The 122262-nt window shown below is 40.1% G+C and overlaps 3 protein-coding genes across 7 annotated transcripts; 2 read left to right on the plus strand and 1 right to left on the minus strand.

Annotated features, from left to right (window-relative positions):
• Positions 1-9795: 9795 nt before the first annotated feature.
• On the minus strand, positions 9796-17854 carry LOC105703786 (chymotrypsin-1). Its single transcript, XM_012432447.1, has 6 exons — positions 17771-17854; positions 15057-15198; positions 13604-13745; positions 12610-12723; positions 12308-12472; positions 9796-9960 (listed from the first exon to the last, which is right to left on the minus strand). Exons 1-6 carry the CDS (start codon positions 17838-17840, stop codon positions 9796-9798), a joined length of 798 nt encoding a protein of 265 aa, XP_012287870.1. The 5' UTR covers positions 17841-17854.
• LOC105703800 lies at positions 13010-121356 on the plus strand. Of its 5 annotated transcripts, none has more exons than XM_012432481.1 (12): positions 13010-13234; positions 13362-13522; positions 65334-65464; positions 66651-66744; positions 88295-88399; positions 105899-106059; positions 107052-107237; positions 109411-109566; positions 110337-110489; positions 117311-117572; positions 119165-119572; positions 119998-121356. In XM_012432481.1, the coding sequence occupies exons 3-12, from the start codon at positions 65385-65387 to the stop codon at positions 120394-120396; spliced, it is 2004 nt and encodes a 667-aa protein (XP_012287904.1). In that variant the 5' UTR covers positions 13010-13234; positions 13362-13522; positions 65334-65384; the 3' UTR covers positions 120397-121356. The 5 variants fall into 5 exon arrangements, with proteins under 5 accessions (XP_012287904.1, XP_023288260.1, XP_012287902.1 ...); XM_023432492.1 differs by having other exon boundaries at positions 13367-13522; XM_012432479.1 differs by having other exon boundaries at positions 13010-13129.
• Positions 28296-29555, plus strand: LOC105703788 (trichohyalin-like). Its single transcript, XM_012432448.1, has one exon. The coding sequence runs from the start codon at positions 28296-28298 to the stop codon at positions 29553-29555; it is 1260 nt and encodes a 419-aa protein (XP_012287871.1).
• Positions 121357-122262: the final 906 nt, after the last annotated feature.

The raw sequence follows: 122262 nt of genomic DNA on the forward strand, positions 1-122262 counted from the left end.
ACGTTTTATTATAAGGAAATATATCGTAGTAAGATTATTTTACATCACGTTGAATTATAGTTTTCTTTAACTTCCATCAGGCTGTTTCATGAACTTTAACAAAACATTTAAATTACGTGGTTAAACTGTTGAATTAAAGTATCTTATTTGACGTTTAATTATTGGTAGTTATCCAATTTACAATAAACGTATGATTACTTTATTCAATTAACGTTGTAATAACGTTTAATTTATATGGTAAATTACATAATATTTAAACGTTAATATAACGAGTTTATAACGCGTTAAGAAATTCGTTTATCCGCGCGACATTTTGTCGTTGATTCAACGTAGTATTTTTTCTTCCGTATAACGTCTGGTTAATGGTCTGGTTTCAACGTTTTTTTAACATGTATGTGCTTATTGGGTTCCGTTCAATTTTCACGTGTCTGGGACTTTACGATAATTTTCGCCTTCCGTTAGTTGAGGGACCGACCCTTCGGGTCTTACACTGGTGCGAATCCGTGGGTGGGTTGGGAGGTTCATCGCTGGTGCGTGAGCTCCCGTACGCTGGTGCGAGCCCTGACGGATTGGGCCCATGCGGTTCGGGTCCCGGATTGGCCTTTTAGAGGGCCTGGCGCCCAACAATTTTCTTGCTGTTGACCGAATACAAGACGGAGACACCATTTTCAGATTATTTATTTATGACCACCAGAGGGTTGGAACATTAATTGCCAGGATTTTGTTTGGGAATTATGTTATTAAAAATAACGTCACTATATGTATATGTATATATATACATTAGTCTTCGTCTCGTATTCGCTTAACAGCAACAAAATTTGTCGCTAGGAAGTACAGAGAAAATGTTTGCAGTTTTCTCTCAGCTATACTCTGCTCTTAAAATATAGAATTTCAGAGTGAGACGATTACAGAAATGTACGATTGTTATTATAAATTTTTCATTAACTCCTTTCAATTTTAATTCATAAATGTACAGCACACTTCGAGTAATGCAAAATACACTTTAATTTGTTGGAAATTTATTTAATTACTTGCGAGTCGATTAACGAAATTGTCCACAAACTGTTTTACATTTCGAGTTTCGACTACGTGGAAAATGAGCGATGTAATTGCTGAACGTTTGGTTAATTAAATTGTTACTGCACCTGAGTGTAATTTCGCATTTGGACAAATTGAAGGTCGAGGATTTTTAGATCGATATTACCATGTAACCTTTTGGCTTTCGGTGGTTTAGGGCAGACTCATTATCGCTATTATCACCAGCACATTAGTAAATTGTTTCCTTTAACGTCACTAATGTGTTTTTTAATCACTGCTATTTGCGACAGTTATATAACATTAAGTACTGTTACCTAACTTTATTCCCCGACAAACCTTATTCGCTTAACAGTGATACGAATAGCGCAATATCCTTCGAGAAGTGCGTAACACACGGTGGCCACTATAGAAAACCGTAAGATCTTCCGTGAGCCATTTAAGGCAACAGTTATTATACCGTAAAGATAAATTCCGTTCCCCAGGTGAGTGTTTACGAGGACGATGAATGGCAATCCACGCAGATAATATATTATCAAATGTATCCCGAAACACCTCTATTTGTTCACGAGTTATGCCACTAATTTACCATTTAATAAAGTATAACGTCATGGCTGTATCAGACCACCTCATTAAAAAAACGAATAAATTTCAACAGTCATAAAAAGTCAAAGGACCGTTTCATTTATATTTACATTATATTCCTCTTCTACGGTATAAAGAATGTAAATTTTTCAAACATTTATCAATCGTTTAACATTTGTTTAAACCATTTCTATACTAGGGACTCGAGGACTGTTTCATCCACTCTCCCAAGAGTACCAAGACGCGATTTGCAATTAGCAGCAGTACCGATAAATAGACTATAATGTCCAAACCACCTGTAAGAAACACTCCCTCGTATAAATGGAGATTCTAATGAATTACCTACGCCTCTAATGAATTACCTCGTTTCACACGTCACCGTGAAAAGCACTTTCTATGTAATCTCTGCCATTCCGCAGGATTGCCTTAAAGGGCGATTTTAGCGGCGACACGGTCACCTCCCCCCCCCCCCCCCGGAAAAGGGTGGAAAATTGAATTTCCACTTTCGAGAATGGAATCCGAAGACTGAGCTTCCTTGAAAGGTTCTCATTCGAGACAAACTCGAAGTCGAAGTCGACTATCGCGCCTTCCTCGTTTCGCCTCGACGCTTTCGGAGGAAAATCGAATTTCAAGTGCTCAATGCTACGGTGAAAATCCACCCTGAAGAAGGGGCTTAACACAGAGTAAGATGATGCGATCACCCCATCAACATTAACAGAATAAATACCATACCTAGACGACGACACATGGAAACTACCACATTTCGATCCGCCATGAGCATTAAGAAAATCTTTAATATTAATTTTCTCAATCTTTCTAATCCCAACCTACAATTCTGTCAATTTTATAAGAGTGGGTCATCCAGTTAAATATCAAAGTGACATTACCCGAGATATTTTAATAAGGAGTTGGGTGAAAAAATGTTTAACAAGGAATTTTGCAAATGAGACTTAAAAAATCAGAGGAAAATTAAAAACAATGGAAGAATGCGAATTGCGATGAGTAATTTAACAATGTCCCCTGTGCACATAAAGATTTAGATTATGTCACGTTCGGAATAAATAAATATAGCCGTTTATCGTGGGTATGAAAATCTTCAGAAGAAAAGTGGACACTGAAGCGTGTTATGGGTTAGGTACAACACAAGGGTTAGGTATGGTTCTCGTCGTTTAAGAGCTTTTGTGGCCGATAATGTCACCGTTAAATATAATGCCTATCTAGAAGAAGGGTAACCGTTGAAAAACAGCTCAGTTCTGTTTACAGCACCGTGAACATGAATTTAACAGTGAATTAAAAAATAAAAGTGAACCGACAAAAATTGTATTTTCTTTTTCTATGACAGTTTTGGAATTTCGTATATCTACTTTCAAAATCTTATCCCTTCCTTTACTTCAGACAATCATCCCTTTCCAAGTATAACATTTTGGACTGCGATCAATAAACTAATTAATAAAATAATTAACGAAATCGTATTGATTTCTAATCCTACCGAAGGTTGGATCATACCAGAATGGGCACAAGTGACCGAGCATAAGTCTCGTTTGTTAGTGCTCTGTCTGTAAAAGGAGCTTGGCGATAGGTCGATTATCTAAAGCTCATTACGTACCGAGTCGTTATAAACGTTTAGCAATCCCAGCAGCAAACATGAAATGCTTCTAGCCATTCAATATTTGCAAACAAAGCATAATTGACCAATCGTGAACATTGCTGGAATCGGTGACTTATAGCATATAAAGTGATAAATCAAAAATTCAAATCGGAAATTTTAAGCTAAATCAAAAATTGAAGAGACAGTTTTAGAAACTCCACCGACAAATATTGATTTCTTCATTATTTAGATTTCAGTTTTCAGACGGAGAAGGATAAGTATCAAGGTTATAATTTTTATAAACAAATTAAGCACTATCCTGAAATCAGTAATCTTCTTAAAAATAAAATAAAGAATATGAAAAATATCCATCTACATCAAATTAAAACTTTGAAGAATACCTTCTACACTCTCATTCTAGTTGATCGAAAGTTCAATAAGTTAGAAGAAAAGTATGTTAAAGTATGTTGCGCACTTTTACATGTCCTATGTATTTTGGGGGGATGCTGAGCTGTAGGTTTCCAAACTTTAAAATAAGAAAACAAACTTCCAGATGAAACGATCCAATAGTGTACGTAGAGAATAAGATCAATTTCGAAACAATTATTGAAAAGTTATTACCTACGTGAGCACATCTGTTAGAGTAACAAACAAATGCAATATTCCGGAAACAATACCCGCAACAGGACAAGTGGATTCTTGCCAAGACAAATACTTAATTTCGTATTTTCACATTCCAATAAAAGTTTTCAATAAAATCTTCGATGGAAACGAAAATTACGATAACAAACTTTTTTTTAAATTTCCCTTTAATTCTTCTTAACAATTCATGAAAACGTTAACTCAATAAAATGGAAGCTCAGAGAATAAGTTGATTTTGAACAATTCTTTGTCCCGATAGTTATCTATGATTTAACGTTAATTAAATTGATATCAAAGAAAATTATTGGTTTTGTCGCGGAACGAACAGTCGATAAGATCAATCATTCAGGAGATAAGTTCATGGAGGACATTAACTGCATCCGGGCCCAGGTCGCTCCATTTCCTGAGCATATCTTTTTATGACATTATTTTCGCAATCCTTATATTAACCAGAAAAATTATATTATTTATCAAGTCCTCTATTACTGGACATGCCATATATTCAGTATCGTCGCACAGAACGCACCTAAAAATTATAACAACCTCACTAGCAAGTACTCAAAACATAAAAATCTATACTCATCAGCAGTATATTCTATTTATAAGTAATAATTACTTTTTGCCAATAAACATTTCAAAGTGCCAGCCCCGTTTTACCTCCCGTACACTTATTTCAGTTTTATAGGAATTACCTCCGATCTATCCCCAAAAGAAATAAAAGGAAAAAATAACGAAAATAGCTATAGCAATTTCTAAATCGATCGCCCCAATCGGGTCTCATTATCGACTTATCGAAAACGTTCATCTACTTACCCGATGAGTCTCTTCCGGCGTGATTGAAGACTTCATGCCGGCTTATTTCCGGTCCGTCCTTACCGGAGGAAGGGTCGTATTTCTCATGTATCGGCGTAATATCGATCAATGGTGATCAGCAGAAACTGGAGGACGTCACTTCTCACCGCAAGTTCACTGCCAGTTCACTGCAAGTTCACCACAAGTTCACTGAAAGGAACGTCCAATGGATAATCGATTAGTCTTTCCGGTCGATCGGTGGAAATCAAGTTTGTCTATTTAAATCCGTTAATTTCGCGGAATTCCCTCTTCAGCGTTTATTTTCGATGCACGAGACGATGAATTTACTCCGAAAATCGAAATTTTTTCACTTTTCGAGAACGGCTCGAAGGATTCTAAAGATACAGTAATTTGGAAATTATAAAGCAGGAGGACAATTTCGAGATTAACAATGTACCGCATTACTTCTGGAAATTTTCCATTCTTTGAGGAATACGGTTCTTGTATAAAATTCAAAATTGCCTTACTTCAAGTGACATATTCACATTTTATAAAAGGGTGTTTAAACTCACCCAACAACTAAACGTTACTACCACGTAATGGAAACTTTCCGTTGTAAATAATACCCAATAAACGGAACTTCTAACCATTAATTGAATCCATGCCTGTTTTTATAAGATCCTTTTGCAGCCGCTACGTCATTAAAAATTTCGCGTAAAAACAGGTAGGATCGATTTTGACTTAAATGTAACACGACCGCCTACAAATTGTATGCCTCACGGAAATGACACAAAATAACACCTTTCACACCCAGTTTAACACAAGGTTTTGTTAAAGTTTCTCTCGGTATCGACAGGATCTACTTTTGCTCGAGGCAGTTCTAATTTTACCGAACATTTTGAACTGCATAAAACACAAACCTTACCCTCTTTACTCAACTACCGAAAAGGTTTCAAAAATTATTACCTCTATAACTGTTTTGTTTTTCAATTCATATTAAACATACATATATCTCAGGCAATATATATTATACCAACAATACTGACATTTTTGAAAATATTCAACTTTAGTTCCGATGCATTTCCTTGCTGCACAAAAATTGCTAAGAAACTTGAATAAATCCCACGAATTGGTCATATGTATCCCTTTTATAAGTTTTCTATCTTATAGATAATTTATATATTCTGTCGAATAGGAATGTTCATACATTTTATATATTGCCATAATTTGTGGTTTTAAAATATTTTCAGAGAGATACCTTTATCCTTTTGAGTCGAATACTTTCCCTTTAGTCTTTACAACTTTTGCGTCTCGTATTTTTGCCTTCAAGTACAATTTCCTTTACACCTTTCAATGCTCTCGCGATTTCGATCTATCCAAGAAAACGAAGTTGACGTTTGTGCCATCGGGAGCTCTTTATTCTCCACTATACTCGAAAACGATATCCCCCATTACCTTCTCTCTGTGTATTATTACGTTTCTAGTGTAAACTTTCAAAAGTTGATTATACATTTACTTGGCTTCACGTTGACGGAAAGTGTAAATAACATTTAAAAGCAACGATATCTATCAATTACGTACTTCTTGTGTAAATTCGTACATGTATGTGCAACGATCAAGACTTTTCCATATTTCTTTCTTTTTTCAAATATTAATGAAAAACGCGTTAAGATAACAGATCTAAAAATGTGTAGAAATCGTCCATTTTGTTTATTGTAAAGTCTTAAGAATTTCTCAAACTTCATTTTTACTTTTTCAAATCTATTCTATATCGTCTGTATTCTATACCCGAAGTACTTGCATAAAAATGTTTAACGTGGGTATCAATTATCACAAATTGCAAGCCCACTCAGGGAAAACGGAGACAGTACTCCGTTGGACCATCAAAAATGACAAAGGGATACAAGTGGAAACCTCGGAAGAAACTCCTTACGTGATCGGGTATCTTTCTTAAATTTCAAGTTAAATGAATTATATATCAAGAAAATCTACGATCCTTCGATAACATGCAAATTAAGACATCGACTGTACTATTTACCACGTGGACAAAGGAAAACTAAATTTTGGGTTTCCTCCTATACAAATGATCCGACAAACTACTTAAACCACTAATTATATCTGTTTGATATTCCAATTAATTATCAAAACTCTCGAACGTATAAATTCTGTGTTCCAGAAAAATGTTAAAACTTTTATTTTATCCAAATACGTATGATAGGCGCGAAACACTGACCTAGTTTATGGTAAATCCATGAAACTCGATGGTAAATCACAACATAACGAAGAGAAAACGCAAACATCGTACCATACATTTTTAATAATACTTCAATTCATTTCTCAATTTATCGACCTAATAATTTGTTCTATTTTCTCCTCGCCGTAAATGCGAAAGCAGAGACAGAAATCCATGAAACTCCAAAACGAATGGAATTTTCGTAATGAAAACGCGGCCAACTTCCCGCAACTCGGCGCCATGTGCGGCAACTTCACGGCGACCCGCGAGGATATCTCCCGCAGAGTTAGTAGCAAAGTCCATGCGAAACAAAAGAGAGTAATTACGAGAAAAACCGCAAACGTAGTCGGCATTAGTTTACAGCCCACGAAGCCCTCGAGACAATTAGCATAGACTACCTGAAGACTTCTCTTTCCCGACTTTTCTTTTATCCTTCAACGAGCCCTGTGTACCCGTCAAGATCTTTCGACATCTCTTTGTCAGCTTCCGTGGCGTATTTCGTCGGCTACCGAGAGGAAGAGAGACAGAGGTACGGGTTAGGCTCGTGACGTAAGTGGGAGACAGGCGAGGAAAGAGTGAGAGGTGGATGCGGGAGAGGTGAGCGAGAGAGAGAGCGACGGGGTGACGGGGCGCCGATGCGGGTGAGGGTGAGGGTGGAGGGGGGTGCAAGGGGGCTTAACGCGCGAGAGAGAGGGCTGCGAGCGAGCAAGCGAGACCGAGCGACACTCGCGGGTATGGAGCGCGCGCACGCGCGCGCACCTACTAGAGACGTACGAACCGAACGGCGGAAGCGCTAACACTGAGCGCTTGAATCGCGGGGGTTGCGGCCGGCTCCTCGGGGTGGTGGGTGGCGCAGCCGGCTCGGGTGGGCCGCTAGTTCCGCGGCGCGCCTTCCGGCGGCGCTACCTGTCGCCCGAAGGGGCGGAAGTGAGCGCAAACTGTGAGATATTCTACGTTAATTGTTTAATGCTCGTTAATTTTTGATGTAGGATTTAGAGGATTTATATCATAAAGTATTATAATGAGACATACGCCTGCAGTCGGTCTAACTATGCAAGCGCCATGGATAATGTAGGAATCCCGATACTAAATGATCAATTTTCTATCGATATAAATAACCTAAATTGCTTTTAGCTGTGTAGTTAAGGTGATACGAAAGGATCATTCTGAATATATAAAACATAAAAATATTTACATAACTTTTCTTCAAGCTAGGTGCACCGAATCGTTGGAAACTGCAGTACGTAATTATGAAAGCCCTAAGGAAGAACGTGGTGTTTATAAAATTTAATAAAAGAAAATGTATTCTTGGTTCTAATCTGGGATAAATGAAAAACATTGTGACTAAAAATGCAATTTCATGAGCACCATGTTGTTCCTTAGGGTCTCTGCAATCACATTCTGAAGTTTCCAACAATTCGGTGGATCTAGTTTAGAGAAAAATGTTATACACATTTTGACGTTATATATATATTCACCTTTCATATCACCTTAAGATATGCAATGTAGAACAATAATCCGCACATATTAAACACAGTCATGCTTTTAATGTGATAAGGAACCGAAAATCATTATTTGTAGATTCACTGAATGTATATTTAAATTAATTATTTACTCTCCCTGTTATACATGATATATCCAAAGAATTATGAAACAAATAACATCACTTTCAGAGTCATCAAAAGAATGTATAAAAACAATTTGGAGGTGTCGACTATACTTTTGGAATTTAGCATATATAATCTCGACAAAGATCAAGCAATTTCATTGAATTATCGGACGCAGATAACTACGGGAACCGATACAATCATCGTTAAGCATTTGGTAGAGGGTGATACGCGAAACACAATGAACTTCTGGAGGATGCTTTGACATTGACGAAGTACCAAATGCCTCTTGTAAACACCGGGGGATTAAACAAGCGGAATACCGGACTACGTGTAAATGCGTGGTTGGGAGTGAAGTATTCGCGGTACGGTAACATCGACTACCAAACAATAGGCCATTCTGCTTACAACCCACAGTTGTTGTACCCTGTAGTAAAAATGAACGTGAACATGAACGCCATGCCCAGAACAATCCATTTAAGAAATTTCATAAAATCAGAGCACGTAAAATCTTCTGAATTTTTGACATTTTCTCTAAGCCTAATTTAAACAAAATCCCAATGTTTCATAATAAAATGAATAACTGTACGTGTCTTATCGACCTCGATAACCATATGTCCGTTTCGTAATAAAATAAATGTATATACCTTTTCGACCTTAATATCCATGTGTGAAATATCTTACCATGTTATAAATAAGTAGAACAAAATTTTAAAAAAGCTATTGCGTGTCAGGAATATATCGAAATATTTGGTGAGAGCTATTTTTGTTCCGTGTAAATCCGGGATTCAACGGAAAAGGTGTACGTAGACTATTTACGTGCCTTTGTATATCATTATGACACTGATCGTGATTTACGAAAGATTACCCGGGAATCAAGGTTTCGGAAATGTCGGCTTTGGTCCTCGGTTGTGGGATCGTGGGACCCTCCCTATTGGAATGTAGGATCCCAAATCCCCCTCAGTCCCTTAAGTACGAGAAATCCTGGTTTTTTCGTGACAGACACGAACGCACCGAGTACACTTCCCTGAGTCAACCAACAACAAAAGCCCTATCGGAAATGTCGGAGCTGTTTATACAGGATTTTCATTACTTCGACCTTTCCATTTATCTTCCTGTTAATTCTGCAGGACTTGATACCAAGTAAACCGGTATTGGCAGGCCTGTAAAAATCGATGAAATAAACTAGGTTAATGTAAGTATTCTTATGCCACGCAAAATTAAGCACGCGATAGGGAAACGCATTTTACGAGTCCAAGGGAGGTGGATCTTGATTTCGGGGCACACAATCTGGTGTAGATTTTATTTACAAGCTACACTAGATTAAGTACATGATAGGGAAACGCATTTTTTCGAATCCAGGGGAGGTAGGATTTGATCTTCGTGTAGACGTCAGGATCTCCAGAACCACATTGAGTGCCCCACGAGAGAATTCCAATCTGCACGTTGTTCAGAACGAGGGGGCTGGCGTTGTCACCCTGAATAAATTCGGAGTAACGTTAAATGATAATTCATGAGCAATAAAGACTAGAATATATATGACTCAAAGCTCCGTTCGGTAACAGTGTACCCTATTAGTTCGCAATTAGCATAAATCGCTGTAAGTGAATTTACAATCACATGCACAGAATTTTAATATACACTTTTAACATCCTTTCACATATTTCGATGAAAAGACTTTTCTGCGTACTTTTTGATACATTTACTGGGTATGGAATAATGTTGCCAGGAAGCTTGGCTGGGAGGAAGATATCGTCTCTCATACGAGCACTCTGCACGTGGGATAATCTTAGGTCTTACAAAGTACATACTATGTTCTTGATATACATAAATCCTGCAATGCATTATCAAACTATATAAAACAGGAAACAACTTCCCTATCAATCCTCTAAAATGTCTCTATACGTAGCTAGGGACCTCCCCAAGATCCCTGCACTCGCATCATCTTCGTTTATGGTTACGTTTTATGTTATTTCTCCGGCAATTCCATCGTAAAAACCGGCATCGTGCAATTTTCTAAGTTCTAAAAGACCCCCACGTCAGATGTGCGATATAAACCCACGAATGTAAATGGCATCACAACCTCGAAGGGATGTCAGAATGTAATGTCGAAAATTCAGAATCTCGGGTTATAGAGTGACGGAATGGGATTGTTTCGGCTTCGCCAAAAAGTTATTTAAGCGGAGGAACTTCCTCGACATTTCTTCCCTGCCGAAGTGACGAAACAATACGTCTCTCGGGATCAGTTGCGGGAAATATTTCTACGGATGAAGGATCGGAGCTTTCGGTCCCCACATTTTTGTCAGACCTTATGAAAGTGTAATGAAGATCTCCATATGTATTTCCTGTGATCCTACAGTTGTACATATTTTAACACGTAGCTTTGCTCTCGTCACTTTGGAAAGAAAATGTTGCCAAACATAAATAACGCTTATCTAAGATATCTATCCTGAAAATTCGAACACCTTTGTAAATATTAGCAAAAATTGAATTTATGGGGGAAAAAACAACAAAGTTAAGAGCAGTCTTTAACCAACCGTAAAGGGCTCTCTTGTGGTTTCCAAGAGAAAAGTTGGTGGGTAAGTGATATATCGGAAAATGCGAACGGAAAGATTTAGTTGTCGAAAATAAAGTTGGGCAATATAAAGTCAGAAGACAATAACCTCCCCTATGGCGAAGTCGTAAATGTAATAGAAAACTGACGTGGGATTTTCTTCGTGGGGAAATCTGAGTAATACTAAGACTCTTTTAAATAGCTCTTGCACGCGAAAACAGTTGTTCTACATCCGGATACTTTAAACCATAAATTAGAAAATTCATAAATTAACATTCTCCGGCAGTTCCCACGCATCCGCAGTATACGATATTTCTACGTCGCCGTACCGCGAAAGTGGCGATCCCGTAACGTTCTTCTCTAAATTTCCATAAGCCTGGCGAAAAAAATATTTATTCATAACATTTTGATTCTACTACGATACAGATGAAAAAAAAATGAAGAATAATAGAATCTTGAAAAAAATTCGACTCCCACAAATTTACCGACTTTTCTTCATTCATTGTAGCCCACCTGCATTCCCATCAAATATATGGAAAAAAAAGTAAGTCCTCCTAAATCAGATAAACGTTGTTTTCATAACAAAAATCGACGGTGCGATTTATTACTGACAAATACGGTTTATTTGCACTAAGTGCTAATATATTCAACGACATTAATCGTCCCGGCGCAAATAAATTATATCGGCCAGTAAATTGCGGCACAGCACCCCGTCAAAGGAATATTTATTTGAAGCAATGTTTAACCCTGCTGATTTATTGAAAAACATTAATGTGCATTTGCATCATTGAGTAAACCAAAGCTCTCTAAAGAGCAATGTATCATTCGTTAGACAAGCAATCCAAAATACAGAAATCTGCGGCAGGCAAAACGAGAAATCCTATAAAAACTTCAAATTAATATATATCCGTGTAGTCACTTTTCACTTTTCATTTTTTTTGTTTTTTAAAGAAACCTGTCAATCGTGTTCTTAATAACGCATGTTCTCACGTATCCCCCCATCCTTTGGTAGTGCCATATATCTAACTCCTTGACCTACAGGCACCGCCGACAAATACCAAATGTGTTTTATGCAAGCCCGGGATCGTCGGATATCTTTAGAAACAAATAAAGGCATAATTAATCACCGTTGCGTGTATAAATATTCCAGATGCCCTTAGAGCTGCTGCAGAAATATCTCGCGTGGTTACCCGGCCACGTTTTCCCTCTTATCCCTATGCGGCGTGCAAGAGTAAGTTATGGCGCTCTTGGCGAGGATTAATACAACTCACTATGCAAGACCCCTGGGAGTAGATGTTGCCAGCACAAATATGTCTACTCGATATTTCTCGACCGGTACCAGCCAACAATTCCTGACAGACCTTCAAAGGAACCACGTCGACCCCTGCCTTCTGCAAGAGCGAGCCCTCGTCGTCGTACTCCTCCGGCTCGTTAGGCTGCAATGAATTGTCATAACTTATTTTTTATTATTTACTAATCTTGAGAAATTATCTCTTGACAGAGATATAAAATCTTCTAGTTATGCATTCTGAAGGGAAGGAAATATTTTGGAAATGTTGACTGCACGTCTTACCAGAGCTTTCCAGCCTGAAACGGTGGCCAATTTTCCCGGGAGGGGATCGTGATCTTCGAATTTTGGCAATTTTATAGGCCGAGAAAACTCCGACATCTCCATTGGAAGGACTGTCTGAAATGTTTTTAAAATAGAGTCAACCTGTGTTTCGTACCGGAAAAGAAAAGAAATCGTTGATATTGACATCTCTACAGTGGGATGTTATGTCCTGAGTTTAGGAGAGAGGACACAGGGACGAGACAGGAAAACAAATGCCTGACGTCACAAGGATCTCCAGACTGCTTGCGATCTAGGCCGATCCGTGATTTTTTCAACGATCAATCTTCCCCTCCACACAGTATGTCGGAAGGCTTATCAAGCGAATATTATTCAGTTCAATACGGGATCTCGAAGCAGATAGTTTCCCATGTTCTATTCAATAATTTAATAAATAAATAAAATACATAATTCCGAGTGAAATTAACTTTACTAACTCTGAGGTATCGTGCGTGTGATACAACCTGAGTCTCGTATCAAATCCGTAAGTGTACTAATAAGTAAATAAACTGTATATATAAAATTCACGTGAAAAGAAGCCGTAACTCAAATTGTTAGATTATGGGAAACCGTAGTATTTTTACGAAAGGTAACAATTATTAAAAAATGATGATGACTCATATACGTCCATTTTTTCAACTATAAAATTACACTGTCTAGGAAAAAGACGTTGACATGTCGCACTGATCATAAATTATTATCAATTTACTTCCAAGTGAAGCCGTAACTCGGAGCATTTACGCAGCTATGAAAACGAATACGTACATATAAATTTTCAAGGATGTACATGCAAATGGAATTGGGAGCTTAGACGTCCCTTAAGACCATTTTGGAGCATACTCCATAAATCAACGGGAAGTCTCGGCAGAAATCAAAGGTTAGTGCTCTGGTGACACATAAATTCCCGGCAAAGCTCAGATTTCTCCCGCTTTTCGTAATTTAGTCGAAGAGCTCTTGCCTTCAATATGGCGAGGTCGTGTTGCCCGTCTCCGGTATAATTCGGGTGTATGACCACTGAATAAACGTTGTACCATCTGCCACCCACGGATCGATGAATGGTACCGATGACGACGTCCAAATGACTGGGCCTGTCTTTATACCTGAAAAATCCGCCAATATAGTCACAATAGCAGACTAGAATGAGTAAAATCTGAGAAAATGCAAGCAAAATACAAGTCGTATTATTGTTTTCCTTCCGCACTTTGCTGAAGTTCATCTTCTAATATTACAATAATTTGTCTGCACATTTAACCTCTAGGTATACATTTCAAAGTAAGAGTTCTTTACATTCGGCGAAAGATGAATGAGGCAGAATTTAATTCAAAATAGACATTGAATTAGTGTAAAATAGTTCGAATTGTTTAATTGAGTTATTTAGTGAATTAGCAACCAGGGCACAAGGCAGACATTTGTCTGATGATTTTCGCAGATTGGCATGCTTGAATCCTAAATTACACCATGTAGCCAAATATTTCAAATACTGCGCAGTAAATTAATTTCGGACTGAATTTTAATTAATACTTTTGCATAATTACGCTCAAAGTATGGGCAGAATAAAAACTTCAGATTATGCTTGTTTCGGAGATCGGTTTAGGTGGGAGATTGAACTCTAATTTGCATATTTAGTTGCTGCGTAAATAACATCGCTACACCTTAAAAAGAAGTAGTGAAGCCTTTCGCAGAAAAGAGGAAAATGTATTAAATCCACGTCAGGGCATATTTTAGGTTGACATGAGATTATTTGATGCCCGGATACAGTATACTTCCGAAAGAAGTTACCAAACTTTGGTAGTACATCATCCTCACTTCACGAGGAAAAGATGGTACGAATATACTCTTATAACACTCCATTAAATTTCATATCCTCGACTTATTTCTCACCCAAAATGCCAAATTTTAATACGAACATTCTGATAATAACATATCAGAGGATAATAATTATCTGCTGATAAATCTTCTGATAATTTACCAAAATTCCGAAACAATATCAGCACGTGACATAAAATAATATTTCTTCCTCCAAAAAGTTGCTGCATGTATCTTTAAAAAAAAAACAACGTTTTTCGAGCGATTTTTATGTGTGGTCATTATCAATAAACATTCCGACAACTTGTAAAATTCGGTCCAATTCGTTCTCCAAGGCGTAGAACTACTACGACCGAGATGAATGACCATGTTTCCACGATAACGAATAATTTATTTGCAGACGACGTTTCAGCGCGTGTCAGGTACATTGTATAACGGGAGAAAAGTTGGGTTAAAACGTCGTTACACGTGTTGTCGGTGCCCATGTCGACGACTGAAAGGTGCTTGACAAACGCGACATGCAAGTACTTGTAGGGCTCGATGTACGCACCGATTACGGGGAAATCGCATTAACATAGCCACGCACTATTAGGATAATAACGTACCGAGTGACGCAGTGTGCCGAGGAGAGTACATGTCGCTGGTTGAGAATGGTGCCGCTGCATAAAATCGCCCGAGATTGCATGTAAATCGCGACATGATACGGCAGCTCTCCTAAACGTGCCGGCGTACTTTGTAGCGGCTCATCTAAAATCATTATTGCACATTAATTGTGATTATCAGCCGATCAGAAACTTTATCGACTTGGCGCTTGCGTGGCTGCTGGCAAGATTTTAACGATTTTCCTGATATTTTATTTTGAAATCTTGTCCCAGCGCTCCGGAAATTAGCAAACTATCGTGGCATTCTAGCTTGAGAGTTATAAAAGACGGTATATTCATTGTAATATTAATTTGTCCCATAAGTTCCTGAAAAAATTCTGCTTGCAAAAAATGTTCCTCGGTCATAATTGCCAGTTTAAAGAACTGTCAGAAAAGTGACAAGCAATGATCAACAGTGTCGGAGAATGCATTATCAATTCACACGTGGTTTGTTTCATTACAAAAAATTAATTTTTTAATTTTTACAAATATGTTAGCAAATTTATGGCACAATTTAATGATAAGTATGATACGTATTATCGAGTGCAAGCACTTTTAAAACTCCATAAACGGACTGTACATTATTTTAACATATTCACCAAAAAACAGTTCCCGGTTAGGTCGTGTACAGTTCTCTTATAATATATGGAACCTCTTTTAAGTTAAGTGGCTGCCATTTTTTGGCCCCGAAATGGCTCGATAAGTATCTGGAAGCGAAACGTAATCATTGCAACAAACTGCAGGTTCCCTCGGTTCTGCATAATGTTATCCGACGTTACAGCAGTTCCTCTACCAACGGTTAACGTTGCATCCGCGACAAGTAATGGCAGCTAATGATCCTACTTGCCACTAAGGATGCCTGCCCCGAAGAAATAATTAAATAATTATAGTAATTAATCCGAGTGAGATTCTAATTAGCGCAGTCGTTTACATGGGAAATTGCTGGCTCTTCTTAGTCCCCGGCCCAATATTCGCGCACGGCTTATTAAAAAAAAAAGAAAGAAAATGAAGTAATGAAATTGGCGAATCAAATCAGCATTAACACCAACAATCCACTCTCGCTAATTTTGTCCTACAAATACCCATTCAAATGCTCGTCTTGTGAACTTTCGCGTTTTTATCCTCTTATGTAATAACATGAGAGATAATTATGTTTAATTTATCAATACTTATTTAGAGTTATAATTTATGTACAGATTTTAGACATCATGAACGATCAGATGTGTACTCATTAAATATTCGTTTTTAAAAGAAATTAAAGGGATAATTTTTCAACCTTCTCCATTTTACCGTTTTTAAACCTGTTTTCGCTCTTACATTACAATAAATCTGTATGAGTATTCACATTTATTTACGATTTTTTTCTCAAGCCGATACTCTTCAACCTTGAAAGACGAAGCGTGCCGTAAATTCCGGTTTTGTTTCTGGACATCTTTTTATTTCCGTTTTACGAGCAGTTTGGCCAAACCGGACCAAGCTTTCCGCAAAGAAATGCTTTTGAAGTGCCTTCGCTCATAAATTATCCACTCTCATTGCTGATAAAAGATGGAGAAGACGAAAACACCAAAGAAGAACGGTTAAAGGAGGAAGTAGATAAAGCAGTGAATGCAAGGTGCACCTTCCACATCGTTCGGAGCATACACAAAATGTTTCCGGAAAGCTCAGATGAAATTTCCCCACTTTCCGGGGTTCGTTGCAGATTCCCAGCATTACGTTTTAATTTCGCAAGCAGCTTCATGTAAATCTCTAAAATGACGGCTTAGCTCGCCGCTAAGGTTGCCTCATTTTCTTAATGAAATTTAATGAAAAGAGATGCCCTTAATCGTTGCACAATTTCGTAGAAAATTTGCTAATTATATCGTTTCAATCGGTCGAGCAGCTAAAATTAATTTCCACAGCAACATATTCACATCATTAGATCATAAATCTGCTGATAACGAAAAGAACTAAATTTGGAAATATTTTTTAATACCGACGTCAAGTGCCAGGTGTATTTTCAGAGATTTAAATTTTAGAGGTGCATTTTAGCGATGCTTGGTACCTTTAAAAGTGTTGCCACCGTAAATTATTCACTACTGTTATTGTGTAGAGAGAAAAACGGCGTAAGGGGGAAACAGAAATAGTAGAAAAAAAGAGTAGCTATAAATGCAAAGGGTGCTTGACGTACTAGTTTCTCTCCCTCTCTTTCTTAGATTGCAGGAATATAAAATGTATAAATTAGAGTGCTTAGATGAAATTTCAGCATTTATCAGGTTCCTTTCTAGGTCTCTAAGTATCTTCTTTAATTTCGTAAATTATACCTCAAGGAAAATCTCGGTGGAGAAAGCCGAATCATTAAAGAGAGCGTCTTGTGTAATTAACCAAATTTCGCGAAAAGAACTTCATCGCCTTTGCATCCGAACTCGTAAAAGCTATGTTTTATTAAAACATTCTGCAATTTTGATTAACTCTTTTATTTAATTCAAAATATGCAACATTTACGTGCAAATTCGAATATTGCCCGACAAGTCTGAGATTTTGTGATTTCTTAAGAAAATAAATGTTCAGAGTTTATATTCATTCACTTAAGAAGTATATATATTTAATGCTATGAATTAGAAATGTTTACGATTTATCTACACTTTGCATAAGCTATACAAATTCAGAGAAATTTATATATTAGTATATGTATTACTTACGTCTCGAAAACACCAACCGAAGGTCGCAGAGAAGGTGGATAATTATAAATCCGAACAATTTCACTTTCATTCTGCCAATTAGATGCACCGATTCATACTGATACTGAGCTTTGTCACTTTCTTTTTATATAGGCCTACACCTGTCCACTGTATCAATACATAGATACGTGTCTCTTGAGTGTTATAATAATTCCTGGCTCGAATATCTTCAATTCGCAATGGTACCCTCAAGAGAAATAACGTTACGCATCAAAAGAAATGTTTTCCATGAACTTTTAATACTCTTTTCTCAATTAAAGTTCCTTACAGAGCACATACTTTCTCTGATAATTATTAATGTACCTATACTAAGATAAACAAATTTTTCTTAAACACGGTTTATTTAAATTTAAGCTGTGCAATTTTTATCGTCTTAAAATCGTTTTTTTACCCTATCAGATTAATTTTCACGTGTCACGTTTCTTCATAAATTTCCCACAGGTAGAGTTCATGGTTAAATGACAGTTTCACACCTTTTTATAAATCATACTTATGCCATATTATGACAAGTATTGCATTACGCATGCTGCACCTGCATCGTCTCCTCGGTGTTAAAACCAGTCAGATGGATTGTAATCCGCAAGAAAGTGATATCTTTTGGTTTTGGATATCACCGAGTGTCGTGTTTCCCTTCTCTGGAGTATCACTTAACATACGTATTATGCAGCCCATCGCGTAGTCCAAATGGAACAAAAATCACAGTAAATGTTTAAAGGAACCAAAATCTTCACATAGCATACAATACAGAAGCATACCCACACGGGCAACTAGAAATGGTACACGTATATAAGATATCTAAAACATTCAGATGTCTAATAGATGTATACAAGAGTATACGGAATGTGCTGGGGCATGTACAAATGTCCGCGCCGTCAACATATAGTATATGTATTCTTGAACATTCCACTTTCATTTAATATACATTCCATATGGATAAAGTATGTATATTAAATGTAAACAAGATATATGGTAGACGTATTATGTATAGTAGACCTATATAGGATATCTGACACAGACGTACATACGTATGATAAACCAATAAATAAAAGTTTCAATAGATGGTATGCCTATATTCAAAAGTTTAACAGCCGTTCACTGGACATATTATTCACGTATAATATTATACGTATTTTATACATATATAAGAAGTATTCCAAATGTAGGTGGAATAATTTAAAAAAGTATTATTTATTTTGCACTGAATGCATTTTTTTTAGAAACAATTTACCACGATCTGTTCAGGGACCTGAAATCTTCGAGATATACAAACATCTGACATTGAAAAAATTCCCATGGTGGTGATCGGGATTCGACCCGAATCATTTAGGTAACAGACTATAGTAGGGCTGGCCACTGAGCTACCGTAGTCCTATGGATTATGCGATACGTTTCGCATATTCAAACACCACAGTAATAAGTTTAATTGAAATTTGGTTTAATCAATATCATTTATATTGCCAATCTCTGACAAAAAAAAAGGACATGTATATAAGTTTTATATATATTCCTTGCAAATACTTGTACTTGTATAAGAAAACCGTCGTGGCCAAAACGATATGTCTCGTGACATCATTTTGATTTTGTATGAGCTTCATTTTCAGTCTACAGTAGTCAGGTCGCACACCAATGAAGCATATAACGAACATGCAGCAAAGAAGCATTTAATGTACCATGTTATTTGAATACATCTAGGCACATATTATAAGCATTTGTTATATGATATACTTTATGGGTAGAAATAAATTTCCCTGTATGTTTGTTATTATCCGTATGTAATATGTATGTATGTCATATGTATACGGCAAATTAATGTTCATTTCCTTAATATTAGTGCAACTTACACATATTACATATCTTTTGCATGTGTGATATGTCAGACACAAGTGCGCCTTAAATAGAAGTATATTATATACGTTTAGTATACGTCGTTTATTTGTGAAAACGTGGTTGCTGTAGGAATGTATAAAGTACGTATATCAAACATACGAGTAAAATAATATATATTTGTTTACATAGTTACATACATGGAATGTACGTATATTTTACGTCTGTGGCAGGTCAATTTTTCTTCCCTTAATATACACAAAACATACGTTCATTAGATGTCTTTTGCATGTGTAATATCGCAGATACAGAAGTCTATTAAATAGAGATGTATTATACGTTTCTTAAACGGATTTAATTGGTGAATATGTGGATTCTCTAGTAAAGTATAACATACATATATCTAACATCTGAGTAAAATAATGCATATATATGTACGTAAAACATATGTATGTTTTACGTCCGTAACAGGTCAATTTTTCTTTCCTTAATATACACAAAACATACGTTCATTAGATGTCTTTTTCATGTGTAATGTCGCAGATACAGAAGTCTATTAAATAGAGATGTATTATACGTTTCTTAAACGGATTTAATTGGTGAAAATTTTGATGTTCTAGTGACATATTTAATACGTATAATGTACGTCTAAAATCCAATATAATATTTTTGACATTCCGTGGACATATATTATGCGTTTTTTTAACTTCTGATATACTGAAACATCCCGTAGCCATGAAAACATTCTATACACATATAATAGAGCTTTTGTTCCGTGTGGGTAGTATTCAAAAGTACTTCTATTGTTCATCAAAGTCCAACATGAGGAAAGTTACAAATTCATTGAATTTTATCGGATATTCTTTAACATTCGTAAAACCTAGTGCAATTTACGGGAATTGTTATCAAGAAACTCGTAGCGTTGAGCGATGCGAGAAACGCGCCCTGCGCGTTGAGTTCGAGCGAGACGCTACAGAGTTATCAAGAAACTCGTAGCGTTGAGCGATGCGAGAAACGCGCCCTGCGCGTTGAGTTCGAGCGAGACGCTACAGAGTTATCAAGAAACTCGGTAGAGTTTCGAGCCAAATACATTTTTGAGCGAGAAACTCGTAGCGTTGAGCAATGCGAGAAACGCGCCCTGCGCGTTGAGTTCGAGCGAGACGCTACAGAGTTATATACAGTAAGGATNCAGTGCTCGCCAAATAAAATGTTGTTTTCAAATTGAGTTTCTAATTTTATTTATATGGTTAGATTTAGTTTATATATATTTTTTATTTTATTAGATGAAGTAGAAAACTGAACATTTTCCCAGACATTATTCCGAGGCAAAACAAATTTTTTGGAATGGATGTACTTGTACTATGTGGGGGCAAAATATACTATGACATTTGGAAACAATAACTGATTAGAGTCTTAATAGTATGAAAGTACTATTGTATTTGGCAAAGATAAATGATTTCCATTGTAGAGCTATTTTTGTAATTGAAGTCGGAAATAAAAAAGGTATTTGGCAAAGTTTTTTTTACACCGAAGGTGTTTTTTGAAGAGTTCATATATACATATAATGGCCAATATTTTATAGTTAGAAGTCTTTAATTCAAGTAATTTACCTTATTTAAAAACAAACAAATGTACTTTGATCTCTATACGCGACAAATGGCATTCTGCACTTTGATCCAAAAATCGGATTAGCAAGTAAATTATTCACTTATCTCGAAATATTCGACCGAAAAAATCAGATGCCGGAGTGAATCATTCGGACTTGAGTGCTTTGATCTCATTTAGCTAACTAGATTATTATGGTTCAGTAATTCACTTTTCGGGGTAATATTTTTAACCAAAGCATAACAAACAGTAACATGACAGTAACATAAAAGTCCATGAATTTCAGTCTGCATTATTACAGTCTGCCATAATACAATATTTTGTTTCAGTTGAAGCAGTATTTTTATAAATTCTCCCTTCCAGGGTTGTATGCTACATCAGTCGATACAGGTCCTCTTCCGGGTTTTCTTCGTGTACTTTTTCGTTCCAGTAGCCATGCTTGAAGAGACTCTCGTCTACGCTCGCGCCATCTTCCGCCTTTAATTACGAGCCTCACTTAAACGTTTTAAAACTTATTAGCTCATTTGTTATTTTAATGCTGCCGGCATTACACGGCCAGTGAAACGGATAAGTGTGAGACGGTACGAGTACCCTCGTTACTCGGCCGTTTACACTTTACGAGTCCATCTGCGGCCGAAACGCCGCGGCGCGATCGGCCGCCATTTGTCTTCCTCCACTCTCGATTAAGCGCAGCGCCGCGGCTTGACCGATGCATCGCGTGATTTATAATGATTGAACCCATTGTTCGACGCGATTACTCTCTCTGGTGGATAATACCACTCAGCCCTAACGACTGCGATTTCACTTTGATTTTCAATTATCACGGACCGATGCGGTGCTTCCGACCGTTCATCATTTTGCGCTCAAAAATTACTCTTTTTTCTTCCCCTGGGTAATTTTCGTACTATTGGGTTGGTGCATAAGTTCGTGCGTTCTTTTATAAACGTTTTTTTGAACTAGGAAAACTAGTTACAAAAAAACGCACGAACTTATGACCCAACCCAATACAATTAGAGATATACTGGTTCTTAAATATTTAACACGTTCAACCCGGCGCATTTTTTGCCGCCAGATGAAAGCAATGCCTGTAAACCACCGGTGGTTCACGCCGGGTTGTACGTGTTAAGTACGGTTAGATAAAATTGGATTTTAATGTAGAGGATTCATTTAATAAAGCGGCTTGTACATTGCTGACGAAATTATTCATAATTATTTTATTGTTACATTATTATTGCACTAATTATATATCATTCATTTGCTACAGACATATATTGTTCACGTTATCTTTAAGAAATTCTTCATTTAAGGTATATGTCAGAGATATATCATTTAAAATTTACATACAGTGTTCAAAACGTTCCGTCCTTTTTTATTTCTTTTATTTCATTTCTAACTTTTGCAGCTCTACTTAAACGTTACTTTAAAGTTCATTTACGTAAACGACAGGACCTTGGAAATTACTTACCCACACGGAACAAAAGCTCTATTATACGTACATAGAATGTTTTCATGGTTACGGGATATTTCAGTATATCAGAAGTTAAAAATATACGTATAATATATGTTCACGGAATTTCAAAAATAGTCTATTGGATTTTAGATGTACATTATACGTATTAAATATGTTACTAGAACATCAAAATTTGCACCAATTAAATACGTTTAGGAAACGTATTTTGGGCTTAGGTGTGGGGTGATGGTGTGTGTGCCCTGTTTGTTGTGTTTCGTCCCGGGTCTGCCTGTGTGTGGACTCGTCAGTAAGGCTATCAGGCAGACCCTGCCTTAGACACCGAAAAGTCTCTCCTGAGCGGGATTTGAACCCGAGAGACTACATGGTATGAGCGGTGAGCGTAACCGCTGGGCTATCGAAGGCCCGTGTCGAAGGAAGAACTTCTAATATACATATGCTATGACCGCCACAGTATAATATATCTCTATTTAATAGACTCCTGTATCTGCGATATTACACATGCAAAAGACATGTAATGAACGTATGTTGTGTGTATATTAAGGGAAGACAAATTGACCTGTCACGGACGTAAAACATACATATGTTTTATGTACGTAAATATGGATTATTTGACTCACATGTTTGATATACGCATGTTATACGTTACTACAGTATCTACATATTCACCAATTAAATACGTTTAATAAACGTATGATACATCTCTATTTAATTGACTCCTGTATCTGCGATATTACACATGCAAAAGACATATAATGTACGTATGTTGTGTGTATATTAAAGAACGAAAAATTGATCTGTCACGGACGTAAAATATACGTACATTCTATGTAAACAAATATAAATTATTTTACTTGTATGTTTGATATATGTACTTTATACGTTCCTAGAGCAACCACGATTTCACAAATAAACGACGTATACTAAACGTATAATATACTTCTATTTAAGGCGCACTTGTGTCTGACATGTCACATAATAAGGAAATGAACATTAATTTGCCGTATACATATGACGTACATACATATTACATACGTATAATAACAAACACACAGGGAAATTTATTTCTACCCATAAAGTATATCATATAACAAATGCTTATAATACGTGCCTAGATGTATTCAAATAACATGGTACATTAAATGTTTCTTTGCTGCATGTTTGTTATATGCTTCATTGGTGTGCGACCTGACTACTGCAGACTGAAAGTGAAGCTCATACAAAATCAAAATGATGTCACGAGACATATCGTTTTGGCCGCGACGGTTTTTTTATACAAGTACAAGTATTTGCAAGGAATATATATAAAACTTATATACATGTCCTTTTTTTTGTCAGAGATTGGCAATATAAATGATATGGATTAAACCAAATTTCAATTAAACTTATTACTGTGGTGTTTGAATATGCGAAACGTATCGCATAATCCATAGGACTACGGTAGCTCAGTGGTCAGCACTACTATGGGGGTCTGTTACCTAAATGATTCGGGTTTGAATCCCGATCACCGCCATGGGGATTTTTTCAATGTTAGATGTTTGTATATCTCGAATATTTCAGGTCCCTGAACAGATCATAGTAAATTGTTTCTAAAAAAAAATGCATTCAGTTCAAAATAAATAATACTTTTTTAAATTATTCCACCTACATTTGGAATACGTCTTATATATGTGTAAAATACATATAATATTTTACGTGAATAATATGTCCAGTGTACGGCTGTTGAACTTTTGAATATAGGCATACCATCTATTGAAACTTTTATTTATTGGTCTATTATACGTATACACGTGTGTGTCAGATATCTTATATACGTCTACCATATATCTTGTTTACATATAATATACATATTTTATCCATATGGAATGTATATTAAATCAAAGTTGAATGTTCAAAAATACATATACACTATATGTTGACGGGGCGGACATTTGTACATGCCCCAGCACCTTCCGTATACTTTTGTATACATCTATTACACATCTGAATATTTTAGCCTGATATCCTATATACGTATACCATATGTAGTTGTTCCGTGTGGGTTAGTAGTATACTATTCCTACTTACCGTGCATCTTATCAAAATTTAAATTAAATCCATAATCAGCGTTACATTTGATTAAAAGAGACAAATTACTCTGTAGTAATACATAAAACACGGTTACGAGGGGTACGGTAAATTTCGAATAGCTGAGAATGGCCACCCCGGTAAGAAGCAATGTTAACCCCTTGACATACATATAAAACGGAATTTAATGCGTCCGAAAAATACTATTTAATTTTACCAGAGGCAGTTCTTGACGTCTCGGATATGAATTCATGTTATAGGAAGTCGTGCCGTACGGGAATTTTTCTCGTATAACGCATATAATGTGTTTCATTATTTGGCGCGTTGTACAAAGAGTTGCGTTAGATGAAAACAGTAATCGCAATATCTTTAGCGCGTTATAGGAATTCGCGTTATACGGTAGTTTACTGTACTTCATTAATCATTACGTGTAGATTAGCATTGAACGGCATTAAGTGTCTCTTTTTACGCAAACATACAGATTCCTACAAATTATGCGTAGACTACACGGCTAATTAAACGACATTAATTAAACGACGACGACGAATAATTAAACGACATTAAGCGTGTCGTATATACCTATTAGTCATTCTAAATTGATCCGTTCCGAAGCTCTTTCTAGCTTCTTTCTGTCTCCATCCAGAATTAAAATTCCCAGATATCTAGTACCGTTAGATCTAGTACATCTAGTACTAGTTAGACTCTAAACTCCCAAATCGCCCAGATTTGGGGATAAAATCCCAATCCGGCAACACCTGTAGAGGCCCGCGCCCCTACGGTATGGTAGAGTCGGGCCCGAAGCGAGCCAATGGGAACGCAGCGTTCAAAGAGGCCGCCTCACGGCGGTCCCTTCGCGCGCCGCGAGGCGGAAACCCGGTCAGTCCAACTCGGTCCGCGGCGGTGCTCGGGTCACGGTTCGCGCGCGCCACAAGTACGTCGCGCATGCGCCTCCAGTCTCCGGGGATCGAACCCGCGCGTCGCCGATTTCAACGTGACCTCGTCCGTGCCGGTCGACCTAACCTCCAAACGCCGTCGCCAGTGCTGCACCGCCATCTGCCCGCGAATCGTCGAAACGCGGGATCGATGTGAACCAGTTTACGTAATTACGAAAAGGGGAGTTGGATCAGTTGGTGAAGTTTCGGGACATCGAGGGAGCCAAGGCGACCCGGAAGGCCGAGAAAAGGTAAAGCGTCCGTTAAGAGCCCTCAGGGGCACGAAGATTACTCTCGGATAATTCCTGAACGATCCTCGATAAGATCTGATAAATTGCGCGGACGGTCGCGTGTGCGCAAGAGGTGGCGCGAAAGACGGATCGGGCGCGACGGCGCGTGGAAGTGCGCGGTAAAAAAAAATATAGAGAAAGCTTCCCGGAATTGGTTAAACAGGAGAAATTCGATTCTTCGCCGACTTGCAGTTGCGCGCTCGATTACGTATTTTCCCGCTTGTTTTCGAGTGTTCGTTAATTATTGATCACTGTTGGTTTAGAATATAACGAAGCTACTTTTTTTTTACTATGGTTTTATTTCATACTTATGCATGCACAATGAATGTCTTGAAAGTAAAACGGTATAAAAATTCGTGAAATGCTTATTCTCGGAGTAACCGGCTCATTGAGTTGGAACGCGATAACGGAGTCATCCCGTCTTTTCTTTTTCCACTTTCTTCTTCTACATAAAAATAACGAAAGTAGAGTATTCTAGAATTTTATTTTATCGCGATTCAGAGGTATTACTCATTTTCGTATCTTGTTATCGATATAGGGTAGCATATTTTTCGTGAATTACTTAAATCTACGAAATATTTATGAAAAATCGTAAGATGAAAAGTTGGTATTGAAATTACATGTGATCGTTTTCATAGTTTTACTATTCATACGTTTTCTCATGCCTTCAAAGCACGTGTTACTTGAAAGTGAACATTTGAGAACATTGTATTAAAGAGGTATGAAGTAAGAATTTTACATGTATTATTTGAATAGTAGGAAGTCTTGAGAAGGACGTAAATTCTAGGAATCGGTAGTATCGGAATTGTTTCCAGTTCTTGCAACAAACAGTAATCAATTCGAGACTCGTGTATTTACTGGAATGGAATCTAACCGTCTTGAATGTCGATACCAATTACGCACTCCGTTTACCGTTAGGACCGTAACAAAGCTTAACCTCTAAACCAGGCCTTACTCCAAAGTAGCATATTTGTATCAAAAGAAACTGTAACCTGGACTCGGCGATCTTTGGCAATAGTGCGTAAATGTACTTTCTAGTGAGGAGAATTTTAAACGGAATTAAGAGTATCTTAAAATTGGGAAATTCAGAATGCAAGTGATTTGACTTGGGTGATCAACTCGTGAACTCTATGATTTAAAGAATACATTTTGTATTAATCTAGGAAGTGATTAATAGCTATAGAATTATTAGTCCATTCTTATTCTATGGTATAATGTTGAAATTAAGGTTGCATCGTGTTAAATTGGGATATTCTGTACAACAGGCGACTCTTTTTTGTAAACATTTGATTGCAACAATATTAGCGAGTCTCAACAAAGTTCATGTAAGTCAATATATTCCCAGGGAATGTTTTTATCTGTCAAGTGCGGTCTTAACATTTTGAAATTCTGGGTGTACTATTTAATGTTTCCATTTTCTCAATCAATTCAGAAAAAAATGAGTAGTTAGAGGATTATTAGTTTATTTTTATTTTACGGAATAACGTTTAAGGTAAGATTGTGTCGCGCTAAATCGGTATATTCCGTAAATCGGACGACCCTTTCTTGTAAACACGTTATTACGACTATGTTAGCTACTTTCGATGAAGTTCATAGAAGTCGGTATATCACGAGGGAAACGTTTCTTGTCTATCGATTTGACCATTTACTTCGAATGGCGGATGGAAGGTCGTTCTTTACCGAGACAATATATTGCTCCGAAGATAACAATATACAGCGGTCAATAGTCCTGGAAACATGATTTAACAAATCGAGGGAACAAGCGCACAAGAAATCGAACTGCCGTGTAACTCCAGAAAGTCAATTAACGACTCGGTCGGAAATATTGAAAGTAAAATATTAAACCCGAGCTAGCCTGACTCGGCATCGGATTAGTGCAAGCGGGGAGACAATAACTGTTCGCTAAATCATGCAAATTAAATGGGAACACGTAAACTCCTCGTGCATCTTCCCCTCCCCCGGACGATATGCCTTTAGGGAATGCACCGCCATTAGTATCGAGTGTATCGTGATCGCGTTCGGGAATAATTTTCTGTTTCAGACACGCCCCCTCTCTGTCGCTCGTACGCGACAATATCCCCTTTCCGAACTCCCGCTCGATATATCGGCCTCGAATTCAATATTCACCATCGAAAAACATCCTCGAGGAACCCCATAATTTCGTGAACCTCCAAGCGAGAAGCGACTCTCCCCTCGCGGGCTCTTTTCGCCATCCCCTCCGATCGTAAGTGGGGAGGAGATGAAAAATACCCCGAGAGAAGGAGAGGGCGAATTGCAAGTCTAAACTACAGAGGGTGACGATGCTGAGCTCGGAAGGCGATTCCGAGACGGTGGGGGCGACTCTCGGTCTCGAAGACGTCGACGAGGCCGACCTCGACGAGATGACGAGATGGACCGCTCCCAGCGAGGAGGAAAAGATCGCGAGGGAGTCCCGAAGGAGGCTTCGCTACGCCGAGACGGACGACCTAGAGGAGCTGGAGAAGAGCCTGCGGAACGCGTACATAGTGAAGGTCCTTCAAGCGCAGATAATCGAGAGGCAGGCCGATCGGATGTTCGAGAGGATCCAGGAGAGGAACGCGGGACGCGCAGCCGACCTCGTCGAGGCGAAGGAAGCGGAAGAAGAGCGCAGGAGGAAGGAGAAGGTGACGGGGAGGGCGAAGGAGTACAGGAGGCTGCTGGAGGAGCAGATATCCCTAAAGGAGGCGGCCCGGAGGGCGCGGGAGGTGGAGGAGAGCAGGGAGAGAGTGGTGCTGGAGGAGGTCGACCGGATACGGGGGGAGGACGAGGAGGCCAGGAGGAGGTTGACGAGGGAGGAGGAGAGGGAGAAGTTGACGAAGGAGAGCATAATATTCCAGGAGGTTAAGGCGATCCGCAGGGCGAAGGAGGAAGAGAGGGAGGCGGAGGAAGAGGAGTGGAGGAGGCGGCATCGTGAGAAGGTGGAGGAGAGGAGAGAGGAGTTGAGGAGGTTGACGGAGGAGCAAAGGTCGAGGAGGGCGGCGTTGATAGAGGAGGTGGCCAGGAGGGTCGTCGACGTCAACTCGTGGAGGGTCGAGAGGAGGGAGGCTCTGATGGAGCTGGTCGCCGAGGAGGCCAAGTGCGAGGCGTTGATGCTCGAGAGGGAGGAGGAGTTGAAGAGGTGGTGGCGCACGGTCAAATGGGTGGAGGGCCTCAATGAGCAGATCGCCCTCAACGAGAAGAGGAGGTGGAGGGTGCTGATCGAGGAGAGGAGGTTTGCCAAAGACGTGATGGACCGGATCTTGCTGGACGAGAGGATCGCCAGGCTCACCTCGGAGGCCAGGAAGAGGCAGGCGCTGAGGTATAGGGACGAGCTGGACAGGATCGTCGAGGAAAGGAGGTCGAGGAGGGAGGAGGAGATGAGAAGGATTCGCGAGACGTGGGAGAAGGAGAGGCAGATGGAGCTGGCCATGAGGGAAGACGTCAGAAGAAAGAGGGAGGCGCTGTTGATGGAACACGCGAGGAACGTTGGGGAGTTCATGAGGAGACCCGATATCACTGCCGAGGAGGAGGAGAAGATGACGGAAGTGTTGGGGGAGTATTAACGAAAAGGAAGATTAGGAAACGTGAGAAGGTGAAAGGAATTGGGGAGGTGGATCATTTATGGCCATTGAAAGGAAGGACAACCTGAAGAGAACGTTGCGCGAGGAAAACATTCAAAGAAGGAAATTGAGTGAAAAGTATTTTAAGAAAAGAAGTCTATTTTATATGTTGCATCGTACAAGCTCTGGTATTATGCTCTTCTATGGTGTTGATGAGGGGGCGACGAATGACGAAGTGGGTGGAAGGACTGGAGGAGCAAATCGCCCTTAACAGGGAGGTCGACCAGGACGCGATGGACCGAGCGTTGCTGGACGGGAGGATCGCAAGGCTCACCTCGTGGGTCAGAACGTTGAGGTAAAGGGATGCGTTGGATGGGCTCGTCGAGAAGAGGGGGTTGAGGAGAAAGGAGCAAATGAGGATTTGTGAGGCCTAGACGAAGGAGAGGCAGATGGAGCTGGCGATGAGGGAAGACGGCTAAATGAAGCGGGAGACCCTGTTGATGGAACACGCGAAGAACGTTGGGGAGTTCACGAAGAGACCCGATATGACTGTCGGGGAGGAGGTGAAGATGACGAACGTATTGGGAAAATATCAACGAAGGGGAAATTTAGGAACTGGAGGTTTAAGAAACATAGGAAAACGGAAAGAATTGCGGATGAAGTCAATTAGAAATCATCGAAAGGGAGGAAAACCTGAAGAGATCGCTAGGCGAATAATACTTTAAGGGAAGAAAATGTGAAACGTATTTTGGAACTAAAGGAATCTATTTTATATGTTACAATGAACAAACTTCTTTTTACATTGAATTAATCTAAACTAAGGAGTGAACGTCACATGGATAGCTTTAAAACGTAAATGATGAATCTATTACAAAAATTCAAAGACGAATCTTTTTTTCTTTCAAATACCATTCTCGTGAAATCACTGAATAATGCGAATTTAAATAAATAGTAAAAACAACGTCTAAAAAATCAAAGAAAGGTGGCACAACGTCAAGTGTGTTTAAAATGGTAATGAAAACTTTGGATGGAGGGAAAAAAGGTGATCGAATAAATAGCCGCGAGTTTGAAAAGAAATTCAAATAAGATGATTCAAACGAAATTGAAAAGAACCTTTTCCTTTCGAGAATGAGAAACTCATTTCGTGATATAATCCAGGCAGTCGTATCGATTCAGGCAATTGCGAGAAAGCGATCGACCGATCGCTTGAGATTTCTTACCGTCTTTAATGACTCGATCGATGACTCGAGCACTCGTAAAGTTCGATGACTTCCTTGACGGCACGTTACGGACACCCTAATGAAGAAGGAAATCAAAATCACAAATTATCAGAAAGTGACGGCTCTTTCACGCTTAATGACTAGGCACTGCAATTCTTTAGAGTACATCAAAGCGTGAACCGTGTAATGGCATCGAGTACCCGCGCACGTAGGTAAAACTACACTTTAAAACATTGTTTTATTCGCTTCTGCATTCATTCCCGGTACTTTTACTAATGCTACCCTGCCGAGATAAATGATCGAAAAAGAAAAGAGTTCCCTTTTCCGGAATAAAATACGTAAACGGACGAACACGAAATCATCAATTCAAGGCGGATTGTCGGAAGTCATTTTGAAATTTTTATTCTTTAGACTATAAACGAAAGTTTATGTTTTGCTCGTAATTTTTCATATGTGGTTAGTTATGATACGTTTTATATGCGAATAATTACAATGTATGGTTATAATACGTTTAAGAAATTTAAACATTTTCTGCACCATTTTCGTCCTTTTCATCTTCATGGTCTATAAAAATTAACTTCGGTGTTAATGGTAATCGTCATTGCTACTTCCCTAGGTAAGAAAAGTGTGACGCGACGTCGTTAGGCCAATTATATCGGTCACATGTAAGGAAGGTACCGGTATACGCAATTCAAAAGGAAACGTCTTGTAAGGATACCCGTAGAATTCGCCGAAGAAGAGGTCGATTAGTCCGGTATTCGATAATCGATCTTTCCCCGAGCTCTGCACGGTGTGATCCGGAAATCGGCCGTTAGACGTCTGCTTCTATTCAGTTTTTTTGCGGAAATCGATATGATTTAATAAACGGGTTCTGGTGATCGCGTTACAGGTGACATTAACATCTACTCGTACGCGCTAATAATTCAACTTAACATATATCACTACCGGCAAGCATCGATAAATCTAGATTTTGCGCTTGTATTGTTAAAAATACTTATACGTTTGAATTTCATATATTTGACGAGATATCCTTGCGGTGAATTTCTTTGGAAAACATTGATCATCGATAGCAGATGTATTTTAATGATTAGTCAATCTTTGGACATTGACCTTCAAAAGGAAAATTCTCTATTTCATTTTTCTTTTCTGTAAAGGAAACCAAGTACCAGGACTCCTATTCTCGAGTTGACGCGAATTTTTTTCCCATACGAATAGATTGGCATAAAAAATATTGCATTGTTGCGAAGTCGCATTATTGGTCGACACTTGAAAATCGTATACGAGACTGTTAATTTCGCATGCGAAAATTGATTGTATGAACTCGAAAATCGAGTCCCTGATTGTGTGATTTTTTTTATAATATTTGTAAAAATATTCATACTTATGGATTTAATATACAATATGTCCTTACAATGAATTTTGCTTTAACCCTTATCGCTCCAAGAATATTAAAAGAGTGTTAGAAGTTGGCAAAACTGCCGGTTGGAGTGATAAGGATTAAAGAATTTTAGTCGTCAAAGGAGCGTTCTTTAACTGATTAATGAATTCTTAAACGTAGACTCCGAAAGGAAGCATTTTAAATTGTTTTTTTTTCCCTTTCTTTTTACGGTTCTCGTAATGGCTGCCAAGTACGTGACCGGCAGAATCGATGATTTCCTTGGGTCTCTCGTAATGCTCGATGATCGAGCATTCGATTTCGAGCTCTTATTCAACGGAAAGGTGCTCCGGTATTCTCTGGGGTGAGAGCGCACCGGAACCTATTCCGCGTCGGAAACGTTGACGCATCGGTAAGTCCGAACCGCCACCTGTCGACAGGTGTTTTTCGGCTGTTGGAACTCGAGGAGTTGTCGAGCGTGAACCTTTAATTTGAGGCCGTTGTTCGAATTTATTTCATACGAGAGAAAACGAAGATGCACGGAGGTGAGTGCAAGGAAAATTGGCCCCGGTGCACGGATGCTCGATTATCCACCCGTAAACTCTTAAAAACAGACTTGAAAGTATAAATAAAAAGGGATTAAAGCAATGCGGAACATTTTCAATTTTGCTCCCATATAATTTACAGGCTTTCGATTTATATTACTTCTCGAAGAAAGCGGCATGTAACTCCATTTCGAAAATGGAATTCAGATCGCGGTTATTGACTCTGCGTGTAATAAAATGTAACCCCGGTTTACCTTGACCACGATTCTTGTGAACGGATCCGGTAACGCAATTATTAGGACGTGGTTTGCAAGGAATATATTTTTCATTGAAAGATAAATCCAACGCGCGTGAAATATATATATTTTTTTCTTCGTGAAACTTTCATGGACATGCATGCAATAGAGGTGTTCTTTACCTGCAGAAAAATGTATCGATGAATCATTACAATTTTTGTTGATTCAACCCTGTTGACTCATTTCACATGGCTGTTATATGAACAAACAAATATCTGGTTGACTTGGCAGAATTCTATGGTTAATAATCTTTACATCAAATATCGTAAAAGATTGCCCCGAATGTTAAACCAGTTTGATACACATACCCGAAATATCTAATTGATTGACTGAAACATTTTCTAAAATTAATAAAAACGATTTGATCAAAACCCTTTAATTTGTTGAAACAAACGTGTTTAACCAAGTGCATTAAGATTACGCTCACTCGATCGATACGTTTTCTGGAATGGACCAAACCTTTATTCCGCGGGTCTTGTCTCGTGTAACATACTTTTTTTTTTAACGAAATTCATAGAACATTCACGAGATAAGGGTATATTCCCTTTATCATCTTTATGCACAATGATTTGCTATAATAATTTGCATAAATCCCTGTTGGAGCTAGCCATGTTGCCAAGGCGCGTTCTCACACACCGCGTCGCGGCGGCCGTGACCTGGGCCAACCAAAAGAATTTTGACCGAGCGTCCGGAAGGCTCCTCGTCTGAATGGAATCGTAAAATTGGCAGTAAAACGGTCACAAGATTGTTCTCTCGTTACGCGGGATATCTTGACAGTCGGTGGGGGCCGCTAATAAAATCCCTAGTCGACGCAATAAAAAGGCTATTGGCCACTTCGCGGGCTCGAGTCCTGACAAATGGGGGGCGATGCTGCTATAACGGTAACTACCAATTGGCTTGTCGGACAAGGCCCGGTCGTTAGTCGAGAGGGAAAACGCCGGCGAGTCCTGGCGAGTCCTGCGAAAAGATACGCGGCGGTATCTTGAGGTCGAGCCGTAACTTTAAGGCGATCCATGCCAGGATAAGAGCCCGGCTGCCGGGCGGAAGCTAATGGACTTATCCTTCAAGATCGTGCCGAGGTGTTTCCGCTAATGGGGCCTCAATCGTCGAGTTTTGGGGCGAGGGGTAACCACGATGAAGTTATCCCCGAGAAACGATCGGCTCTGGCGCATTTGAAATGAGGTTCGAGATTTTACCGATAAACCAGACGTCAAAATTCACAACTTCCTGTCGAACAATCTAATACCTCGGTGAAATAAAATCGAATTTGTTTTTTTTTCAAATACGTTTACACCTGTCTTTGGGAAATGATATAGGATAAACGGATAATGTACTTTTCACGATATGGAATGAAGCCTAAAGTAAATATTTTTTTAAATCAATTTTTTTTTCGTAATTCTAGGTGATTTTACGGGGAAATCTGCGGTAGATAAAATTCTGAAATGTCAAGGTATTATTTCGGTGATAGACTGTATACTTACATTGATATAGCTTTTTTAGGGATTAGGATCATTCCTGGATTGTTGGCCTGCTCAGGTACCAAAATGATATCGCATACTTTATTAATTTAATGTAATGTTCCTTGGTGTAGAATTTGATATGAGGTGTTTACTTGTATATCTACGTGTACATAGTTTTAAATAGTTATGGGAAAGAAATATTTTGCTTGCATTATTCTTATTAGTCAAAATTTTGCCTAGGACAAATTTGCGATTGCCCCTGTATTTGGCCACCAGGTGTAGGGGTACCTTTTTTTGCACCCCCACCAAAAACGACTCTGCTCGGAATTTTTTCTTCGTAGAGAGTTGAAGGCGAATTAATGCTCGGTGTAACTTTTTTAGATTTTATCGAACTAGTTGACCTACATCGTAGGAACTTTATTGGGAGTGATCAAATCGCGGACGCTTACGCCACGTTAATAGAATTTACGGAGAGCGCTGGATTCTTTAATGCTGCCTCGTAACTTTTGCCAGTGATCTGAACTCGAAGCAAGAAAGGTCAGGAAAATATATACTGATTTACAATTTAAATTTTTCGAATTGCAGAAGTAGTAAAACCTTTTTTTTATCGTTTCGTGATTGGTAGTATTCTTACATATCTCGCGGAGCTCATATAATTCCAGCTCGGATACTTATCAATCCGGGAAAACAGTTTTTTGTATTTCAATTAAACCCTTATAACAAATATAAGGTAAATTAATTCTGCCGGACTTCAACCAGTGCTACATTTCGCTTTTGTTGTTACTTTGAAAAAGTTTGACCACTGTCTTTTCAGTATCCGTGCAATTTTTAATTTCCATCTCTTCGAATTCCTTTTTGTTTTTTTTTATCTCGGAGTCTTGAAATTCAAGACTCTCGATGGAAGTCATACTCAAGGGGAGTACTTATGCAGATCATATATCATTTCCCTGCCGAGGGAGCGTTTCTCGACAATCGCTCATCAATTAACATTTTTTATCTTCGCGGATCAAGCAAAGAAACTCCGCGGAGGCTTTATTAATTCGTCGTCGAGATTCCGGTCGATCTCGAATATTTAATCCCATCCATACGAGGGTCTGTAAAGGGTTCTCTCTTCGTAATCCTCCATTCGGAAATTATTAAAGCCCTTTTATCCGATTTAATCCGATCACCGCGTTGGCAGGGGAACATCTTGAGACTTGGGAGAACACTCTGAGAAAATCATTATCTCATCGACGCGCTATCTCCGCGTTGACGGTGATTTATTTCCGGCGATCGTTTTCTCGGCAACCGATCGTTCATAACGATCAGCGGAATCAAGATAAATCGATTCCCGGTCAAATTGAAGCGGGTCTTGCTCTTGCGCGTTCTCAGTACCCCGCGCCCGGGTTTCTGTTTCGCGTGTTAGCTCATTTGCGCCTCGCGATCGGCTTTTTTAACCCCGTGTAAGCTGCGAGGAATGGGTACCCCTTGTAAAATTATGCAGGACAGAAAATGCAATTGGAAATTCGCTGGCTGAAAGGCAAAATATCGTAAATCACCCCGGAAACAAGGGCCGTACTCCTGATATCAACCAAAGGATACATCCGCCGTGGAGAGGCAAATTGGAAGGTGGTTACTCCGCAACAAAGGCGGTAATGCCTTGGCAGAGCTGGGAAATATGATCCCTAGAACCGAAAAAACTTGTTGTTCTTTTTCATTTTTATTTCAGAATCTTTTTTCCCCCATTTCTTGGTCATATGAATTGATGTCTGGTCAGTTACAACTACAAATTGTTACATGTGTTCTAAATGAAGAGACAAATCACTGCTCTAAGAACTTATCTAATATTTTACAGTTAGAATTTGAAGACTTAATTGTAAATTTAATTTTGTCTATTTGTAAATAAAAAGTTTTCACTCAAATTTTATTTTCCGTTACTATGCCCTGATTTCCTGGAAATATCGCCTTGTTCACTGTCATCGTCCTACGGCGAGAGTTAGTGAGCCTGGTAAATTGACTTCGAAAACCGGATTGCTCTACCGATCACGATAAATACTGTGCCCACTGACGAACTTATTTACGAGTTTCATTAATTTAACATATTAAGTGAACATTCTCGTGTCCGGAGAAGATGCTATCGCGTCGACAATCGTTCAGGAGTTGGTTCGGATTTTTCTAGGACTAACACTAATCATGAGTGCGCTTTTAAGAGAAACCCGATACGATAAAGTTTGCATAACCGATCGATGTCTACTCCTCTCTGATGGCGCGATAAAGGATATTGAACTAATAAATCCTGAGAAATTGAGTAAGATGTTGAAGCACGCTAAGTAACGTGTACACAGTGGGTAAAGCTTTTTCCACCATTATCGAGAGTGGTGAAACGAGGCCGCGATAATGGTTGGAAAAATCTGTCGATCTCTGTTGGAATTTTCTCTATTTCCAGCAAATATTTTATAATTTAGAAGTGAGGTTTTGTACAAATATTCACATACAAAGTACTTTGTCCCGCGGAACGTAAAATATGTATATCAATTGTGCATCGAGAGTTATCTTTGAAGCTTGGAAAGAATTAATTAGATCCAAAAGATGCTTATTTTAAGACACTCGTCGAATGTCGAGTTTGTAAATATTTGATTGTTCCTTATAATAAAACGACATTGGTCGGAATATGTTTCAAGTACTTGAGTGCGATTTGATCTTTGCTTTACCCTCGTTTTTTATCATCTGAAATCCTTGGATGCGAAAAATCTCATCGAAGACGAAATATCGGCACTGCTATAAGATGAGTATTGGATGTCAACGATGTCTGATAATATTGATCTCCATTATGGGCTTAATGGAGACCGTTAAAAGACGCGCTAGGTAAAGGATGCGAGAACGAGCTGCAAAGGGGAATATTCACTCTCGAACTTGATTGTAATCTTTCAGGAAATATCCATATGGAATTGATTAATCAATTAACATTATTCATAAAAAAGAGAATTACTTACGATTTTGGACACCGTGCAATGCCTTGTAAAAATTGTAAGGTCTCGAAGATAATTGTGCCGTCGAATGGAGAAACTTGCTCGATACATCTAAATGATTTAAGTGAATTCAAAATTCCCAACAACGACTCTTGACAATAATCGTTTTCCCATAAATAATTGAACTTCCGTAGAATTATTAGACTTTGAACACTCCGCAATGCCTTATAAAAAATGTTAAGGTCTCGAGGATACTCGTGCCGGCGAATCGAAAAACGTGTGCAATATACCGAAACGATTCTCCTGAATCGAAAGTTCTCAACAAAGGCTCTTGACAATGACTTTCTCTCCCGTCACCCTGACCGGAAGAAATCCCTTCGAAGTCGGGAAGATACGGGAAATATCTCCGTCGGCGTGAAAGCCTCGCCGACAATATTGACTCGCATTGTAGGCATTAATGGGGGTGCATAAAAGGCCGAGGGAAAAAGGACCGTAACTTTCCGGGACAAGGGGGTCCCGTAGGGTCAAATGTACACCAGAAGATCCCCTCCTTTGAAAAAGCCGGGAAGAGATGAAAGCGAAAGGTCCCCTCGAAAGGAAAGGGAAAGCGAGTGACCTGGGGGAGAGGAAGAAAAAAAATCGGGAGTTTTTCAATCCGACACGGACGCGACCTAGGCAACGACTCGTCCCGGCAATTATTCATACAGCATGAATAATGGAATCTCTTCGTGGTGAAATTGCAGATGGGTCGCATTAACCGGTGCCCGATGAGCTCCCCGAGAATCCCCGGGACGCCGATCACTTTTTAAAGATCTAGAGACCTCTACAACCGGTAGTCGGCTCGTTACACAGATACGCGGACAACGTTAAGGTGATATCACAGGGTCATTCTATATATACGAAACATATAAATATTTATACAATTTTTCTCCAAACTGGTGGCACCGAAACATTTGAAACTTGAGCACGTGATTGCGAAGGCCCTAAGAAAGAACGTGGTGCTCATGACATTTTATTTAAAAAGGGAAAGTATTCTTGGTTCTAGGGTGGGATGAGTAAAAAAATATCTTGATTAAAAATGAAATTTCATGAGCACCACGTTCTTCCTTAGGGGCTCTATTATCACGTGCTGAAGTTTCCAACGATCCGGTGCATCCAGTTTGGAGATAAGTTTTATCAATATTTTGACAATTATGAAATGACTCTTTCCTGTTATCTTAAGGTGATGTGAAAGTGGCATCTAAGGAGCCATATTGTTTATGAGACTTTTCTCCGAATTGAGGGTACCGAATCGTCTGAAATTTCACCACGTGAATATAGAGACCCTAACGACAGTTCCGACACCCATAAAATTTCATTTTTGAAATAATATTTTTATAAACAATTGTGTAGTATTTGTATGAAACGGGAAATTTCTTATGCCAGGACCTTCCTTTGGGCCTCTATATTTACGTGGCAAAATTCCAAATGATTAGGTACATCCAGTCCAGAGAAAACTTTCAGAAACGAGATTTTCGTATCGTCTTAAATCTTACAAAGATCTTTTATTTTTATTTCAATTATGATCTAATGCTGTTTTAGCATACCTTTGCGTAGACTTTTAATTGAAGCGTTTTAATTGATAACTGAAACTGGCAATCGATGTTAAAGATGGTGATACCAGAATTTAATATTTTCACATTGCTCTAAATTTATAGACTGTGTTTAAAACTATTTCTGCGCTAATGAACACGTTGAGAATTAATACGCTATTAGATACCCTTCGAAGTCCACTTCTCTCCAAAAAAGTCGCGAAAGCTAAGAATAAAAATCGTGCAAATTAAAGACAAATAGATATTATTTAGGACAATATTAAGAGATAGGGATCCAATTTTGGTATAAAGACTCATAATAACAGATATGGTCATTGTCTACCATCTTTATGCTAGACGATATGCTAGATTAACAAATTTGCACAACTTTGATTTTTGGGTGATGCAGATTTTTAGCACACAGGGTGTTTTTCTATTTTTATACATAAATAGAGGTTAAAACTATTTCACGCGTTTAATGAATATATTGAGAATCAGTGCTCCATTGAAGTCACTTCGAAATGTGATTATCCATTTTGGTACAACTATTTGCCTCCACGGGGAGGAACGTAACAGCAATTAGACACAATGGAATCGTTTCAGTTTGCCAACCCCTTGACTCTTTAGCCAGGGAGACACCCCTGGGTAACCGGTAACCAACTCGTTACCCCGTGGACGGCATTAAACCACCATAGATCACCGTCCCCGTAAACCAGCCGGGAGCGAATCCCTAATTTTTCAAGATGTCACCCTCTCGAGGCAGACATCGGAGATAGAATCGTTCGTTACGCTCTCGGCGACGATTTTGGGGAAGCTCGAGCCAGCTCTCGATCCACCGGGTCGTAATTGTCATCGGGAAATGGCGGGCTGATGTCACAAAAGCCCTAAGCCAAATCCAGCTGCTCTTAGGAAAGCGTCCTGGCTCGTTAAAGCCGCACCCTTGGACAGCCGTTCGTGGTTTATGGGTCGCCATGGGGCTGTGGTGTAACAGTTCCTAGGGCCTAATTTATTTAGCTCCAGAATGCCGAGGGATTAATTTCGACCCACTGTCGTACCTGGGGATCGCTAAAACTGAATTCACAGATTTCCAGTAATCTTTCGGAAGTGAGATAAGGGAATTGCGTATGTCCGTATTTCATGGGAAACCGTTGAAACGTGCCGAGTCATATTTCGCACATTCTTTGCATTTATATTTTCAAAATGATTTACGTTACGTATTATTAAAAAAAAAAATGGTTATCTCGAAAGAGTGTACCTTTGGTGTTTTTTTAATGGATTTGTTGACTAATCGCGGAAGGGGCAAAAGCGATTCTCTGTTATTGAATATTCATTTACGAAAAAAAAAAAAGGAAATTTTACTCACTCGTCACGCGACGAGACGATTACAGGAAAGATGTAATTTAAATTCAAATGTACAATCATGAATTATTTGAAAAGATAACATCGTGTCTCGTGAATCGCGCTGATCGTTATCAAGCCGGTATTTTGCAGACCGAAAAATGGTTTAATTTATGTAATTTCCATTGTCCGGTTGTGCGAGCTAATCTACGGGAAGGGAGTGCGTACCGGAAGTTCGGCTCATATTTCTCCTTAACGCAAAAAGACTATTAACGAAAAAAAATAAGCCGGTTACTTGGTATCGATTCGTTTTAGTTGACGTAACAAATTGCCCCTTGGCGTGGTACGCTTCCCGAAAATAAATTCTCAACAAGTTTCCCCGTACGGGGCCGTTTTAGTCCCTGTTGTAAATCCTACTGTTATCCTCCCTGTTACTTCATTTCTTCCTGAGTCCATTACTTCCCATTCTGCTCGTGCAGTCAATTCTTGCAAAATTAAAACTACGCATAAACTGAACTACCACAATTTTGCCCGGTTGATATTAATATCGAATTTTCCTATAAAAATGCGAGCCTTATTTTGCAATAAAGAAATAAAAATGATGTTTTGTTTGAATAAAAAGCTCTTTGTTTCTTTTTCTTGTGATAAGTGGAAATGAAGTCGATATTGAAGTTCCGCGTTAACTTGAATTAACTGAGTGGACCACGCCGAAGGCAAGGGGTTAAAAGGAAATATAAATGAAAGAGGGAGACCATAATTCCTCTAAAAATTCTGTTTGCTAAAGTACATCGCCCTGCACTTAGTTTTCATTACTTTGAAAGCACATCTTGGAATGAGCCATTGCGCTCATGGACCACGGCTAAATTTATCCTGCAAAAGACTAACTTCTAATTACTTAACGGCGTTGCTCCTGTTTCATTTAGGGCTCCTTAAGGACAATTTATGAACACTTAATTTATTAATTAAACTGTAATAAGACTTTTTAAAGTCTAATACGAAGACTGCAAGGTACTATTTATATTTTCACACTAAATTATCCAGGCTATCTGTATTCTGACAAATATTTGCCCTTCCCTTTGTCTCAAACTTAAGTCAATACCATGGATACAACAAAGTATCGAATTGTTGATAAAGTCATCTCGATCGATGTAATACTGTATACTTCCTTCGTAAAAACAACGGACCGACTTAGTGGACAATATTTATTTTAAGACCTCGTCGAGCGATTTTGTTTTCTCAATAAATAGAATTCCGCTGAAAGCTTCATTGTGCGACTACACTTCCCGGAAACCTATTTCATCCTAGCAATTGTTTATATTATCGGTAAATTGAACGTACATCCTTAGCGCGAGAAAATACCGAAATTAATCTAGGAGAAGAGTTTTTTTATTTTCCTTGAAGTATTACTTTTATTCAATTGAAAACAACTAATTACTTTTTATGAAAATACGATTGGTAATTCTTTAACTTTTACTTTACAACTATTACTAATTATTATCGGCATTTGTTTTATCTCCTGTTTCCTTCTTTTGACGTTTCAGAAAATTACATTCCCTGTAGGCATTCTCCTTAAAGGAGAACGGGAACTTCCTTTCCAAATAGGGAAAGTCGCACCTCGCAATTCATCAAAAGAAACCCGAAGAGGTCGACAAAGTAAACTCGAATACCGAAGTATACTTCTTCCTTCTTTAAATCCTATTTTTGCAGGCATAGTGATTATCAGGGATTTTACGGTTCTATACACAGTGCCGATATTAAATCCTCGATTCGAGGATGCAATGAAAATTATATGAATTTCATAACGCGAATTCAATTCCGATTGGAGGATTAATTCAACAAGCCAGACGCTTGTGCGCGGCTTGGCAAATATTTAACCGAAATATTTAAATACTGTGTAAATGTTTGCACAAGCCTGTCTCGGTCATCCTCTTTGCCTAAAACAAGGACGAATAAGGCCTGCTCCTTTAACGAACGTCGCCGAGACCGCTTCTTTCCGTCACGTCTTCTAAGGCGGTCGCGGGAAGATCTGAAGTCCCTCCAATGGTTCACCCTCTGAAGATGCAATCACCTAGAAGGACGCGAGGTGAAGAAATACCTCATTTCAAAGGAGAAAAGGAGACCCCTCCCCGAATAGGAATGTCGCACCTGCCAATTAGCCGGCAGGAAACCTGAAGGGCTCGAAAAAGTGCACTCTTACCCTGAAGTATACCTCTTCCTTTCTTTTGTGCCCGATTTTCGTAACCGCAGTGACCACAAGTGACCATCAACCTCAAAACCACATGGTGTTCTTCAATGATTTTGGACTTCCTTACGTGGGGCCGTCGTAAAACTGAGAAATTATCAAATCTGAGATCGCCACAAAATCGTACAGAATATAACAGAATTCATTTGCAACGCTATCCTTCTTGAAAATGGAGTCAAAAAGTCTAGTACTACCTTTTCCTCCGATGTATATAATTCATCCGTAATCATTAATTGAAAAACAGCTAACCAGATGGGTCGATTTTATCAACTATCCACCGTAGAAAACAGAATAATAGTGCAGGACTTTCCGACTCCATTATAAATAAGTTATGCAACTCGTTAGTTATGAGCGTTATGCAAATCGTAGGCAGGAATTCTGTCGCTCTCTGTATACATTTTTTAAATTTCATTTTTCATACACTCAAGTTACACAAATTTCATGTAAAATTACATTTTGTACTATTTTTGACTTTATTCGGACGTGTTTTTAGAACGAAACTGCTTAACGGACAGTAAGGGTATGTATAATAAATTCATGTTACGAAAAGGAGCCGTTTCGGAAAATGAAACGCACCTTTTTACTTTTTTTTTTTTTTCTATTAAATTATTATTTCCATTTATCTTTACTTGTCAATATTAACATAATTTGCATAAACGTTTTCGTTAGTATTATTTAATTTCAACGTATCTAACGAGCCAACCAGCGGCTATGCCTGGGATTGACGACGTTGAAATTAAAATCGTCGCTCGTTATATTTGCTTAAAACAATCAGCACCGAATTAAGGATTTCACGAAAGAAAATGAACAACAATTGATAATACGTATCTAGTAATTCTCTTTACCTCGGAAGTTTCACTTGCATGGCGGCGGCGCACCGACTTGCTATCCTATTTCCACGCGTTCTCCTCTCGAGCCACGGATGGAGAAGCCATATTCCCTTAATGAATATGACCAAGTCCGCCTTTTTCTGCCACACCTCCCAAGGAGGTCGCGGGAAGATCTGAAGTCCCTCCACCGGTCCATCGTGCGGAGGCACGCGCAATCGCTTAGAAAAAGAGGGTAGGCGAAGAAGCGCCTCGGCTCGAAGGAGAGGAAGCAAGGCCTCCTCGTAAACGGGAAAGTCGCGTCGACGCGACGCGCTGAAAGGACGCGAAAGATGCTCGAATACAGTCGACGCATCCTGTCGACCAGGATGCAACCGGTACCAAGTGTCTCCGGGCTTTTTCCCTGCATTCGGACACCCTGGCCGACGACCGGCGATTTGTCGGTCCCTACCCTCGTTGCGTAGGTCTGTCGATACGAGGCTTGTCACTCCCCGGTGGTCATCATCCCGATCACCCCAGCTGATCGCAATAACGGGGAGCGATACGCGCCGAACGCGATGGCGTGTTTGTAATTCTCTGACTGCGGGGCACCTGTTGTAAGTGCTGTGGGAAATCACGTATTCGGCACACGCGATGCGTGATGCCAGGATACGTGTGGTCCCACACGGGGTCCGGTCACAATCTGATATTGTGCCGCGATCTATGCCACTGTAATGATGGGTTTATGGCTGGTCCCTTTGCGTGTAGCGATTTCCAGCGGTTGTTCGAGCTTCGGAACTGTGGAGAGGTAGATGTCGAAAACTTAAGGTGGCGTTGAAAAGAATGGCCAAAATGTAAACTGAGGAATTTTCATAATCTTCGGGTGTTTTCTGGTCACATTCCGATATTTACCTCGACTTGTCTTCACGCACTTATTCCAAAATTTAATTGGATTTGTCTTTATTTACCTATTTAAGAGCGTTTTAGAATCTGAGGAACAATGATAGGTTTATCGGTGGTTCTTTGCTTATCTTAGTCCAGTGTAATTGATCGTGTTCGATAGTGGAACCACGAAAGAAAAAATCTTGAAGTTATGAGTTGATGTTGGAAAGGATTAACAATTTGGGTGGAATATGTTCCTACGTGTTGGGTGAATGTTGAACCTTGAAGAAAACGTTTTCACTTAGTCCGTTCGCGTCCAGCGTCACATATGCGACGCCTCGATTTTTTTTACCGAGCCTGGCGCCACGAAGACCATCGGTACCGTATTGAAACAATAAAACATCTGGACCGTTGTAGTCGATTTTCTTCCAAGACCCGGATGGGTTAATGAATTAGGAAGTTTCGATAATCCTAGATTATTTTCTAACGGCATTCGAGAATGCTTGCTCATCTCTATTTCAAATTATACTCTGATCTGTGCAGGGACGATAATCGGTTCATACCAATTCCCTTTGCGTGTCACGGTCGATCATGATACATTCTGCTTTGGGATCACCGTGTGAAAGACGCTAGTTTATGAGACGGGGTTAAAAGGGTTGCAGCCTTTAACTCATTCGGAGCCAGACCTTTTTTTTTTCTATATGCACAAAATCTTATACATGACGCACATAGGGTGTTATTGACGCCGAATGGGTTAAGAAGTCACCCGTGACATATGCAGCATGTCTATCCCATACATTAAAAGATGGATCACTTCCACCGTTAGGTATCTTACGTTCAAATGCCCTATGGGAACCAACCGAACTTAACCCTAGGACACCATAAAAGGGTTTGCCACGATCCCTTGAACCCTACATACCGCATCGATAGGTTCTCATCATACGGAAAAAAAAATATACCAACCTCGAGATGAATTTCCAATATAGCTAATGAGATTTCCTTGATTTTAATAATCCTCTCGAAATTTAATCGGGAAAAGGCAGTGCCTTCAACATCATATGCACCCTGATTGAACAATACGTATCTGTTTCCAGCAATCCCCCGGAGTGTAATTACCTTGGCCCGTTTTTGCTCATTAATCCCATACACTGGCATTGATCTGTGTACTCGCAATGCGGACAACAATTCCATTTGCACGGAAACGTGTACTGACGTCAATGGAATTCAGGATAAGCATTGATTTTTCCCACAGGTGGATTAAGCTCGTCTTATTATCGGTAACGAGAGATCAAGTTGTAAGAGATATACCGTCAATTACTGGAAGTCGAAAGTGCCCATCCCACGTAATGTCTGCCGTTAGGTGTCAAGTAGGGTAAACGAGGAGGCCGTTGGGGTTAAATATGCAGGTTTGAAATGGTAAATTGGCGAATAATTCCTGAAGACCGCAAAACTGCGCGGGGAGGTTGACGGGATCTTTCCTTGACACTAATTGTCGGGCTGTAGAGAAACAGTCGTCGTTTCGTGAGTTACGTGCGCTCTGGGATAATAAGTGCATCGATAACACATAAAGAGTGGGAGTGGCCTAACGGCCGCATAACTCGAGATGTTTGCTGATCGTTTTTCTGGCATATTAATGGTCGGGTGCGTCGAAGAGACGGCATTCGAAGGATTACACTTAACCGGAGTAATGAGGCAGATCGAGATGAAAAAACAGTTAAAAACTGGTGTAACTTCAAGCGAAACGCTTAATTTGGAGTACTTGCCGTGTATCTCTTATTTTTACAATTTTTTAGTATTTCTATTTTTCTTTATACTAATTAATAGTGAGGCAAATGCAATGGATACCTGCAACAAATGTTCCAAGAATTAGTGTACACCGTAAAAAAAGTTGTAATTCTACATTATTTTTGCTGGAAGTTTTATTCAGACACGATAGAGTAATTTAATAACGTGTTTTGAATATATTTTACAAATTTAGTACATAAGTGTATTACTTTTCCTAGAGAATTTCACATAANAGGATATTCGTTAAATATATAGAAAATATAGGACAAATATTTTGTGCTACTAGGGAAGATCATCATAATACTCCCTGCCAGTACAATAGATACTTGTTGTACCCTATTATAAATTTACGAAAAAAATACTTGTGCAAATGATCGTAAAATGTATAACTTATGAACTATGTGTATCAAGTGAGTTTCGAATATCAAGTTAATAACCTTTAAGCACTTTCATAAAGTTATAACGTGATGTTGTAAAATCATCAATTTATTTAGAATTATTATAATAATTGTACACCAATTCTCCCGTAGAATATCAAATTTATAATTCCACCACAACTTTATGTACTAAAAGTGTATAAATTTTATGTATTTTTTTTTAACAGTGTATACTACAATTAGGAATTAATGTTTCCGGTAATTAGATGAATGGTCTCGTTGAACTAATTTCGGTAACGGGATATGCTTAGTGGAGTACCACCAAGATTGCATTGTTATCTGTTTAGGAATTTAAATGACGATTATGAGGGAATGAACGAGTAAGAAAAATAGTGTCGGTGGAATAAAGAAGTAAACGTGTCAATGGTAATTTAAAATTATGGAAGTATTCAGGTCAAGGTAGGTAACGGAATTACAGATGGTGAGAATGGTCGATTAACGAGTGCTTATTAATTCATTGTTGAATATTAAACTGTAATTAGAAAAACGGATGTTAACTTGTAAATTAAAATTGTGTTAAATTAGGTAAACTTTATAAATGAATTATAATATTATGATTTACCATTTATTAACGATAGGAACGGATTATTTTTCAATTTTCAAGACAAAGTGTTAAAATAAAAAACCAGTATAAACGATTCATTTTAACTTTACATCGTATTCGGTAAAGCAGAGGGAAATTATATTCACGTATGAAAGATGGGTAATTTATACGTCAAAAGTATTACAATTACGGTCGTTTCCTCGGGCTTTAAATTACAACCGGAACCATGTAATGTACATAATGGTCAGTAATGAATGTCATGTCAGGTACGTGCACGCAATTATCCCAAGAAGCTGGGAAAATCTTAGTTTCGTCGGAATTCTACAAACGATGGAGGAATCCAACGATTACCATAAAATCAGCCACGGAACGGCAGTAATAAATTCTGCCTGTGAACTAGATGCATTTTAATCGTTGCTTGTTTTACTTTTTATATCACATTCGGAGAAACCGCGTCCAACTTCGTTCACGCAAATTGCCCTGATTACAATGCTTACGGTTGCATTGCCCATTAGATCGCAGCGAAGCAACTGAATTTTATTCCCATGTTCAACAATTGCAATTTCAGGATCTTGCCGTTGTTCTAACAAATGCATGCGAATTGTGGAAAAATGGTATGTAGGTTACGAGGTAAACAGTGCTGGGAAGATTAATTACCTGACGTCATTTTCCCACCTGTTGAACGAAACGAACTCTTATCAATGTCAGAGTTTCTAATCCGGATAATCCAAAACGATGTCCTTACGATCGAGCATAAAGAAACGTTTATATCCTCGCTTATTAATACATTAATCCCCCGTGTTCAATTGCAAAATTATCTTCAACCGGATTACTTATTTCCCAATATTCAGAGAAACGTGTGGGAGGGGAAAGAAAAAAGTGGAGGTCAATCCAATCAAAATGGAGATACGGTCACGTCACTCAAGGCATTTCATTTAAACTCCGGTTCAATTCACATTTTCCAGTTTTTCGTACGCCGGCAGAGCGAGACGGAACAATTTCCCACTTTTTCACTCGGCGTTATTGCCACTCGAATGCTTCGTAAGAAATTGTTAGGGGTTTCTAGGGCGCTCCATAATGAACAAGTTACTGAGAAGTGAAGGATACTTAGCGCGTTTTGTAGGCCAGGGGACGAAGGAAACGACGCGAGGAAGAAAAAAAGCCACCGGGGATGCCTTGACGATTAAGTCTAATGGACGTCTTCGGGACATCCGCGAGACGTCTTTGGGACGAGTTGATGGACAAGCCATTCGCAAAGGAAAACACCTATTTCGGCCGAGCCCAATATCCGGTTTCCTCTGGGTCGACCCTTGGCCCATTGCTGGCCACGAGGGTGACGAAGTAACCCAGGGCCCGTGAATGTCTAGAGGGTAGAAGCAGCCGATCAAACCTCTAGGATCCAGTTTTTTTGCACCCTCCACATCCCCCACGATTATCGCCGAAAGTGACCTTTCGAGCGGGGACGGTCTTGACTAATCTAAGCGGCGCTCTTAAAGAGGTAAAGAAAAAAGTTACAGTTGGCAGATTCTGGATGTGGTCCCGATTATTGCTCTCGCCGGTGATAAATATACCCTCAACCCTCTTGCAACACGGTTAATTAGTTCCGTATTGCGTCAATCCGTATTAAATGAAACTTGGAAACAGGTAAATCACCAAAAACAGGGTGATGGAAAATGCATGCCATATGGGGGTCGACCTAGTTTATCGAATCGTGATATATGGAAATCACGTTATATTGGGTTAGCAACTAAGTGATTGCGGATTTTTTAATACCATCTATCGACAAAATCCGCAATCATTTAGATGCCAACCCAATAGAATCGCTGACGCATTTTTTGCACCGTATTGTATCGAAACCGTATTTTCAATGTACCGTGTTATAGGAGGGTTGAGGGTATCCCTTTGGCAATAGTACTTCGTCGCCCTCGCGGTTAAAAAAAAACGACACGACATGAACTTCACTGCTATATTGCACATATTTACGTTTACATTGGATATTCTTTTTCAGAATGAAATGGAGATTATCGTCATACATTTCTCATCCGCGAGGTCTGCGACGCTCTGTATATCGAAACGTCGAAATATTTCTAAAACTTTCCTTCAAACAGAGGCACCGAATCATTTGAAACTTCAGCTCGTAATTACGGAAGCCCTAAGGAACAACGCGATGCTCCTTGAAATGTATTTAAAAAAAAAGAATCTGTATTTATTCCAAACTAGAACCAGACATGTATTTTTTTTTCATGAAATTTCACGAGCATCACCCTTCCTTAGGGGCTGCGTAATCACGTGCCGAAGTTTCACATGCGACGGACAATTCACTTGAAAATCAGTGAAAACGATTTCCTTAACACTACCGACCGGAAGCCTATTAATCGGTTTTACGATACTCGTGATCGCCATTTACTTCCAAATTCGCCAGTCGGTAAAGTGTTAAGAGCCGATTGTTTTTGATTTTATATGGTGAATAACAATCCGATTCGGTAACAGCGACGTTTGGCCTTAAACTTGTGACAGTGTTTCAGTGATTTCCAACGTTCAAATCCACGATTTCCTAAATGAATAACCCCTCGTTCACACAATTCGGGGTACCCAGTTTGAAGAAAAATTGTATAAATATTTTAACGTTTCAATATGTATATGGTAATGCATCATAATTTACATAGAGTCACAGAAAGTTACAAAATGAAAAATCATGCTGTATGGTCCCCAGCCAAGGAGGAAGTAAATAAAAAATCAGAGTGTGGACGAAATTAACAGTTTTATCCAAATGGAATTTAGATATAAGCATTAAGTATATATTAAAAATGTTAGGTTACATGAGGTGTCTTTTTATTTTTTTTTAATGTATTATCAACGATGACGATTAATCTTTGGTATATACATATATATACACATAGAACCACCCTCTCTTAAGGTGAAGTGAAACGCGTCAAGGACCTTGATCGACGTCGATAAAGAAGATTTTTCTAAATGCCTACGTTACCGACGTTCATTTTTATATTGACAGCTGTGTCGAATTATATTGGATATTGTACCAAATGGCATACGCCACCTGTCGTTTTCGTACAATAAATATCAAGAAATCGAAGTAAAACTCCAGAAGTCCTCTGGATTCATGCTTTCTGGGGCCCTAATTGACTACAGAGGGACCCCCTGCACCATCTGTGATTTCCAGGTCAATTAAATTTTCACTCCGAGACCTCGTATTCCCATCGTTTTAGCATAGAAGCGCATACAACAATTTTCTTGACTTTATTCCGTTCAAATGCGAGTTTATCGATTACCAGAGTGTTCTAAATTGTCGTAAAATTGTCCTGACCATTTCGATTCTCATGTCAGAGCCTTCGATAATTGTATATCGATCGAAATATGAGAGCTCGACGGCATTTTGGTTCTGGTCTGGGCTGAGTTAAAAAATTTGTTTAAAAAATCCAACTTTTTTATGTGTCAGGACAATTCTTAGATGATCAGGAGCGATGTGTCCAAGTTTCGGATAGTTTGGTCTAATACCCTTAAAAAAAAGTGTTGTATTCGAATTGACTGATTTGAAGGGGGTTTCATTTCACTTTAACACCTTAAGAATAAATTCTAATTCATAGCCGGTCGGCCGATTCTCCCACGGGGGCGGTCACATAACCTCACCGTCGGCTCGGAGAGTCATAACGGAACCGCAGTGGGAGCGCTTCCCCGATCGTGCGCGATCGACGGTCACGTTCGAAAAATCGTCGGCGATCCGTTAGAAAATGCCGGAGGAATTAACGGAGGCTGGGTCGAGAGGTGTGGACGAGGGCAATCGATGGCGCGGTTAGACGACGCATTGTCGCGAGGTGTCGCGCGTTGTCGCGCGAGCCAGCCGGGTGTTCGGCCGTGTAAGTCGATAAGCGCAATAAAGAGGAAGATGTAAAGGCGGGCCCTACGGCGGCCGTGACGTCGCGTCGTAAATACGATTCCGCGAGCGGCGGCCAGCTCGGGAACGCGTTATCGCCTCTCGAGCGCGCCCGACCTTACGGGTGGTCGGGTCGCGAGCCGATGACGTCCCCCGACCGGAGTCTATGACCACGTCTCGCCACCGGCCGTGACGCAATGCCGCGAACGATCGATTATTGTTTTCTGAGGTGTTTCCGCTACCGACTTTCGCTTCAAAAGATTCCCTTTCGACTTTTATAATATTTTTTATAGTTACGCGTGTTTACGGCGCGACGATGTTCCGAATGCTAACAAAAGGGGTTTGTTCCGCCATGCTGAGAAAAAGTAACCCTAAACGGTGAAATAGACGCCATCCTCTAAATGGGATGTAATATACAAATGGATAAAGAAAAATATTCACTTTATAAATTGTGCATGTATGTTATCTTCTTTTTAGAGGTTGGCGCCTATTTCAGAGCCCATGTGGCAATACTCGATATATATGTTGTTGTTAATCGATGTATACGTCGTTGTTTCTCGGTACACGAAGCACGGGCTCGAAGCGGTTGTCTTCAATATTTGTAACAGATTGATTATCGTTTTCCGAGGTGTTTCCGCTACCGATATTCGCTTCAAAAGGTTCCCTTTCAATTTTTTAATATTTCTTACGGCTACGCGTGTTTACGGTGCGGCGATGTACCGGGTGTTGACAAAGGGATTTTGTCCCGCCATGCTGAGAAAAAATAACCCTGAGCGGTGAAATAGGCGCCAGTCTCTAAATGGAATGTAATATACAAGTAGAGAGTATTATACAGGAAAACAAATTTACTTTATAAATTGCGACTGTATGTCTGGTCCTTTCTAGATACTGGCACCTATTGCAGAGCTCGTGTGGTAATGCTCGATATGTATATGTCGTTTTTTGGTACATGGAGCATGAACTCGTCGCGGTCCACTTCGATATTTGTGACCGATCGATTATTGTTTTTCGACGTGTTTCCGCTACCGATATTCGCTTGAAAAGATTCCGTTTCGATTTGTAAATATTTTTTTCTGGCTACGCGAGTTTACGGTACAACGATGTACCGGGTACTGATAAAAGGGGGTTGTTCCGCTGAGAAAAAGTAATCGTGAGCGGTAAAGTAGGCGTCAGCTTCTAAATGGGATGTGATATACAAGTGGAGACAGGAAAGAAATTCACTTTATAAATTGTGCATGTGTGTTATCTTCTTTTTAGAGGTTGGCGCCTATTTCATAGCTCGTGTGGCAATTCTTGATACGTATGTTGTCGCTTTTGGGTACATGAAGCACAGGCTCAACTTTGATATTGGTGACCGATTGATTATCGTTTTCTTCGATCTATCGTTTTCGACGCTAATACCTTTTGATTGAAAATGTCTTCTAAAGTTTTAGATTATTTTACAGAAGTACTCATGTTCGGAGGTTTAAATTATATTACGTGTGTATGCACATATGTGCCCAGAATCGTTTCGTCGTGCGTAACGCAACATCAGCAAAGGAACCTCATCATGCCGTGAACGAAACGCGCAGCTCGTCGTCGTTAACATCGATATTTGTAATCGGTCGGTTATCGTTTTCCATTCATACCAATCCTCCCTAACATGTCTTTCTCGGCTCTTGGATTACTTTTACAAGTACATATGTAGAGATACTTTTCTCCTCTCGTGACGCATGTCGCCGACACGAGGGCCCCATCGCTCCACGAAGTGCGGAGCTCCTCGTGGTCAACTATATCGATAACCGATTCATCGTTCTCTTTGTAGCGATACGCTCCACTCTAAACATCGCTTTCAGGTTTTAGATTATCTTTTACGAATACCCGTGGATAAGTTTGTCAGTCAAACGTGAAAAGATACTGAAAATACGGGAACCCTTCCCGCGCTTCGCTGGCTCGAGGGCGCAGACCCGTCGCTGATAACGGCGGTATCGATATTCGATTATTATTCTCTTTGCGTAGGCACCCTTTGTACAAAGTAGCTTGTACAGATTTTTGGTCATCTTTCGTTGATACGTGGAAGAGATGCGTCAAGCAAAGGGTACCGAGGCAGGAAAATAACGATCGACCGGTTATCGATATCGGCATTATTCGAGGCGAGTTCTCGGAGTGACAAAGAGCGGGGCGAAACGAGCATAAGAGGTCCTTGACTCGACGATGTACATGTAATGGCATCCTAATATCTGTCAAATTCCAATATGTATAAATCTAAATACCATCTGCCTGAAGTTGGTTTTGCCGTTTTAGAAACGATTCGTATATAAAACGGATATAGTGATCAGTTTTAAGGGAAACTTCTTATGGCATTTCTTATAGTACGTGTAAATTTATGAAAGGGACTCGTTTCGGGAAGTGAAATGCCTTTTTCTTACAGAAGCATTATTTACATCCATCTTTGAGTTTTAGTATCAAAGGGTAGAGTTTGCGTACATTTTGCTTTTGTAACATTGATTCGACAGTAAAATCGCCGCTCGTTGTTATTAATTGCCTCGCGAGACCATCTGCGTAAACGTTTTGCGATAGCGTACGTGCGTTATTCTCTCGGTTATTAACGCGAGTGGCTTCTCCTTAAAATGCACTTCAACTTTTAAGGAAACTCGAGGTTATAAATATTATTATCGATAATTTTCAGAGGATTTATCATTGTCAAGTTGGTTCTCTTCGGCATGGAAGTTTTGTGGATTCGCGGACTGGCCGAAACTCTCGGAAGAGTCGGCGGGGCCGGGCAATGTCGAAAAAGTGCAACTATAAACAGAGCATTCTCGAATAAGAACGCACCGACGCAACCGGTTTGGTGAGTTCAATGAAAGAAAAAAGAAGGCGAAAAGGAAACTAGTCAGGGAGGAAGAGACGCACAACTTGCGTCGGCTTTGGCCGCAAAAATATGGCGGCCGTCCTTAGAGGGAGCCCGCCGGTCCCGAAAGAATTCGCCACGGCGAAATCTCCGATCGGAGACCGCAAAAACCCCCTAAAAATTCAAGAGCTTTCCTTCCCCTGCGACCATATCCCGCAACTGAGACGTCCACTGCAAAAACTAGTTTTTGAACTTGGCGATAGTCTGCGCACGACTCCGTAAAAAGGAAGCGTCCATAGTGGACGACGTCCTCGCAAGAAGCCTCGGCTAATTGTTTCACAATCAACAATGATCAGGTATTCGCGACTATTAGTTCTTTACGGGCAACCTTCTGGCCTTTCCTGACTCCAAACCTTGTTCCAACATCATCATACCAGGATTTCCACGTGTCGAACGACGCCCAAGAAGGAACCATAAAAGGCTAATGGTCGCGTCGAACCAAACTTATTCCGTAATCCCCTTTATCGCCTCGTTCTCCATTTTGCTGGCAGGAGTTCTCTTCTCGACGACGATATCTGGGTTTTGAACGTGGTATTGTACCCAGGAACTAGGATTTGTTTTGAAATCGGATACCTAGATGGTGTTGGGATTGCCACCTCGAGCACGTCCCTGATCCTTGTACCTCCAGCGTCGCGGCATCCTAGAGCGTCTTCCTAGGACCCGTTCCGTTCAGGGCCAAGTGGATGTCGCCTTGGTCGAGGAAATAAGAGGTGCCGAGGCAATTCGATCCCCCGTTGGCTGGATACGGATAGGTATCACATTGAGGTACCTCAACCGAGAGACCCACCAGATCCGTGTGCGGCCCCGTAGTTCCTGTCGGACATTCATGGCGATCGCCCTTTTGTGGATCCACGATCAACGTCCCGCGCCACCCACGGCCACGTACAATGCCTTTTCATCCCGGCACCGAGCCCCGCTGGTTTAACACATAACTGCACTCGGGTGCATCCGACTGCGATCGAGTCGCCCAGACGATCCGCGGGGTCTCTGGGGTAGGACGTCGCGTCATCCTATGGTAGCCAACATCCGCTTGTGGAGTTCACGGATATGTAGGTACGTTTCTTATAGAATTTTTCTTTTAACTTGCCGAAACGTTCATGAGAGTCGACCTTAGGGACAAAGTCCCGTATCCCATGGCTACTTGCCGTACAAAAATACATGGATGCAGAATTTCTTTCGTATCGATTTTGTGGGATTTTCTGCAGGCAACGCGTGCTCGATTAATGAAAGGATTTAACCCAGGGACCCTTTGCTCAATGGGAGTTAACACTTGCGACAGTCCTGCATCCCATAGCCACTTATCGCATGAAAATGCATGGATATGGAATATCTTTATTTCATCGATTTTAAGCGAAAAGCTTCCATTCCGCAAGCAACGCCTCGGAGGTTAACGCGAAACGTCTCAACGCAAAGACGTATTACTTAATGGAATGGCGTGCGCGGGCACTCGAATGCACTTTGTGGTTGTCCGGACTACTTCCTTTATAAAACCCTTGAACGTGTAGGCCTCGTAAACGAAATAATGTTGCTCTCTAGAATTCATTAAATAAGGATTTCATGGTTTTCGAGAAGAGAGACAAGGCAGAGCGCGTGACGTACGAACGTCGGGATCCTTGATCTTTAGTATTTCTTTTTCCTTTCTGCGGGGACTCCGATACATAGAGGTAACGCACGATGCGATACCTCATCCGAAGGTTCCCGGGGCCTCGGGAAAATAGGCACTCGCCTCGGTGGAGTCCGAGTTAGCGGTCCGGTGTGGAATAAAAGTGCGTCGGGAACGGTTGCGCCCTTTTGCAGCAGTCCCGCGAGCCGGAGGAAGAAGAGGAGTGCATCAGTCTCGGTCGTTTAACACGCTCCTCGAACGGCACACTCGACTTCCCCCCAGACGTCACGTCCGCTATGATTCCCAGAGGAAACCATAGACCGACTCGCGTTCCCTCGTGCACGGTTTAAGTTATCGTGACGAGAGGGAGCCGCGCCGGGAACGAGTCGGCGCGTTCCTTGGAGCAAGACCTCTTCCTCCTGCGTGTCACCTAGCCGAGACTCGGGCCACCGAGATCTCGCGTTTTTCCCGCAACCCTGGAATGAATACGCCGACGAGAGACGGGGTTTCCTGATCCAAGAGCTCGTGACTCCAGTGGCCACCTGACTGGCAAATGGCGCGTCATGAATGCGTCATGGTCCATGCCGATGCCGAGTCCTAGATCTTTCCTTCTCTTAACGCTCCTTAAGGGGTTCGAGTTTCCGATCGGTGACTTACGTTGGCTCTGGACAAAATAATGACTCGTTGAAGAGTTGAGTTTTTGCCCGTTCCATGGAAAGAACCTATGTTTCTTGATCTGTAAGATCTATTGGCTACCCGACTACCAGATGGTGTATGGCGGATCTGTCATGGGCCATGCCGATGGAAACTTCTGGAGCTTTGCCCATTTTAATTCTCCTTAGGGGGCTCGAGTTTCCGATTAATAGTTTATATTGGGTATAAACGAAATAATGCTTGTTGAAGAGATCAGTTTTTACCTGCTCGTTGAAAGAAAAAATGGTTCTTGATCCGAAAGCTCTATTGGCTTCCCGACTAGCGGATGCTGTGGTGTGTCCATGCCGATGCCGAGTTCTAGATCGTTCTTCCTCTTAACGCTCCTTAAGGGGTTCGGGTTTCCGATCGGTGGCTTACGTTGGCTCTAGACAAAATAATGACTCGTTGAAGGGTTGAGTTTTTGCCCGTTTCGTGGAAAGAACCTGTGTTTCTTGACGTATAAGATGTATTGGCTACTCGACTACTATATGGTGTGTGTCGGATATGTCATGGGCCATGCCGATGGAGACTCCTAGAGCTTTGCCCATTTTCATTCTCCTTAGAGAACTCGAGTTCTTGATCAATGATTTATGTTGGGCGTAAACGAAATAATGACTCGTTGAAAGGTTAAGGTTTTACCTGCTCCTTGGAAAGAAAAAATGATTCTTGATCCGTAAGATATATTGGCTACCTGCCTAGCGGATGCTGTAACGAGGGTGTCATGGTCCAAGCCGCTAGCGAGTCCTGGATAGTTGCTTCTTTCGATGCCCTCTGATGTTTGGGTTAAGGCTTATGTTCGTGCGGTTTTTTGGTTCCGGTTGTTGGAAAAAAATAGCACGAGTTTATGCCTCAACCCAATGATTCAGGTTTCCGATCGGAGACTTACTCTGGTCGTGGACAATGTACCGATTCCTTGAAGGGATTAGTTTTTGCTTGATCCTTGGAAAGAGACAATGTTTTCCGATCCGCGAACTACCCTGGCTGCCCGACTAGCAGATAATGTATGGTGGATATGTCATGGTCTGTACCGATTACGGCCCTCGATCGTTGCTTCCGTTAACGCTCCTTCGTGTAGCTCAGGTTTTTGATCGGTGACTTATATTGGCTGTGAACGAAATAATGGCTCGTCGAAGGGTTAAGTTTTTGCCTGATCCTTCGAAAGAACCAATGTTTCATCCGTAAGCATTACTGATTATCCGACATACCATTGGCCGGCTATGGTCCATGCCGATGCGATTCCTAGGTCGTGGCTTCCTTTAGTGCTCCTTAAGGTAACACGAAAGTGACATCTGAAGGGGCAAGTGTTCGTGAAACTTTTCTGCTAACTGGGTAGACCGAATCCTTTCACACTTTACGATGTAAATATGGAGGCTATAAGGAAGGTCCTGACCCCCGTGAAATTTCATTTTTTGTACAAACATTTTTGAAACGCCTATAAACAAATAGACTGAAATTTTATAGGGGTCGAGACCTTTCTTATTGCTTCCATATTCATAGTGCAAAGATTTAAACGATTCGGTAGACCCAGTTCGGAGTAAAGTTTCACAAACGAGACCTCTTTGACGCCACTTTCATATTAATTTAAAGGGTTCGGGTTCTCGATCGGTAACCTGCGTTTGCTCTAGATGAACTAATGACTCGTTGAAGGGTTCAGTTTTTTCCTCTATCTTGAAAAAAATATGACTTCATGATCCGTAAACCCGTGAGGATAGCGGTCACCTGATTAGTAGATCGCGTGTCATGGATGGGTACGTCACGATCCAAGCTCCTTGCTAATGGCAAGCCCTAAATCGTCCTTCCCCATAATTTTCCATGAGAAAGATCAGGTTTTTGATCGGTGAGTTACCTAGGTTATGGACGATATAGTGATTCTCTGAAGAGTTGAGTTTCTCCTCATTTCCTGGAAAGAGACAATGTTTCCCGATCCGCTGATTTTGCTCGCTACCTAACAGTTCCCTTTACAGAACGAGGTAATGACTCGTTAAAGAATTGTGTTTTTGCCGATTCCTTGAAAAGAATAAGAATAAGCATCATGTTGCAAATGTCACGTAGAAATTGGAATTTTGTAGCCTTTTGCTCTGGATGTTACTGTTTTGCCATTATCCTGCACGTCGATCTTGCGCCCCCGAAAAAGACGCTTAAATGGACCGGCCTCAGCGATGGCATTGTATTCGAAAGAAAACATTTAATTTTCTGTGCTTCAATGATTCGACGATGAATGTTTATCGAGAAATATTTAATTTCATTTGTTATTCGCTTAAAAAATTCTAAAACGGTTATTTTTTAGACATCAAAATAACGTGACATCTAAAATTTGACTTCAATCTCCTCGTGTACCTAGAAGTTAATTCATTCTAATGGGAAAACTGCTAGGATACATTGCAGCGTTCCTGGGTGCAAGAGCATATTTGTCTTCCCCAGGAGTTCTGGCTTCGGCAGGGGGCACAATAGCGGAAATTTTCGCCTGCTCGCAGGAAACAATGCATCGTACAATGTTCCCCTCTTGGCGTGCTCATCTCGTCCTCCCGGGCACTGCCCACCTGACTGACAGATGGTACCTCGTGGGTACCATGGCAGTCATGGGCTCTTGCTCTGGTGCCCATGGCGAGTGTGCCCCACTGCTCCCCTTAATGCCCCACCGAGGCATTGCGTTTACATGCAAGTCGCCTGATTGATGGCCCGACCTCGGAATTACTGGGGCGTCTTCGTGCCGACATTGTATGTCGATTATAAACGGTCAATGACTTTTTAAGGACCGTCGATTATATGGGATGGAAGTCGAGCAAATCTTTTCTCGCTTAAGGGCAATCTCCGCTGCGGGGAAAAAGTTCCTTCGTGACATTTTTGTCATATCCTCAAATTTTCCTGCAATTTGTCACGTTTTTTCTTCTCATATTTTCGACTTTTACTTGGAATTTTTAGCGCTTCTCCCATATTTTCTACTCAATTTAAGATCAAGGATTAATTTTCTGTAAAATCATTTTTTTTTGAGTCAAGAAAAAGCTGAGATTACGGAAAATTTGGAAATATTAACCTACTGATATTACTACTACTTGTTTATAAATTTACAATTTATGTAATTTCTTATAAATTGCAAGGTTTATAAATTGACACCGTATAAACAAATTCCTTAGTTACAGAGGGATGCTGCAATAATAAGGTGCTCCATTAAGCATTACCGGAAAAATTAAATAAGACTTGAATAATATCGATGTACGGGAATGTGACTTCAAAATCATGTAACGTAACAGACGGTTAAGAATATACTTATACTTTCATTAGTAATTCTTGAAAATTGTTTGACTTTGCATCAACATTTTGGTAAAAAAGTACAAATTTTTATTTTTACTGGATCGGTGTAGGTATTTTTTCAGTACATCCTTTATTTTCATTTATTCCAATTTGCATTGTTTTCGTCTAAGCCGGAGATGCATGGAGCTGTGAACCCTAATTTATGATTCCCTTTCACTGTACCATCAGGGGATGCCTTTGTATGTAGATCCCCTGATTAATGGCTGGGCCCTTTCAGAATTACTGGAGCGTTTTCGTCCTGCATCGTGCATTCAAGATAATCAAAAATGACTCCTTAACGCCCTATTGTTGAACGCACATGTTTTCAGTTGAAATTTCGAGGACAAACAGGTACAAACAATACCTGAAATGTAGACGCGTACCGACCTATTTTTTTTTAATTTTAAGCCTTGCTAGATCTAGGGATTTTTTCTTAGTACGAGCAACTACCGGGCAATTATCCTTGTTCCAAAAGAATAATGCGGTACCCGAGGGCTTTTACTTATATGTAAATCTTCTAATTAATAGCATGCCTGTATTGAAATAACCGAGATGCTTTCTCTCGTTAACTACCCCATTATAATTGAGAGGGACCGGACCACCCATTCGAGAATTATTTTTCATTGATTATACACGGACCGGCGTTTTATGTTTTATTGTTAGTTAATTATGAACGGTACGAGAGAACGGTCTGTGCAGGCAGTTTCTATTGTACTGCGCCCTTTGTTATGTCAGGGGATCAATATTTTCCTACGGAGTATTTAATTTATAGCGAGACCTTTCCTTAATTACTGGAATATCTTCGCCCGATGTTGAACACTGTGTATAAGCGGAAAGTTATCAAATTGTACGAAAACATTGCGGCTCAAGGGATATGACACGGCGCTTCTTCCGGAACTTTATCTCATTAAGTTCGGATAATCCACCGGTGTATGCAGCGATGTTATATCACGACATTTTAGAAAATCGCAGTTTGGTTATTTATTACGTATTACTCTGAGTAATACATTGATTGCGTACATTAAATATTTATACGAGGCCCTAAGTTGATATATCGTGGGTGCATTGAAATTTTCTGTTTAATTAAATTTTAGTCGATGACTAATTCTTCCAATATTAAGTATCTTTGGCATAACAATTTCCTCATATTTAAACAACAGTGAACGAATTATCCTACTTTTCGTCCAATCTTCTTGGTACAATTGATACCGTTTCTTGCATCGAAAATCAAATGCAAATATTCAACATTGTTAGGAAAATTTTCTTCACATCTTGTTACTCTTAAATTCAATTATATGACATGTTTTCCGACTTAATTCAGTTTCCAAAGCATGAAATTCCCTCTCGGAGACTACAGGAGTTATATCAACGCTCAATATCCTGCGGCAACCTTCTAGACTCCTGACAACATTTCCTCTTACATAGAACTCTAATAACCACGTGGTCAACGTAATTCCTGCTTATTTAATACGAATCCTGGATTCTAATTCGAAAACAGTGGGTTTGTTTAACGTCTGAATTAGAATTTCATTAAAATATATATTCTATGGGAAAAAATTCACAAGACACGATCGAGATGTAACGGCACATTTGTTGAACAGTTCGGTAAATAAAAACCGTGATTTTTTAATACTTGTGGTCTTCTTGCAGACAGTTTCAACCCGTTCTATAGATTTCTGTAAGATTTTTAACACTGTGCCGGGTAAACCTCTCGAAATTTACGAGACCTCTGGAACGCGAAGCTATCGCCTTCTGTCTTCGGTCTCTGATCTTCCTTCACTCTTTATCGCCTCGATCGTTTCGCGATTCACGGCATGGATGCACCGTAAACTTCGTCTTACGCGATGAAATACAAATCTTGCCGTTACGAGTTGCCGGATTGCTTTCTCCATTTATCCTGTGTAAAGCGAGTGGCTTCGACAAGAGGTGTCACTGCCCTGCCGCAACGTCTCGGCAGTACGTCGGAAAAACATGATGAATAGGTCAGTCACGTGCGGACAATAATTCAACAATTGCCATTAGAACGAGTAAGATTTTCACCACACGTGGAAATAATACATGCTAACGACAATTACATGCTAATAAGACTTTTTCAAAACTCTTAGTCTTATCGTGGAATTACGTCTTTCTTCTTGTGGTACATGAAATATCTCACTAAAATCATTTACCAAAATACACTGGAAATGTGCCCAACTAAAACGTGCTGTAAGATTAAATAATGCTTTAGAGGGGAAAAACAGTTCTACGCAAATTAATGGTGAGAAGTGATTATTTCAACTATTATTTCACAACTCGTAATTCTAACGTGCAGTGTTAACACAGTACTTACCGGAAGCCTATTAATTTTTTCAATACTAATGGTTATCCATTATCGCACTCTCGCCGTGTCCTATGGGTAACTGTATTTATTCATTAAAATGGATCGATTCGTAACTTTCGTCGAATTTTTTAACTTTTAGACTATGGTGAACCTTTGTCATAACTTGCCCGTACTGTAACACTGTATTCGCGATTCGAGTACGCGATACATCGGAACATATTGGAAAACGACATGGCCGTATCGAAAGAGCTAATAGGCTTATCGACATCCATTTCGACATTTACGGAACGCTAGTAGGCGATGCATTGATATCGTGGTTCTGTCCAAAAGATCGAACCCTCGATTTTTGTTTGTTTCGCATTTTTAATGATACCCCGTGAAAAGGAATGTTGATATTTTTACACAGTTTTTCAAAAAAAGGAAGAAAATGAAGTTTTCCTTAAATCGAGGGACAGGTCGATATATCGTATCAAAATAATCACATTAATATTGATCCAATCTCATCCTCGTTGCCAAAAATATGTTGGATACTGGTGTTGAAGCGATAAAATTGCTTTTATTTTGAATTGCTTTACAATGAATCGTGAATCCTGTAAGGACGGTAGATCGACGCTTCTAGAGCAGTCTGCTCTGCTCTGTTTTGTACTGTTGTTCTCTTCTGCTCGTGAAAATGTAGTCTTTTTGTTAACGCAAGATCACGTACGCATCTAAAAGCTCATCGGTCGGATCGTAGGTTCGGAAGGGCATTCTCTATAGTGATTCGTTAAGGGTTTTGGGAAGGAATAATCGGTTTTCTAGGGAAATGCATGAACAATCTGGTTTTCTTAGTAAATTGGGGAAATCATGGGATGTTTTCTGATCGAAGGTTTCGGGGCAGTTCGTAGACTCATTGTGAACAAGGATAAAGATAATTCCTGCATTTCTCCTCCGACGCACACACGGTAAGCTGCGATTACACCATGGCTGTGCACGCAAGTCACGCTCATGCCTATCTGTATCACCGTATAATCAGGGGCCTATGGCCATTATCCGATGCCACGGTCCCGATACAAAGTGTACCGCGTACTTGCCCTGTCAAAAATGCGTGCACAATACCGGTGGATCTGGTTACGGGGGGTAAGTTACTCGGGTAATTACGCAAGCCGTCGAATAAAGTCGCTGATGCAAGTCGCATCGGTGGTGAACGGATGAAAAGCGAAGAAAGGAGAGGCAGGAAGACGGCCGCGAACGCGTTTATTGGTCAATCAATCAAGAATTCCGCCTTTCCGCGTGCCTTCGCCCTGGCGGCGCGATTGCGTAATGACTGAGTCATTAACTGCGACGGATCTATGTTTATGGTCCCAGAACGGAGGCTTTGCGATCCAAGACGGGGTCCTGGGGCCCGGTTTCAAGACGACGTTCTAGGACGAGATCCGAGGGTGAGGTATTAAAACGAGATTTCAGGACGAGGTCCGAGGGTGAGGCTTTAAAACGAGATTTCAGGACGAGGTGCTAGAATGAGGTATTAAGGCAATGGGAAAGTGGTGCCAAAAAGCTCTCGTTTATGAAACTTTTCTCCGGGCTGTGCGTACCGAATCCTTTCAAACTTCAAAATGTAAATGTAGAGACTATAAGGAAGGTCCTGACACCCATGAAGTTTCAAATTTTCAAAAATTCGTTTACGGGTACTTTTTAAATTTTGTACAAAAAACTAAATTTCATGGATGTCGGGACTTTCTTTACAGCCGTCATATTTACGTTGTAAAGTTTGAAAAAGTTTACGTTGAAATGATTCGGTACGGCCAGTTCGGAGAAAAGTGTCATGAACTGATCCCTCAGATGCCGTTTGAACATCCCCTCAAGACGAGATTTCAGTACGAAGCCTGAAAACGAAGATTTTACATGAAATTTCAGGGCGAAGCTTTTAAACGAAGTCGCAGACCGACGTTTTTCAAACAAAGTTTCTGGGCCAAGTTTTTCGAGCGAAGTTCCAGGACGAACGCCAAGAACGAAGTTTTTGAGCAAGGTTTCAGGGCAATGTCTGAAAACGAAACTTCTACGCGAAGTTTGAGGAAAACGATCTTTCCAAACGAGGTATCAGCACGAATTTCCAAGATGAAGTTTTAAAACGAGATTTCAAAACGGAGTCCCATGATGAAAGTTGAAGACGAAGGCTCGAAATAAGAATTTAACCCGAGATTTTGTTACGAGGTCTCAAGATGAGATTCCAGGACGAAGTTTCAGGTTGAGTTTTTAAAACGAGACGTCATCTTGATGTAGTCTCAGAACGTGATCCCACGTCCAGGTCCTATGGCGGACCCTGAGTAACTGCCATAACCCAAGACACGTTGGGGACGCCACGCTACGCGACGCAACGCGTGCGCCGCGTGGGCGGCCGCGTGGACTTTCTCGCGCATAATTTATGCAAATTAACCGGCTATTGTCCGCGTTGCTTAATGTCGCTACGAATCTTATTTACGCTCTTGCATTCGCGGCGTGGGTTAGTCTCGCGACCGCTCTGGCGCCTCGATTGGTTCCGGTGACGTCTCAAGGCGCAGAAGTGACCCCCCGCAAATTGGAGTCTAATCTGGGAAACTGTTTTGGAATTCTCAAGAAATGTAGAAAGAAGACATGAAAGGGCTGAATATAACCAAAAAATTAAAGATTCTTAGAGAATTAAAAATATTTACATATGGCTTTTACGGTGAAATACTGGAGTACATTTTTTTAATCGGTGCAGGCTACAAACGTACTTCAATTGATAATAGAGACTCGAGATTTTCTCTCAACCTACGATCACAATGATAATTTAGGAAATTGTCTCAGACGCCGAAGACTACACGAGGCGTGAAAATATCGAAAGTGGACGAAAAGTTCTAAACTTGGAAGACTGAAAAATATTTCAGCGCTTGAAATTCAACATCTTAGGGAGGCAAAATTCACTCATCTACCGACTGACGTTGACCTGCCTGCAGCTACAATAATCACGGACACGAACCACGGCGTTTTCCTAAAATTGCACAGAAACGATGTAGAATAATGATGACCTCGATAAGTTGAGAATTCCCTAGGACCAAAATTGGTAGCCCCCGGCCACGGTTCGTAGAACCTAACAGCTTAGATTGCCTGTGCTTGACCCTGCAATTGCTTGCGTTGTAACGCTATGTACAGCATGTCAGCGTACACCACGGTATGCACCTGATTATATCGCAATTACTGGCCAGTTACGGGGTAATGTCCTTGGACCGGTGGAAAGACGATCATAGGAGAAACAAAATTGGTACAGTGCACGGTATTCAAGACTTGCTATAAAATCGGCGGTACTTCTCCGTCCAAATTTTTAATATATTAATTACTCAAATAATTACAGTTATTAAATCGTCAACCTCTACAATTCGGGTTACCGATTCTCCTTCTTCCTCTTCTCTTGGCCTTGATTGACTTCTCGCGAAGTTTACCCTAACTCATTCGCTGAATCCATAAACGTCAGCCATTTATTGCAACGTCGACGTTAATATCGAGACGCCAGCAGTTACCAATAAAGCAATCCCCGAACGTCTTAAGCCGATACGAAACGTACGGCACGAAGCCCGGCGATAATTTTGCGAATTAATTTCTTTGGAATTTCTTTTCGCGTATTTTCAACCAGCTTCTTTTTCTTTTCCAGATGTTAACGAAGCAGGAAGACTAGGAAGGCTGTTAGGATGAAGTTTTCAGGATGACCGAGGGCCGGTGCTACGTGGATTCGCCGGTGCTCGCCGATCATCAGCCGTTCAACCGGAATGGAAAGACCCTCAGGTGCGATTATCATAAATACAGGCCCTAAACGGCTCATCGACGCGAGTGCAATTTCGATTACTGGAACTTGGTTTCCCGGCAAGAGGGCCGCGACGATTAATTGCCGCCAATTATACGCTTCTGAAGGCGGGAGCTTTATCACTGCTTCTCCGAAGGGGAGATTACCGGCTCCATCCACCTCTTCTACTCCTTCTTCGATTCGGTCCCCATTCATCATCCGAGTCCTTTTCTTTCGCGTTACCGCGCTATTCTTATTATGATGCAGTTGCTCCTCTTTCGAAGTCTGCTACCGGAATTATCATTCATTGGTATCTATTATCGGAAGAGACCTGGCACCGATTTAGATTAAAGAATTATTTACTTCGCACTGTTGAAGATTCCAAACACTTTTAATATACAAAGTTATACTAAAAGTACGAATTTTAGGTGCTGACTTAAATTGGCGTGCAATGTTTGTAAATTTATGAAGAAGCCCTGAATTTTTTTATTTTTATCCGTATGAAACTCCCGGTACATGTTTCGTGAGGTTATTACAGTTTGTTTTAACAGATCACTATTGAAAAGTGAAGTTTCAAGATAATCTTGTATAGTAAAAAGTACTAGAAAAAAAAATTAAGTTTAATACTGAAATTATGAAATTTCCAATTTTATGTAATTAAGGTCTTAAAAATCTGACTATATTTGAACGGAAACTTAGAGAAAATATTTTTACAGTCAAAGTAACGTTTAATTGGGTTACATGTAATATTCTTATTAATGTACATAATCGCGAAAATTAAATCAAAGAATGGAAAAGAATGTAACGGTTTGCCTTTAAGTCTTATAACGCAGATGGGAGAAATTGCTGAAACTTCCGGCACATCGAGTTCCCTTCCATGGGGGTTAGAAACCCAGGTAAATGCGACCGGCGTCGAATAAGCTCATTGAAATGCAGCAATCGACTTCGGTTTTATGTTACCGAAAGTTGGAGCGATGTAACCGTGCAATTTCCTGCAATTAAGCCGGGTATCAAGTAAAACACTCCGTGATCCAAAGTCGGCACGCGGTTCCCCCTGGAGCAGTTGCAGGCCTCCGAATAAAACGTTATATGCACGTGTACCCCAATAAACCGTAAAAGGGGGAAATAATTAAGCAATTCCGCTTAATTAAAAATAAAGATACAAGTGATCGAACAGATCTCTTGCAGGGCCTCCAAGAAAAGCGTGCTCTTCTACACGACGGACTGCGGCGATGAGAAGGAAGACCTTGGACTCAAACTTCAGCAAAGATCCATCTCCTTGGTGAGTCCTACAAAACATTTCTCCCTATTTCTTATTTTTTTCTTTTTTATTTATATATGTGCCGGTAATTACGGAAGTAGTCTATACAAAAAATCTACAAAAAATTAATTTATCCCATGTTTAGTGTCGTATACATTTAACATACAATAATGTGAAGTTCGTTTTGCGACAAAAGAAAATTTACTTAGGCCATTTTTATAATCATCGACACGTATACAGGGTGTTACAAGAATGATGGACATGATGTACGCAGCGCTATTCTCGTTGAATGTGGGGTCGAAAAGTCGTGTACTATTATTTTCCTACATAATTTACCTATTGTAATTCATTAAAAATTAGCCAACCAAGTACTAGCAAAACGCGTATCAATTGTGTTCTGCTGTCCACAGAGTAAAGGAAAGGCTATTTATGGTGAGTTCTTCGATTGGCGCTCCGTTAGTCGACGAGCCTAATTAGCTATTTTTCAATATTTAATTAATACAACCAAACGATGCCCTATAGAATAATGAAATAGTATAGGACTTATCGACTCCACTTTCATGATTTAAATTCATATTAATCGTTTTCATAATACATTGTATAGGAAAACACATTTTGGCTGCGTCTGAAGAATTANGGGACCCCCTGCGCCATCTGTGATTTCCAGGTCAAATAAATTTTCACTGCGAGACCTCGTATTACCATCGTTTTAGCAAAGAAGCGCATACAACAATTTTCTTGACTTTATTCCGTTCAAATGCGAGTTTATCGATTACCAGAGTGTTCTAAATTGTCGTAAAATTGTCCTGACCCTTTCGATTCTCATATCAGAGCCTTGGATAATTGTATATTGATCGAAATATGAGTGCTCAACGCCATTTTGGTTCTGGTCTGGACTGAGTTAAAAAATTTTTTTGAAAAATCTAAATTTTGAACGTGTCAGGACAATTCTTAGATGATCAGGAGTGATGTGTCAAAGTTTCGGACAGTTTGGTCTAATGCCCTTAAAAAAAAATGTTGTATTCGAATCGACTGATTTGAAGGATGTTTCACTTCACCTTAAGAATCTGTTGTCTCCATTACTTAATACTACGGTCAAAAATCGCCTACTTTCGGTCGGGGGAACCGAATTCCGGAAATTTGAGGAAGGATGCAACAGTTTCTGCGGAATCTGATCTGCGGTTCCGCAGAACTGTACTCGAAAGATGAGATGCAAGGCGGATGCACCGTTAATGATCCACTGCACGAGAACAATGCGGTGGAAAGCCGGTGTACCATCCCCCTGATTGCAGGATAGTTGACGTAATAACCGGGGCCCACATCGAAGGGTTGCGCAATAAATTGAGAACAATTTCGCCAATTGGATTCCAACATAGAATCTATGACTTCAACGCGAGTCTGTAATAATACTGATCATAACGATCAACGAAAGGAAGCGGACGAATTATGAACCTTTATTGATCCGTGGGTGGATTTTGCACGGTAACCCATCTCAATCCTCAACAATTATATCACTCAATGAATTTGTTTTAATTTTCTAAATTGATTACCTACATAAAAAAAACACGACTGAAAAATAAAACATGAAATATGACAGGGTAAGAGTACATTCCCAACTTGTTATATAAATTGTTCTCTATTTTTCTTTAAATTGGAATGGTTTCGTAGTCCTTTGAAGGTGCATCCTGTTTGAAGGATGTTTTGTTCAATGAACAATTTCACCTTAAAATGTTTTCTTCTCTTCGGGCAATTTTGGAAGGAAATAGGATGTTGAATATTTATGCCACATATTCTTCTAAAAAGGGAAGGCTTCTTATTTTCTGCATTTTTGCGTAGACTGCGTTTCCTTGTTTAGGGGGTGTAACAATTGATTTACGGATGAATGCAAACGAGGAATAAAACTGCAGCAGGAGGAGGCGAGGCCTTTCAAGCTCATTCTTTGATCTCCTCCCTCGAGAGAAATATCGGATGATAAAGCATTGCAAAGTTGCAACGAGGAGCGTTATAAAATTTCTAAAACCTTGGAATCTAAAGATCAGAATATGGAATTCGAAAAATCAGACCTTAAGAAATGTCTTGCCCGATGAGTAATTATTACCTCAGATGTTTCCATTTTCTATTAAACATTTTTCCGTGAACATATTTTTAAAACCTTTAATTGCTCTTCTGAGTTTGTCTCGTTATCTATCAACAATGGACATTTTTAAATATATTAAAGATCAGTTCAACGCCATAAGAATTGTAGTCTCAAAAAGGGGAATTAAAAATTTAATTTTTCAAAAACTACCATATTTCCAAACAAAAAAAAAATGAGGAAAGCTGCAGTTTCGATCGTTCAGAAGAGATCGTTTGGAACTATCAAAAGAGACCGTTCCAAAAGCAAAACATTTTGCACGAAGAAAAATGTCTCAGAAAATGGTGCCGTTCTCCGTTATACGCAACATTTTTCATTCACCAGTTCCTCCTTCGAATACAATTACGATTCCTTCTGAATAACTGTTAAATGCTCGAAAAATGTGAAGTACCCTCCTTTGTCTTCTTCCCCTACTAGGTAGGAAGCATTCTCAAGTACCTTTGTGAAAACAAAAATAGCAAACTACCGAGACAATTTGTCTCGGTCGCCGAGTGGACTTCCGAGCATTATGGGCACTAATTAATAGAAGTCCTTGCATTCTCCCACACGCTGGAAGTGATCGGCCGAACGTGCCAATGGGACGTTTGTAAATCCGGCTTTATGGTACAACGGAGCGGAGGCGTAGCGTGAATTTCGCTGTTTCACGATCCGACATACCTACGTGCAGGGACCATTCTCGGAAGAACGGCTCTCCGTTCCTCGGCGTTCCTTACGTTCCTCCACATTTTTCCTCTACATTCTTCCTCCCCCTGGGTCCTTCGAAGTCTCGATATATTTATCGCCGGCGATGTCACCGAACGGCTAAACCCAAATCGCCGTCAAACCCGACGACGATTCCTATTTCCCTTTCCCAAGCGGTACTTAAACTGGATAATCAAAGTGATTCACAGGTTTCCTAATTATTAATTGCCAAATACAGAAGAACATTCATTCCACTGAAATCCCAGCTGAAATTTTTTTGCCAAAAGTCACAGTACATTTTGCTTCACGTCATGTACGTTGCACGTACAAGATTTTCTACTTCCTCAAACCAAAGACAAATATTAAAAACTGTATCGAACCGAATAAATAATTAGATAAAATTAAATTTGAAAACAATATTTCATTTGGCGAGCACCCGAGATATACTCATGATATAGCATATCATCATTTTGGGGCTCGCCAAATGAAATATTGTTTTCAAATTTAGTTTCTAATTTTTCTATTCGGTTCGATATAGTTTTTAATATTTGTCTTTGGTTTGAGGAAGTAGAGGATCTTATACGTGCAACATACGCGAAACAAAATGTACTGTAACATTCGGCAAATAGATTTCAGCTGGGATTTCAGTGTAATGAATGTTCTACGATATTTGGCAGAAATAGTTGATTCGAGCTTTTCATGGAAAGGAAGCAATTTGAGCTATTTTTGCAATTAATTGGTTAAAGTTAAATATATTTGGCTAAATTTATGTACACCGCAGTGTTTTAAGGGAATATATTTATCGCCGGCGATGTTATCGAACGACTAAATTCAAATCTCCATTAAATCCGACTACGATTCCTATTTCCCTATCTCAAACAGTTCTTAAACTGGATAACCAAAGTGATTCACAGATTTTCTAATTATTATTGTAGGTAGGATTTTACTCGCGTGTTAACGAAATAGAGGAAATGATTAGATGACAAGTAATATTCACGAGTGTTTATTGCACGATGATGCGATGTACGAGTCTTACGATGTCCGAAAAGGATAAAAAAGAAGTCGAGATGTAGGCATTTTCGTGGTAAGGAGTGACGAGGTAGATTTTCAAGAGATAGTTAAGTGCTTCAAATGTGAAGAAGGTAAAAGGAACCCGAGAATATGACGTACTAAATTGTTCTTTAGGAAAATAATTCACTAATTCGTGATATTCGAAAAACGAAATATAACTCTATGTAATATGCCTTCAAGCAACGAAGTGGAAGATGTTTCTCGGAAGTACTTTCATTTTTCAATGAATGGTTATAAAAAGTTACGGTTGAATGATGTTGAAGGATTCAACGAATGACGAAACGATTAAAATCGCAATTAGAGTAATAATTCTGCCTTTCATTGTTGATGGGCAGGAAATTAATCTAGAATGTCGGTTCTAATGTAACCCCCTGAGGCGCAGATTATTTCAAGGGTGAGCCTGATGACTCTCTTCGTCATTGACTCTACATTTTTTCGGACGTCTTCCGGGCTCCTGACAGAATGTTCATCATCCCTTCATCTCGTATATATCCCGTGGCATCGGCAATGACGGCATGTCCGCATCCCACATGCATCATACATGCACTGTACGTGCATTTTACCGGCAACGTGCATGCATTATTCGCGAAATGAACATCTTGCATGCATACTGCGTGCATCTTACTTGTCCGCAACGCTCAACAATGATCAACAACGACTTAACCCCTAGACGAACGAGACGATTAACGAAATGGAAGAGTACTTGGCGCCATGGATCAAACTGGTTTTAATCGCTTCAATTAAGTTTAATGCGAGATTCTCCAGGTCGTTAGCTTTCCTCGTTAATCATTAGACAGGAACGAATGGCCTCAATGACATCGAATGCTGAACGCGCGGATCATGCCTAGGGTTATTGTTGCACGGACTAACAATGCTAAGTTGCAATTTCCGCGATTATTGTAGAACTTTCAAATATAAAATGAAATTAAATTGAATGCAGATTATTAAAAAAGGAAATATATGAATCTCATGAAAAAGGTATTCGTACACAATAATGGATAAGTGAACAACGAAAGTGCATCCGAGATATTTTAGAGCGTCAGTTAAATATTTTAAGGGGATGTGAAAATGGCATCCGAAAGCTCAATCGTTCATAAAACTTTTCTACGAACTGGGTGTCGCAAATCGTTTCATACTTTAAAACTTGAATATGGAGACCCTAAGGTAGGTCCTGCAACTCGCGAGATTGCATTTCTTATAAACTATTTTTAAAATACCTATAAACAAATTTGAAAAGAATTGAAATTTCATGAGTTGCAGGACCTTTCTTATAGCATCCCTATTTACATTGTAAAGTTTCAAACTATTCGGTCAGTCGAGTTGGGAGAGGAGTTTTATAAACGAAACCTCTTCGATGCCACTTTCACATCACCTTAAGAGAAAAGGAAGAAATTGTAACTTATTATTTCCTACGAAGTATGCAGAATGTTGAAAAAATGTTAGGGTGATGAGTGAATATCTGAATTTACATACCTTTAAAATTGGGAGGTTGAATTCGCGGGCCTCCAATATGGCGGAAATAGTTGCCATGCAGAACTTGCATATCGAGGCCGTCAGTCTTTCGATACGGTGAAAACGGTGGACTGTTAGGGCAATATTATGTAAAGCAAGGCACTATAGTCCCCCAATACTAAGGAAAAGACAACCCCGAGCCCGGTGCGCCAAGATAGTGGAGGGTAACAAGGGAATGTGAGATACAGGGAACTATGCAAACTTCGGCGCTTCTCGTACCTGTGAAATCTGCATAACATAAATCCCTGGCTTATATATGTACTACATGTATACACTCACGCATAGATATTCCCTTCTAAAACGTACTAGTAGGGAATTTTATTTAAAAATATTCTGGAGAAGGAATATTTAGGGATTTTCATCCCCTAATCTAAGGGCTGTACCGTTCTTCAAGGAATGGCTACTACCTTGAAATGAATTAATAACAATTCAATTTTCCGTAATGAAAATCTTGATTATAATTAATAACTCTTGATACGTAAGTAAAGTACTATCGTGTAAATATCTGCAACTTATAGCCATTTTAACTAGAAACATTTTTATCTCGTACAAAAATATTTCATAACCACTTTATTCGCTTGTTTTGATCATAGCACTTTTTTCAAAACTTCACAGAGTATGATGTCAGATTCTCTGGGTACATTTACGCAATGTCAAGCTTTTACGAAATAGATATAAATAATACAAATTAATTTCAAGAGGGTACAAGTATCTATGAATTCATCGTTTCATCGTAAAGGGGATTTGTTCACCCCTTTCCATTCTTTGTACCCGACAAAGACAGTTTCTCACGGCTCACCCCGAGGTACCCTGCACAATTTTTTTTGCCGTTCGGGGCCTTTCGGAACGGACAAAAAAAATAAAACAGACGGGGAGAAAAGCCGCGCGAGTTTACGAGGTTCGTCGCGCTTTAAACAAAGGACGCTTTTCAGTGTCAGCAGCCGGGAGCGAATTTGCAGCGCGAGTTAGGGCGGATAGGATGGTTTTCTCTCGTTTTGTGCGATAACTCACGCGATAACCAGTTAACACAGCCCTTGCATGCTTCGGCTCCTCTTTCGAACGAGCCTGACGTGGAATTTCGTCGAGGCGCGTATTTTCAGGGAACTCGGGAACGATCGGCGTTCCTTCCGTTTCATCTCTTCTAAGCCGCGACTAAAAGTCAAAAAGTTTAATCGCTTTGCAAGTAAACGGGGAAATAAGTCGTAGAGTGTCGGACAGGGGAGAAGATTAGATGCGTTTCTTGTTCAATGGACGATACACGGTCGTACATATAAGGGATATTAACCGGCGAAGACACGTCCCGTTGGAAGGAAATCTCGGAAGCGCATTTTTAATGCAACTTTTCTAGAAGAGAATATGATATATTGTTTTGGAAGTTTTCCAAGAAGGTTTGAAATGAAAGTGAGAGTCATTGTTGAAAGCCATCGTTGGGAAAGGGCGAAGGCCTTCTATCAATCATCTGAAATCTGTTCTAAACGTGCGATAATTCATTTGATAATGGTAGAGCTTTTAGTAAAGTTGTAAAATGGTTAATGTTCCTTCTAATTGGTATTTGAATTAGCTGAGGTATTGAAAACACGTTAGCGAGATTCTTTTAACCAAAGATATCAATTTAAGGTTCGCCTGGGATATTTGTTTAAAAAATCTTTAATTAACAGGCTAATGCGCGGCTCTTCAAGACGAAAAATAAAATAACTTGATAAGTATATGAAGATTTGATGGTAAATTTAAATTATTAAATATAATTCCAGGACATTTAAAGTATGTTTTAACGGACGGTAGGTCTTTAATTTCAGTTTTTCCAGGAAATCCTGTTTAGCATAAAAGTCGCATTTTTTAAACGCGTTTCATCAGCGACGGGACAAGTGAAACCAGTGTCTCGTAAATGCAGATAAATTCAACCCCACATAATGCCTGCAGTCCACGAGCCTGCGCGGGAGATATAAAAATGACATAATTTGCGAGTATACAACGACTCGGTGTTACCTATAGCGGGATTTTGAACTTCGATGTCGATACGTACCGATATCAAAAAACTCGGTAAAGTTTCGAGTCAAATACATTTTTGAGCGAAAAACTCGTAGCGTTGAGCAATGCCAGAAACGCGCCCTGCGCGTTGAGTTCGAGCGAGACGCTACAGAGTTATATACAGTAAGGATCAGGATTTCAGAAGTGGGAGAAATGAAAATATAATTTCTTCATTGCTACATATAAAGAAATAAACTTTCGATCAACTCAAAAAATCTAGCAAAATATCAGGAGTTCTTTAAAATTTACCCGACTCTGATTGCTGCTATGTACGTAAAGATATGGCACGGTAAAGTTTTCGGCACTCTCAGAATCGTTGTACTCATATCGTCATCGTCGTCCCTCTAGTCACGGACTACCATCTTCGCACTCACATAATAGGAGACCTGTCATATAGTTTTTGGACAGCCAACATGCGACACCGCCTTGCGCGGAACGTAAAGGAACTATACCCATCCCAGCTTTAAACTGATTGGATTTTGTTAGAAAAAAGGTTTCTTGATGTTTTTGAGATAGCTGAAGCCAAGTCAAATGATATAATTTCAAAATTCAAAATAGCGGACCCAACATGGCGAATAATATAATTTCAAAATGATTGGATTATTATAAAAAACGGTTTAGCAAGGTTTTTATAGCCGCTTAATCCAAATCTGGTAATAGAATATTAAAATTCAAGATGGCTGATCCAATATGACGGATAAAATGTAAAAATGGTTGGATTTTTATAAAAATGGGTTTCTCAGGGTTTTTGTGATCGCTAAATCCAAATTTGATATTAGAATTTCAAAATGTGCATTGGCAGATAGATTATGCTGCCATTCAAAATGTTGAGGGTGTTAATATAAAAAAAATATATTTATATATACTGCGTTTACGAAATATACATATTTTTAGTAACTTTTCATCAAATTATATGTTTGAAGTAATCATATTTTGAAATTATAGGAAGGTATCAGATACATTTGCCGATTTTATTATTAATAATAGTCATTAACATTTTTTTTACGCAAATGAGTGAAATCCCCTCAAAACACCTTCGGTGTACAAAAGTTTAGCGAAATACATTTATCTTTATTCAAATAATTGCAGAAATAGCTCAAATTGCTCCCTTCCCATGAAAAGCTCAAATCATCTATTTTCACCAAATATAGTAGAACATTCATTCCATTAAAGTCTCAGCTATAATCTTTTTGCCAAATGTCACAGTACATTTGGTTTTTCGTATGTTGTATGTACAAGATTTTCTGCTTCCTCAAACCGAAGGCAAATATTAAAATCTATATCGAAACAAATAAAAAAATTAAAAACTAAATTTGAAAGCAATATTTTATTTGGCGAGCACCAAAATAAGCATATGCTAGGAGTATACCTCGGGTGCTCGCTAAATAAAATATTGTTTTCAAATTTAGTTTCTCATTTTTTTATTTGTTTCGATATGGTTTTTAATATTTGTCTTCGGTTTGAGGAAGCAGAAAATCTTGAACATACAACATATGTAAAACCAAATGTATTGTGATATTTGGCAAAAATAGATAATTTGAGCTTTTCATGGGATGGGAGCAATATGAGCTATTTTTGCAATTATTTGAATAAAGACAAATGTATTTAGCTAAACTTTTGTACACCGAAGGGGTTTTGAGGGGATCGTTAACTACCGATAGTTGTCACTTGCGCAAACGACACTAGCGGCTCGGAGCGATTCTGTACTTGCAGCTTATCAAGGCTTGTTGATGCAAGCGACGGTCTCGACAAGTCGATACATTTTACGGGAGACTTGACAACGCTGTACATTTCTGCCAACCAAATACCAGTTACTTATCTATAGAATTCATCTTGAAGGCAATGTATTATAGGTGATAGAGTTATCTATGCTTCCATGGTTAATGATTTAACATCGATAAATCTCATGTGGTAAATGTTTTTTGTGGCGAATAGTTATTTTCTTAAGGAATAAGTGTTTTTAATGTTTTGAAAAATCTGTTGCCATTTTTTTACCTTTTCTGTATTCATTTAAATATTTTTAATGTTTTGAATTTTTACATAGTTTACATAAAATTATTTACATTTCATTCATTATGTATACATATCTATCCTAATTTTAAGTAAGAGGCAAGCGTACCATTATAAACAAAATATTTTGTTCAATAATTTAAAAATGAAATGTATTACATTTTGTTTCGTATAAATATTATTCTCCCTGAAGAACGGTAAAGCCAATTAACCATTCTCAATTAATCAGCAGATTGAAATGACCTTAATTAACATTATTTATAGCCTAACATCCTCTCGATCCACAATCATTAAGCGTTAACGAGGCCTCCACGAGCCATCGGTAGCCTACCGACGAGTATTCGATATCTGACGTGTACAGAATCTCCCCTATCGACGTTTGTCGTTAAGCTGCGCTACCGATGTTGATAGCTATCGAATATAATGTACAGAATCCCACTACTGGCCGGGCGATGTAGCGTTCGCTAATGGAACAATTGAGTGTAAATGCGCTAGCGGGGCTAATTGCTCGCATGAGGCGCAATTGTAGAGGAGTAATGTGCGTCACAAATTAGAGGTTAAGGTACTGTTATGCCACGGGCGTAACATTCCTGCGTCATTAAAACGTTTGTGCCCAATTTCGAAGAGACACCCCCGAGATTAGCGTGAATCCTGATCTTGCCTAAGGGATTCACCAATTTCGAAGAGACACCCCCGAGATCAGCGTGAATCCTGATCTCGCCTAAGGGATTCACCTCCTAAGGTTTGGAAATGGAAACGCACAAATTGAATTATCGAAAATGTGTACTCCTCTCCCGTTCATTAGATTTGCTCCCGTCATGATCGTAGAGGAGCCGAAGGGCGAACGTCGACCTTATCGAATTGCTTAAAAAAATTATTACAACCGATAAACCATATTTCTCGGATATTCGAGTTGCCTTTGTTACGCTTGAAAGTGAAAGATTTAGTTAATTGTTAGTTCGTCAAATGAAATAATTAATGTATACTTGAAATTAATAAAAAGAAATCGGAAGAAAGAAAGAGGATTGTATCCTTTTTGGACAACCAGCTTATTGTTAGACGGATAAATGATAAAGCGTCGTCGTGAAAAAATAAAGAAGCGCTTCTTCGAGTTCGTTCCCTCGCTTTCGGACACATACTCTAATCTTTTTAAAATTTGTTTCAAGTATCTTTTTTTTTTTTGAAGAATCCGCATTCAACTCTCATTTATGTTTTCCATAGTTTCATTGCTGTTCTGCGACAGTTAACTCGGGCATAACGAAAAATCAAGTATATTGATTTCAATTTTTATTCACAAGAAATTGTAATATTTTGTTACATTCTTCTTCTTTTTATGCTATTCCAGAAGATGTTAGCTTTTAAACGAATGTTTCTTTCTGATGGTCCGATGCTAAATTTATAAGATATGAAATACTTTAAAACTTGATGCACCGAGTACTTCACCAATTTTCAACCTGGCGCGGCGTCATTTTGTCAATTTAAAACCATTTTTCAAATTTTGGAAAATCGTGACCGGAAACTTTTCCTCTTCCAATTTATATGTCGTTTATTTTTCGTCTCACTTAGGTGAACAACAATCTGCGAGTTCATAGCTAACGCTTTTTTCGTTTCACGGTCTGATCGAAGCTGACCCCATACAGAGTCAGGGAAAAGTTTTCGCACAAAATTACACAAAAATTAAACCTAACTTAAATAAAATAATGACCCACATAATACACCAAAATATATCCCAAAAAAGTTTGTACAACTCTATTTCAACAAAGGTTAAAAATACTTCTGATCGCACTCAAGCCTTCAAGCGTTTTCAGGTCAAACTTTGTACGGGAACATTTCCCCATCCTGCAGAGAACAAAGGTTTCAAGTCACCAACAAGTCAAGTCAAGAATTATCAATTCACGCCCAAAATCAAAGAAGTTATCAATTTATGCCAAAATATGCCGTGTTTCACTGTATACTTGTACCACCTTTACGGGGTTAATTTACGTATAATTCTCCAAGATGGAAAGTCAGGGTTGATTAAGGGGAAACTGTTCTCCGAGGGGTTTATACCCCTACTTTGTGCGGTATTTAGGTACGAGGATTAAATCCTACCATCAATCAGGAAGATACGTAAGAACACTTACCGCTGCAGAATTTATACCCCCTTTCCACGTGAAGACTGTATTACTGGGTGATTAAACTATATCGTAACGATGCTCATCTGCATCTCAGTATTTATAGGATTTTCGAAAGGAATCAAGGCCGAGGATCAAAGGTTGAAGAGGATCCTCAAGAGTACCTATTTTCAGGCTTAGAAGAGCCCTTAAATTGCCTCAATTGAATATTGATCGAGATAACGCGTAACGATCAAATATCACGCTATTTATTCTCGTTTTCTGCCCTGTACTGCGGTACAAGTAAATTAAACCGCGCCTGCTAACTAAAAAAATAGAATGAGTGTCTTTAATAAAAAAGGATTATTTTTCATCGAGAAAATTTGTTTCATAGAATTAAGTATCTGTATAAACAATTATTTTCATTTCTACATATCCGCGGATGTCGATACGTCAGAGTTAAATGACGGGAATACGTCAAAAGTTGAGATATCTGTACCATTAAAAGAAAGTAGCAAATTAGTACAAATCCGTATACATTTCTTATCTTATAAGCTTATCAAAAGTCGCAGACATGTGAATCAATTTCGATTTGTATTTAGAAATCGGTGAAAAAAATTGATTGTGTTGGGAAGAAATAATAATTTATTTCCAGAATTAAACATTTTTCCGATATCGACGACTTTCGATCATTCATTTCGAGAACATGAGGGATCGCGAGGAGTAAACGACGGAACGTTTTCACGAATGACTCGATATCCTTAGAATGCTTCAGGAGGACGAAAGTCGTCAAGCTAACTGATGGTATCGATTCAAATGGTCCAATTAAGAATCTCGGTGGACACGATCTCAAAGTCAATGGGGCAGAATTGAAATTAAGTGAGATAAAATTGGACGGGCCGACACAATTCCGATCGAATCGATCGGTATTAACTCCTTAAGAGTGTTCGACAGTGAAGAACTAGCTCCGGTCGAGAACGATACGTCAACGGGGGGGAAAGACGGATCTACATTTAGCGAGAACGTTAATGCATCACGCAATTACCTACGTACACTCTTATCTCACTCTAAGTGACATCTGGATTAATTACGACTCTCCTGTACTCACACGTCTGGCTCTTTAAACGGGCGTTTAGATTAATAACTCCCGCTGTGCGTTTGCGCATAACCAGCTCCACTGGTTTCGATACTTTACGCAATTCTTCGATTAACGGGGACTTTAAATTCTTATGTAGGACTTGCGCAAGAAACATAATGGCGAGACGACTTGTCATCGAACTTGTGATCGAATCGTTACGAAGTTACGGCTCTATCGAGTAATTATTCCCTTACAATTAGTTAGTAAATAGTTCTCGGGTGAATACGTATGCATGGAGAGGCTGCAAATAATTTCGGACACTGACCTTAAACATTGGATTCAGTTTGAGAAATTCATTTCGTTTCATATTCTCTGCAAACTCGCACGATAAATAGTAATCGGTAGGATAACTTCGGATATCTTTGAGCACGAACTTTTGAAAAATAGTAAATAATAATGGTAACGGTGAAAAATAGTACAAATTAATTCGTGAATTTATTCGTTATTAAATTTAAAGAAAGACGTAATTATATTTCTTACCGTTCATTTATTTGCAGAGACATCTGTAACAAAGCATACTGCTTCCGATCTTCTATGTTGCCATTCAAAGATTCTAGGAAGTATATTTTCCATAAACTGTTTGAACATCTATACAAAGAACAAAGATCTATAAAGTTCGAACGGCATGCTAAATTGATCAATTTTACTTTACCCTGTACGCTGGTTAAAACAGTGCCATATTTCATATTTATTTCCGTCCTGATGTATCTTTACATATTTATTAAAACACAGTTTTTATTTTTTAATATTCATTCAAAATTTCAAATAAATAGCGCGTAACGTCCCAACGAATCGTACCATACACCGGCTGCAATTGTAATAAAGACAACCGATGCAAAAAGTAAAGTTGCTGATTTTTCCTAAACTTTTAAAGCGTTAGAACTTAAACTACCTTTCGGAGAATGATTCGGTTACTATATTCATCCACCGTGTATCGGTTGTAAAAAGCCATTACAACCAATCATTGAAACAAAAACGTAATACAGGAAACCCTCCTATAACATGGTAGATAGGTTCCTAGAAAATGCCGTGTTGGGTGAAACCGTGTTATATGAGACTCAGAGCCAGGACAAAAAGGGGGGATTACGTTCCGAAAACCTATCGAAACAAACTTTNATACCCTTAAAAAAAAGTGTTGTATTCGAATCGACTGATTTCAAGGATGTTTCACTTCACCTTAACCTCCGTTGTCTTGTACAACAAGACAAAGAGAATATCTTTTTTTACAGTTAGACCACACCGACCTTTCATAACGAGGTTAATGCGCGACGATGTAAAACATCGATACGTCACGCAATTACCCGAGCAAACTGCTATGTCGCCGTAAATGTCGACGGAATTAATTACAACTTCCACACATCCGTAGTTCGGGGTCTTTAAAAGGACACGTCTGGATTAACAGCTCTCCCTGTACGTTTTCGCATAACCAGCTCCGCGGGTCTCGATATTTTCCGCAATTCCGACTTCGCCTGTCAGACCGAACCTCTTGCGCGGAGTCTGCGCAAGAACCAGCCTTTAATCTGCCTACCATCAGGAGTAATCCCTTTAACTCCACGCGATCCTTGCGTCCTGTCGGCTCCACCCTACATGACACTCCAGCTACCGTTAATCCCGTTATCATCCTAACAGGTGACCAGGGACATTAACACATGGAATATCCGCCGTTCGATTATTTTTAAACGAGAAAACGAACCCGACGACTTTCCACCCGATTATATTTGCGATGAAAAAAATGCGCAGGGATTGCAATGTAAAAGACGAATCCATGCCGAGAAGTTGTCATTTTATGTAAATTGCAAAACCAATTCTCTTATACTGGCATCTGACTTTGATATGTTTCCTCAAGGATACGTACCCATTTTGCATAAACAAATCGAATGAAGGAGTGACCTTCATTTTTCTCCAATTCGTTCCATCTTCAAATCGGATTTACTAAAGATAAATGTAAATGTATGAACGCACTCGCAATCTTCTTTAAATCCAGCACATCGATATTCAAATGATTTCTTTTCATCTTCTCTCGAACTTGGAAAATGAAATAAAAATCGAGGATGGAAATGATCACAGATGAATTTAAGATCGGTATCGGATCTTAAGTTACGCTGAAATGAAACAAAATTCTTGAAGCACAAAGAACGAGAAAAAAAGTATTGCAGTCGTCCCAGGATGTCAAAATCGATTTTCTACGAATGCTTGTGCACGTTACGATTAAGGGTCGATTGCCACAATATTCGAGTTACAATCTTTGATCAAGGATTACTTAATGCATGATTATAATTAATCGCCCGATTTCGGATCGTTACCTAACGGTGGACTTTAATCTTCGGTTAGCCTAATTTTTGTTAATATGACGCAAATTTCACTAATCCGAAATCAATTAATTATAGTTAACAAAATGTAATGCTCGTTACACTTGGGGCAATTGGCCCTAAGCCTTTCTTTTGCCGATTCTTGGGTATTTAATTTAATTTCCGAAAAAACTCGAGGCCGAAGAGATTCGCCACTCAATTCGAGAAGCAGCATGCCTTCGCGTATCACCTTAATCGTCACGAATGTGGCGAACGCGTGGAACGCCTTTCTTACGGTGCCCGATAATCAGAATGACGTTGCCGAGTGGCAAGAACGGTACCCGAGAATTGAGTCGCCACTCTTTGCCTCTCTCTCGGTCCCGCGGGATCTGCGTCTCTGCCTCTCTCTTCCACCGCATCTTTCTTGCCGCGGGACACCGGTGTCGAGTTCGCGCGTTTCACGGGACCCGGCTTTAAGGGAGCTCGACACCGACTTTTTGTCAAGTGAAATTACCGGTACTGCAGTTTCCCGGTATTTTTCGAGGGTTGTGCACGAAATTTTCTGAAACTGGTATGTGCACTTTTGGGACCAAAAAGACTATTTACCAATTATGGAAATAATTGATAGAGCTAGGTACAAGGCTGTAATTAAATTGTGTGCGTTATAATACGCTGTGATGCTATTCTATTTGTCCAAATAAATAGAAATAAGGGAAGTGATTTCTTTAGATATTTTTGTTTACATTAAGTAGAGTCCCGGGTCTGTGATAACGAGGCAGAGTACCTTGAAATTCAATTTTTATCGCGAAAAAAAATAGAATGCAACGAATCTCAACTCAAAACAGCTATCATAAGTTCATGAAACTATTTAAAATAATGTGTTATCCTGAACAAATCGAAGCCAAATTTATAAGGTAGCTCGTGATTTTAAATTTTCACGTTTAATTTATTCAAAAAACAGCTACCTTACAGTCTAACGCGTCGCTAAAGAAGTAAAGCGCCGGTCAAATGCGTAATTGGAAGACCCAATAATTAATAATGCGTTAAATCGTAAAGTCCTTAAAGTGTCTTCGACATTCTTGAACTCAAGGTAAATTTATCGATCTTATTATGAAAAATGGGAAAATCCTCGCGCAATCGACGGGCACAAATAAAGAAATTCCGATCTCTGGTGCCCCGGACTGTACCTCGTGATTTAACGCCGTGGAAACGAGTACCTTATCGAACTCGCCCGAGACCTCGATGACTTTTGGAAAAAGGGAGAAAAAGGAAGGACTCGGTATTTGCCGTACCCGAACGACGATCTCGAGGCAGATAGCGAAGCCGGGAGCTCCTCTCGCAGAGGCGTAACTAAATCTGCTCTTGCGAATAAAACCAGGAGACATGGAACCCTTTGCAGCATCCTTAATTATGATCCAGATTCGCCGAGCTGAAAATAATATTAATGGAAATGTATTTCCATAAAATTTCTTAAGCACGAAGGGGACTGACTTAAAATAGATCCGAAGGGAAATATTAGAAATGAAATATTTACATTCTTTACGAACCGACAATCGTGTCCCATAATTTGGAAGATTATTTAATTATTTATTTATCGAAGAGTGTATGTATAACACAAAACGAAAAAAAAAAAACAAGAAATATTATTTTCATGTAAAGGCACTATAGTTTATTATTCCTTCCCACCATTATTTTAAGGTAATTTAGTTTTTAAATATGTTAAACAAAAATCATGTTATCCAATGCTGTAGGAGTACAGGGTTGTACAAAGGTTTTCGAAATTTTCTTATCGTGTTAGAGCGAAACAGTGTTATAGGGTGCAGTGCTATACGAGGGTTCCCGCAATTTATCCTAACGCGTTAGAGCGAAATCGTGTTATAGGATGCCGTGTTGTAGGAGGGCTACCTGTAATTGTTACAGTTAAGGTGAAATGAAACACGTCGAGAAACTTGATCAACGTCGATAAAGAAGATTTTTCTAAATGCCTACGTTGCCGACGTTCGTTTTTATATTGACAGTTGGGTCGAATTATATTGGGTATTGTACCAAATGGTATATTCCACCTGTCGTTTTCGTACAATAATTATAAAGAAATCGAAGTAAAACTCCAGAAATCCTCTGATTCAAGCTTTCTGGGGCCCCAATTGACTGCAGAGGGACACCCTGCGCCATCTGTGATTTCCAGGTCAATTAAATTTTCACTCCGAGACCTCGTATTACCATCGTTTTAGCANGGAATTTTTTAATAATATATTTTTTCTTTTTCTTCGTGCCAATTTTACATTAGTAATTATGAGTTTAGAGGATTTGTAGTATCGGAGGGACTGTAATTTAAATGTTGCAATCAACACTTTGCATCTCTTGTTTTGACAAGCAATGCTTGCTCGCGTGACAGCGGGGGGAAGGCGAGAAATGAGTAATTGCTGTATTCACCCTGTGTGAAATATCCGACGTCGTGAAGTAACCGACGTTGAAATAGCTGACGTTCCATTGTGTTGCGCACAAACGTATGTGTCGTGTCCTCTGTATTGTGGATGATTTCATTGCGATTCATTTATTATTCCGAATTACTTAACCCATTGTCAATTGTTCGATTTATGTCACGGATAGTCTTAAAAATAAGGACACAAGGACGGAGTAATTAACAGCAGCAAAATACGACGGATTGTTTGAGATGATTTTTGAACTTTATACCACAGAAGGAAATTAAGTTCTGATTTGTAATTTAGTTACCAATTTGTACGAGTCAGTGGTTTCCTTTGTATAGTTCTTGTTTCAAAGACAACTTTAGAAGGAAGTCGAGTCACGTAATAATTTCGTTACTTCCTCACGAGTGCCTTACCTTGTTAGTTGTTAACTAGCACCATACAGCAAGCCCTCGGTACACAATGTAATTATTTGACTCAACAAAGTACCTAGCTACATTTTTTAAATAAAATCCCGGATCTGATCATGCGTCCTAGAAAAAGATTGATTTATCCAACAAGTATCCGTTGCTCGTATCGACGAGGCACTCGTTAAACATCTAGAATTTTTATTTTCTTCGAAGTATAAATTAAGAGGGAATTTAATTACTTTATATTTCTGTGACATCTCCTTGTTAATTTTTCATTCATTTTTTACTTCCCATTTAATATGCTTAATTAAAAATGGACTCCTCCGAGAAATTCCTATTTAACAAAATCACATAAAATTAACCGTACACATATTCACTCAACCAAAACGTTTTCGGAAATGAACCAAATGCGGTAAATCAAATTGATGTTGAATCTTGATTTAAAATCTCGCTGAATGAACCAAAATTTGATTTCGCTTTCACCAAGTCGAATAATCACACATTTTAGTATTTAAAAACAAAAAAAAGAATTCAGTACATCTCTACGATTCTCGCCACTTCTACCAATAATTCTGTATCTCATTTTACGCTTCTATAAATACAATCAATAATTCCGCGCCTCAATGTGCACGGATCATTTAGCTGGAAACAATTTGTTGTCAAATTCGGCGGGAAACTATTAAAATAAATCTACGTACCATAGTAAAATGAACAATTCCCTCCTTTGATTCCCCGATCTCTTCAGCAACAATGCCAATCAACACTTGAAAATACGCCATTGTGAGAAAAATGATGAAAATAAATCTTCATTCAACATTAAAATGAACAATTCCCTCCCCTTGATTCGGCGATTCATCCGGCGACAATGCCAACCAAGAATTGAAAATTCGCCATTGGAGGAAACATGAAAATAAATCTTCATTCAATATTAAAATGAACAATTACCTCCCCTTGATTCGGTGATTTCTCTGGCGACAGTGCCAACGAACAATTTAAAATATGCCATTGGGGGGAAAAGTTATGAAAATAAATCTGCATTTAACATTGAAATGAACAATTCCCTCCCCTTGATTCGGCGATTTCTCCGGCGACAGTACCAACAAGGAACTGGGTTTACGCCATTGGGAGATAGTACTCCTGGTGACACGCAAAACCAGAACAATCCGACATTCGCCTTGACCTTTGTTGGGGGCAACCTCGAGGAACAAACCATAGCATTGGCAGGGAATAGACCTCGAACGACGGCCACCAGTTCCACTGGAATACACGATTTCGCCATCAGGCGAACTTCGGCCGATCCTGTATATCCTTGCGGACACGTGCGAATATCCTTTTCGCGCCGACATACACGCAATCGTGAACGACCACCACGACAGGATGGCTTAAAAAGCCTACAAAAACCCGATAAAGGACTTGCCGAAGTCGAGTGGGTGAATTCTTCATGAGGAACAGTCTGATGACGATTAGAATCGATAGGACACGACATTCTGAATCGATAATGGATTTGCGAGTGTCTGGAAAGTCTCGAATTAGAGAATTTGGATTACTACGAAAGGTTGTTAGTTGACTTCCAGGACCAGGACCAAGAATTAACGGAGTTTTACATTTTTTTCTCCTTTTTCTGCGAAAGTGCAGGATCGATTGATTATTCAAGTTATCGGAGGACTATTCTGATAAGACCCTTATAAATCGGAGCTTAAAGAGTTAAAGCTCACTTGATCGAATAAAATTAACTGTCAGATTATGTGGTACTCGAAATTGGTGTAAGGAAGAGCAAGGAAGGCTAAAAGCTTTCACAATTTGGCATTTGATCACCGGGAATATTTGCTCCTTAAATAATAATTAATGGATCGTGCAAATTGCGATATTCCTTACTTCATGTTGCAAGCGGCAAAGCCTGTGCCATTTTTTTCTCTTTGAATTAACTGACAAAAATAAGAAGAAACATTTCTGCATCGAACTTCGTACACTTTTCACAGTCAAGAAGTGGTTCGTTCCAGATTCAGGAGGTTCAGGTGTCAAAGTTTCTGAATTCTTCTTTCCCTAACGTGACGGAAGATCTTTGATGAGATTCGTGCCTAAGTTCTAGGACGAGGTAAAAGACCTCCACTTCCTTCTCCTCTTCCATCGTGGCATGATCGGTCTGTCCTGCGGTTGTTCTCCACGCCGTGAAACGTGACCACGTCGTCAAAATATTCAAACCCGTGCTCGGCTCGCCACTCAAAATAACCTTGCATTATCTCGAAGAGATGCACCGTTCGCCTCGTGCTCTCTTATTTGCTCGCAGCCTCCCAAGGAGTCCCGGATCCATGTGTGGATCTCGTTCCGTCCCGGACCAGGCGAGGAGAAAAAGAGAGACGAAGACGCGGAGGGTCCACGAAGTGACCAAGAAGCGAGCCTAAATAGACTAGCGAAACAATAAACACGTGAAATTACAGTGTCTTTTAATTAATAACCCCGGTAATTAATCCTTTGCGCACGTAACATCGCTCGTAAGATGGTTATTAGTGTCTGGACAACCAGCGGTAACACTTTTGACCGCAAAGGTTTAACTTCGTAAATATAAAGTTTATTGCGAGGAATTATCGATAACTGTTGCTAATTATCACTTTCTTTTTAATTACATAGTCATGACTTTACGTGGCTCTCTTTGCATAAAAGGGAAGATAACCATTTGTAATTAATTGATTCTAATCATAAATATCACTTTCAATGCTGAATATTCATAAAGTGAAGAAGAATGTTAAGTTAAGACGTATTGTTTCATTTTTCATAGAAAATTGTATTTGTAATTTGCAATTGGTTGAACGTTGAATTTGCAAAATAGTGTAGAATCATCTGAACTTTCTTTGAATGGCAGTATTACTGAGGACCAAGTTTTGTTTGCGCATAGATTTGTACTCATTGAATTATATTCCCAGAATTTTTACACGAGGGTGAGGGAAATGAAATAACGACTGCATAAAGTAATTAAATAATTTATCCATATGCGGTACTATACTGCTGATTTCTATGTGCATTCGTGAGTCCATCTCGAGGGTCTCATTTCCTATGCCATAACCTTAAGACAACAAACGTGGAAAAGCATTCGCGGTATGTAATCCAAGGTAATGTCAGGTTGTTTTGCGACATGAAGAGATATGGCGGGCGGAAAATCGTAAGACGTCATGCCATAACCTTAAGACAACAAACGTGGAAAAGCATTCGCGGTATGTAATCCAAGGTAATGTCAGGTTGTTTTGCGACATGAAGAGATATGGCGGGCGGAAAATCGTAAGACGTCATGGGAGTGAGCAGTGAACGGAAACGCAAAAGGTTCTTCTGTAAATCCTACAGGAGTTTATCTCGCTCTTGAAACGGAATACACGCGATTCTCCTTACAAAATTGTCCTAAGCCACGTATATTCGGTCCTAAAAAGTCATCGATTTCCAAAGTCAAACGCCCGAGTCGTGTCAGGTTCCAATCCAACCTTGACACCTTCGAGTGCGCTCCCTTCCGTGCAGTAAAGACACCCATCACTTCCGACGAGAGTCGTCATATCTCAAAGTGATCTTTCGTTTGCGGAAGCGTCGGTCCCATGGGTCCTCTCAAATAATCTGGGAGATCTCGTTGGTCGTATCCCATTCCCCATGATAAGGGAAACCACGAAACGCGTGGACCGTTGACTAGACGCGACGTCGATGGTAATTGTCAGTGATACCATTACCTCGGGATCCACGTTATCCCGGGGACCTCTTTCCAGAAGGACGCAAAGTTTACAGCGACACTTCTTATTCCAGACTGCTCTACACTCGGGAGCCGGGGCCCAGCATCATCAGCAGCAGCAACAGCAACAGCAACTTTTAGAGCCGAGGATGGCGCAACTGGAGACGCTGGAGGCTAAGGTAAAATCTTTCGTTTTTCCGCAAAGACCGAGGGGAACCTTGGGACCAGAATTTGGAATGGGGGATCCCAGCGAATCCGGAAATGGAGTTGGCTGGAGAATTTCCGCCGAAAAACCGCAGACCCTGGCAACGGCTTCCCATTGGGCGCCCGGCCCCCATGGGAATCCTGGACCAGGGAATCTCCCGGAAATGGAACTTCCGAGCTCGCTTCGGTGGTTCTGCCTCGGGTGCCAGGGAAAAACGGCATCCTGAGGGGAAGAATCACTCGGTATAAATGATTATCATGCGATGTAATGACGAGTTGGTGGCGATACTCGGACCTCCACTTACCGTGGGGTAAACGCATCGCAGGATCACTTCGATGGTGATCGCACCGTCATTTCCCCATGGTTTCACCCCGGGCTTAGATGCTGTCGATTGGGGGTATGATCGGTAATGCATTGTAGGCTTCAACTATGGGTTTGCGATGTTACCGCTGGAATGCAGAAGCTGAATTGCGGCTTTGGAGTAAAGTATTTTTTTTAGTAGAGTTTGTTGTTAGATTAAGTTTCGTGTGGCCAAGCACTTCCATTCGTTTTTATTTTATATTTACCGCCAAAAGTAGAAATTATTCATTAATCTTGATTATTTTGTCACGATGATTATACGCGATTGATACCGCTTCTTTTAAGCATGACTATTCTTTTTGTTTTGTATTTGCTCTATTTGGATTGCACTTTAAGTATTACTAGAAAATAACATTGTAGCACGAGAGAAAACGTTTACGCAAATTATCACAATACTAGCACACAAGAATAAACGTAAATAAGAATTAATTGTCAAAAAGAAAGCATTCCGTTTTCTGAAAAGGGTCCCGTTCACAATGTGCAAAATTACACGTATTACCGTGTTGTAAGAAGTTTCACTTCGATCATTCTATATCGATGACAAAATTCTGCAACAATATTTACGCATACACAATTATATGTATTTTGAGGAAAACGCGTTGTCCCAATATTTATGAACATTTGTCCTCATTTCTTTTCCATTACCATTCGTTTAAAATTCGGAATACATTCGTACGAATTCTTACGTAGAAATGATATTCTCCAAAATGTGGAATACATTTTTCTGGTATTCATTCCGAGTGACGTTGTTTCTGGTTCTAGCATGCATTCATATTCGAAAATGTTGGAAGCATCGCAATGTTTACAGGGCAGATACTTTACCACCATATATACCGTACATACTTCACCAAGGCTGCCATAATCGGGCCGATAGAAAACACGAACCATATCGCGAGGTTCCTCGTGGCGTTTTTTAAGCCTTGGCCAGAAAAACTTAGGCCGATGTTTCGCGGTTATTGGCGGGCTTGGCAAGGGCCTGCGGCTTCTTAAGGCTGTCCGGTCAGTGATTTATATGCAGATGCGCGAACCAAACTCAGTTTTGTTGGGCCCAACTCGAAGGCCCAGGGCCTTGCTCAGCCACCATTAAAACTGCCCCCTCGTCCACATTTGGCGCCCATTGGCGTAGGTTCCTGTAAAGGATCGAGACCTTCGCTCCTGAAGGTCTCGTCGGAAGGTCGAGGCTCCAGATTGCCCGAAAGAATGATAATTGAAATGATCGCCGGACTAATCGGGGACCCTTTCCGTCCTGTTCTTCCTTTGAGTCACTTTAATTTGGGCAACAATGAGCATTCTTTGACGCGCCTTCTCGGAAAATTATTATTACGAAAAGAGGATGCAGAAAAGTATTTTAGGAACAAATTGTACGAAATTGAAAAAAAAATCAACATCAAGTCAATAGGTAATTCATTTATCTCAGCGATGTAAAGTTACGATTTCCAAAGTCTGTCATTTCACCTGATATTTGTATTTTTATGCTTAGAAATGTTAAGAATTCGAGGAGAGGGATTAAACGGAAATACTCCGAATAACCAGAAAATTGATCAAATTTGTCTTCTTTATTTTTCTTACGTTCAATTTTTATGAACTGTTGTTTCGTTAATGTTTATCCGGTGTCTATCCTGTATGGGTACTTTTTAGAGATGTTTCAAGCAAGTGAACACACTTTTACACGTTTTATGAAATTCAATGTTCTTTACCAATGAATGTCCTTTAAAAGTGCCGAACATCCATGACTACATACCATTACCGCACTTCCTTGATAGGCGAGATCCTTCGGGAATGGCGATGCCGATCGGAAAGTCAATGTTCGGAAGAAACGAACGTAACCATGGAAATAACTAAACCACTTAAGGGACCCCAACTTTTCCCCTTCGACTAAGTATTGATATATCGATAAAGTCCTTCCGCATTTTTATCACACATCCATCCTTAAGAGCCAAAGCTTTCAGATCTCTCGCTTGATAATTTTTATTCAAATTATCGTTGTCCATTTTGTCTCCATAAATTCGTTGAAAAATTGGTAACATTTCTTTTACTTGTCCACGCCCTTTTATTATTATCAGGATGCGTAAAGCGTTAGAAAATACAGGGCGAAAAATAATGTTAAGCCTTTTTAGACGAAAAAATAAGCTTTGGGAAAATGTGTCCGCAATTTAGCGATGAGTCCTAAAATTGCCCCAGATTCTTGTCCGACTCTCATCGGCGAATGCTCCAGTGAACAAGTCATTTAAGAATAGTAGGTCCCATCAAAATATAGGAGACATGAAATGTCTCGAGACCAGAAAGTAACCTCGAAAATGGCCAAGACAGCTAAAAGACCTTTTCTCCTTTCTCGTTCTCCTCGTCCGGTTCGTCCAAAAAAAAGTTCTTCGCATTTTTTCACTCTTTTATAAGATATAAAAATTAAATCAGCATAAACTACAAACACTTTTCAATTGATGTAAATTTGAAGGAAACGTTAATTTTCACGTACCGTGTCTTTTTAAGTCAACTCTTTGCCTTTAGCTTAGAGAGGGTTGGAGGAAACGGTTCCACGTTGATTAGTTAGGATCCCTTCCTGAGCGTTGTCTTAACGACATCCAATGTCTGTGCAGAAGGGATGTCAATCAGCTTTGTGACAGCCGTCACTGTCAAACGACCAGATAAGGCCAGTCCTGGTCACCACGGTTAGCGAGGGCCAGTGACTCTCATCGACCACTTATTCACCATTTTTGGTTGATATTCAAGTAAATGTGAATTTCACTCTCGGATAATCACTAAGGGAATGTTTGATGATCATATTAATAATATTAGAAATGAATAACAATACATTTTATGCGTTTTTTATGTATCAGCGTATGATACATTATGTTCAAATGAATGAGAGAATGACCCTCCAATTTAGGATAACAGATGTTGCCCTGAAATATGGAACATTGGATGCCGAAAGTGCACTTAAAAAAGAAAAGGAAAATTCAAATCATCGCAATAAAACTGAATGCACGAGGTTCCACAATTGGTCAAAATTTGAAATTTTCAAATAACACGTACTTGCTGTCTCAATCAGTAAATCAGTGGTTAATGCCCATGATTTGAATCACAAGTTAGGACATGGTATGTACATCCTAAAGCCTCCCTGCCCAGGTAGGTGTACAAATATATTTAAAAATAGAAAAGAATAAAACGAAGTGCAGGAGAACTGTAACGATCGGTCAAGATTTACGATTTGGATCCAAAAAAAGATCATGCCGTGACTCTTGCATGTGGCCTTGGCCATAAGTTGGGTCACGATACGCCCTTGGACTTCCCAGCCCAGACGGTTCCCAAAAGAGTAGTCGAACGTAAAAAATGAAATAAAGGAACAGAGTAAGAAAGGGATTCAGCGGAACCTATGGACTTTAACGATCGGTCAAGATTCGTGACTGGGCCCTCGAGAAACGAGATCACGGCGTGACTCTCGTACACGGATAAAGTTTCTCGCATAAGTTGGATTATGGTACACCCTTAGACCTTCCAGCCCTGACGGATCACGAAAGGGCAATCAAAAGTAAAGAAAATAAAAGAGAAAGTAGGTGAAAAATGAACCCAGTAGAAATCCCATGAACTTTAGCCTTTTAACTACACTGTTAAACAAAATAATGAAATTTTATAAACTTTTTGTCCAAAGTTTTATTCAAACATGGTATACTAATTTTATAACATTTCCAAACAACATTTATAACATATGTTATAAATTTAAGATATAAGTGTACTCATTTTTCAACAAAATTTCACAGACTTCCAATATGATGTTACAAAATTACAAATTTAATTTGAAGTTCATCGTAAATGTATAATAATTCACTTTTAAGACATGAAATTTATAATTTCACCACAATCTTATGTACCAAAAGTATGAATTCTATGAATATTTTTAATATGTGTCTTTCGTGGATATCTTGTTTTGGATTCATATCATGCATAGTTTACGCGCAGTCCGCGTCGAAGCTTGCCATGCAGAGATACAGTGTTGCGGAAAGTCCAGCCGTAGCTAAAAGGATAATGGCGTTTCGTAAAAAGATGTCGGTCACGCGGAAGCCACTATAGTGGCGCTCCGAAACCAAAGGGTTAACGATCGGTCAAGACTCGTGACTCGGACCTCGGAGAACGAGATCACGGCGTGACTCTCGCACATAGTAGGTTTGTTCGCGTTGTCTGCACTTTCTACACTCGAGGGTAACGAGTGTACTACATTTTTCTTGAAAGGTGCAGAAGGGTAAATACACTTTCGTCGACGTGCCGAACGCCAGAAAGCTCATGAAAGTACAAGATGGCCGATATAGCGGAACAATATACGATTTTGGAGCTATTCGAATCGGATGATGATGAAAATAAAGATGTAATACGTCCTCCACTACATCTTCTAGCAACTGATGATGACAGTGATAATATATTATGCAGTAATACATAATAATTGTAAATAAATAAATTGCAAATCAATACATAATTTGTAATAAATCATGATTGTACTATTTTTCAAAGATTAAGTACAAAATTAAAACGCTAAATCTGTCTACACACGAAGAAAAAGTATTAATCGTTATTTCTATTTATATTATCTTGAGATCTTAGGACAAATTTGTATTTTCCTGTTTGTTGGTCTTTCCAATTTTGAAGTTTGCCGCCGAATTCCCGGCCTCCACTTTTATAACATCTTGCACTAGCTCGAGATCGAGGGTAGAAAGTGTAGAGAAAGTGTACCCTCGGGATAGATGCCCTCGCAAAACGAACAGCGAGTGTCTGCGTCACTTTCGTCAAAACGAACGCCCCAAACTGTACACTTTTCGTAAAAGTGTAGAAAGTGTAGGCAAAACGAAGAAAGCTAATCTCTCCCATAAGTTGGGTCACGGTACGCCCTTGGATCCCACAGGCCAGACAGATCCGCGCCGGGAGATTGCGGATCCAAGAGTCACTGGCCTTTTGCCGGTCCAAGCCGTTGGTCAGGGCGGCCAGCTCTCTCGCCCCTTTTTAACGAGTCTGCCGAAGAGCCGGCACCGCCGGAGAGCTAAGCCCCAAGAATCACCGCAATTATTTCACCAGGAATACCGAGAACCCGCGGGGGAACCTGCGAGCCGCGGAGGTGTCAAGATGCTGGCGAAACGAATGACCGCCAGAACAACTCGTTACACTGTAACGCGCTTTTTGTCCGAACTGCGACAACGATCGTTCTCCGTGCGAGTCGTCTAGGAGGAGAAATTACCCTCCTCGTTGTCTTGTATCTTTGTTTCAACCAGTGAGAACACAGTAATTGGAACGGTGTTGACGGACTATGTGGACTTTACCATGACTAACTGCAGTCAAGTTGTGGTGGTTTCCACATTTATCAGCAGTTAACCACGTAGATTATCCTGGGTATATTGTTTTTCTGAATTTTGTGCCAGGAAACAGCGGAGTTACCCGAACTTCCGTTTTTTGACACGTTACTTTAGGACGTGGCCATTGAAATTAACTTTGACCCCCACCTAATAATTGACCTCGCACGATCATTCTTTCCAACATAATGAGACCAAACGTTAATATTCTACCCAATAGTTCCATGATTTGTCGGAAAGGAATCGATTATATTCGAACCTAATTTTCGACGTAATTTATTATCTCACAGTTAGGGTCCTTAGAGTGCTATTGCATTGATGGACCTCGCAAATCCCCTAGTCTTTCTTAGCTCGGACTTATTGTCAGCATAAGAAAAAGTTCCCGTCCAAATCATCAAACTTTTCAAGATCAAACTTCCTCCGGGAACTTCTTCCTGGCCCTGTGTGTACATGTATAAACATATTTGGAAGCAGTACATCTCCATTAATTATATACAGGGTGGGGAAAAGTTCCCTCCCAAAAATCGACCTTAAAACGCTTAACCCTTTCGTTACGAGCGCCGACTATATTCGGCATCCGCGCGACGTCCTGGGTGTACGAGCGCCGACTATAATCGGCACACATGCGATGACCTTTGTGTACTAACTCCAACTTTAGTCGGTGACAAATTCTGCCATATCTGCAGAGACGAGATGAGAAGACCAGCTATTGGGATAACTTTTAATTTCTTAAAAGTTCAAGGTTAGACTTTTATTTGGAAATTTAATAATCGAATAATACGACAAAACAGTTGTTTTGTAACACTTGGAAAAGTGTACATACAAAAGGCAGTCAAGGAGGCGTTGTTCAGGTAGAGGACGTAAGTCCGAACACCGAAGATTGCCGAAGGGCAATGTGTACCCTTTCGGCGCGGTGTCGCGTTCAGTGGCGGTTGTCTGGCGGAGCGGACTGCCGTAATGAAAGGGTTAACGGCTCATATTGGAACTTTCTCCTCGCCCTATATTTCATCAAAGGGTTTCAACATTTGTCGGATAAATAATCGATCACTATCGAGAGCCGTCAAATTCGAATCGTTCAATGGGTCCCCGGTAAGTCTGGTGAGATCCTACTCGTCACGGCCGCGCCGAGATTGGCAATTTTCTCGGTGGATTAAAGCTGATTCCATGAAGCGATATGAAACATTTCGGTCTTGCGATACATTCGGTCACAATAAATATGGAAAGTAATCCAGTCAAGGGGCGATTAAGAGCGATCGAGGCAGGAACGTGCCAGGCATTTTCTCAGTTTCGGGACGACCCCTCTACTTCGGAAACTCTAGATCCTGGCGTTTCCTTCCCTCCTGGGGGCTTTCAAAGCTCCGAATTGTCGTTCGCTTTAAAAGCCGAAGAATTCTCAATGTCCTCCCGGCAATGATTCCGATTCGCGTTATGTATTCCGCATACGTAAACCTTAATGTCGAGCGGCCGTGACTCCAAGAATTCTCTCCATTTCGAGTCGTTGATGCAACGTCAAAGCGCGACGGATCTTCCTTTGAGACATTGTCGTTGCCAAGCTACATTTACATGACACAATACGCATACATGTATGACTATGGTCTAAGGACATTTTCTGCAGTGCGCGTTGCGAAAGACGTAGCTTGATGAATTATGGAACCATCCAAGAACGCATGGATGCAAATCCAACCTATCTTGCAGGCATAATTATTCTGTATTTATCTAGCAAAAAAGGGTGAAGATCAAAGATGAATTGCGGCGGACTGGAAGGATTCGGAACTCCGTTTGAGATAACAAAGATCAACCGCACCCATTCGCGACAGCCAGTACATTTCATGTACCAATATCGATTGGAACAATATTGATTAACTGTAGTTCAAATAACGGCTAAATATTTTGAGCATTGCTCCAATATTAAACCTGACATTTCGATTCATTAACACAATATTCCACCGTGGCATGCAAATGCTACATAAACTCGATATTACAGACGTATAACAAAGTATCGTGAGGCTAACTGAATTTGTCATATACTATCTCAATATATTGAATTTAATATTTATTGGGGCGCGAAACATAGTGCAGCTCATCATCGGGCAGTAGTTCACTGTTAAAAAATTCATAAAATTCATACACTTTTAGTACATAAGGTTGCAGTAAAATTATGAATTTGATGTCTTAATAGGGAATTAGTATACATTTATCATAATATTCCAAGTAAATTTACAATTTTATAACGTCGTGTTGTAGTTTTGTTAAATTGCGGAGAAAAATTATAAATTCGATATTCGAAAATCATTTAGTACGCATTATTTGCAAATTTTTAAGATGAGGTTTTAATTTTATGATCGTTTACATACGTTTATTTTTAAACAAGTTTTAATCGAAAAATGACATGTAACGGTGATACTGGCCCGAGAAGCATTGTAGCGACATTTTTGAGTCCGAGAAATATTTAAATAATATTTNAAAAAATTCTTACAATCAATAGAAAACTCCGGTAGCATCATGGACAACGTACCTGCTACTTTTCCATGAGTTCCGGGTTCGATACCCCGATAATTGCAAAAAGATTTTTTTCGGCGTTTACGGTAGGGCTGTCACTAAAATCGTCCTCAAACGTGCCCGGAGCATGTGTCAAATTTGTTTGTTTGCAGAAAAAACGTTTAATATCAAGTACCCATTAACACAAATTTATAACGTATATTATAAATTTATCACAGATATGTACTAAATTTATAATATGTGTTATACATTTTATTTGAAAATATGTTATAAAATCAGTATACCATGTCTGAATAAAACTTCCAGCAAAAATGTTATAAAATTATATTTTTTTTAACAGTGTTGATAATATTGTCCCAATAGGTAACTGGGCCAATATTACATCAAACTGTTATCAATATTCACTGTCACGAATCATTTCAGCATCCAACATTTTAATGGTATAAGGTGTTAAAATATTTCGACCAGTGACGAAAAACTAGTATTAGAATCCACTGTTTCGTTGGAGAAAAAATTGCAAGGCCAACGGAACCTGGACCCAACGTGACCTGGACCCAACGCAGGATGCAAGATGCAAGATGCAAGATGCAGATGCAGATGCAGCTTCCCCGGCAAGGATCCGCGCATTGAATCCAGTGGTCCCCGAACACTGGTCACGGCCACATCCAGCAGCGATATATCCCGGGTATCCAGTGGCATAGATTGTTCGTCGTGTAAGACGTTTCCACTAGTAGATACCAGTCGTCTTTCCGGTCGCAGTGGACACGCGGAGTAATGGGATTGCGTGGCCATTACCTGGACCTACGGCCAAGCCTTATCCCGTGACCGTGGCGAGGTAGTAAATCTCGACCGCGATAATCCCGCGGGTGTCCACAGGGACCTAGGGGAGAACCTAGGGGAATCCATAGGGGAAAAGGACCGGGACCCCCGGGGGATGGGCGTGATCGCGAAAGGGGACCGGCACCCACACCCGCTGCTTTATCTTCCGAGTCCTCGAGAACGAATGTCCAAGACGCAGACCGGATGTAAATGGCGTCTTACGTTACATCGCTGGAGGTGTTGCCCTCTCGTGGGCTCGTCCTTGGGCTCGATTGCAAAAATCAGGACCCGTCGTTGAATGTCGAGGGGATCCTTGGTTACGAGAAAGGATGAGGTTTCTCGAAGGTGCAGGGAATTTTAGACGCGGGACTGAGAGGTGTATGCAAATCTCCTGGAAAAAATATTTATATGCAAAATAGAATCCCTCCAGGGACAAGTTTATCATGGATTTGTCTACTTATGAAACTACTATCTTTATCCTATATTATGCTTTTACATAAAAGAGAACACCGAAATTTTAGAGGAAAATCAAGTACATAGGTCAGTAGATATTTGCTTCTTAAAAGATCTGCTACTGGCGTACATTTTTAATTTTTTAATTTAGAAAATACAATGCGCTATAACTACTCCGGTACATATATTAATATTGCAACTTAAATATAGGTACGATTAATTTTTATCCGATAGTTGTATACTATTAGGTAGTTACTTGTCGAGTATTACTTGGCGGGTGCGTAAGTTTTTGAAAACAAATTTGATTTTTCTACATTTTTGGCGGGAGGTTGAGAAGAATATTTAGAACGTTGATGATAGTAGAAGGAAATGTCCAGTTCATTAGATTATTCCAAAAGTTCTGTCGTTTTTATTGGAGAACTTTGAAGCGACATCGCAAGTAGGGCACTGAAAATTACTAATGTAACGTCAGTCAGTCATGTAAGGATAGTCGGTAAAACGGAGGAAAAGGTTGCCAGAAAATAATAAAACTTTTGGAATAACCCGATAAAGTCATTACGCGTGTTTAGATTAGAGTATTTACTCAATATTCAGGAAGCATAGCTCCACAGTTGAAATAGTTAAGGAAGAGGATGAGATGTGATAAAGAGGTTGAACCTCTTGGCAGAGTGCTGTACCGGTGATAGAAATTGAAAAACAATTTCTGTATAAGGAATGGTTCGGTTTCTGACTAGTTAGATAGCGTGCAGATAATTTACCCTGTGTACAAGATTTGTGAAAATTTTACAATGTAAATTGTAGATACAGTCCCTGATTACGGAATTATCCACATCATTGGAAATCGCAGGTTGAAAGTTTAAGTTGTTCCATGAATGTCCAACAATTAGTTCGCAAGGTGTAATCTCGTTACCATCGATCGTTACCCGTACCTTGCATGGTATCAGCTACCGAGACTTTGATTCATTTAACAATAATAATGAGTTCGGGTAATTAAAACTTTGTCATCTGTGCAGAAAATTACGCAACCAGTTACTCATAACAACAGGTTAACGAGGTCTCTATGCATAACTGTTCCTGTAATTACGTAATAATGCACCCATTTTTCTCTCTGGGTGAAATTCTCTGAACCATCATAAAAGTGGTTAATATCAAAGAAATGTAAATAAAAATGTGACGAAATGAGTCAATAATTGACAGCAGCATGGTTGCGATAGAGTAAATTAGAAACATTGAGCAATCGTTTCCCTATTTTTCGAATCCTTTCAGTCCTCGCAGGGTCGTTCGAGAAACTCCTCGAAGCAAATAGAAGAGAAACTCCCCTCTCGCGCCAGGGGCTGAAAATACGGAAAAAACGTACTCAGGGGGAATTAACGGCTGCGTTCGGGGATAAGAAAGATAACCGTGGATCCCTTGACGCGAATCCTCCTTGCATTTCGACGATTCCTGGGGTTCTTCGCCGGTTCCAGGAGCGGCTGGAATTTTTCCATCCCGCAGGAATGCCCGGCGGCGCCGAGTCGAACGCGGCAAAAAGACTGACATCAAAAGCGGCTTCGCCCCCCATCTGTGCCGCGCCCCGACGTTTGCGGAAAGCTCGAAATTTAATTTCAATTGGCACCCACGATGGACACGAGAGACTGGCAAAAACAGGACCTGCGGCTCCATCGAAGGAGGACTCTACCGGGATCAGTCCCTCTTCCTGACCCTTCCGGCTGAACGATGCGAATCTGCAAAGAAAGTGCCCTACGCACTTTTTATGCTCTTGCACCATCGATTATACCAGCAATGGACATCGCATGGTGTGGGCAGAAAGACAAATTTAATTGGGCCGACAGTCGTGTAATCATACGGCATGATGCTTCGAGGTAGTGATGTATGGTCGGGCATGGCACTGCTTGAATCGCTGTTTAATTCGTTATGAAATATGGGTCCAAATGAGGCGGTTGGATTTCAGTGCTTTTTCTAGTTATCCCAAGATGTGTTTAAGAGGACGTATGGTAATTGGGGCTGGGCGTAACTCGTGATTATCGGAGGGGGGTAATTAAAGCTTGAGAGCTGAAGAGGGACTAGCGGATGGAAAGGGAGGTCTTGGGCTTTGTCTAATTGAACTTAGGAATTATTCGCTCGTGATGTTCCGTCGATGGAACGGTCAGGTGCACTCACGATGTCTAGGTCATTTTGTCTAGTCAATAAATAGCCGATGGGCTACGTTGAACCATTAGGATGCAACAAGTGTGGTGGTGAGGCCTTATAACTCTGCAAGGCCTCTTGCGATTATGAAATTACTGGAATCTTATATTTGACTGTAGATAACTAAAACGAGATCATAAGTAAATGAGTGAGTGTAAGTGACATTGAAGCTGTGTTTAAACTGTTGAAAGGATTTTCGGAGTCACTAATTATGAAGATATGTTCCTTCATCCCACAAAGACAGGTAACATTAGGAAGCAATTTTTTTTATTTTACCGAACCACGGCATAACTTAAAGATTCTCATTTGAAACGCCGGTATCGCAGGATTCGTAACTTCTTCAGCAAAGAATGGAGTCTCAAAAAATCGTGATGGCACAGCACCGCAAGGTCCCGCGACCAAGAAGTCGCCGACGCTTCCTCGAAGTTCTCTTATCCCACATAAATCATAGGAGGCTTAAAGCGAAACCCCGCGAATGGCGGCGCGTTTAAAAACCGCTAACTCAAATTATGATTGAAATTCTGCCGGCGATAGAGCACTCGCAGCCGACCTCGACAGGACGTCTTCGGGGATCCCGAGGACTCGAGCCTCTTGACGTCTTCCGTTTTACCGTCCACTTTACGATGGATTCGATCGGGAGGTGCCTAAAAGGGCCGTTGAGGATGCAAATTTATCGTTCCATTAAATCCTATGATTTGTGGCCACGGGAGCCCGGGACGTCTTAACATTAATGGGTTTCCGCCGGTAAGGAACAGGACGAAGCCTCCGACCTCGCAGGACGCGTCCTGCGGAAGAAATCGTCACGTTGTCTGCCGTGAGAAACCGCTCTTCTCGGGATGTGTCTCGGACTTGTCTTCAAAGATGTCCGAGAACGGGTCCTGGACATGTCCGGGATGATGACCTCCTGGACCACCGGCTGTGATATCCATCGACGGGCAGCTGGGATGGAGATAAAGGCGTGCTACGAGGAACCGGGCGAGATGTCCCAGCTTTCTTTTTTATTTCTTAACAAATAACGCCCGGTGATAACGCCTTCTTAGGACGATTAACGGTCCCGAGATGCAAGAAGAGATTGGGACGCTGGAGTGGTACAGGGTGTAAATGGTGACACTGAAATAGGCATACTTCAGGAGTGGACATTTCTCAAGATAATTTCAGGACGAAAGCAAGTTCTGCAAATGATCGACTATTTTTCCTTTGACAATTTTACAGTTAGAATCAATTACGCGGTGCATTAAACTTCCGTAATTTTTCTTAAACGTTCCGTTATTACAGGCCCTTCAAAATTACGTACTACGTGAACATATTCTCATCCTAGTGTTTCATCAATTTTTCAAGAGTCAAACACCGTACGGCGTATTATTTATTTTATAATTTTACGGAATATATATTGCTCGTCAAAAAAAACATCGCATGACCTAAGAATAAAAATCGTGCAAATCGGAGGCTGGCATGTATCGTTTAGGATAATCTAAAAAGACAGTGACTTCATTTTAATGTAAACAAATATTTGTCATTACCGCGATATAAGTCATAGTTTCCTTTCATTATTCTACACGATGTACATGGTTATCAGATGTGCGCAACTTTGATTTTAAAATGCTGCAGTTCATTTGGTAAGTAGGGTATTAATTCGTCGAAGAACATGCATAACCGCCACTAGTTAAATTATACAATTAATACAGAGGACTGTACTGCACTTGCCTTAATTGCAGTAAAATAAGAGAATGCGTTAACTCTCCGAATTAACACTTGGGATAAAATCTGTTGTAAATATAAATTCCCAGCGTTTCATTACATTTGCATGTAGTAACGCAGGTAATCTAGAATAATTTACTGTAGAGCATCGTTGTCCACGATAAAGCACCCTTCATCGTTAAGGAAGTCACGATAAAGAATCAAAGAACGTCAAATTACTCAGGCTGTGTCACGGTCCTTCGATCGCGACGTCAAGGAGGAATGATCCAATTATCCCGGAGACAATGAAAGTTTATTCACGGAGTGAAGAACTGCCTGAAAAACGAGGCGGCCTTCCCTTCGCGAGATTCAATTTGGTTCTGTGTCAGCGGCGATCCGGGCCGGGGCAAGCGAAGAACTTTTACGGAAGCCATTTGCCGTCCTTTATTTTCTAATTACTGTCACGAGCAGGGACTGTTCTTCTCCGTGCAATTCGACGAAACAGCCGTTTCTGCATTACAACTTTGTCAGGTCGAGACTCATTGACTTCCCTATTGCTAAACCGTTTCGTTTTATCGTTACCGGCGCTTTTACGGAATTTCCTGAGAAAGCCACGGGAGAAAAGTAGAGGAACGTACGTCGCGCGAAACGGGGGAAATTAAAAACGAAGGGAAGTACACGCGAGTACATGAGTGCATTATTTATGTAATACAAGTGGGAAAAAATAACCGAGCAATCGCTGCTGGCCGCGAATTATTGCTCACGGCCATGTTACGTGACCATTATGTCTCGTGGTCATGGCGATAAATCCCGGGACTAACGAACGACCTGTCCGGCGAAATATGAAATACCTTGACCGTCAAATTAATTGCCCTGCCTAGTATTTTTTCATAGTTGAATTCCTTCGGCAAATGCGAGATTTCCTTTCTATGTTTTTTTTTTTACTTTTACATTTTTATATACACAGAGTGGAGAAAAGTTCTTACAATCCTTCAAATGTAGGATACATTTGTCCGGCTTTCATTTCATGTATCGCTGTTTGGGGTTTTAGTAAACATTAGCATTTAGCATTTAATAGCACTGAATGACTCTTGCATATTACCTTGGGTGCCCGGATCATTTAAAACTTCATCACGAGATTATGGAGGCTCTAAAGAAGAATGCGATGCTCGTGAAATTTAATTTTTCGAAAAAATGTATTTATTTCGGACAAGAATCGAAGAAAAACATTTTTGTTTGAAAAATGAAATTTCGCGAACATCGCGTTCTTCCTTAGAGCCTTCATAATCACGCGTTAAAGTTTCAGATAATTCGGTGCACCCAGTTTGAAGAAAAATTTTACAAACATTTTCACGTTTTGATACATATAGAATGATTACCTCAAGGTGATATGAAAGAGTCAACCTATATATATATAGTCGATATATATATATATATATATAAATCGGCTGAATATATACATATATATATCTGAGAGGTCCAATCGTTAGGGAAAGTATTCTCCGAATTGGGAGTACCGATTCGTTTCAAATTTTACCACGGGAATATGGAGGCCCTAAAGTAGGTGCTGAAACTCATGAAATTTCATTATTCTTAAAAAATGTATTTATTTATAATGGACTAAAACCAACATGATATGGTCCGGGCACGTTTTCGATATTTTACCCTTCTTGGAGGCTTGGAATCGAAAATGAAAAGTTTCAGGACCTAGCTCGAACAATTTAGAATACCGTAGAAATGGAATTTTACAGAGTCAGATGGGAAAATGCGGTAAATACTTTCACCAGCGATTGCAAGAGAATGCTGGCTTGTCCTGCTGCTAACGCGTGTTTTTAAAACATAAATTTAGTTGCAGTTAAACGTCACAAATGGCGACGGTTGTTCTAAACAACCGTTAGAATTATGAACTCACGGGATCTCGACAACTTTACGTCGACCTCAACATCGTTACTTTACTAAAATGACACATGGAACGCTTCAATTCGTCCAATTCTCAACGTAGACTGTAAAAGACTTCAAGATAAATATAAATGTCGGTAACGGGACGTGCCAGTTTATGTTACCACTTGAGTATTCAGAATGACGTTACCACCAAGAAAGGTATAGCTGAATTTTAATTTATCGACCTCGATTAAATTTCTCAGCGCCTTTCATATCACCTTAAATATCGTAACATTTCCAATAGGGCACAACTGTTGAATTTCGTTATTCCCCGCCCTTTCCTACCTTCCAAATTTCTGCAGACGTTAGTCAAAGTCACATTTACGGCGGAACATCATCACAGTATTGGGACCGTGTAGCCATCCGATTCCACCGTCCATTACCCGGGAGATTACCCAATTATTCCAGAGACCCACCCCGTGGCAATAAAATCAGTCCCTCGGTAATGCGGAGGATCTCTTGCGCAAGGAGCGAATCGCAATTTGCCGATCGGCAACGAGATCGGGAGTTCCCCAGGTCGGGACTGCAAGTGCATCGATATATTGCAGGAGTAACCGCGACTCCACCCCCTCGAGGGCTCCCCGAGAATAGCGATAACAAAATAAGAAAGCGAATCCCGCGAGTGAAATATCACCAGAAACGATAGGGGGCTTTTTTTCCTGGTGAGGATTACCGACGAGGAAGACACGCGAGCCGGGCCGGATTTTAAATACCGTCCCGCCTTTCATCTGGCAGGTTTCCTCGGGGTAATTGCGACTTCGCCGGCCCTGGATATAAGAGTTATGTCGAAAACAAAGAGACCCACCCGGGGGCACTTGTAACTTGACGCACGTTGCGCGCGTAAGTGAATCCCGGCTGCAGGCTTCGGTGCACCACTATGTCACGCACAAAACGCGCCGGCGGGTGCGCACGACGGGAATACTCCAACTTCTGCTGGTACCGAAAGCGCCTCGCCTCCGATTAGCATATTCAAATCCACCTGGCGAAATTCCTCGTTCCGCGGCAACAACGGCAGAACGAAGGGACTGGGCTTCCCCTTGCACTCGCGGGACCTTTTCATCGGATTCGCTCGCAGCGTTCTTTGAGGTCGGATGGTTCACCTGCTGGCTGTTTGCGTAGCTGGCGAGCTGGACAATGGGAAAATTGAGAGATGTGCTCTGCTTTACTCCGGCACCAGGCTGGACAAATTGTCAGAATCGCTGCCGAGTATTTATTTCCCAATGGGGCTGGAAGTCGTTTACCGAGGTTAAGGTGATGCAAAATTGGCGTCAGAGTTTTCGTTCATGAAACTTTTCTACGAAGTGGGGATACCGAATCGATTTAAACTTTACGATATAAATGTGGAGGCTATAAGGAAGGTCCGAAAACTCACAAAATTTTAATTTTTAGTTTAGATTTATTTATAGGCATTTTTAAAATTTTTTTAGACAAAGTGACATTTCACGGATGTCCGAACCTCCCATATAGTCTCTACGTTCACGTTGTAAAGTTTGAAACGATTCGGCACGAGTTTGGAGAAAGGTTTCGTGAAGATTGACTTTTTAGATGCCACTTTCACATCCCTTTAACGACGGAACCTTAACGACGGAAACCGAGGTCGGGTTAAGGCTTATATGGGTGGCTGCATCGTTACACATATTCGTTAGTTTCGTGCAAGTAAATGTACAAATGTTAGTCATGTTCGTATTAAAGAATTTTGAGTTTTAACCTTTTATTGGACATTTTTAAGCCAGGTGTTTCAACTTAAAAAACGTGTCAGTAAACGTGCGTACAAAGGTGTTATACTTTCGATATCTAAACAAGTGTTTCAATACATGTTTCATAAATACGTTAGGTTGTCCAGAAAATTCATTTGAAACATATGATTAGAGAAATGTAGAGCAAAGTTTGCGCTTTAAAATGATATATGACGTAGACATAAAGGGAAAATGGTTTTATTTGAAAACGAAGCGTCAAATTTTAAACGACAGAAACTGCAATAATTTTGTGGCCAATCCTGTGATAATTTTTGTTCACAGGGTGAAAACTTGTATTTAAGTGTCCACTCTTGTATTGGTTCTTTTACAGAATGTAAAACTTTCAGGACGTGTTTTTGAAAATGTTGGAAATCCAAGGGAGATCCTTGAGAATCCCTCGTACTACAAGTATTGTTTGTAATTTCTTAGTTTCATAGTATAGCGTTAATATTGCGTGTACGTTTGTTTCAGATGGCCAGCATCGAGGTATCGTTATCGACGACACCGAGGCGGAAAAAAGGTGGAAGCGTCTCGGGGGTGACATCCCCCGCGGGTCATCGAGCCCGGGACCACTGCAAAGAGCTAGATGCACTTCGGGTTGCACTCCGCGACAAGGAGAACATCATCCAGACGTAGGTTTCATCTCGAAAATTCCGAGAAAAATATTACCTTGAAAGAAATTCAATTATCAAAATCTGTAAACACGATTATCTTCATCTTGCACCGAGATTCAAGCGTCCCTTCATTGATTTTCTGTAAATCACTCGATATTTCGAACAGTATAGTGCTGCATTCGAAACGAAAACCGGACAAATGTATACTACACTTTGAAGAACGCCATTTCTACGTGAGAATTCGTACAAAAGTATTCCAGATTTTGAACAAAATGTTAAAATGGAAAAAAAATCAGTGCGAGTGACGATAAATGTCCTGCAATACACTTTTCACAAAATGCATAGAATCGTGTATGCGTAAGTGATCGATAATCAGTTTACAAAAGCGTCCGAATTTTCATATACGTGTCTTGTGACAAGTCATACACCTATGTGTGCATTCATGCACAGTTGTCTCCGAATTCTCACAGACGTGATCGAAAATTAGTATACAAAAGATTTCGAATTTCAGTATCTATACATGCCTTCTGAAATTCCTACACTTGAACACTAAAGTCTCGAGCAAAGTCTTATACGTTTCCAAACATCTTGCAGATCATATCTTAACAAAACTTCGACCACGCGTATGCTACCCTCCGAGCCGATGTTTTTAACGGTGCAATTTCCAAGTTTGTTCGAAGATCCCCGGAGTGTTGAAAAAAACAAAATCCAAAGCGCACCTCCGATTATCGTCCGATCCATTACCTCCCGGTTCCGAATCTCGATTGACCTCCTTTCGGAGCATCATCCCGGCATAAATCACCAGACACTTTTTCTCGCATGAGCAGCCTCGACCCTGTACTTAGTCGATTCAATGAAGCACATTTATCGAAGCCGGAGTATGGTCATTATCGATAGGATATCAGATCCGAAATTAATACGGGCCCTTAGGCTGGGTGCCGTGTTTGGCTGCTATCGCGGCTCGCTGTCCGACCGTTGTCAAGGATCGAGATTAAATGCCATTTTGACAGGTTGAAGGGCCAGCTGTGCAATACTCTGAGCAACCGGTTGGCGCTACGCAACGGAGTGCCTCCTCTAACGGATGCTGACAGGAAGGCAACCGAGGAACGCCTGCAGAGGCTGCGCCGCGACGCCGACAATAAAAGGCTGGCCATTAAGAACCTCAAACTGGCGCTCGAGCGTCTCGACATTACCGAGTAAGTCGAAACGAAAGGGGAAATCTACCCAGGGGGAACCCCCTGCAGTTTAGGGGGTCTATAAAGGGACCGTTCACCGTGTGAGTTGCCGAGGGAGGTGCTTGCGTGTTATTTTTCAAGCTAAGAAAAGGGATTTTTCTGAGAATATTACGAGTAGCTGCACCAGGGAGGCCACTTAATGATCCAGGAAGGAATTGTTTCCTGCATGTACAGAGCTTTACGAGGAGCTCAATTGTTTTGAACGTATACAAAGGTTTACGATAAGTTCAACATGTACGTTAGCAGATGGTAGGAGTGAGAATAGTTTCTATATTAAATTTCTTTAAGTTTAAAAACATTTTTTCGGGTGATTCCTTCGATTTTACTTGTAAGATAATGAAAAGATATCGTAATAGGTCAATTATATGAGAAGCAACGATATTTCCCGGTGTACTTTGGGATTGTTAGTTTTATCTTTTTTATATTAAAACGCCGATTTAAAAAGACATCGTAGTTTTCCGTCCTGATCTTGACAGTGTAGAACATTTCTTGCTGTTTTGTTTGATCCTGCATCAAGGTACAAAATTGAAAAGAGAGAACGTCTGAAAAGCATTTTATATACTTCACGTCGGTAACGTAGATGGGTGTGTTTGACTTTTTACGCTCATTATTACGTACCTTTCCAATTGCAGTAATTTTTCTAAAGTATGATTTTAAGTATACAAATTTTCTCTAGCACTCGGATAAGCAATATGGAAGATGCGGGCAAAACGTCTCGAATTTATCGAGAAATCCTATACGAAATACTTGCACCATCAAATGGTATAAAAATTGCAAACCACGTTTTACCATTTACCCACCGATACAATTTACGTCCTTTATTTTTTACGGTTAATCGATGTGATAAATGCGACAAAAATGTTAACTTTTCGAAAAATACTGCACGACGTATTTGCATCGTCAGATAACGTAAAAATACGTATTTCGCGTATTATCATTTGCCCAACGGAGACGTAAACCTGCGTCCTTAATTTTTACGGCTAATCGAGATGACAGTTATGACGCAAAATATATTAATTTATCGAATCCTGCCCGAAATACTTGCGTCAATTGATACCTTCGCATCCGCGGACCTCCGATGGCGACCCTTGAAGTTAGCGGGAGTTTCTCGATAACGATGAACATCCTCTGGGAACACACCAAAGTTTCCGGGACTGAACGGAGGGAAACTCAAAACGACAATAACAGTGTCTACTAAATAATACAACGGAACTCACTCTATATGCCGTTTCAAACGCGGCGAGTTGGAGGATAGCTTTCACTCTGCTCAAAGGACACCTCTATGCCACCTTTGTTACAAGAAGTGTGACACAAGAAGCCGAGGCGTTACTTCTGCACTGTTGTCGTAATTGGACAATTTCTTCCTGCCACGCATAACTATGTTGGCGTGGAGGCCTCCCGCCTTCAAAGAAGTGGTCGACACCAAGGCGCCCTCGAGATTAATTAATTTGTGACAAAAATAAATTCCTGACTGCGATCCATGAAACAAAAACGTTTTCTACCCTCAAACTGTGAGCACACTTCGACCATTTATCCAGAATAATTCGGGATCGCGCCTTTTTTCTTGCTTTTTGATCTCGGAATTATCGCGCTGACATTCGGACTTTAGATCGTTTACCGGTAACGACCTTTTGGTGTAAAGTTCTGATGAAGTTATTATCGTATCGATCATCATGAGTGACCAGGACTCGACCGGGTAGCCTATTAATCATTCAATGGCCACCGAGTCACCAAATATTAATCTCCCGATGTAAAATGCAAATCTGTGGCAGGGGGTACCTCGTTGCTAACTAACTGGGTGGGTTATCACAGTTCGGTTAATCGTTAAGAAGCTTAATGGTGGACTACCGGTTGATAAGCCGATTCTTCTACTTATTATTTCATAGCTCCTTTAACGATGTACTTCACTAATGGACGTGGGGATTTATTTTTGAAATTCGAGCAAAGTGACGTCTGATGTAATTGCTGAAGGAGACTTGTATCCCTATGAGGACACGGGAACATTTTTATACATTCCGGTGAATTTATAAGCGTTGAACAGATAGACTTATGTTTTATTTTTCACGATTGCACGTTTTAGTCGTATTTTCGGAGTTCCGAGATGGTCAATGATCGTTGTCAAATTTTTTTCCAGCAATATCGACGTCCGAATTCAGCAGGCAGAATTGGAGTACAGACTCGGTAGGGAAGAGCTGGAACTTCTGACGCTTCGAGAGGAAAGCCGAGCTCTGCAGGCCGCCTTAGAATTGGCGGAAACCCACGAGAAACAGAAGAACGATACAATATTCAGGTAAACGTGGGAAAAATGGTGGCGCAATTCGAAGAACTTCGTGCAGGGAAAAAGAGGAGCTCCACTATTTCATTCCACGTATTATTGCGACAGGTCCTTTCATCTAATGGGATTCATAATTCCTGGTCATTGATCCAACTCCGTTTCCTGCCACCCTGAGAAACGATCCTCTTGGACTGTCCCTGGTAAAATCCTTTGAATCGTGTTTCTTGTCCCGCTCTGCTCCAACACCTCCCCACAAGATAACTCAAAGGATTACCAAAATTCCGAACGAAAATTGCAAAAACTTCAGGAATTACAACATTCCATCTTTCACCTCTTAATCCCGAGTTACAAGTCATCGCCGGATTTGTTAAATCCGACAGAATCCCTCCCGGATTCCGAGCAGCACATTCCATTTCTCTTATTGAACCCACAATTCCACCTCACGAGCACAGCTCCACCCAAAGTGTTTCATTTCCCTGTATTTCATACACGGCCCGACTATCCCCGTAAAAATCCCGGGCAATTGCGTTCCTCATCCCACTTTACACCGCAATGCCTTCCCACCGGGTAACTCGACGGATTGGCAGGATTTCGAGAGAAAATCTCTTGAAGAATTTCAAGGATTTCGTTGGTTTCTGGACCCGTCTATCGGCCTTCAGTGCTTTCACAGGGCGAAGCTCCCGCGAAACCCGATCAGCGGCACTCCCGGGTCACTCGGGGAGAATCCACTCATCGGGGTGAAAACTTGGAGGATTCGTTCGATTTATTCCTACTCGTCATTCTAGTTGCATCAATGGCTCGACCCAGGTGACGGTTCACGCCGTGGAAGTGAGCGCTGATCCGAAGAGTCCCAGGTTCGGAGCTGGTCCCAGAGACGACGCCCCAGGACTCTACGTGGACTGGGCCATCGAGGATTCGGGCCTCTGCAAAGGGGACAGGTCAGTAATTTAATGTCATACCATCCTCGGAGTCTCATTTGCTACATTGTACACCTAACGATGAACTTGGTACCCAAGAAAATGACAAAGACCTGTAAGAATAGTCTTTTATCCAATCCTTTAAGGTGAAGTGAAACACGTCGAGGAACTTGATCGACGTTGCTAAAGAAGATTTTTCTGAATGCCTACGTTGCTGATGTTCGTTTTTATATTGACAGCTGTGTCGAATTATATTGGGTATTGTACCAAATGGCATACTCCACCTGTCGTTTTCGTACAATAATTATAAAGAAATCGAAGTAAACTCCAGAAATCTTCTGGATTCATGCTTTCTGGGGCCTTAATTGACTGCAGAGGGACCTCCTGCGCCATCTGTGATTTCCAGGTCAATTCAATCTTCACTCCGAGACCTCGTATTCCCATCGTTTTGGCATACAAGCGCATACAACACTTTTTTTGCCTTTATCCCGTTCAAATGCGAGTTGATCGAATACCAGAGGGTTCTAAATTGTCGTAAAATTGTCCTGACCCTTTCGATTCTCATATCAGAGCCTTCGATAATTGTATATTGATCGAAATATGAGAGCTCGACGCAATTTTGGTTCTGGTCTGGGCTAAGTTAATATTTTTCTTTTCAAAATCCAAATTTTGAAGGTGTCAGAATAATTCCTAGGTGCTCACGAGTCACATCTCAAAATTTCAGACGGTTTGATCCAATACCCTTAAGAAAAAAGTGTTTTATTCAAATCGACTGATTTGAGGGGGGATTCACTTCACTTTAAGGTCTTATTTAGAAAAATCTTCTTTACCGACGTCGATCAAGTTCCTCGACGTGTTTCACTTGAACTTAAAACTGGGTTATTTCCATATTGACGCATGGGTTGGGATAATCAGCTGACTTTACTTTGGAACATTCGCCACTGAATCTCATCATCATCTGGAACTTTTAACGAAGAAGAGGGCTAATGAAAAGTTTACCGTGGAATAAGCTAACGGTCCACGTATGGCACGTAGTTTCGGTCTTGAAACAGGGTCAAGTTGTAGGTAAATTCGTAGAAACCGTTTTTATTGCTTTAGGGTCCACGGAAGCGGCGTCCTGTGTGATACGCCCTATTTTCAATAACCAGAACGTATATTCCTTCGCACATTAATTAAATGCAAGGGTGCACGTATGTATATTGCACTAAGCGAACGCAGCACTGTGTGACCCGAGACGCTATTCCCTCGGAAATTAGTGAAAATGATTTCCTCCTTTAACCTTTCCTTACGAGCGCCGACTATAGTCGGCATCCGCGCGACGACCTGTATACGCCAACTTGTACGAACGCCGACTATAGTCGGAACACATGTGACGACCTTCGTATACGAGCGCCGACTTTAGTCGATAACAAATTCTGCCAGATCCGTAGAGTATCTTTTGATTGTAGTCACTCGTATTGGATTAATCATCCTAAAAGTATATTTTGAACATACGTAACACATTTTGGCCATCGAAACGAGACGAAAAGACCAGCTATTGGTATAACTTTTAATTTCTTAAAAGTTAAGGTTAAACTTTTATTTGGAAATTTAATAATGGATTAATACGACAAAACTGTTGTTATTCAACACTTAGAAAAATGTACATACAAAAGGATGTCAAGAAGGCGTTGTTCCGGTGGAATACGTAAGTTCGAACAGCGAAAAGACTGCCGGCGCGCAATGTGTACTCTTTCGGCGCAGTGTCGCGTTCAGTGGTGGTTATTGTCTGGCGGAGCGGACTGCCGTAATAAAAGAGTTAAGAGCCGATAGCCTTTGATTTGATTTGATAGACAACAATGCGATTCTGTAACAATTGACGTTCGACCTTAAATTTGTGACGGTGTCTTGGTGGTTTCCAACGATTTCCAATGATTTCTGCTGACGATTTTTACCTGATTTCGAGCGTTAACCCTTTGAGTGCTTTGGACCCATAAGTGCGTCCGACGTTTGGTCCAATATTGCTTACACGCCCTGATGAAATTCGCCCATACGTCAAAAGGGCTTAGCGCTCACAAGGTTTAAAATTTATGATTTCCTGAATGAATACCCTTCGGGGTGATCCGCATTTTCCAGGGTAACCACGTTTGTAAACTCTCGTTCGTTTATCGAGCCACGGGAATGATCCCGCCTTCTCGGTCTCTCGCAATTAAGGCGCTTTTCCGCTTTCGCGTCCTCGGAACAACGGAGTTCCGTGGTGAAAACTGCGCGGGGTGTACGCATCCGAACCTCTTGGAGGTTTCTTCCCCGGGATGCGTGGCGACGTCGCGAGAAAAGCGCAGTACCTTCAGCCAGACAGACCGGGTATCAGTGGGAACAATGGCCGATCTTGGAGTTCGGTTCCCAAGGGTCGCCGTAGCGTGAAGCACCGCCGGAAGTCCGCCATGTGCCCCCGCTAATTGCACCTGCAACTTCGCACGACCTCGTCCCATTCGAGTGGAGCTGAAACTTATGCCAAGTGCCTTCATCAGTGTTCCAACACCGTGGAAAGGGCAAACCGTGGGTGTAGGTGGCTTATGGCCTGGATGGTGTAGGGGCCGATCGATGGATTGGATTATCTTATATATTTGATCTACCGTGGATTTATCGCTTAAGTTCAGTATAGGGTAATAGGTGGACTAAAGTGCTAATTGCTTCCTACAACCTCGCACGACCTCATCTCAGCGTTTCTGAGACACGGATGGAATTAACCATATGGGTGGGTGGACTTTGGAATTGGACGCAGATGTCGAACAATTGATTGAATCGACTTTGGTATATGCTGATGTACCCTGAACACATCACCCAAATTCCATTCCTCGGATAATTAATGGGCTAATGTGCTAATTGCACCTGTAGTCTCGCGCGATATCATCCCGTTTTGTGAAACCGAAATTTGATCCCGCTTTCATCAACATTCCTACCCCAGGCTTACGAATTGGATAGGGGAAATGTCAATTGATTAACCGAATCACCCTAAGTACGTGGTGATTTCTATGGACTTATCGCTTAAGTTCCATTCCTTGGGTAGTCGATGATCTAAAGTGCTAATTACACCTGTAGCATCCCAACTCATCCTGTTTAAGGTGACGTGAAATACGTCGAGGAACTTGATCGACATTGCTAAAGAAGATTTTTCTGAATACCTACGTTGCCGACGTTCGTTTTTATATCGACAGCTGTGTCGAATTACATTGAATATTGTACCAAATGGCATACTCCACCTGTCGTTTTCGTACAATAAATATAAAGAAATCGAAGTAAAACTCCAGAAATCCTCTGGATTCATGGTTTCTGTGGCTCCAATTGACTGCAGAGGGACCCCCTGCGCCATCTGTGATTTCCAGGTCAATTAAATCTTCACTCCGAGACCTCGTATTACCATCGCTTTAGCATAGCAGCGCATAAAACACTTTTTTTACCTTTATCTCGTTCAAATGCAAGTTTATCAATTACCAGAGTGTTCTAAATGGCTGGACAATTGTCCTGACCCTTTCGTTTCTCATATTAGAGCCTTCAATAATTGTATATTGATCAAAATTTGAAAACGCGACGCTATTCTAGTTCTGGTCTGGGCTAAGTTAAAATTTTTCTTTCAAAAATCCAAATTTTGAAGGTGTCAAGATGATTCCTAGGTGCTCAAGAGTCACGTTTCCATTGACGGTTCGATCCAATACCCTTAAGAAAAAAGTGTTTTATTCGAGTCGACTGATTTAAGGGGGGTTTCACTTCACCTTAAGCGAAGCTCAGGTTTGCTTCGAATACTTCTTCCATCGGCGTATCTACGATATGATTAAGATGAACCGTAGATGCGGAAGGGTTTAATGGGCTGGATCAAATATATTTAATCTACTGTGAATTTATCATTTGAGTTACATTTCTCGCGATAGCCTGAAGTGCTAATTACACCTGTAGCGTTACACAATCTCGTCCTATTAAGTGAATTTGAAGTTTGAGCTGTGTGTCTTCATCGGTATTTCTACAACACCATGAATAAGATGAACTGTGGATGTAAATGGACTTGTAGATAGGATGATGTTGACGCCAACCGACGAATCCAATGTTAATCTACTGTGGACTTGGCACCCAAGTTACATTCCTAGATGGACTAAAGTGCTAATTAAACCTGTAGCCTCATACCTCATTCCATTTGAGCCAAGATCTTGGTCCTAATTACCTTCATCAGCGTTTCCACAGGATAAATGGCCATAAATGGTGGGGAGGCTTATGAATTGAACAACGCAAATGTCATCTTAAGTGTTTGGTCACTAACTTGGATTTGTCACTCAAGTTCCACACCTTGCGTAGTAGATGAACCGAAGTGCTAATTACACCTGTAGTCTCGCACAACTTCATCCCATTTGAGCGAGTTTGGGCCATGTGCCTTCGTCGGTATTTCTACGGTATGAATAAAGTGAGCCATGGACGAAGATAGAACTATGAGTTGAACTGTATACACGTCAATCGATGAACCGGATTATCTTGTATACTTGAAATTTCCAAGCATGTCACATTCTGCTCCGTTTCTTTTTTCTTTAAATCGCTTCCACTGCGTCCTTATTCCTTATTTCCCCTCTTCGGTAAAATCCGGTGTTATTTTGCTTGCTCAGAGATCGTTTTACGCTTTCCTATCACAGATAGAGCACGTAGAGGAGCAACCTTGTATACAGAGCTAAAAGTTAAATCTCTCGTTGGAATTGTCTCCGGTTATATCAGGTCTCAAAGTCTTAATCCGAAGAGAGAGCCCACTTCAAGATAAGAGAGCTCGGGAAACATCGAATCATACTTCCTTTAAAACCGTATCTATCTCTGCTCCTCACCTCTCAATAATTTCCATACTATACCAGAGGACATTCTTCGAGATATAATTTATGTTAATCACTCCTGCAGTTCAAAATACTTCGGAGAAATAATAAAATATTCGTCTGCCTCTCGGAAAACATTCCCGGGACCCTGACATTAAGAGGATACGAACAGCGCTAAAAAATTTAATCGACGTCGATAAAGGAACATTCATCTATACACTTTTTGGTGGTAATGCCGTTTTGAATATTCAAGTGAGAACATAAGCTGGCGCATCCCATTACCGATATTTATATTTATGTTGAAATCTTTTACAGTCTACATTGAGAATTACACGAACTGAAGGGTTCAATATATCATTTCAATAAAGTATTGATAAGAAAATCGATGTAAAACTGCCGAAATCCCATAAATTCATGACTGTTTATATTTTGACGAACCAACCTAGCCATCTGTGACGTTCAGCTGCAACTAAATTTTTGCTCTAAAAACACGCGGTAGCAGCAGGACCAGCTAGCATTCTCTTGCAATCGTAGGTGAAAGTATTTACCATTTTATCCCCATCCGATTTTGTAATATTTCATTTCTACGGTATTCTAAATATTTCGAGCTAGGTCCTGAAACTCTTAATTTTCGAATCTAAGCTTCCAAGAAGCGTAAAACATCGAAATGTGTACGGACCACGCCATATTAGTTCTAGTCCATGATAAGTAAATAGATTTTTGAAGAAAAATAAAATTTCATAAGTTTCACGACCTACTTTAGGATCTCCATATCCACGTGATAAAATTTGAAACGAATCGGTACACCCAATTCGAAGAATACTTTCCCCAACGATTGACTTCTCAGATATATATAGGCTAACTCTTTCATATCCTCTTAAAATCGGGAACGTGTAACGTCAGAAAAGGAAAAAAGGATGTATTCCGATAATACCCACAGACATCGGTTTGCAGGACGTCACCCGAAGACCTGAACATCCTTTTCGACCACCTCGGAGTATCAGGTTTCCTCAACCTTTAGCCTTACAGACTATTTCTTTAAGACGTGCAATTAATGGTTATTTTCACAACGTCAGGTAGAATGCTATCTCCCGTGTCGCATCTTCCCCTTTTCCAAGGTATTACCTCGTCTTACCGTCATTTCCCATTTTTAAGAGGATATGAAACAGTCAGCCTATATATCTGAGAAGTCAAATCGTTGGGGAAAGTATTCTTCGAATTGGGTGTACCGAATCGTTTCAACTTTTATCACGTGGATATGGGAGGCCCTAAAGTAGGTCATGAAACTCATAAAATATTATTTTTCTTCAAAAATTCATTTACTTATCATGGACTAGAACCAATATGGAGTGATCCGGGCACGCTTTCGATGTTTTTCACTTCTTGGAGGCGTAGAATCGAAAATGGAAAGTTTCCGGACCTAGCTCGAACAATTTAGAGTACCGTAGAAAAGGAGTATTACACAGTCAGATGGAAAAATGTGGTACATACTTTCACCAACGATTGCAAAAGAGTGCTGGCTTATCCTGCGGCTAACACACGTTTTAGAGCAAAAATTTAGTTGCCGCTAAACGTCACAGATGGCGACGTTGTTTCATCAAAATATAAACAGTCATGAATTCATGGGATTTCGGCAGTTTTACATCGATCTTTTTATCATTACTTCACCGAAATGACATATAGAACCCTTCAGTTCGTATAATTCTTAACATAGACTATAAAAGACTTCGACATAAATATAAATGTTGATAATGGGACGCGCCAGCTTATGTTAACACTTGAGTATTCAAAACGGCATTACCACCAAAAAGGGTGTACATGAATTTTACTTTATCGACGTCGAATAAATTTCTTAGCGCCTATCATATCCTCTTAGTGACAGGTAAACAACCGTAAGGACCCCTCATTCCATACACGAGATTCTAAAACATTCGAGTCGTATTTCAGCCAAGATTTACAAATAGCTTTAAAAAATGTTATGTACGGAGGAAATGAAGGAGAACGTTACTTTACTTCCAGGATCCTAGAAGTCAACGGGAAGATCGTAGTCGGAGCCGGAAGAAGCGACCTGGCGAGGCTCCTGGCCGTTGCACCGGATGCTGCGCAGATCGTAGTTCTCCGAAGGGGTGAATCCTTGGCTGCCCTGCGCACCCTAAGATCGGATAACCTCAGACTCACCCACAGGATCGGTTATCTCGAGGAACAGGTTAGAGATCTCCTGGCACCGGCGAGATCTCCGATCCCCACAGATCCTCCTCCGAGTCGTCAGGATCACGTTCAGGTACATGCCCTAGAGGCGATCTTATCGAGCTGTCGTCGTGATCGCCGATCCTTGCGTTCCGATAACAGGATCCTAAATAAAACCGCTTATTACGCGATCAGATCCAGAGGCTGAAAATTCGAATCAAAGTGCTTCCCATCCTGGTAGATCTCGTATCTCCTAATATATTAAGCAGTTAGTAACCATTAGGGATGGTCGATGGTAACTCAGCCACAGGAGTCTACCGACATCTCCGTTTCGGAGTAGGGTGGCAAGCTAATTCGAGGGAGTGCTTCAAACTCTGACACGTGCTAATCTGAACCGTCAGAACCATGTATCAACGTAATATACAGCGTACATCTAACGCTACCCGCAATCGATCCAATATTTGCCTTTTTAACAAATATTTATAAACATCCGAATGATTTTTTGCAGTTACTAGTTTTCGTAGTCCTGAACATGTCCAGGATTACATAACTATTCTCGGACCTTGTTTGCGCCGTTTAGAAATGAGCGCTGAGATAAGTTCCTGGCAGGTAAATTCAGAGTTCGTTGAATTTGCACCACGCACAAGTTTAAATAAGAACAACAATAACAATTTATTGTACTAATAAAATAACAGATAGAGAATACAATTAGTCGATGTGAATTCGTGATACAATCTCGTGTTCGGGTTACGCCCTAAGTCCCAGGGCGGAGACAAAACATCCGAATTGTTCAAAGTCTGAGTTGAGTCTAAATCTTAAAAAATATGGAAAGTTGCATTCTCGATGCACTTTCTTTCCTTTTCTCTGTCGAAAACTAGGAAGGGATGCACTTGGAATGCTGAGCCTTGATTGGTTGACTTTAGGATAGCATTTCCCAAAGGTTCGTTTCTCCAGGACGGCCCAGACTTCCTCGAATCCTGGAAAAACTTCGCGATGTCTGTTAGCCGTAGGACACCTTTTTGGAAATGCGTCGCCATGGCATACCCTGAGGTGGCCACTTTGAAGACCCCCCTGATCGGGGTCATCAATTTCGAGTCCTTTCTTTAGCTATTTTCTGACCACGTGCAGGACACTCCTTCGGGAAAGAGTGCCTCGCATTGTCCATGGCCAAATGTTGCTCAAATGTTCTTCAGGCCGCCTCACTCCAATCAGATGGTTCAACAAACCTGTATATAAGAGACTATTTACTCACGAAATAATGCTGGAGATCGCGGAAATTCAATTGGATGTCGTTACAGGCATTGTTGTAGAATGTGATGTATTAGAAATTGTTCTAAACTAGCGATGAGACTCTTTAAGAATCATTTGAAATTAGTGGGTCATTATCCGGGACTAATGATATCGCAAGTAGAATGTTATAAATTGTTAGAAATTATCGAAATATTCTCAGAAATTTTAATGCCTAACTTCACTTCCTACCGAATTATCTTGTTGTTTATCATACGAAATCAGTGACAAGTGGTTCTTAAAGGTCATCATTTTGCCTAATTTCTGAGTAAATTCGCGCACGTAGAATTAATATGTACTTATAAAGTACAGTCACGATACGTTAATGAAGTTTTAATATAATAATCCGTGTCATATAACATGTGTATATGTACAACGGTACCTATATGAAATTTGTAGGTATTCCAAAAAGGACCGCAAGTTACGGCCCTAGTAGCGAATCTTCCTGGTTTAAACGCGAACAGCCCCACCGAACTTCGTCAAAGTTTGCCCACGGTGAGAAATCGCCACAGCGATCATTCCAGACGCTTCAGTGAATCGCGAAGCTCGAAAGACATAGACTTTGCTTCGGATGGAGTTTCCAATGGGCACCACAAGTCCAGAAGCAAGCAGAAGCACCAAGGCTTCCAGTTAGCCCGATCTACGGCCAGCTTGAACAGCAAGCAATCGCAATCGCAATCGCAGACGCAACGAAGAAGGTCGCCCAGAGTGGAGTCCGCCATGGAGCACCTGCAAAAGAGTCGGAAGAATCCCCCCACTTTGCAGTCTCTGGAATTCGATTCCGAGCCAACTTACTACAGATTACAAGTAAGATTTACGATCACCCTTACCAGAAACATATTACCTAATACGCACCCTTTATATAACGAACTTCGAAAAAGAAACGATTTTCTCCTGCTCGACGCTTGAGATTGAAACAAGATGGCGTCGCTACCGATCACGTGACGCGATGCCTGAAACGAGCGTTAAAGATAAAACCTTTCATCAATGTAAAATGACTTTGGTTAGTAAATTTTCGTTGAACCTTAGGAAACGGTTTTCCAGAAGCCAGAAAATCCCAAGAAGTATCCTTCTGGGCAAAGTTTCAGACGGTTTCATAATCTGGAAAAATGGTAGAGAAACTAATTTCGCTCCGAAGTCACGCGATGAAAGTGGCAGTGAGGTGCCTCAATTTAGGCCTAAGTTGCCCTCTGTCAAACTTTTTAAGTAATAGGGTGTTTGTATCCCTCCAGGACTCCCAGTCCCGGGCATCGGAGCACTCGGAGGCGTCGGTGGCGTATAATTCTCAGCAAACGAAGACTCGTCCGGCGCCGCCGAAGAAACCCCTTCGACTTTCTTTGCACCGAGCCGCGAGTCTTCAATCGGTCGAAAGCGCGCCGCCAGCGCCGCCCCACGACGCTCAGAGGAAACCAACCAAAAGGAACCACCGTGGAGACCCACCGGTAGAGAAGAACTCGCGTACCGACGGTGCCTGCGAAACGCAGGCCAACGAGACGAGTTCCAATAATAATCCGCCGCAGCCTCCGCCGAGGACGCCATCTAGGGCGGAATCGTGTCAGAGCGCCCTGAGGTGGCCGTCTCCAAAACCAAGGCCACAACTTGCTTCCGTTCCGATGGAGAAATGGTGCTGATTGCGTATTATCAAAACGCGATACAAATTTCCGCATTGTAAATTACTTCCTTGATAGACCACTGCTCCACATTCCTGTTTTTATACGCATGATTAGACCGCAACTCGATATAAACTTTCAGCGTGCCAGTTCAAGGACGTTCCATTTTAGCGTTATTTGCAGTCACGTGATTTTTCCTTGCCACTCTCTAGCGTCAGAAAAAGAAAGTTCAATTTTCCCAACTTCAGGGTCAACGATACAAAAGCAGCAATTTGATGACATTTTAGGGTCGATTAATGAAATCATGAGGAATATCCGTCTTCATTGCGTAGATGAAGTACCCTACAACACTTTTTATTGTGATGCCATTTTTTTACTTTTATCAATTCCGGAAAAGTAAATAGTGCTACCATTTTTTCTTTCTTCTCTTCAAGTTTATTTTTACAAATAATTGATCTGCGCTCATTGAATCATTCATAATTTGTATTTACGAGCGATATGTGTTGTTTTGATTTAAGAACAAAAACATTGGTTCGAGTGAAATTATATAATTTCTGATTCAAGTAGGTTTTAACGATAACGTGTGTTACTGTCACGTGGCCCAATTAACGCTAAAATTATATATACACCAATTATGTACAGATAGTTCCCGTCTTTTCGAATTAATTGATTCCTGACGACCGTTCTAAAATCGAGAGTTAGTACTGTGTAAGTACATTTGGTATATAAATAATTCTGTTAACAAATACTACGTTCATAAGAAGAAATGTATAAATTATAGAAATAAGTGAATGGAGAATTCGTTAAGTGTAAACTGCCTGTATTTCAGAAGTAAGACTGTACAGTAGCAAACATTAATGCCTTCTCTTCATACATTGACGACACTATATCCGTAGATAAAGCATTCATGTTTTTTCCCTGTACATTGTAAGATTAACAAAGAATTCAGAAATCTCCATAGAAGCCTAGAATGCGGACGTTTGATGCTCGATAATTAGTATGTTAGCCAACAGATGGCGGCGGTGTAATCATCTCTCCATTACTCTTAATCTTACGGCAATAAATTACGTCTTTGAATAGCTAAAAGGCGCTTTTAACGTTAAAAGCAAGGTATGAGAACGGGTCAATGTCTTTAAAAAAATTAAACGAGTGATGTTAATACAAGAGTGCTATAAAATAAGTACATCTTCCTTCTTCAATCAATTAATGAGTATTATCAAGTATCGCGGGTTGATTGTAGCATACACGTTGAGTCATCTGCGATGAAAAATGTGTCGAGTTTTAACATATTTACGTTATTATTTTACGTATAACGTCTTGTCAGGTCAAAACACAAATGTAAGAATTTTGCCTAAAATTATATGAACAGGAGACAGACTTGATAACATGTAATTTACATATCATGGCAGGTGCAAACCGTGTAAACACAAAGAATTAGAGTAGGACATTAATCTCCAATTCTTTACAGCGAGGCTTTAACTCATTCCTCATGAACATAAACATATAATTTTGATCTTGTTAATGAAAACAATCAAGTCAGTATCATAGCAAATAATTTGAAACTAGACCCAGGTGGTATTGTTAGCTCGTAAATACCACCAGGGTGTAGTTTCAAATTATTTTTATGATGTAATCAAGTGGATTACTTCATTAAAAAAAAAATGCAACGCAATGTTTCTATCGAGACAACTAAATCTCTAGCGTGACAAATATAACGAATTCTATTTATTTAGAAATATTTCTGCAATCTATAAACAGTCGAGGAAGTGCTTCAGTCTGAAACTTCAGTCACTGGAACTTCGAAGAATAGATTAAGATAAATGAAACAGGCACGAAGTTCTCAACTCAACTATATTTAGGTAACTTTAGCATTAGTCATGCAATGGT

Source organism: Orussus abietinus, unplaced genomic scaffold (genome assembly GCF_000612105.2).
Source record: "Orussus abietinus isolate OABI.00-Male unplaced genomic scaffold, Oabi_2.0 scaffold181, whole genome shotgun sequence".
Classification (NCBI taxonomy): Eukaryota; Metazoa; Arthropoda; class Insecta; order Hymenoptera; family Orussidae; genus Orussus; species Orussus abietinus.

What these genes read in the sequence shown, in the direction of transcription:
- LOC105703786 (XM_012432447.1), bottom strand. Translation starts at nt 17,840, where the DNA reads ATGAAAGTGAAATTGTTCGGATTTATAATTATCCACCTTCTCTGCGAC. An exon ending in ACGACCTCGCCATATTGAAG is followed by an intron (nt 12,724 to 13,603) that starts GCAAGAGCTCTT and finishes AAAACATTTCAG; the next exon opens with ACAGTCCTTCCAATGGAGAT. An exon ending in ACTCCCAGGGGTCTTGCATA is followed by an intron (nt 9,961 to 12,307) that starts GTGAGTTGTATT and finishes GAATTTATTCAG; the next exon opens with GGTGACAACGCCAGCCCCCT.
- LOC105703788 (XM_012432448.1), top strand. Translation starts at nt 28,296, where the DNA reads ATGCTGAGCTCGGAAGGCGATTCCGAGACGGTGGGGGCGACTCTCGGT.
- LOC105703800 (XM_012432481.1), top strand. Translation starts at nt 65,385, where the DNA reads ATGACCGAGGGCCGGTGCTACGTGGATTCGCCGGTGCTCGCCGATCAT. An exon ending in CGGAATGGAAAGACCCTCAG is followed by an intron (nt 65,465 to 66,650) that starts GTGCGATTATCA and finishes GATCTCTTGCAG; the next exon opens with GGCCTCCAAGAAAAGCGTGC. An exon ending in AGCAAAGATCCATCTCCTTG is followed by an intron (nt 66,745 to 88,294) that starts GTGAGTCCTACA and finishes TTCTTATTCCAG; the next exon opens with ACTGCTCTACACTCGGGAGC.